Source organism: Pelmatolapia mariae, linkage group LG7, assembly GCF_036321145.2.
Source record: "Pelmatolapia mariae isolate MD_Pm_ZW linkage group LG7, Pm_UMD_F_2, whole genome shotgun sequence".
Lineage (NCBI taxonomy): Eukaryota > Metazoa > Chordata > Actinopteri > Cichliformes > Cichlidae > Pelmatolapia > Pelmatolapia mariae.
In genome coordinates, this window is record NC_086233.1 from 18,035,050 (window position 1) to 18,170,747 (window position 135,698).

At 40.3% G+C, this 135,698-nt stretch overlaps 4 protein-coding genes across 7 annotated transcripts; all 4 read left to right on the top strand.

Annotated features, from left to right (window-relative positions):
* Positions 1-16,569: 16,569 nt before the first annotated feature.
* Positions 16,570-35,857, top strand: map1b (microtubule-associated protein 1B). Its single transcript, XM_063478201.1, has 7 exons — positions 16,570-16,960; positions 18,699-18,800; positions 25,786-25,868; positions 26,582-26,722; positions 26,937-32,088; positions 32,248-32,486; positions 33,558-35,857. The coding sequence occupies exons 1-7, from the start codon at positions 16,777-16,779 to the stop codon at positions 33,711-33,713; spliced, it is 6,057 nt and encodes a 2,018-aa protein (XP_063334271.1). The 5' UTR covers positions 16,570-16,776; the 3' UTR covers positions 33,714-35,857.
* Positions 35,858-42,777: 6,920 nt separating this feature from the next.
* On the top strand, positions 42,778-45,870 carry ptcd2 (pentatricopeptide repeat domain 2). Of its 2 annotated transcripts, XM_063478203.2 has the most exons (10): positions 42,778-42,897; positions 43,271-43,363; positions 43,448-43,577; positions 43,672-43,789; positions 43,893-43,971; positions 44,072-44,163; positions 44,261-44,374; positions 44,513-44,587; positions 44,674-44,787; positions 45,090-45,870. In XM_063478203.2, the coding sequence occupies exons 1-10, from the start codon at positions 42,789-42,791 to the stop codon at positions 45,309-45,311; spliced, it is 1,146 nt and encodes a 381-aa protein (XP_063334273.2). In that variant the 5' UTR covers positions 42,778-42,788; the 3' UTR covers positions 45,312-45,870. The 2 variants fall into 2 exon arrangements, with proteins under 2 accessions (XP_063334273.2, XP_063334272.1); XM_063478202.1 differs by lacking the exon at positions 44,513-44,587.
* Positions 45,871-46,469: 599 nt separating this feature from the next.
* On the top strand, positions 46,470-53,961 carry cacfd1 (calcium channel flower domain containing 1). The gene is made up of 5 exons (XM_063478204.1): positions 46,470-47,176; positions 49,479-49,551; positions 50,109-50,234; positions 50,387-50,494; positions 50,895-53,961. Exons 1-5 carry the CDS (start codon positions 47,068-47,070, stop codon positions 50,983-50,985), a joined length of 507 nt encoding a protein of 168 aa, XP_063334274.1. The 5' UTR covers positions 46,470-47,067; the 3' UTR covers positions 50,986-53,961.
* An 8,972-nt stretch (positions 53,962-62,933) lies between these two features.
* Positions 62,934-115,753, top strand: si:dkey-34e4.1 (carboxyl-terminal PDZ ligand of neuronal nitric oxide synthase protein). 3 transcript variants are annotated; one of them, XM_063478206.1, is made up of 11 exons: positions 62,934-63,434; positions 65,178-65,249; positions 89,886-89,978; positions 90,085-90,143; positions 91,506-91,614; positions 92,280-92,421; positions 94,953-95,125; positions 100,095-100,256; positions 101,166-101,370; positions 102,155-102,485; positions 113,677-115,753. In XM_063478206.1, exons 1-11 carry the CDS (start codon positions 63,330-63,332, stop codon positions 114,239-114,241), a joined length of 2,016 nt encoding a protein of 671 aa, XP_063334276.1. In that variant the 5' UTR covers positions 62,934-63,329; the 3' UTR covers positions 114,242-115,753. The 3 variants fall into 3 exon arrangements, with proteins under 3 accessions (XP_063334276.1, XP_063334277.1, XP_063334278.1); XM_063478207.1 differs by lacking the exons at positions 62,934-63,434; positions 65,178-65,249 and adding an exon at positions 68,981-69,145; XM_063478208.1 differs by lacking the exons at positions 62,934-63,434; positions 65,178-65,249 and adding an exon at positions 72,757-72,841.
* Positions 115,754-135,698: the final 19,945 nt, after the last annotated feature.

Sequence of the window (135,698 nt, forward strand, 5' to 3'; positions counted from 1 at the left end):
AGCATCTGCACACAAGATTGGGAATGATTTCTATTTTTCAACCAAGAAGAATTATAAAAAGTCTTAGTAAGTAGGCCTGTATATAATTGGGTGGAAACAGCATTTTCTTTAAAAAATCCCTCAATATAACAAAGCACCACAAAAGTAGCCCATAAAGTAACCACAAAATTAAACCAACAACAGTTTAAAAACACTATTCAACAGCATTAACTAAGTTTACTTAATAAATGCTCCATTTACAGCTTCCTCACAACACTACAGCATGTCAAGCAGAGTGGGATTAGCGGAGTAAAATAAAAAGGTGTGTTTTGATGGCCTTTAGCATTTGATGACCTTCTAAAATCTCTGCAGTGTGGAAAGAAAACAACCAACAGGTCCATTAAAACGAGTGCTTTATTACAGGCAGTTGGAAAGGTGAAATGAGTGGAGCATGAGTGTGCGGCGTTAGTGCCAAAGCTTTGGATCAACATCAGTCAGTCCCCTGGTGGATAACATACAGCCGAGGAGTCAGATAAGATTTGGCTGGGCTTTCAAACTGACAAGAAGCAGGGAAAAGACCATCGGAGCACAGAACAGCACAGTATGGACACGCAGCAGTTTCTTGCTGCCCTGATCAGCACAGAACGAGATGTTACAACATTAAAGAAGTTAGGCTCAGAATGCACAAAGCTGTTGAAATGAAGAACTGTGCTGAGAAAAGAAAAGCCTCTGAGTTTCAAAGGATGTGTAGGTTTTGTTGTGTAGGTTTTTATTCCTACACTTTGAAAAATGTCATTTATTGCTGTTCATTACGTGGCAAAGTTTATACTAAAAGATTTATCAGTTCCCTCCATCTACACTTATTCATGGGAAAGTGGCTATTTTTCTGCATGTATGGGCTTCAAAGTTCTGCATATTTTCTATAATTTGATGTATTGTTGCTTCAGAAAACTGTGACATTGATTGCAGTCATCGCTAAGCCGAGTTTCGGGAAGGGTGATCCCAAGTGCAATATTAGGCAGTGGGTGCCAAGTATTTCCAATAAATGGTGTTGGCGGATTTGATGTTACCCAGTGTGGCCTTAATGGGTTTTGTTGAAACGGAAACACTCAGAATTCAAAGCAAAACATACAATTGTATTTAATTGCCCAACATGGCTTAATCGGCCACAGAATTAGCTGAAAGTTAAAAGAGACACGTCACATTTTTCCTTATTTTCTGCTTACTTACGGCTTACAATGTTGAATGTTTATATTAAATGTAATGTAATAATATGTGGATGAATTTGAGAAGCTGTCATTTCCAGTAGTGAACATCAGCCGTCGGTGACTTTTCCCAAAGCTTACAAATCAGAAATGCCCTAAAACCTAAAGCTTTTTAATTTACTTTAGATTATTCAAACATAATAGTGCAGTCTTAAAGTATAAAACTGAAAGCAGGCATGTTTCCTTTGGATAGACAGTGTGAACTTAGTTATATGCATCCATCCACTCCCGCTTATCCTTGTCAGGGTCACGGGGGGCTGGAGTCTGTCCCAGCTGTCTTACGGCTAGAGGCAGGGTACACCGTGGACAGGTCACCAGTCAACACATAGACAACCATTCATGCTCACATTCACACCTATGGGCAATTTAGAATCACCAATCACCCTAAAGCCACTAACTGCATGTCTTTGTACTTTGCGAGGAAGCTGTAGTGCTGTGGGGAGAACATGCAAACTCCACACAGAAAGAACCCGGCCTGCTGGTGGAATTGAACTCGGGACCTTCTTGCTGTGATGCAACAGTGCTAACCACCATGCCACCTTGCAATGCTAAATTATTAAATATAATTTTTAAAAAACATTTAAAAAATATATTTTTATAAGTATATCCATTTATTTTTATTATATTTAATTATATTGCAGTTATTCAATATAATTAAAAACTATATTCAGTAATAAACATCTGCTTTAGATAGTTTTTCAGCCTTTACTTCTTCTTTTGTTTCCCACTTGTTCAGTTTCCTCAGATATTTTTAGGGACACCCTGAGATATCCTGCAACTGAAAAAATATGCCTAATTTTTTAGCTAAGAGTTCTTTTGGGAATGTTGGTGCAAAATTACTATTACATGTTTGTCAAACATGGGAAAAAAAATGCTACGTGTAACAAAGTGTTTAAAGACACGATTTAAAATTCGAAGTTGTCCGTTTTGTGTAGACACAATGCTGATTCGTCCCATGAGGTAGGTGCCTTTTTATGCTCGAATGATTCACAGGTCAGTGTTAAGTGGCTAAACAAACAAAAAAAGAAGATTCCTCTGAAAATGGTCAGGTGCAAAGACTGGACTGAAAATGAGTGAAAAAGCAGCCAATGTCGAAACAAATACTTGATAGATTTCCAGGAACTATTGCTCAAGTCTGTCTCCTTGGAAGACAAATATAAAGAAACGAGGGGTGGCTTCAGACTTTGGCTTCCCCGGGACAAAAGAGAGAATAAATAACAAAAGAAAACTGAACAAGCAACAAAAGGCCTGCATGGAACCTGACCTGCAATTTGGTGCATCCAAATTCTGCAAAACACCAAAGGAATTTAAGTGATTTCTTGTAATAATCCCCAGTTGACTAATCGGTCACCCCTTGCATCAGCCCGCAACCTTTCGAAATTTTCTTCCTGTCACGCTGAGACCTCATTGGAGAAACGTATATGTGTCTAAGCTTGTGGAGATTGGATTTTCCGATGCAAAGGGGGAACCCAAGTTTGAACTTAAAGCATTATTGGATGCTTGGAACTCTATTGCACTTAGCCAAGTTGATCTTTAAAACCTTCTGCATACCACTAATTTTTTGAGGCATAACAAAAGGATTCAATTGTTATCCACAAAAGTCATGACAGAATCTCCAGAGATGCTTATCATGCAGTCCTAAAATCCTTTTTTCTCAGCTGATGAGATGAATATGGACAAAAGCACTTAATGGTGTTTGTTTGGTGAATGTTTCTGAACGTGCTTACATTTAATTGTAAAACACTGCATAATCCTTAGAGTGTTTCCTCCATTAAATCACACGATGTCCTTATTAATAAAACATGTCTGAGTCTTCCACACACTTGTAGTTGTGGTAAGCACTTGGGCACTGTAAGCATTTAACAGGAAAAACTGGATTTCTTACAGATACCGTAAGTGTGCGGTTTGGAAATGACACACACATACACATAAACATCCCCATGCAGGACACAGTAGTTTCCTTTGCTTCTGTAGGAGTTTATGTGTTGTGACTCCACAGCTCCACTCTCTGGTTGTACTTTAATGACACAGCGCAGAACGCCACAGAAGTTCACACTCGTTTTGTACTTTAGCCTCCTCTGAGTTGTCCCTGCAGGAAAACAGCTGACACACATTTGGCTCTTGATAAAAGTCTGAAAAGACCTCACAGACTGTGCTCCAGTGCCTTCTGTAACTCACGGTCACTTTGTTTGTTGATTTCAGGTAATGACAAGTTTACATGGTTTAAGGAGGAAGCGCGTTTCATAATGACTGAGGTTTTGCGAGGTCAACTCAGTAACGGAATGTTGACTCACAGAGATAAAGCTTCGAGATAGCAAGCTGTGCTTTCGTAAGCCACCTTGAAATGTTTTCCTGTGACAGGACAGCAGGAAGCTCTTTTACCTGTGAAGTTTTAGTCATACCGTGTTCACAGAAGTTTAATGACGGCTTGCACTTTGTGAGGTTGGAGGGGTAATAATATATCCTTAGTGTGCAGTTCATTCATGGGTCAGCTCAGGGTCCAGGTGTTTGTAGTGAGATGGTGTTTGTGTCAGCTGATGTCTTTTAGTAACTATGAAATTATGGTTAGTGGTGTCAAACAGGCTTGTCAGACAGGATGGTCAGAGTATTTCAGAAAGCGTTGATTTTCTGGAATTTTCCCACGCAACCATCTCTGGGTTTTACAGAGATTTGTCTGAAAAAGAGAAAATATGGGGGAAAATGTTTTGTTGATGCCAGAGGTCAAAGGAGGTTGACCAGACTGCTTGAGGCTGATAGGAAAGCAACAGTAACTCAAACAACCACACGTTTCAACCAAAGTATGCAGAAAAATACTAAATTTAGTTTAACATGACCAACAACCCACTCATAAATAGGCCCTCTCCCTTGGGTCTTGGCCCAGTCCAGTCAGGTCCGGAGGCGACTCAGAGTCCTACAACACCGGTAATAACTCCCACACGAGTATTCACTAGCTGGGCCCATGTCCTCATTTTAGGTTTGACAGCATTTTAGCAGGTAAAGGTGAATGGCTTGGACATGAATTGAGCTGCGGTTTGGGGAAGGCCTCAAAGGGGACTGGCGGCGGCTCCTGGGCCTGGCAGATCGCCATGTATTAAATAGAAGTGAAGAGGTTAAAGAACTCAAAAGGGGAGGGAGGTTGGGGCACGTAAACGAGAATGAAGAGCTTGTAGAACTGGGAGAACCTATATAGATGAGAACTGGAAGGAGTGTGTTTGGAGGCGTGGTCCCACTCCTGAAATTCCGATACTTAATCTCCAAAAATAGACATTATGCTTGACCTGGGAGAGCTACACTCTAGGTAAAGTCGATGGCTCATATGGCTCTCCATCATATCAGTGCTGCTGACTTGGGGTATATTGGTTATTCCATATAGGTTTGTGGTTAATAATAAAAATTATTATTATTATTATCAGTATTATTATTAGTAGTAGTTTTTCCCTCCTGATTCTATTGATCCTGGACATATCTCTCTAAGTATTCTAATTTATGTGATGTCTTGCTCTATGTTGAATTTTTCAAAATAAAATTTTCAAAAGGAGGAAAACAAAAAACAACCAAGGTATGCAGAAAAGCCTCTGTCAATGCACAACATGTCAGTTCATAAGGATTCAGCAAAACTGTGAAATTAGACAACTGGAAAAATGTTGATGGCTTGATGTGTCTCAATTTCTGCTGTGACATTCAAGTGGTAGAATTTCATGTGAAAAACACAAAAGCATGGCTCCATCCTACCTTAAATCAATCATTCAGACTGCTGCTGCTGCTGCAGATGATGGTGTAATGGTGTGGGGAATATTTTCTTAGCACAGTTTACGGGTATCAACTAAGCAAATATATACCATACATGGCCACTGTTGCTGACCATATCCATCCATGTATGACCATAGTATACAGATCCCCTAATGGTTGTTTTCAGCAGGATCAAGCACCATGTGACAAAGCTTAAATCATCTAAAACTGGTTTCTTGAACATGACACTGTGTTCATGTACTTAATCTGCAACAATTGTGTGCTGCTTTCATGCATGTGTTCTGTAAACCTGTCTTTAAATGATCAGCTTTCTATATGATAGGCTATGATTTAATTAAAAAACAATAAACAAAAAATGGGACGAGGCTACTATGACCACTGCTATGAACCAGAAATATAATGTAATTAAATAACATACTCAAGTACCTAAATCTGGCTCTACCTCAACCTTTCATGACACTAATGTGCAACTTAAACATGAATTATGCTTTTATATTTTGAAAACTTGATAACTAAAAACTAAACACTAAAGTTTTTTGTCTTCTCCCACCACAGGAATGCACACAAATACCTAACGTATGATATTAATATTTATTTTAATAATTTGTGTGCTAAAGAGAATATCCACTCTCCCTGAGCCTGGTTCTACCTTTTCTTCCTGTTAAAAGGGAGTTTTTCCTTCGCACTGTCCTCATAGGGGTTTGTCTGATTGGGATTTTCTCTATATTGCTGTAGGATCTTTGCTTTTGTAATATAAAGCACTTTGGGGTGACTGTTGTTTTGATTTGGTGCTTTATGAATAAAACTGAACTGAATTGAACTAAGGTGACATCTATAGCCTGTGTTCCTGTAAAACAAGCACCTCTCAAATAACCAGTGTTGCTCAGTTACCTATTTACAGTAAAATAAGAAACTAAATATTAATGGCGATCTTTTCAAAAAAGGAAAAGAAACAGGACAAAAGTTCTCCACAGCAACATGAACTGAATTTCTTGCTTTTGTTCAGATGTATCGCCACAAGAGGGAGCCATCGATCAAATTTTGACAAACTTCCTACACTTGTCTACAGGATAATGAACAGCTTAATTAGTTAAGAACAGACTTAATGACATTCCTGTTGCTGTTCTTTTGCTGTTGAAATTTTTTAATCCAGTCTTATGAACAACTTTTTAATTTAATATTTTATTTTCAATATTGAATTTTGAAACTTTAGTCTCACTTGGCTCCTTAAAGCTGTAATGTGCCTCTCTAGATTAATACCACAAAGCCATTCCTATACCTTGGTGCTGCCAGTAATACCTCTCCTTTCTTCCCTGACAGGAGTTCACTTTGTAAAGTGGTGAGAAGCTGTTGACCTAGCAGTGGCTGGATTTGCTGGTGGTCATAGAGCAGTGCTTCTGCCCTGGGCCCCGGATGTTAATGACCAAGTGGAAAATATTGAATTAAACTAACTTGAACGAATACAACTCAGGATCAATCTTTATATTTTTGATATAGATTAAATAAAACTATCAGGTGTGGTGTGTGAACTTTCAGCTTCTGAAGTGGGGCATGTCTTCTAGAGAAATAGTTCATTAATCATCTCCAGAAGTTGAATCTGTTCATCTGGACGTAGCGTTTTGTGGGAGAAACGTTTCGTCACTCATCCAAGTGACTTCTTCAGTCTCAGCTGACTGCAGGTTTCCCCAATCTTATGAACAGTACATTGCATAAACTTTAGTCTCTCTGTGAATGGTACTCATGGCCATTGATCAGTGGGCTTTGATCAGTGGGTTTTGGTCAGTGGTTGTTGATCAATGGACATGAGAATTTGCATAATTAAGATTAAGGAACTGACCTCCCAGCCCATTGTTCCTTCAGTGGGCTGGTTTCAGTCATTATGCAAATGTACTGTTTATAAGATTGGGGAAACCTGCAGTCAGCTGAGACTGAAGAAGTCACTTGGATGAGTGACGAAACGTTTCTCCCACAAAACGCTACGTCCAGATGAACAGAATCAACTTTTGGAGATTTACTTTCCTGGATGATTGAGCATGCATCAAGAAGTTCATTAATCAGCAAAGTCATGTGACTGATCCTCTGCCAAATATGAATTTCTGTACATATGGTAATAAATAGGGTAGTGGCTGATGCTGTTATAAATCTGCATCCAGGACTACAGAATGAACTCTTCTAGATATCAAGAATAAAGTCTAAATATTAATAATTTGCCCCAGATCTAATCAACTACCATTCCCATAAGTCGTTAAAGCCTTTGAAAATAACATCATGTCACTGACTGGAAGTGCAACGTTTGCATTGCTTTCAGCTGCTTGGGTCCTCTGGGTGTCATTCAAGCAGCAGATCTGCCTGTAAGGACTTTGGTTACTTCACACTGCATGCCACACACACATTATGAACACTGAGAGAGAAACGAAAAGATCCAGTATTAAACTTTCCACATCTGCGTGTGTGCAAGAGTCTGCTTGACTCACTTGCGGGACTTGGTGGTAACTAAATGGATATAGGAAGATCAATCATAAACAGAAAAGGATGACGACAATGAGGCATGAAGAAGCTACAAAAGGCAGAGGGAGTTCAGTCCTTGCTGTTTTACCAGCAAACGGGTCGGGACACGAGTACCAGATTAAGGTTATAGAGATGTAGTCCAAGGTGCATCAGTGACAATTGCTAACGGGTATGAGACCAGTGATCTATCTAGCTTGATATAATTTTTTTCAAACATTAATTTAGAGTTAAATGCATTAAATAAATTTTTTTTTGTTCAAGTGTTGAGCACAACACATGTTGCTGCATTCAATACTGGCCTGCCACTGACATTCAATACTGTTGCTGTGTTATGTGACCGTGAGCACATGCAAAATAATGAGTATCGATGGCTATAGGATGGAATGGTGCATGATATCTGGTCTGATAAAACACTTGGTCAGCTCTATGTATGAAATAAAGGATAATTATCACTTTTAAGGTCTAATGACTAACAAAATCTGACATTTAGTTAGATTTTGGTTGGAATGCAAATAAGAAAATGTTGCAATTATCAGGCGGAAATCTAACCTATTTCTATTCTGTGATAAACGCACAGTGCTATAAGATCCTCTTGTATCTGAGATATTTCAGCTCAGGCAGTACAGCAGTGTTATCCAGAGCAGATACAACAGGGTTCGGTGGGTTCATGCAGACACACCCACACAGACACACACAAATCACAGTTGCTGGCTTGCCTTTGTGAGGCATGTCCATAAAAACAGGTCAGACTGACTATTTTATGATTGGCGTTTTCTAAATTCCTGCATAGTGCTGAACATGATCACATTTGACAATCAGGGAGATGGAAATCAGAGCTCTTGTATACTGGATATTGCATGTATGCTTTAGAGAGTCATTGCACTCATGTAAACTTCATTGATTGAAACTCATTCATCACACAGCTGCCTTGTTCAATTGCGTGTATACATGCACGCACACACGCGCACGCACACACACACACACACACACACACACACACACACACACACACACACACACACACACACACACACACACACACAGAGGTCTCTGTGATACACTGGTGTTGTCAGCTCAGCAGGGTGTAGACTAGCCCAGAGAAATGCCACAGACACACCAGGCATGGCGTGAGGAACTCCTCAGTGATGGAGTGTGGTCTGTGCACCTGTTTGTTCCCGTTTAATGGAAGACCTATTTTCATTATTAATGCAGTGTGGGCATGTGCTTTTTCCCTTTATAAGTATATACTAACTGCTTCCCTTAAACATAGTGGTATATAATTGAACACATACAGTAACTGAGGCTCTAGTAACTTTACAGCAAGTCCTGCATTCATTTATCAAACAAGATATAATTGATTTTTGCATGAATTTACAATGGGATTTAACCTTTGTAGTTCCAACACTTCTCCAAAAACAAGCATTGCATTCTGACCTTTCTCAAGGTGAACAGTTTTGTTCTTGACAAACACACAGCGCCTGCTGGCTACATCACCACAGGGGCCTTGGCAACATGACTTAGGGGGATGCACAAATGATGTGTGCCCATTTGCAACTGTTTACTGTGCAAATGTTGTGCAGTGATTTCAGAGGACTTGTAAATAACTTAAACTAGTAATGAGAATCAATATTAATATTAATGTTCTAATAAAACCTCCCATCCACATTTGTGCCATTGTGGGCATTTGGTGCCAACTCTGCACAGGAGGAGCCAGCAAGTGCAGCCACTGAAAAGATGTTTTACCCACACACACACTCTCTATTAATGTCTTAATTGTGGCCCCAGATGGCGGAGGACAGATGGCAGTCCCAATGCCAAGAAATCTTGAAAATGAAAAACCTCTTGAAGAGATGTTATAACAATGTTTTAAAAGTATTTTCAATATATATATGTAATTTAATTTGTTTCTTACTTAAACTAAGTCTACATATTTAACTGGAGTTAAAGCAAGTGCTACAAAAATAGCAATGAAGGTTCTGTTTTATTCAGGTAAAGCATAATGAAGCCGAGGTTACCTTTTTTTTTTAATCAAAAAGGGTGATGTAACATAAACTAACTAAAAGTACTGGATTATGGATTTTTCTGTGCAGCTCTCAATAAAAAAATTCCCTCCCTAAATCTCACACAATTTTAAGACACCTGCTCAGAAGGGTTTAACAGCTTTAAGATAAGATAAGATAAGATAACCTTTATTAGTCCCACACGTGGGAAATTTGTTTTGTCACAGCAGGAAGTGGACAGTGCAAAAGTTATGAAGGACAATTAGAATAAAATAAAATAAGAATAAATACAGTACACAACTGTACAGAATAGAATAAAAATAGAATACTATATACAGTAGAATAAAATAGAATAAAATATACAATAGGATAAAAATAGAATACAAATGCTATATACAACAGAGTGAAAAATACAACGGTGCCAGATAGATTATTGCACATTTGTGTTATTGCACATTTGTGGATGTGTGTGTATGATCAGTTAAAGTCTTTGTTGTGGAGTCTGACAGCAGTGGGGAGGAAAGACCTGCGAAATCTCTCCGTCCCACACCGTGGGTGCCGCAGTCTCCCACTGAAGGAGCTGCTCAGTGCTGTCACAGTCTCATGCATGGGGTGGGAGATGTTGTCCAGCAGGGATGACAGCTTAGCCACCATTCTCCTGTCACTCACAACCTCCACTGGGTCCAGAGGGCATCCTAGAACAGAGCTGGCCCTTCGGATCAGCCTGTTCAGTCTCTTCCTGTCCCCAGCAGAGATGCTGCCACCCCAGCAGACCACACCATAAAAGATGGCTGAGGCCACCACAGAGTCATAGAAGGTCTTCAGGAGTGGGCCCTCCACTCCAAACGACCTGAGTCTCCGCAGCAGGTACAGCCTGCTCTGCCCTTTCCTGTAGAGGGCGTCTGAGTTATGAGTCCAGTCCAGTTTGTTGTTCAGATGAACACCAAGGTACCTGTAGCTGTCCACAGTCTCAATGTCCATACCTTGGATGTTCAGTGGTTGCAGTGGAGGATGTTTGTGCCTGCGGAAGTCTACCACCAGCTCCTTGGTTTTACTGGCTTTGATCTGGAGATAGTTCAGCTGGCACCAGTCCACAAAGTCCTGAGTCAGTCCTCTGTACTCCTTGTCGTCCCCATCAGTGATGAGGCCGACTATAGCAGAGTCATCAGAGAACTTCTGCAGGAAGCACTGGGTGGAGTTGTGGGAGAAGTCTGCAGTGTAGATGGTGAAGAGGAACGGAGCCAGAACCGTTCCCTGTGGGGCCCCCGTACTGCAGACGACCCTGTCCGACACACAGCCCTGAGTCCTCACATACTGTGGTCGGTCGGTGAGGTAGTCCAAAATCCAGGTAGTGAGGTGATGGTCCACTCCAGAGTTCTCCAGCTTGTCCTTCAGAACCGAGGGAAGAATAGTGTTGAAGGCACTGGAGAAATCAAAGAACATGATTCTCACAGTGCTCCCAGCGGTCTCCAGGTGAGCGAGGGAGCGATGTAGGAGGTGAATGACGGCATCATCCGCTCCAATGCCAGGCTGGTAGGCAAACTGAAGTGGGTCCAGTGATGAGCTCACAAGGCGCCGAAGCTGAGCCAGGACCAGCCGCTCCAGGGTCTTCATCAGGTGGGATGTCAGAGCCACTGGCCTGTAGCTGTTGAGGTCCTTGGGGCGTGAAGTCTTTGACACTGGTACAACACAGGAGGTTTTCCAGAGCTGTGGGACTCTTCCCAGCCTCAGGCTCAGGTTGAAGAGGTGCTCCATCACACCACACAGTTGGTCCGCGCAGGACCTGACGACCCTCGAGCTGATGCCATCTGGACCCGCTGCCTTCTTGCCATTAATCCTCCTCAGTTCCCTCCTAACCTGGGTGGTTGAGAGAGACAGGCTGGAGCCTTGTGTTGATTGTGTATTGGATGCTGTTGTTGAGGGTGGGGAGGAGTGAGCAGGGTGAATAGAGGAGGTGTGAAGTGTCTGAGGTGTCAGAGGTGGAACAGCAGCAGTGGGGGTGGTTGAGTCTGCAGCCGATGTTGGAGACTGCCTCATGGCTGAATCAAATCTGTTGAAGAAATGATTCAGTTCATTTGCCCACCTGACATCCCTCCCAGGCAGAGAGTTCTGATGTTTGTGGCCCGAGATGGTTCTGAGGCCTCTCCAGACTTCACCAACGTTATTTTGCTGAAGCTGGTTCTCCATCTTCTGCCTGTAGCTATCCTTCCCATTCCTTCCCATTCCTTTGTAAGCTAACAAAGTAGAGAACATAGTAAACACTATAATGAAAACAAAACAAAATCATAATTATAATCGTACCAGCTGTATTGTTGTCAAACTGTAATATTGATAAATGTAACCAGACTTTATATATCACTTCAGGGACAGAGAAACTGACAAAGAAGGGGTGCCAAATAAAGGACACGACAATTTTAACTGAGTAATTAATTTTTAAAATCATGAATTACATTTAGTCATATTTTCTCTGTGTTTCAAGCTTTACATTTACATTAAGGTACCATTGCTAGATGAAAATTCTTCTGTGTTTCATCACCAAATATAGGGCTATTACAGTGTTTTAACAGTGAAGAAAGCTTTGAAAGATTTAATGGTGACTTTTTTCAGTGTATTTGCTTTGTATTTGAATATGAACAATCTGAACTTTGAATTTAATTCAGCACGAACAGATTTTGCTTCCTATTCATTTCTTTGTGGAACAGAGCTAGAAATATTTGCTTCTGGCACACATTTTTTCAATGTGTATTTTTAAGTTGTTGCTTTTTTAAACATGTACCCAATTTAGTCTGTTAGTGTGTCTCATTAGACTACTGTTCTTGCCATTTACTAGGACCAAAAAGAAACAGGCAAATGGCATGACCTCAGCTGATAACCTTCCATTTACTGTGTTTCATTAAGGCCAGCTAAGTCGTTCAGCACATCAGAATGAAATTAATACAGTATGTCTCTATTGCTGGTAGAAGAGTGAGATATAAGAACTTTTCTGGCAGAAACCACTGGCCATATAATAGAAGTATAAATGCAGCTTGATTTTCTAAAATCCATTCAGAGTAGGGCTAGGCTTCCAGTGTTACCTGGATCCATAGTAAAGTGAAACTGTGCATCATCAGCATAGAAAAGAGTTACTAAATATGTGGCCCAGTAATATATTTAAACTGAAAATAAAGACAAACAAAAATTGACTTTTGGTTGACAGAGTGAGATGGAAAAATGTTCATTAATAGAATTAAGTGATCAAACTGTATTAAATGTATTAAAAGTAGAAGAAAAAATATATGAAGCACTCCTAGAGCGCAAACCTCCACCAAGACAGCTCATTCACTTGGCAGTATTTACTTTCAAGGGAAAAGTACTGTATTTTGTATATAGTCATGTTGTTTTCTGTGTTCTTTTTAAACTAATTTTAGAAGAGTGTTCACCTCTTTGTTGTGATCACTATTGTGGTTGTTACTCAAAAACGAATTATTATACATATTACACAGAAGTAATGTAATGCTAAAGTAATGTAGTGCGTTACTTTATTACTTGAAAGATAAGGTCATTCCTCCCTCATTACATTACTTTCATGTTACTCTATAAAATAGCTGAAACACACTGTCATAATTACCATTTAACAATGTAAACCTGGGGCTACAGTCCCACGGACCAACACAAATCCCTATCCAAATGAGAACACACATATGATCTTTTTCGTAGTATTTATGTACGACCAGAAAGCTGTAAGTGCAAAGCAAGAATGAAAATCAGCACAAAGAGAGTTTAAAGCGATCACCACAGTGATTCTGCTTTAGAAACATGAAAAGGTAGAAACAGAGGCTCCAGCCTGGCTGTGCCTCACTTTGTTACTCGTTGAAGTTCAGGGTCTGGCTGCTGGGCTGGGGTCAGCATTCTCTCAGCTTGCACTAGGTTCTTAGCTAGCTTAGCAATAGTATGCTGTCTGGCTACCTAAGCAGCATAAATACCTCGGAGTAAACAGAGATAATAAACTGGACTGGATTAAAAACACAGTCTATAGGAAGGTCCAGAGTCGTCTGTATTTTCTGAGGTGACAGAGGTCTTTTTACATCTTGGACAGTGTTCAGGATTTTCTGAGTCTGTTGTGGCCAGTGGCATCCTCTATGCTGTTGCATGCTGGGGCAGCAGGCTGAGGGTCGCAGATGCCAACAGACTCAATAAACTGATCCACAAGGCCAGTAATGTTGTAGGGATAGAGCTGGACTCCCTCAAGGTGGTGTCAGAGAGGCGGATGATGTCCAAGATAAGGACAATGCTGGACAACACCTCCCACCCACTCCGTGACATGCTGGCCGGTCACAGGAGCACGTTCAGTGAGAGACTGAGATTACCCAAATGCACCACTGAACAACACAGGCAATCTTTCCTGCCTTTGGCTCTCTTCCTGAACAACTCCTCCATCTAATGCACAGTACAGTGAAATAGTTACACCCTTTTGCAATGCTCTACAATGAAAATAACAAGGTTTTACAGTTTAGAGTAAAATGTCAGTCATACATATTTAATCTTTGCAATATTCTGGATATTTATAATTAAGCTATTTTTATATATTAGAGTAAATTAAATTTAGTAACTTTGCAATGTACTTGATTAATCCCGAAGGAAATTATGTGGTTAGAGTGGCTCCAAGACAATAAAACAGTAACAGACTGAAATCAATTAAATCATACAATAGTTCAAATTTTATTTGTGCATGTGATGAATAACATTGTATTATTTAATTGATTTCAGTCTGTTACTGTTCTTATTGTCTTGGAGCCACTGTAACCACATAATTTCCTTCGGGATTAATAAAGTATTCTGATTCTGATTAAGCAGGTGACTCATTTTAAAAAGCTACAAAATTATGTAACATTTAATAGACCAAAGTTCAAAACCAGATAAGTAACAATATGAAAGAAACATGCGATGTATAAAGGGCTGGAAGCGGGTAAGTTTGATAAAACCTACCCCACCCTTTGTTGTCTGATAGCCACTTTATGCATCTTTTGTTCTTTTCCAAAACACATTTCTTTGGTTTTCAAAGAAATGAATTAAACAGCTTCACTTCACTTATTTTGTTTGTTTTTTAAGTAACATCCAACAAAATGGGGCTTGGTGTTTTGTAAGACTCATGTGAGTGTTTGGGTTTTGAATCATTCAAATCTTTCAGTGTTCATTTTTAAATGGCTTGTCCATACACACATACACACACACACACAAGCCTGTTCAGCTATCTTAGTGAGGACCGTCATTGACATAATGGGGTCCCTAGCCCCTTACCCTAACCCTAACCATTAAAAATGAATGCCTAACCCTAACCCTTACCCTAAACCTAACCATAACCTAATTGTAACCCTGACACTAAAACCACATTTTGAGCCTCAAAAAGGCCTTCAAATTTGTGAGGACCGGTGTGTGTGTGTGACCTCACAAGTGACTGTTGGTTCTCACAAAGATAGCTAGACAGGAACACACACACACACATCATACATTCCTGTCTATCAAATTGCCATTGACTCTCTATTCATCACCATCCCCCTCAATCCACGCAAACAGATACACACTCACACACACACACACACACACACATCCATTTCGTCCTTGTCTGTATCTGGGAGACTTCTGGGGGCACCGTGTTGTATTTTTAATGGCATCCTTCTTTCCCAGCTGTGTATGATGAATGTTTGATATGACCTCCAATGGCCTTTGGAGAATAGAACCAAACCCAACCCACCACGCCACAAAGCCTCTGAAATATTCACATCCAGGAGCTGCTGAGTGGATTCCTGCTCCTGGTAGCATTTTTAAGTCGATAAAACACCTGCAGTGGCCCCATTAGGCTTGCCAGAGGGAAATCCAGAATGAAAGTCAGGATTTGTGCGCACATGTATATGTATATCTGTCTGACTCGTTTTTTTGGCCTACACCTCCCTTTCTGTATCTGTCATATTTGTGCCATTTTTTTTCTTGCAATGCTCAAACGTAGTTTTAAAGTTGTTTGCGTTCACAGAGGCCAAAGTTTAGCAAGTAGGATTATTCTCCTGGGAAAACGGAGCATCTTTTATGTTCATATTAAAAGACAGAACTGTTTATTATTCACTGCCAACTGCATTTAACATCTAGACACACCATACACACACAGACACACACAGCACACACACTTGCAAAGAAAATATGACAAACTGTAATCCTGTGATCTCAACTCTTCTCATTTGCTTTCTGTTTGTAGTTTTCTGACTTAACCCACACTAATATCTGATACTGCTTTCACATGAAGACTTGTGTTTTGTGAGATGTAAGATTACAAGAATCAAAGAATTTTCCTCGAGTGACTCCCTTGAAACTTTTTAGTAGACTCTATGGGAGATCAAAGAGGGACCGTGAACAGATGCATAAAGGATATTTGTAGGATTAGATGCCAAACACTTTTTTGGTTTGAAGTGATTTGATGTGTCTGGACATATAATACTTAGCCCTGCAACAGACTGGCGACCTGTTGGTGTGTACTACACCTCTCAGCCAGTGACAGTCCCCCCAGCAATCATAAAGCGAATAAGTGGTTATCAAAATGCATGGATGGATGGATGGGTGGATGGAAGGATAGCTACCATCGCTTCAGTCAATCTCTCAGGGGTTTTCTGCCCTGATCTTTGAGTATGGTCCTTGCAATTTGCATTCATTGTCTTTGAATATCATAGTTTTTGCATGTAAAAAAAATAATAATAATTAAATAAAAAACAATTAAATGACTAAAAAGATGAAATCTCGGTTTAAAGTAAATAAAAAGTCTGTTTAAAAACGGAATCTCAAAAAGCACGTCAGAAAGGTCTATAAAGATTTTCACTGCGCTAACAGAACTACAACTCGTTTACTACAATCCAACATCAGAAACTGAACTCAGAGGGGTGAAACATCAGTGATCTAAGTATTTTTTTAATAGGAGTAACAAGTAGTGAGGAGTCCAGCACCGATGAAAACAATGAAAAGCATAAAATCTCAGTGACTTCCGGATGCGTTTGATTCGTTGCGGATGACATCAGCTGTGGAGTGAGTATGCGAAAAAAAACCTCCGGCGCCCTCGTCTCTCCCCGGTTACCGAATGTGACACTGTGTCTGCTGGTATAAAAAGCAAGGGCCACTCCTATCAAGGCTGCACTTGCATGTCTGGAGACCACTCCAAAGCTCTGCAGCGAATAAAGGGAGGAGGCTGGGATCCGCGAACGAGAGACAGCGAGAGAGCGGGGGCGTAAAAAAGAGAAGATAGACAGCAGGAGAGGATGGCAACCCTGGTAGAATCTGCAGACATGGAGACTTTAGGCGGCCAAAGCAACACCGGGGCGTCGCTGACATCCTCGAGCCCCTCGCAGCACTTTAATGACAGCAAATTCTACCTGCTGGTTGTTATCGGAGAGATCGTAACTGAGGAGCATCTGAAGTGTGCCATTGCGGACATAGAGAAAGGTAAGATGGGGCTTTGTGAAAGGGGGTGTAGGCCAGAGAGCTCCTCTTGACGTGTTCAAAACAACTGGAACGTAGACGGATAGACTGGAAGTTTGGCAACATAAAGTCACATAATCTGTGCGGGGTTTTCTATTCTTTTTTTCTTTTTTTTTGGAGCTGTAGTTATTTGCAGCGCTTTGCTTTGTGCACGGTGGTGAGGAATTACGCGTGTCAACGAGTAATGAACACAATCTGAGTGCTATTTGTTGGGCAGCTGTTTGAAGTACACTGCGGTGGGGCTATCTGTCAGCCCCTCCCAGTAACATCACTGTGAGCTAGAGGAAAATAATCACTACATCTTCGCCCTCGGGTATTTTACCCACCAACAACCGCGTTCAGGAGCAGTTCTGTGTCATTTCTTTTCTATCACATAATATCAGTGGGTTCAGTTGTTGCCAGCCACAACACACGTGGGCCTGGTGCTGTTATGAAGCTGACGAGCAATGATTCAGCATCCAGTTCGGATTGTGCGTCAGTGCAGTGAAGCGAATCGGGTTTCTGAGGGTCTCTCGCAGCACCTTGCTTTTGTGTCACAGTTCACGGCCTGAAGGAGGAAACGAGAGTTTTCTCTCGGTTTGTGTCGTGAAGTTGACAGTTTGCGTTTGCGACTCCTGAATTACAATCAACGAATTTCCCCCTTCATCCCCGTGGGAATATTTCTCCATCACTACCCTCCTGCATCCAGCTTTCTCTCTCATCCCACACACCGGCTTGTGGGCGTGGCTCGGTCCGCACTGCGGTCCCTACGGAAAGCCAGGAGGACCCATCTTCAAAGTGAAGCGGGGCGTTTTTTAGAAAGGCTACAGCTGCTGTAGAGGCCTACCTCACTGGCCATAGTGCGCTGTTTGTAAGGGGGGAGACAATGGCGCAGTATCTGCGTGGGCGTGAAACTAAGATGGGTTCATATTATCTTTACCCTGCACACTTCTAGATTTTCCAGGCACTATCAGAGTAAAAGCACAGAGTAGGTGTGGCTCTTTGTTAAAGGTTAAATCTGCTGATGATGTATAGAGATGTACCAAACAAAAAATGAATAAATAATTTTTTTTTTAATTAAAAAAAAATAAGAGGTTACTTTTGAGATGAACCTGTTGGGGCCACAATCATTTCTCTCTCTCTCTCTCTCTCTCTCTCTCTCTCTCTCTCTCTCTCTCTCTCTCTCTCTCTCTCTCTCTCTCTCTGTGTGTGTATTGTCAAGTTTACACTTGACCTTGGGTGGGAAAAAAAATCAATAAATACATTTATGCTGTCCCCTTCATGGTGTCTTTAAATTCAAAAATATCTTATTTAATGGTGTTTCGATTTTTAACTTATGCTCTCATTTATTTTTTAAGGTTTAGGCCCTGTTGCTAAAATAAGTGTTTTCAGCCCATCGTCTGTTGTTCACCTCACAGTAACACTGATCCACCGCTGCTATCAAATAACTTCTCGGAAGCCTTCATTAGGCCTTGGCTTTGCAAAATTATAGAGAGGATGACACCGCAATGAGTCAGCACAACAGAGGTCGTCCCTGCTTCTGGCACCGTGGCCAAACAGAAATAGGGATATAGATATTTCCTATTATAGATTTCATTCCTCTTGCCAAATTAAAAGTCAATCCTTGTTCGTGCCAAGATTTTCCTGTAAATTTTAGGAAGAGAATTCACGAGGGAAGGTGACTTTTCACAGTTTTGTTTGTGCTCGTGTGCTTGTGTTGCAGGGATCCGCTCGTGGGACGCCAACTTAATTGACTGCAACCTGGACCAGGAACTCAAGCTGTTTGTGTCCAGACACTCGGCTCGTTTCTCTGCAGATGTCAGAGGTAAACTGGAAATTTATGCCACAACGTTTCACACCGATTAATGTCTTAAGATTTTTCTTACAGCTTCCATTGTGTCGTAAACAGAAACCAAAGACATACACTTTTGCAGTCATGTGAGAAATAATACGCTTAATGTACTAAAAGTAAAAACAATCACTATATAGAAGACCCCCTTTTTTATTTTAATTTATTTCAATCACGATCTACCCCTGTCATAAAATATGTTGTGAAGCACAGTACTTGAGTATTTACAGTTTCATAGCTGCGTTTCTCAGCAGTGTCCACCATTACATCTAAGTCAGCTATAGCTTGCTTGTGGAATCCTAAACACGTAGGCTTTATTGCCTACCACAGGATACACCCTGTCAGCATTTTCTTGCAAGGCACTACCTTTGTGTCATTTGCAATGTGAAGGAGTCTGTATGAAGATGAAACACATTCAGTGTGGCAGGACATGTGGTCTATCAGTAGGCAACATGGCCTTGACAGTCCCCAGCAGTTAAAGCTTCTGCTCCACATTGAACACGACCAGCTTCGTATGTGGTTAGATGTTTAATAGATTGATCAAGCCGATAAATGTGGCTGCAAACTAAATCAGTAGGTCGATTGTAATGCATTAATATCCCTGTATCAAATCTCAGAAATGAAATACAGTCAATTGAGAGGCAGGATTCATCTGGAATGACATTTAACAGCACTCCAGCTTCGCACTCCCTTTTATCCTGTGTTCCCATCCTCCACTCTTGCCGTTTCCTCCAGTGTGCTGTTGCCTTGCAACTAGATGCACAGTTGATTTGGGAGTAATTAGCAATGTCGAATCCCTAGTGGCGGTGTCTGTCCATGAAAATAAAGAAGGGAGGGGAACGGGGAGGACTCGGGGAGCAAGAGGGTGAGGGGAAGGGCTTTTAAAGAAAGACAATGACACGGGCGGGTGGGGTGGTGAGAGGAGAGGAAATAATGGAGTAAGAACAGGCTGAAGAGAGATTGGGGTGATAAATAAGCAAGGTCACACAGAGAGAAACGCAGGAGAATGAAGAGAACACTTTGAGAGTCAATGTCTTGGCAGGCAAAAAATCAATAATGTTATTTTCTCATATTCTATATCTTTCCTTTTGGCAACTCTTTTTTTTTTTACCTTTTTAAATTTTTGATTTCAGCTTGATGTGAACTGTACAATTTGACGGGTTTGTAGGGTTTTATGTAAAATGTCATGATTCTTTTTAATTCACAGATATATATTTTAAACTTTTGAATCATAATATTGTTACATTTTTTTTAAAAAAGATTTAAAAATAATAATGACATCACTTCTGTCACCTGGTGCACTGTGCTTAGTACTGGTGCTTCAAGAGCAAGAGGGTTCCTGGTTCGAACCCGCTGGCTGATTGGGTTCCTTCTACTGTCTGTGAGGTTTGTGTGTTCTCCTGGAGCCTGCGTGAGTTCACTCCAGGTACTCTGGCTTCCTCTCAGAGTCCAAAGACATGCATGCTAGGTTAATCGGTGATTCTAAATTGTCCATAGGTGTCTGTCTCTGTGTTAGCCCATGCTAAGTGATCTAAGACTAGTGGTCTCTGGAGGGTGTTACCAGCGAACTCTTCTATAGGCTCCAGTCCCACCACACCCCAAATGGGAAAACCTCTTAAGAGGATGGAGGTTGGATGGATTTTTTCCTACCTTTCTCCTCTCACCTCCAACAGGAAGAAAACCCCCTGGTTTTCTTCCTGTTAAAGGGAGTTTTTACTTCCTATTGTCACCAAGTGCTTGCTCATAGGGGCTCATCTGACTGGTGGGGTTTTCTCTAAAACAATTGTAGTGCTTTGTATTGCCTTGAGGCAACTGTTGTTGTGATTTGTTGCTATATAAATTAAACTGAATTGAATTGGACGGATGTGGTACCTCCCCATACTTTTTCACAGAAAGGTATATATCATCAGGAGCAGCAGCTAGAAGCTGAATTGGTAATGGGTTGCAAAGCAGCTTGCACTTGCACACTATGGGCATGCTATGGCAGCTTAAATACACTTCTTACATGAGATTTGTCCATTGGACTCATAGAAGCTGAGCCATCAGTAGAGGTGGGCTGGCACTGAGGTGAATTGATCTGCTCCAATTGTAGCTGACCGTGACCTTCTGGTCTCCCTGTGCCTGAATTAAAACTATGCTTGATATGACTTTATTAATTATAAATTAGGAATTAACAGGAAATAACATAGAAGCTGAGTGAAACATAAAAGGTTAAAAAAATAGCTAAACCTTCCTAACAGAGACAGAAGTTGTATCAAGCATCTTGTCAGAAATTAATCAGCATCGGTTCTCAGGAGGGCTGTGTAGTGAGTTGAGCTTATGAGTTGATTTTCAGTGGGACTTACCTTTAGCTGTAATAAAGAAAAATCAATGAAACATCTTTATATGCTGCATTCTTGAGTTTTGTCTTTAGCTGGTAGGGTGGTTTCATTCATTGCTTAGAGATTATTCTTTAGAGGAGAACCAGCGGGTGAAATCCGGCTCAGGAGGGCAAATGCAATTACCTGTCTGCTTGATGAATGACGAACCGTCAATCACGTGGCGCACAGGATGCCTGGACCTCACAGTAACAAGGAAAAGAGAAGAAGAAGAGTAGGCTAGATGGGAGACCACCTGCCTTTCCTTTATAGACATATGACACTTCTGTTTACTTATAGATTTCCCATCACCCTGCCATCAGTGCAGACAGCAGTGAAGCCTGTCTAAACCGCAAATCCATGAAGAATCCTCACTAATGAGATTCTTCAAGACAAGACTGCAATTTATGATCGATGATATTTAAAAACTGTGTTGACTTTTATTCATTTGTCAGAGAAGAAAATATTCCTAATGGTCTGTTTTCTCTTCATTCCTGACTCCAACTGCAGATCAGCAGTTTTATTCACCTGCATCATAAAAAGTCACACATCCCCTAATACTATAAGAACTGCAATAGAAAAAAACATTGTAATTATAACTGCCTTTTATCTGTCAGCTTGTCATTCAATTGCATGGGCTAATTCCTAAAGTAATGACTATGAAGACGTTAAAAGCTGAATGCTGGCAGTGAGAATCAATATGGTGACAGAGGTGATCGACTGCTTTTTGAGTTAATAGCTGGGTCATTGCCATTAGCTCCATTACCAGACATGTTATATATGCTTGGTTGGAGACAAATCCAAAAGTCAGAGTAAAAATTTTGCCACAGTCTTTGCTGGACATCACTGTTTTGGTATGAAATACACTTGCTGACACACACAATACTGGGGATCTAGAGGCGCAGATCCAGTCCTTGTCCTCATATGTGCGGTTTGCTTTAAAGCAAAAGGAAGGAGACGCTGAATTTAGTTGTTCCACTGATCTATTTTTGGTGGGGTGCCATCCTCATTGATGTTCCCGTCTGGCTCGGTCAGTTGCAGACAGGGCAAAACCAACCGGTCGTCCTCTTCCTATTCAGCCAGAAGGAGAATGTTTAGCGATGCATGTCACATTACCTCACCTCCCGCTGAGACAGAGCCGCACTGGGTTTTAAGGATTTTCATATCGATCAAAGTAATTGTCAGGGTCAAACAAGCTCCTGTGCGCAATCTGTCACTTTTTGATGAGTTAAATCAGACACATGGTGGTGGTGATGGATAGTTTGTTTTTTTCCTGTGAGGACTGCTGTGCTATACTTTCTATTCCATCACATAAAAGGGCAGTAAGCAGGGCGTAACCCATGAAGAGAGACAAAGACAAAAGAGATGCGTCTCCTTTGCATTAGCGGTTACAGATATGGCTTTGTTTACAGCAGCACGAGCAGAATTAAAAATAGATTTTAGGGATTGATTGTTCTCTCATTTCACAGATCGCTGAAAAGTGTTTCCACAGTTGATCTTAGAGGAGCACCGGTCAGACCACTGCCTCCTCAGAATGGGTTTTAGTGAAGGTTTTTCCACCACAAGTAGCGGGGGGTTTATGATGGTTGTAGTAGACAGACACAAATCTTCAACATGCCGGTAAAATGCAGGTGCAAAGGAAAACTGTTTTTCACGAGACCCATCGGTTTGACAGAAATCACCAACAGCTTGTTCGCATCTCAAGGGTGAATGTACCAACACTAGAAATAAAAGAAACAAATAAAGCTGATGCATTCATTACCTGCTCACTGGGAAAAAATGACACACATTTAAGGCGTTCAATAGATTCTGTTGGAAAATATCCATTATGCACTCAAAAAAATGAAAGCAATGACCCTTTTGTCGTTTAAGGTTCTGTCATGATATTGGATTTACACAAAATCTCTAGATTACAATCATTCTAGAAGAATTCATTATTATTTTTTTTCCATCCACACCCCCAAAAACAGAACTGACAAATGCCTGGGAGGGAACAAAACCTCGAACCATTATTTCAGTTTTTACTGAACCCCCGAGATTATTAGACCCCAGCAGTCATTTACTGTGTAGGAAACACAGCAGTGAATGAGAGTGTTTTCTATAAGGCATGATAACCCTCTAGGGTGAAGCAGTAGAGTTAATGGCTGTGCATTCCTTCATGAGAATCTGCTGCTATATGAAATATGTATGGAGGAATCAGCCGAGCAGGCAGATAGCTGCTGGAGTATTGCGTCTCCAGGGACAAGCCACACTCAGTCTTCAACACCGTGCTTCTGAATTTACAGTCTGGATCCAAGCACTTCACACAAAGCAGATTCTCATCCTTTGTCTTTCCATTATAGCAGCAACATTTTTTTGTTTGTTTGTTTTGACTGAAATAAATGAATAAAAATAAGATCTGTGTCTTGTAGTTTGATATCAGTTGATGCTTGATGTTGGTGACAGTGAGGAGAAACAAAGGGTCTGTGGGGTTGACTGAGTGAAGCCTGACATGTAGGGATGGATAAGGAAGCTAAAGATACCATGTTCATGTCTCATCCCCTGGGCCAGAGGACAGCCAAACCCCCCTCACACACACACACAGTGGGGTCACAGTCATAATCAATCAACCAAAACCTAGAAGATTGATCATGGGCCTGTCACAACACTGTTCGTGTTCTGTCTAATCACTCCGTCTCATGAGAGAGGAAATATTACCTTTCTCAAACTGCTGCAGATTCAACTATTTTTAGTGGCCATTGTCAGAGTTCAAATCGTTACTGGGTGTTAGAGTGAGGCAGATAATAACCCAGCCATGTCGGTGCTGTCTGTCATCTCACAGAGGTCGAGTCTGACTGGAGTTGTGTAGCACTGTAAAAGATAAAAAGTGGCTAGTCAGTAATTGTCAAATAATTGGGACACATTTAAGTTTTTTTGAACAAAACTAATGAAACATGTCCTTTAACCTTGCAGTATGTAAATATTTGTTGGTTGAATAAAAGTAGCCAGTTTAAAGCATCATCTTTATATTTGGGAAAATTTGATAGACATTTTTTTAAATAGATATTTGATCAGTTATTACAGGCAGAAACTAATTGGCAGAATAATCAGTAATGTTAATAATAATTTTTATTGTGTGTCTTTAGTGTATAACACTGTTATAAATAACTCAGGGTTATTATAGGAACTGGGAGTTCAAACGCACTGTAACTTCCAAAAGAAGTCGAATAAAGCACAACGTAAATAGAAAAAAAGCTGCAAGAGTTTACAAAACATAAATAAATAGATAAATAAAATAATAAAACACAATGTAAGTATTTGTGGGGAGACAAAAAATGTGACGGAACAGCTGCAGAACTGACAAGCTAAAAGTAAACAGCCAATAGCAAACGTGTATCTACAGTGTTAAAAGAATCATGTGATTAAAACAAACAACAAATTTATGTAAATGTCTGGCCACTTAAATTTCCTGCATAAACAGTGAAGAACAAGGCAATAGAACATGTGTAATAGAAATATGTATATTTCATGAAAAATCAGTCATTGCTGTTAATATATGAATATTAATATGATAGTTTTATAATGATGAATTCACACAGATCAAAGAGAAATTATTCTTGTGTCACTTACATAAGCTGACTGGTAAACTGGTGTCTTACAACAAAGGTTAACGAAGGAGCTTTAAAACAAGTTTTAATGTCAAGGAGCAGGATTCAAAATGAAGCGCTTTCCTCTGCAGAAACCATTAACGTTTACACAGCCACACTGCAGCTGCCAGCATCTGATAAATTTGCAGAGTGCTGATGTGTCCTTATAAGAACCAGAAGAGTGGAGATTCATTACAGCTTTGTAATCAGTTTTATCTTATTATGATGACAATAATCATGCTAATGATCAAATATTAAGGCAAAAAATTGAATACTGTATGCTCCCCATCTTTTAATGTAGGTTACAGAGACTGAAATTCAGGTTAGCAGAGTAGACATGAAACACTTCAGATTTGTGTTGCACTGCTGGTTGTTTGGCTTACTTAACACATTTTTGCAAAAAATGGTCAAATAAATGATAAAGTACAGCAGCACTGACTGTATGACAATAATCAAAGTCGATTTTTAATTGAAATAAGTGAGGTGCAACGATTGTGTTTTCAGAGAGGAAATTGTTGCGGTTTTAATTATTCTAGTAATTAATTTGCTATAAATTAATAAGCACAGGGGCAAAAAATACTTGATTTTTAATTCAATTCGATTTTATTTTATTGGCGCTTCATATTGTACAGCAGATCATACAATAATAATAATAATTTTTACATTTATTAAATGATAAATCCAGTTATTTCCTTGAGTAATCAGCTAATTGGTTTGGTTGGCAAATTAGTAAATGCTTTCCTTCTTTTATTGTGTCTTTTATACAATAAAGTAGGATATCATCATTACTGAGAGGCTGTATCTGATACGCTCTGAAAAATAATAAAAACAGTTTTCTGTTGGTCAGCTACTCTGTAGATTGATTATGCCTCTTGGTTCTATCTAATTATATTCACAGCAGGGTTTATATATAACTCATAGCATGAGTTTATATTTAATTATTTATTTTACTATATCTATTTTCTGTTTTCTTTTCAGGCCAGAGAATTCTTCACCACAAAAGTAATATTCTGGAGACCGTTGTGCTCATCAACCCTTCAGATGAAGCCGTCAGTACCGAGGTAAAACATTTTTCCTACTAGAAATTATAGCTTCTTCCCATTATTCTCCCACCAGCATTTACAAAACATTTAAATCTTAAAACAGGTAATTATTCAGCCTGGTGTGTTTGCTGATGTTGACTAAGAACCAAAAACGGGTGGGGGGGTGTAATAAGAAATCTAAGAACCTGGACTGATGTGTTCTTTATTGCTGGAATAGCAAGCACAGATTTTGGATTTCGCTAAACCTCAAGGAGAATAAAAATATGAGAGGATCAGGAATTGCGCCTTCTCGTTGTTTCCTTCACTCCCTCCCTGTTTGCAGTCATACTCTGCACTTATAATATCACAGAGCATAGCAGGAGTGATTTGGCCAGCCGCCCAGAGCAACTGATGGTGCTGAAGTAGAAAAAAAGAACATCAGAAATAGTGAAGGACAGCGAGATAGAGTGATGACAGTACAATAGACAGTAAGAGAACAATTAAGCTAATTAGCTAATGGAAATAAGTGACTTGAAGCTGGTGGTATTTCTAGTACATTTATCATTAAGCCAAATGCATAAGTATTGAGCTTCTTTATTTCCTTTTGCTTTAATATAATTATTTTGAGGAGATGGACTGCAGCTGCAGTAAATAGTCACCACATAAGTGCTTTTCTCCAAGTTTATATAAATTATTATCTACTGTTGAACAAATCAGTGCACAGACAACGTATATTTTTTTCTCCTTTCTAGGTGCGTTTGATGATCTCTGACACTGCCAGACACAAACTTTTGGTCTTGTCAGGACAATGCTCTGAAAACACCGGGGAGCTGATCCTTCAGTCTGGATTGTTCTCATTTTTCAGTTTCATAGACATATTCACTGACCAAGAGGTGAGCAAACATGGGGAGGGTTCTTCTTATGACATACAACATATGCTACATTGTACCGACACATTTACATATTGGTTATTGAAAGGTAAAAAAAGAATGAGAAAAAAATGTGTGGTGGTCTACCCATATACTTACAGACACATACTGAACCTGAAATTATTGTAAGTGCATTACTGATTCCATTAAAAGTCACTCATTTTTTTCTCATGGCCAGATTGGTGAATTGCTCAGCACCATTCACCCAGCAAACAAAGCCAACCTCACTCTCTCCTGCCCCGAACAAGGCGAATGGAAAAATTCCAACTTGGACAAACACAATCTGCAGGACTTCATTAACATTAAACTAAACTCTACTCTCATCCTTCCTGAAATGGAGGGCCTCTCAGAGTTCACAGAGTACTTATCTGAATCTGTAGAGATCCCAACTCCTTTTGACATGTTAGAACCACCAACCTCAGGTGGATTCCTCAAGCTCTCCAAACCATGCTGCTACATTTTCCCCGGAGGTCGCGGTGACTCCGCCCTCTTTGCTGTCAACGGCTTCAACATGCTAATCAATGGAGGTTCAGACAGAAAGTCATGTTTTTGGAAGCTGGTGAGACATCTAGACCGGGTGGACTCCATTCTCCTGACCCACATCGGTGACGACAATCTTCCGGGCATCAATAGCATGCTGCTGAGGAAGATTGCAGAGCTCGAGGAGGAACAGTCGCAGGGTTCAACGGCAAACAGCGACTGGGTGAAGAACATGATTTCTCCAGACATTGGCATTGTGTTTGTGAATCTTCCCGAAAACCTGGACAATCCTGAACCCAATTACAGAGTGCGCAGAAATGTTGAGGAGGCAGCTTTCACTCAGCAGTTTCTTAACAAGCTAAATTTACGGACTGAGCCTTTGCAAAGACCTGTAGGAAACACCATAGAACCGATCATACTTTTTCAGAAAATGGGCGTGGGCAAGCTTGAGATGTATGTGCTTAATCCATCAAAGAACAGCAAGGAGATGCAGCACTTCATAAAACAGTGGACAGGAAGTGAAAAGGACACCACTTCCATCCTGCTCCCGAATGGAAAAGAATCAGAGTTCCCTCTCTCTCACATGATTTCCATTGCTTCACTCATTGTGTGGCACCCTGCAAATCCCTCAGATAAAGTTGTTCGTGTTCTCTTTCCCGGAAATGCCACCCAGCATCATATTTTTGAAGGTTTAGAAAAGCTTAAGCACCTGGACTTCTTGAAGCAGCCCGTTTATACTCAAAAAGCAGTGTCTGCTAACATGCCGAACATGCCGTCGACACCGACACTGAAGCAAGCCAAGATGAAACACCGAACAGACAGCAAAGAGAGCCTCAAGTCTACCCCAAAGCCTTCACCAGTCAAAAACATCAAGAAGGATTCCACTGAGGAAACACCAGAAAAGGCAAAGGCTGATGCAGAATCAGCTCGTGAAAAAACACAAAAGATGGAGAAAAAAGAAAAAGTCCCACTGAAAAAGGGAAAGGCACCTGAGAAAGAATCAAAAGCAAAGGCAGAGCAAGCTGCCCAAAATGAAACGCCAGAAAAAAAGAAACCAAAAGCTGAAAAAGAGAAGATTGTTAAAAAGGAGGCCAAAGCGTCTGTGGAAAAGAAAAAGGAGGTTAAAAAAGAAGTGGCAAAAAAAGATGAAACCCTCAAACAAGAAAGCAAAAAAGATGAAAAAGTGAAGAAAGAGGATGCAAAGAAAGGTCTAAAAAAGGATATCAGAAGAGACTCACCTATGAAAGAGAAGAAAGAAGAAAAGAAAGAGCAAAAGAAAGACGCCAAAAGGCCATTAAAAGATATAAAAAAGGCATCTGCTGCAGGTGAAGAAAAGAATCTCAAACCAAAGCCTCTGAAAAAAGATGATGCTTCAAAGAAAGATTCAGGAGGTCCATCAAAGTTAAAAGACAAAGGAAAGATAAAGGTGGCAAAGAAGGAGACAAAAGAGGATACCACCAAAGTGGAAGCTAGTGCTGCTCCAGTGACAGTGGATCCAGAAGAAGAAAGATCTCTGATGTCCTCACCAGAGGACCTCACTAAGGACTTTGAAGAGCTCAGAGCTGAAGAGTTGATGGAGGACGATGCAACAGTTGAACAAAATGTGGAAAAGGAGACTGTGATGATACACCATGAAGAAGTGATTCAAACCAAAGAGTCACCTGAGGCATTAGAGTCTGTTGATGAAGGTATAACCACAACTGAGGTGGAAGGAGAAAGTGGAGAGACTCCAGATGAACAAGTACTCAAGGGAAAAATCAATGGAAGTGTATCAGAGAAGTTTGATGATGAGGGCACTGTGATGGAGGAGACATCTGAGGGAGGGGATTATGAAGAGAAAGGAGAGACTGAAGAAATATATGAACCACAGAAAGCAGAATTGGTTAAAAATAATCTTCCTCCCAGTGTGGAAGAACACCAAGAGAAACATGCTGAAATGAAACAAGTTAGTGCTGAAAACAACAATGTAGAAAATGAGTTCATTAGTCAAAAAGAAACAGAGAATCAAAATCTGTTTGTATCTGCTTCACCTAAAGTGTCCTCACCAGTGTCTCCAGCTGCGTCTATCCATGATGAAATGGTGCCAGTTGGCTTTGAGAGTTCAACAGCCTCCGATGAAGAGAACAGAGACGAACCTCCTGAAGATTACACTGTCACATCTGGCCACACCCAGTCCACCATTGAAATCTCTAGTGTGCCTACTCCGATGGATGAGATGATGACTCCCAGGGACATTATGAGCGATGAAGCCACCAATGACGAGAATGAGTCTCCATCACGGGATGTTGGCAGGTTTGGCACATCAGAGTGTGACAGAAAGAAGCTCTCTCAACTTCAGGATATTCCATGTTTAAATCGCTCTCAGAGCGATGCCACTGAAGGTCGGGACTACAACCATTCTGCTTCTACAATATCTCCGCCTTCATCTCTAGAAGAAGATAAATTCTCCAAGGATTTTCTCTCTGCAGGAAAAGCTGAATGCTTTGCCGCAGCTCAATATGATGCGGATTCATCTAAACTCAGTTCAGTATCCACAACAGTACCTTTTGTGCGATCTCCCTCAGTTGACAATAAGGATATATCTGATTCACCATCAGTGTTTGCTCCTCCAATAGAATTATCCACCACACTGGCAGGATACACCAGAGCAACAGCAGATTCCTCCATTAGCCCAGATGATAAGACATTAGAAGGTGCTAATTCGCCTCAGTCATCTGGTCACACTCCTTACTATCAGTCACCCGTAGATGAAAAAGCGGGAGCTCTGCCAACTACATCAGAAGAAAGAAAAGAACAGGGTCCAGTAATTGTGGAGGTTACAAGTGATAAAGAAGATTCCTCCAACAGAGGTACCCCAGAGCCTCATGAACAGGAACTAGAAAGTTCCTCCCCAGTAGAGAGGGTAGCATCCTCACCAAAGAGCTCGCCAACAGCTGAACCTGATTCTCCAACAAAGAAGGAAAAGTCCCCCTTTGATATAGATCCTAAGAAAACAGGAGAAAACAGTCATTCCGTCTTGTTTTCAGCACCACTGACCAAACATGAATCAGACATCAACCCTTTCACAGCGTTCAAAGAAGAGAGTAAAATGTCAATTTCAGAGGGCACTACATCAGATAAGTCTGGAACTCCTCTGGAGGAAGTAGTAGCAGAGGACACTTTCTCACATTTAGCTTCAGCATCCACAGCTTCCCTGGCCACCAGCTCCTTGCCAGAACCAACCACGGACTCTCCTTCCCTTCATGCCGAAGTGGGCTCTCCTCACTCAACTGAAGTAGACGACTCTTTGTCCGTCTCTGTGGTTCAGACCCCAACCACTTTCCATGAGGCAGAGGGATCTCCATCCAAGGATGATAGCCCAAGGCCAATGTCAATCTCCCCAGACATCTCCCCCAAAACAAAAAGCAGGACACAGATGCAGGATACAAAATCCCCAGAGCACTCTACCATGTCAATAGAGTTTGGTCAGGAATCCCCTGACCATTCCTTAGCCCTGGACTTCAGCAAGCAGTCCCCAGAGCACCCATCAGTGGGCAGCAGCTCACGTGCTACAGAAAATGGCCCAACTGAGGTTGACTACAGTCCTTCAGATGCAACTGACATAAGAGCAACTGGAGACCCAACCTCTGCAGTGGAAAATCCATCACTTTTTGAAGAAAATGATTCAGTTCGTGCCACTTCTGCAACCCCATCAGATGCATCTCAGTCTACTCCCTCTGCAACAACCCCATGCCAAATGACAGAGATGACACGTGCTGTGGTTGAGCAAACAGAAAAGTCTCCAGTCACCCCCAAAGCAACCTCACTAATCCACTCTCCCCATTCCAGTGAGCCATCCCCTGTGCTTGGAGGTCCAGCAGGTAAAGAAAGCAGCAGCCCCATTTCACCATCTGTGGAGGATATAGCTGATAAATCTGACACATACCAAGAATATGACAGGTCACCCTCACCCCCAAAAGCTACTTCCCCATCCTCTTCTTTCACTCTTTCAAAAGAGGAGACACTTTTCCAGGCAAAGGAAACTAATCCCTTTAAATGTGAGGATTATACATTTGAGAAAAAATCCCCTGTGAGCCCTAAACTTCCTTCCCCATCACATCTGCCCCTCTCTTGTGATCAGTATAATTCTGCCTGTGGCTCCAAAGACCCAGACTCCACTAAGAGGAGCCCCTGTGCTCCGTCTAAGACAGATGTGGACCTCTGCCTAGTTACTTCATGTGAATACCGTCACCCCAAAACAGAACTCTCCCCATCTTTCATCAACCCTAACCCTCTGGAGTATTTCATCAATGAAGAGAATGCCTTGGACGATGAGAAACCTCTGGCCAAGTCAGGAGGAGGACCTCCACCACCAGGAGGTAAGCTCTACACCAGGCAATGTGAGGAGACACCGCCAACATCCATTAGTGAATCTGCTCCCTCCCAGACAGATTCAGATGTTCCACCGGGGACAGAAGAGTGCCCCTCAATTACAGCAGATGCAAACATTGACTCTGAAGATGACTCTGAGACTCTGCCTACTGACAGAACCCTCACCTACAGGCATGCTGATCCTCCTCCCGTTGCACTCAGGGACCCTGCTCCATCTTCAGGTCACCATGATGTCTGCATGGTGGATCCAGAGGCCCTCAAGGCTGAAGAAAACCTCCACAATGCTAACACAGAAGGAGGCGAAAAGCCCAACAAGAAAAAACTTTCCAAAAAATCTTCATCACCATCTAGAAAGGTTGGTCTATCAAAAGTGAAGGACTCAAAGACGGCCTCTCCAAAGAAGGGTGTAGGAGAAGGGAAAGATGCCAAAAATGCAACCAATACCTCTGCCTCCAGAGGGGTAAAAAGCACCACATCAGGTGAGTACTTATATACATACATATATATATATATATATATATATATATATATACAGTGTATCACATATCAGTTTTTGACATCTATTTGCTGCACAGTATCTTTTGTTTTTATTTATTATTTTCTAAATGTCATCTGAGGCAAATTTACATTTTTTTCAGGTACAGGAAGTGGAAAGGTATCAGGTGGGCCATCTCTACCAAACTGTCCTCCTATGTACATGGATTTGGTTTACATCCCTAATCACTGCAGTGCCAAAAATGTGGATGCTGAGTTCTTTAAGCGTGTGCGGTCCTCTTACTATGTAGTAAGTGGCAATGACCAGGCAGCTCAGGAACCCAATCGGGCTGTCCTTGATGCTTTGCTTGAAGGAAAAGCCCAGTGGGGAAACAATATGCAAGTAAGTACCAAGTATTAATATAATGTAATAATGCAATACAGTGGTCCAAGAGGTCAAATGGACTGCAACTTAAGAAAACACCAGGAAAGAGAAAAATGCTGCAAAAGCGCACCAAACACAACAGATGCTGAATAAAATGCAATGGAAATGGAAAAAAAACACAGCAGAAGTTGAGTACTCACAAAACACAACGGAGGCGTGTCTGGGGATACGCTAATGTCACAGGCCAGCACATGTGACAGAAACCAAAACATGCAAAGGACTGCACTGAGACATGCTTAACAGAAGCACAGGGTTCATCAGTGTTGCAAAAGCCAGGTGTATTTTCTGTGGTTCATATAATACTGTTAATACATTGTTTGCTATTAACAAACTGTTACTGTTATCTTGTCACTTCACTTCCGCAGCCGTTCCATGCACTGTCTGATATCCCAGTGGTGGTGTTTTTTCTCTAAATTCATAATAATTTTAGTCCAGGAGCAATGTTGTAACTGACCAGTGACGATGTCTGAGCATTCAGTTAGTATTATCCAAGAAATTAGTTCATGTTTTTTAAAGTATCACTAGCAAAGCAGCATGAGTAACCTAAATTTGGATAACAGCAAACTTAACTTGATAATATAATTAGTATATCATATAAATTAAAAAGGAAAACACTTAAAATGCTTACCATTTGTTCCAGAAGAGAGTTTTGTGTAAACAAATGCATTTTTTCCTCACATTGCAAAGCTATGACTTTGCAACAATGTGATTCATCATTTGCAGTGCAGATCCTGGACCAACATCAACACAGTGCTATCAGACACACCTTGTTGCAACACACAATATGATTTCCCCTTCAACACTTCTGTTCTGTATCGTGATTTTTAATTGTTTTCAGCTTTTGCATCATTTCTTTCCTATTTCCATTGTGTTTTGTGTGCTTTTGCAGCATTTTTCTATTTACGGTACAGCAAAAATTAAAAAAATACAAAACAAACCTCTGCTTCAACTAAAGTTAATGTTTTTATATGATTATTTAAATTCAAGATGCCATTTCAGTTTCTTGAGTCTCTTTCTCGCCCATGTTAGGTCACCCTCATTCCAACCCATGACACTGATGTGATGAGAGAGTGGTACCAGGAGACTCATGACAAGCAACAGGAGTTGAACATCATGGTACTGGCCAGCAGCAGCACTGTCGTCATGCAGGACGAATCCTTCCCAGCTTGTAAGATAGAAATGTAGGCCTGTTCCTCGAGAGATCGGGAAGGGTCCCAATTTTAAGTAAGAAAACCAATCCATGTAGCATAAAACCTAAGCAGACACCTAAACACAGAATGAAATAAATATCGGCAACAAGGACTGATTACCAAACTTTCCTCCTATGTACTAACAGTAATACAGATCAGCTCTGAAGGAGTCCATGCAAAGGGTGATGTTTCATGCAGATAGAGTACAGGGGGAGATAAGAAACCAAATAAACCAGCCAAGCTATGATTGTCCAGTTATGCTGAGTCTAGTGAAGTTCAAGAAAATGATGTTGTTGTTGATGTATCGAGTTTCCTCTGCATCCCCACATCATACGTGAGAAAGCTTTCAATCAGCCTAACCACTTTCAGCAAACACAACTACGTTACATCTGGTATGTTTTGAAAAAGAAAATGTCTGTTATCCACACCAAAGGATAAAAATAACATGTTTTCTGTTACTGCCTTAGGGAATCAAAGTGAATGTATAAGAAGTGGCACAGATCTTGCAGGTGGCTTTAAGCACCGGAAGTCAATCCTAAGAATGATGTTAAAAGGTTATAGAGTTGAACGATAGCAAATATGATTCAACTTAAATGGACACTAAACACTGATTAACATTAATGATGTCTAACTTATCTTATTCATTACGGGCACATCAGATTGCTCCACCGTTATGAAAATGTTCTCTGCGTTTTTTGTTTTTTTGAGCTGGCTGGATTTTAATTGATTTAGCATCTGTTTTTGTCTGGTTTACGCCGCTGTCTGTGTATAAGTAAGTTATTACGTTTAAATTTCAGTTAACGTGCTTGATCGTCCAGGCAGCCTTTTACACTGTGCAACAGGAAGTTGCTTCATGGCGCTCTCCCCTGTCTTTGTCACATCTGCATAATCTACAAAGAGGAATGCCTTTTATTTCAGCTTGCTGATTTATTTACAGATTTTAAGTTCTTTCTAGAAAAGAATATCCAATCTTGTTTCTTATGAACGTTTTGTATGTAATCAGTGCGCAATGGGGGGAGCTAGCCTTTTCCCACTGGAAAGCTGGTGAAGCAGGATATTTTCATAAACCTTAAAATGTCTTGTTTTTCTAAAGCATTGTACTATAATTATAAATAGCTTTGTGGCAGATGAAGTGTTTGGAAGACATGCATGAGTTATGATAAATTAGTATTTTTTTCTTTTTTTTCATGGGGGTTTTGCTCAAATTTGCTTTAAGACCAACAGGGCTACGTAGGCTAAATAAAGACATTTGAGGAGCATTTTAGGGTTTTCGCAAATTGTGCCATGACACATGTATTCTACACTCCAAGGAATTGCCAGTGGCACAGTGTTGATATAAACATGATACTGAATGCAGCACATTGTAGATTTTCTAGGTGGAGGGTTCAGCATAAGGAGGCTGAAAAATTAGTCACGAATGAGAAGGGAATCAGCTTCTAGTAGAAGCTTTTTTTTCTCGTGGAGGGGCAGCACACAGAGGTGAAAGTGAGTGACTTGTGTGTTTTAGATGAAAGTATGTAAAACCAAGACTAGACACTTTAAACACAAACACGACACATAACAAACTAACAGTACAGAGACAACAGATCAACTTTGACAGGCCAGCTTCTGGAGAAACATTTACCAATTCAAACAGGCTTTTCATATTTGGGGCTATTCACTCGACACACAAACGGTACGAGATATGAGTCGAGTGATGCCAGGTGTTCATGATACCACAATAATGCAGTTTTCCTGCAGGAGAACCTGAAGCTAACACTACAACCTTACTGTCAAGCAAACAGCAACCTGCAAACTTTGAACTGACACTTCTCTTTTCTCTCTCTTCTTTCTCTGCACTTTCTCTTTTTCTCTCTCTGTCTCTTTATCTGCCTTGTCTCCTGATCTTTCTCCCAGGAGAACTTTAATAATGTTTGTCTGCAGCTGTGTGGTATAGGTGTCTTGTGATCTTTGCATCGTCTCTGCCCTTTCCCCCCCCGAACTCATGTGTAACTTATAGGACTTAGTTTCAAGTAAAAAATACTCCTTAGTGCTTTCTGATGTTTGTGTGCAATATTTCTTCTACCCATATGGTGAATCTAATGTAAGAGGAACCACTACTAAGGAACAAACATTAAAAAAACAACCACAATAAAATCTGTTGAAAAAATAAGACTTTTGGTATGTTTTTCTTTCTTACACCAGAAGAAAGTCAGATCCTTTGACAACCACTCATGTTTGTACAAATTCATTAGGTAGATGAAGTCATCCAGGCATAATGTCTGCTCTTACTAGACATTTACTACTTAATAATTGGACAGAGACATATTAATCCCACACTGGGGAAACTGTTGTTGTTACAGCAGCAGGAATGAGTCAGGATGAATTACAGCTGTATTAAAAAAAAGAAAAATGAATAAATATGAAAAATAGTGTACAAATTTAAAACCCCCCCAAAAAAACTATACAAGAGTGGTTTGTGCTATTTACAAATGGTTGCTATATACAGTAAAATACCCTCAGAGATTTTTTCATATGTACATAAAGTGCAGTGGGGGTGATAATATACACACGTATATTGTATATTATGGTATGTATGTGCTAAATGAACTGCTCATGTCCTCCACAATCTCATGCAGGCAATGAGAGTGTTGTCCATAATGGACATCCTCCTCACACCCACCTTGGATTCTAGGGGACTGTCCAGGACAGAGCTGCTGACAGAGCTACACCTTGATAAAAACTATGCTGGACCTTCAGAACTCCCTTAATTCTTCATGGCAAAGACTCAACAAGGTTCTGGAAACATTCCTCCTGAGATTTTGGTCCATATTGTCATGATAGCATCACATAGCTGCAGCAAACTTGTTGGCTACACATAAGTGATGCAAAAATTACACATCCCAAAAGTGCACTGGCGGATTGAGATCTGGAGACTGTGCAAACAGACAAATTGAGTACAGTAAAGTTTCACTGTCATGTTCCAGCAAACAGTTTCAGATGATCTGATCTTCTTATCGTGTGTTATTGAGCTGGAAGCAGCCATCAGAAGATGGGTACACATTATCGTAACAAAGGTTCGGGCATGGTACGCAACAATAGTCAGGTAGGCAATTGTGTTAAAATAATTAAACAATACTCAACGGCACTAAGGCCAAGAAAATATCCCTCAAACCGTTATACCATGAGCAGCCTACCACCAGTAGCCTAAGCCAGGATGGATCCATGCTTTTATTCTTTTATGCTAAATTCTGAATTTACCATCTGTCTTTTGTTGTCCACTTTTGGTGAACTGATTGTGAACTGTAGCCTTAGTTTCCTGTTCTTAGCTAACAGAAGTGGCAACCGGTGCAATCTTCTGCTTCTGTAGCTCATCTGCTTGAAGTTTCAAGGTGCTGTGTGTTCAGCAGTGCTCTTCTGCATGCCATCGGTTATTTTTTTAGTTTACTGTTGCCTTTCTACATATACATATTTTCACGCACTGAGTTGCTGCCATGTGATTGTGTATTAGATATTTGCATTAACAATTGGCTGAACAGGTGTATCTAATACAGTGTCCAGTGAGTCTATTTTACAGAGTATAGAGTGCTAGTTTCAATTTAAAGTCTGTGTCACCAAGATAATTATAAGATTTCTTTGAGGACCACGGACCACTGAAAATTCCTGCCACGGCAACAAAAACTAGTAACATTATGAGGCTGACTGTAAAGTAAAAGTTTCAGAAAAAGTAGGTACATTGAGGATTTTTTTTTTTTTTTTTTTACATTTACATTTTTTGCAAGTGAGGAAAATTTACATACTAATATAACCTACTTTATACAGTGATCTCTATTTATTTTTAAATTAAATGCCCTTGGTTTAGCACCCAAACTAAGAGCACCTGTATTTGTATCTGCTGGTACTATATCTATCATTAGAAATCTGTCACTGGCTACATAGAAACTCCTCTACACTATCTGTTCATTTTCAGTCATGTGGCAGGGATTGTTGGCTGTAAAGTGAAATTGTGGCTGAGTGGAAATTACTTCTTTTAGCCTCCTTGCCAACAAATGTCCCTGAAAGTCAGAATTGAGGAGAGATTTATGTCCCCACAGAGATTTATAGAGTGGACTGGAAGCCTCATTTAGTTAGTCTAAGGGGATGTGATGAGGCTAAAATAACTAAGAGTGAGAGTGCTTTAATACAATCTGTAGGGGTATTAATATAATCTTGTAAATGTGTTTTAAGCTTTGGTTTATATACTGCCAATAGATTATATACTTACATTCATATTTTCATGCTTTTTTTGTATTACTGATTGATTTGACAACCAGATTAATCTGCATGACATTTAATTATATTCAAAATGAATTATGATAGTTTTTCTTACCGTTACAGGTCATATTTTTCCAAAGCTGTGTTAGATGTTTGTAACCAATTAGTAAACATTATCATGCTAATGTTCCAAATAAAAATAATGAGCATTTGTGGATTAGCATTGGTATTATTCAGCTCAAAGCACAACCATGACTAAAAGGCTTGAAGATACAAGTCATTAGCTACTTTTGATCGATCACTTTGTTAATTATACATGCATAATTAATGAGAATCTGTCAAACTGTAAAAGAAATATGTATTTAAAAACTAATTAACAAAGTGTGCACAGTAAAAGTGTTGATGGATAAAAAAGTATAACGTTAGTGTAAAATTGTCTGCAGTGCATTCTAGTTGTTCTGACATTGGTATCTCATACAAAAACATGAATTACACTTTTTTAAAAAGGCATAACATGCATATGCTTTGTTGTTTGTTGGAAGATGCTTAAACAGATGCTAACAAACCAATGCCACTCCAAAGAAAAAGTGAAGGAAATTAAACAGTGTGCAGCTCAGAGCAGATTTAAAGATAAAAACAAAAATATATGGATAGATTGATAGCTACACAGAGAACAAGAAACATGTCACAAGAATATGAAAAATGAAAAAGAAAAGGCAGAAAGGAGACTGATGATTTCAGACTTTCTGCAGCATGAACTAAACACAAGAGCCTTTCAGATGTGATGCCCCAGAGGTACCGGCTGAGAAAGAACAGATCATCAAGAAGGAACACAACAGTTGGGCATCTTTCTTTGCCTTTAGACAATAATTCTGATGGCAAAAGAACCAAACGGGACAGGCGGGAAAAAAAAGAAAAAAAAGAAGAAGGAACACAGCAGATCAAGATGATAGGAAATGTCTTCACCATTCAGAGTCATTTTGTTGTGCAGTGGGAGACCACAGCTTCACATGTTTGATGTCTCAGAGCAAGTGAACACTGAGCTTGCAAGCCAAGCTTTCAGGGCTTTTAGCTAATATACAGCACTCTAGTAAACGGACAGCCTTTTTTCTTTTATAATGTATGCATATTTCCTTCGGCCTACTACTAATTTATAAGTTATGCAAATAAGGGAGAATCCCTACTGTTTCTTCAAACCCTAAGCACAGCCATGGGCCTTTAAGATCAACCTGCAATCAGTGTAATCATAAGGCATTCTACAGATGAAGAAAAGCTGTTTAACTGTGGCTTTATACGTCTAACACAACCAGTCTCTCACAGTAATCATTGCCAGCTGTTTTTTCTTTTTTTTCTGCTCCAAAACTGTCTCAGTGGGGACATTTATTAATGATGATGGGGCACCCCAGGCAATTTCCAAAACTAAAGGGAAGTGCACGCAGGGATAAATCAAAGAAGATGTAAGTGCTGTGATCTGTCAGCTGAACCTGGCCATTTGTCAAGGGAAATCAGAGTCTGAGTGCTAAAATAGAACCCCTGCAAACAGTGTTGTGCTCCCTGTCGATTATTGCATCATTTCAGCAACTTTGCACAAGCTGCCATCACACTGATCGCTCAGCCTGTGGCTATAGATAAGCAACACAGGTTTTAAAGTATGTGAAAACAGTCATATGCTGTTATAAAAACAGAAAGAGAGAGAGATGGAGAGGGAGAGAAGGAGAAACCCATAGAGACACATACACCTTGCAGGAAACCATAAATTATCCAAGGCCCCGTGTCTGATTGGCTGAGCCAGCAAGCTCAGCCGGATGGGCTGAGTTCATGTTGCCAAGGCAACTGTGGGGGATCCTCCCAGTCACAGCCCTATTTTCTCTGTGAAAGACTATTCATCTTAGGAGTTCATTTAAGAAAATACCTTAATTATAGGAATTAAGTTTTCAAAACTTAAAACTTACACTGCTTTGCAAAACAGCTTCAGACTGAAAAATTGCTTCATCTATAGCTGCCCACTGCCTTCAGGGAGAAACCACCTAAACATTCAAACCTGTAGGAAATGAGAAAAAAGAGAGTGAAAAACTACGGCATACTGCGTTCCATTTATGAATTGCTTTACTGCTAATAAACCATATGTATATTTTTCTTTTACTGTAGTAGTCTGTCTGAATTTTTACATTTTTGACATTTTTCTTACACCCCCGCCATGAGAAAGATTAAAAAAAGCATGCAAAGGCATGATTATGTAATACTGTGCGGGTCAATGAGTACACTAACTAGCAGCAGAGTTTGGCACTTACTGCAGCCTTTTATGTTAAAGTAATGTTCCTTTAAAGTAATTAAAGGAATTCAAAAAACATAATCGCTTTCACTACACTGCTTGCGCGCAGAAGGATATTATTGCATTGGAAGTCACAAAAGCCACCCAAATTGGCTCTGTGGTTCAGTGACCTGACACAATTTATACAGCTGGAAAAAATAAAGTATACTCTCAAGGGGTCGAAGGAGAGATTCTTTGCTGTTTGGGATACATTGCTAAAACATTTAGAGAAAATTAAAACCATACCCATGTGATACTCGCTTGGCAGCTACCGTATACCCTTATTGTTTTTTTGTTTTTGTTTTTGTTTTTTTTTCCCTGTCCCGTTTGGATCTTTAGCCATCAGAATTGTTGTCTTAAGGCCAAGAGAGATGCCAAGCGGATTTACTTTACCAAGTGGATCATCATGGCCTTGCCATATTGGTCCATTTGATTGACCTTTATTTATTATGTATTTATTTTATTTTCGGTTGTTACAGTCGGGACAGACATGACTGGGGGATAGGACAGGGAGAAAGAATGAAAGAAAGAGAGGGAGAGAAAGAAAAATAGAGGGGAGAAGAGATGGTGAGAAAGGGGAGAAGAAAGAAAGAGAAAACAAACAAAACACCTGGATCACCTGTATGGAGAAAAAAAACAGAAGAGAAAACAAACAAACAAAAAACAGCAACATAATAAATACAGCACCATCACAATAAACTAGCTAGCAGTAGAGATACTAAATATTAAATGTTATTGTGCAGCACGCAAGATAGACAGCGCACAATGTGCTTTGGGGTAGCAGCCAAGAAAGGTGTAGTTTGTGTCTGTGAACACCCGTGTGTACACCTGTGTGGATCGGCACGCTTGTATTCAAAAGGTTTCTCCATGTAACGATCTGCTAGGGAGTGAGGGGAGCCATAGCCCCGTCCCCCAGGGCATGAAGCAGGAATGGAGGAGATCCAGGCCCCAGACATCCAGAGGCCCCAGAGTACGAGGACCCAAGGAGGACCACCAAAGGGGGGGAACCGTGCCACCCTCCTGGGAAGAGCTGAGTAGAGCCCTAAATGAGAGGTCACCCAGCAGCCACAGAGCAGAGGCCAGAGGGGGTTGCAGTGGCGTGCCCGCGGGCTCTGCCGGCAGCCAGCTGCGCCAGAGAGGACCGAGCTTCAGGCCCAGAGGCCAGAGGCCAGGTCCAGGTACCCCCGCCCCCAGAGGGGCAAGCCGCACCTAGACCCAGGAGGTGTAACCCTTATTGTTATGATGGTGATTAATTTTGTGCAAACTATTGCCTTTTTAGTGCACATCTTTAAATATGGTGAATTTTGATGTACCTCATTTAAATTTATTTATTTATTTTAATTTTTTTTTCTTTCTTTCTGGATTGGTGTCCAATATGTTCTTGGGGTGGGGTACACATATAAAAAGAAGCATTGTAACTTCATTACATGTATATCTTTGTATTACATTCTTGATGCTCAATAAAAAATATTGAAAAAAAAAATTAAATGAATTCATTCATAGCCTTACTTGTAACCCATATTTTCTTTTTTTCCTGCATGACATGAAATTGGCATACAACTTTTGAATGGTTTTGGATTTTATAATGTAAATTATGGATCTCTTACACAAATTGTATTATCTTATCCTATCTTATCTTATCTTATCTTGTTTTATTGTAAGTGCAAAATATGATTTGGCATGATGTAGGTGTTTGCTCATTAGAGAACATTATGTTAGTTTTTGATTCACCTTTTAAAAATATAGACATAGAGGAGCCCAAAGCGACAAGGGGATCTGGAATGATAGCTTGAAACATTAGAAACATTTTACAGAGGACGTGAATTTATCTCGTAAATGTCAAACAGGCCCAGAAATGACTTAAATATAAATTTTAAAAAAATGTATTGTTTGTTCAGTAACATATATTACAGTAAACAGCAATATAGTAACAAAGAATAATACCATATGAGTGTAAACTCATAGTTGACTTTCTGAGTCCCTGCATTTTACATAATTAAACTGTGTATATTATACCTCACTGTGTGGGTACAGTACAAACACTGTAGCTGCTCCAAGCAATGACGCCAAACCAGAAATGTTCTGCAGCCCAACAGCACCACCTGCTGGTTAACAGATAAACACATTTTCCTGTTTGCTGCCGTTTTGTTCAGTAATATAATTTCGTGTGGCCTTTCTGGAAACCACGATTCAAAGAATATAGTTAAAGCTTCGTTTTAAATGACGATCACATTATTTCTGATGTATAATGAAAAATCTGTTCTCCCTCGACCTGCTTAAAAAAACTGAGCCGGCTCATTAAGCGGTGCCATTTTGGATCATACCAACTGGAAATTGCACATTACGGAATTAAAAATAATAACTAATTATATTATTCAGATTAAATAAAATATTGACACTTTTAAGTGTTTTATTTTTATATGGTTTAATTTCCAGGGCGGAATTTTTTTTTATTTAAAACCTTGCTTTATTATTACCAATAACATCCCCTTTGATTTCATTGCCATGGTACAGCCTGTGGGAGATATGGCGCTGGGCAGACTTGGTAAATGTTGTCGGTCGTTATTATATGAGCCCTCTAAAGGAGTTTTTTACGGTGTTTTACAGCTAGGCTGGATTGAAGGCTGCATAGGAGGTAAGACAAACAAAAGTCGCCAACAAATGTTGTCGCTCTTTAAAAGGTAGTATGAAAACTGCGTGGTTTGCATAGCGGGGGGAGCTAGCACCCTGTAAAGCAAGCACACGTGAATTAAAGCAAGGTACAGCTGCTAATGGGGGTACTGAACTTAAAATAAAGCCCACTAGAATTTGGACTTTAAAGCTTAACTGTTGCCACTGTTGTTCTCTTTGGCTATGTGAGTATTGTGCAAGCTATTCTATGCAAGGCTACCTGATCACAGGGACTCGTAAGAGCTTTCTTCTCGTATAGTTATTATTATTTTTGCCCATGATTGCCATGTATTGGTAACTGATTATGGATTCAACCACGCATTTTAACCACCCTACAGCAAAAAGGCATTTGTTGTCGGAAGATGTTATCAAGCTACAAGACTTCCAGCAAAGAAAGCTGGCAGTGGCTCACCATGTCAATGGATCGGAAGGTGAAGTAGTTATTCTTGTCTTTGGCCCAGCTCTGCAAATTTATGTCGTATAAAACTTACTTTTGTGTAAACCTTACACTACAGGGAATTATATTAACCTATTCAGTCAGAAGCTGCAAAGGAATGAGCTGATATTGCGGGATGATTTGAAACTTGTCCTTCACCTGTGCCAGTCAGCAGATGACATGCAAATAGCCAGAGATGCCATCTATAGGTAAGTGTGCAGCATTCATACAGGGATAGTTGTTAATGACCAAAAAACAACCCAGCCAAACCTCACTTACCCATTGCTGGCTTGCTCTCATAAGGTATCACACAGAAAACCATAACTTGTTGTATGGAGACTTCAAATTTGGTCCTCTCTTCATGAGACTGTGCTATGAGTTGGGTCTGGAGAGCATGGCTTTTGCTACAATCACAGACAAGGTAAACTGGGTAACATCCAAACTTAAGTTAAACAACAGTAACTAGACTGGGCATATACTTTAGTGTTTGACTAATAACATTTTATTTTCTCCTGTCTGAACAGAGCATGAAAGGATTTTTCCACGACACCACCTCCTTTAATATAACCATAGACATGTTGTTCATGAAAGGCTCCTTTGAAAGTAAGTAACAGATTAACTCTCCTGTGTTTTTTGTTTGTTTGTTTTTCTCCCACAGTGATTATGATATTTATATAATAATGCAAACTTTTAACTATTGCAGATGCTTTGGAGGTTCTAAGAACCATGAGGAGCCAAGGCATACCATTCAACAAAGACACTCTCACGTTAGCAGCTGGTACCTGCTATAAGCTGGTAATGTTTCAGATATTTTACTCTTTTATTTTCATTTAACATTACAACCTTATTTATTCTTATATTTGGACCGATGCCCTGTTTTTGTGTTGGTCAGAATACGGCAGAGACCTACCAGATCTGCATCACGCTCATAGAAGAGGAACAGACCAGAGGGCAGTTCATCCCGAGGCATACTTACTGTTTCGCTGTAGCACTAGCACTTCGAAGAGTGAGTTTTACATTATGTACCTCTTATGCATGAAGTGAGATATAGCACATATTTAGAGCATCATTTGTTTTCTTTGTGTGTGTGTGTGTGTGTGTGTGTGTGTGTGTGTGTGTGTGTGTGTGTGTGTGTGTTTTCCAGGGTGACCTAGAAAAGGCTCAGTCATTATTTTCACAAATTATGAGCACTGACAGCAGATTATGCCAAAATTTTAAGGTAAAGGTGCAGCATGTAAAATGTAATGTGCATTACTTCTTGCATTACTTCTTCCTGTCATTCTGTGTAATTTGTTTGTACTTTAGGTCCTAATACTAACAATGTCTGGAGCGTTGGCAGAGGCTATTTCTACCCTTTCTGCAGCCATGTTGCCAAAAAGTCCATCTTTTGTAAAAAAGCCAGAGTTTTCTCAGGAGGTGGTAAGTGAAACACAGCTACTTAAAATTACTGCAGCTGCCAGGCGATTGGTTAGGGTTACATAATTGTTGTTAGTGTAAATGCTTATGTACAATGAGTGGTGCATTTAAAGTTCTACACATTTTTTTTTTTTTTTTTTTCTCTGTGATAAACATTGGAAAATCTAGTCCAACGGAATTTTGATGTGTCCTTGTGCTGTTATTATTAATCCAAGCTACTCTGAGGAAATGTTACTCAGATTGTTCATTTAAACTTGAGAGAAAAATCATCTGCCCGAGAGTTGACTTGGTATCATCCGTTTCAGGTGGATTTGCTGCGTTTGCGGAGTCAAGGCAGGCCACACATAATAAAAGTGGAGCAGGTAGTGACTCAGCTTGAAAGAGACGGTCAGGTGACTCAGCAGACGCTCGATGACATGCTGTGCCGCACGCCCACAGGGAAGAGGAAACCAGCGCCAATAGGACTGGAGAGGAGAACTAGCCGGAGAACTCTAAAGCCTCTACAGTCCACTTTACTGTCAGAGTGAGGCTAGAGTTGGCCATTTAAACACCCTCACACTTCCCAGAGTTGACTTTGATGTTATAAACGCACTCATATGATATTTAAGGGCCCTGAACAGCAGCCTATTAAAACGTGCTTGTCCTCGCCAATGCAGATACAACAGCCCATAGCATTGCACCTAAAGAAGCAAAATTGCCAAGAGGAAAGTTTATTTTTCTACTACATCAGCATCATTGACAGTCTATGCCATCTTCAATAAAGAACACATTTAACATAAAATATTAATGTGTTTAAAATAAATTCACAGTACCTGTGCATACTCTTAAACTAATGAATTATTATGTGAAGGCACAAAGCAACACTGTTGTGAAAAGGTAGGTTGCCATCTTTAATGCTGAGTCATTTGACAGTCTTGTGTCATATGCATTAACTATCGTTAGCTACCAAGAAATCAGAAACGGGGACAGGTTTATTTGTAAGGCTCGTTTGGAGGTCATAAGTGGGTTTTTTGTTTGTTGGGGGAGAAGTGTGTTATGTGTATGAATGAGTGATCAAAGACAGATTTATTAAAAATCTAAAGTTTTGTTTCTGGAATCAAATGATTTTGCTTTCTCATACTTTCTAAAGAGGACACTTGCGATTGTAAAGAGCAAACACTGGGTATGTTGTGAGTTTTTCCCGTAGTCGACACTAGATGTTTCCCACATCTTTAGTGTGGTTTAAAGGTTTAGTGTCTCTTGGATTTCTGTATGAATAAAAAAAAAAAGTGGGCCAGACCCGTGAGTCTAAAGACATTTAATTACACATTTAAAAATCCCTGAGATATCTTATGAGAAAAAGAAATTCAATTGTAACTGTACAACTCAGTGTTTCTACATGGCCTGTACTATGAAGAATGAAAGAAATGTGTTACAGAAACATTTGTTTTTAAAGAAAAGTTCTATTTAGTAGATAGTGAAAAAGAAATTGAGCTTTTCTGTAATTTAAACGTAATTTAGCGTAGCATGAATGGTAATGGGAGAGGTCTTAAATGGCACTAACCAGCCACAATACTGTGGCTAGTCTTGAGTGTACACTCCCAGCACCTAATGCCACAACTTAAAAATAACATTACTTTAGTAGAAAAGTATTAAAATGCCAACAAATGGATGTGAAATGCTAGTATTTCTACTGTAACAAGCATAAATAAAGTACAAATGCGAACCAAACCCGCCCGTAGGAATTCGCCCGGATGTAAACAAACCGTGACGTACATCGGAACCTTCCCACAATGCACTGCTTACGTCTATTTAACACGTAAACAGGCGAAAGACAGAGCTGCTAAATTAACCTGAACGCACTGGGTGGACAGTTTGGAAACGGCAGAAAGAGAGCGTGTTTGTGTTTTTGTTTATGTGACTGATTTTGAAGTTGAAGCTATAAGAGGCGCTGCGGCGACATCCTCGCCTAGCGGCCGCTGGTGGCGGTGCTTTTCAGCGTTAGCTTGCCGGTTCGCTGGGACTGTCTTAAGCCGTGTGTAGAAGCTCCTCGTAACATCGGGCAGCTGACCCCAACTGGAGCAGACAAAGGAAAGAAAATAATTTATTAAAAAAAAAAGACGTATAAACTGAAAAAGATATAAAACTATTCGAAGGGACCGCGAGGTCGGAGTAAGATAGTTAGGAATTAGTTTACTGGGTATTGTTACATTAATTTATATATTCATATTTGGGTGTTTGGTGGTCTGATATTTGTAAATACTGGCTTTGGTTAGCTTTAGCAAGCGTAGCTAGAAAAACACAATGAGCACCGAAGAGACGGCAGCGCCTACAAAATCCGTTCCGGATGATGATGGAATGACATGGTGGTACAGATGGCTCTGCAAAATAGCTGGGGTTTTGGGAGGAATATGTAAGTAGTTGTCAAAGTCTTATGTTACTCCTCGAGTAAATAACGTTACGTCCACAGAAACCCAAATCCCGCCATGACCACACGCTTAGCTTTAGTTAATACCACTGACTGTGCACTATGACCACTGCTGCTGCTGTGTGCCAGGTCACGACATTTACTTATTTTGTGTGACAGCTATGTGAATAATCTTTACGCCGTAATTGATACTGGTATGTGACCTCCTCAGTATGCAGATGAGGGGCAGCTGCAGAGTGACATGGCATGGCATTTTCATAACGAAACATCTGTTTTAGATTGTGAATATGCCGCAATTTAACTGCACAGCCACTAAACAAAAGCTTTGTCACTGCTTTGTCCCCCTCGCCGCTGCAGCAGCAGCCACTCCTGGGCACCGCCTGTTTGTTTTTTCATGCCACAGCAGCTTGTTCTGCCAAAACGAACCGCGGTGTACACGCACATACTCAGGTATTCCCCTCAGGAGGTTCATGTGAGGCTTTTTATTTATTTATTTATTTATTTAAATATAACTGCTGGCTCTGCAGTTTTTGCAGTATCCCTGATCCACCCTTCCTCTCCCTGTATCCATCTCTCCTTCACAGTGACACCAGAGTCACAGTGGCTGTATCACATTAACAGCTGCATATTCAGTGGCTTCTGTATTATTAAGGAAGCTGGATTGTCTGAAGGTGCAGTGGATGAGTTTCAGCATGAAGCTGCTCTGTGGTGTTATTTGGTTTAGTTACCACAGTGGTGAAAACTGCAAGACTTGAATACTCTCTCAACTCCACCCTAAAAATACAACTCTGTTTAGACATAGATTGGTGTTCTGCACTCAAGGGTTTTTACGACTTAGTGCAAGGTGGTTTTTTTACATTTAAAAAATATCTTTAATTAGAACTTGTCTTTTTTTTTCATTTTATTATTTTTATTTATTTATGATTGATTGATACCTTACAGCAAATTCTGTAAATTCTAATAAAATATACATTAACTTTTAGGATTTTTCTTCTTTTTTTTAATTATCTAAAACAAAATTTTTACAGTTTTAGCATTTTTATTTCTAACATTAACTACTGGCAAATAACCTTTTGGATTTCCTTTTTGTTGTTGTTGTTTTGCAGATTTTGCAGTGCTGAGAGTCTTGTCCTCAGTACTACTTAATACTTAATACAATATTTAGCGTAAGATTTAGAAGCAGTGAGATTTTTTTCAGATATATCTTCTTTTAAAAAAATAGCTGTGGAGTTCACATTTGAATGTTATGGAAGTAATTTCAATGTAGTGGATACATATAAGCGCACACATACAGCAGACTGAAGATATAATAATAGCCAACCCCAAAACTTTACCTGTTATATTCTACATGGATATCGTGTATATAGATAGCACTTCTTGTGTTTACAGTTGACTGCATTACTTTAGTGTGAATCAAACTGGCAGTAATTTACACCATTAGTTCATTTTCTGTGTTAATTGCTTTATTTCACACACATCCGTGATATGTGAGGTGCCAAGTTGGATACATTAGAGCCTGCCAGAAATCCTTACATGTAGGAAGTAGACATGGCTTTTTTACACAGCTTTTGAACTCACCATCACCAGCCGTCTGTTTTCTACTGAGCTTTTGGTCTGTCTCATTTTCTGCTGTACACATATTTAGTTTTTTTTACATACAATAGTGGACCTTCTGCTTCTTAGCAGTGGAAAATCTTCCTCACACTGTGTAGATGTTGTCTACCATAATCACTGTGGAGAAATGCTGCGAGTGAAAGGATTAAAAGGTTTCAAACAAATGCTAGCCAAAAAGAGGAACGTGGCCTCAGTTATGATGCAGTTATTATTAAAACACTCTGAAACAAATTCTCTTGTACATGAAAAAGGCAGCCTGCTTTGATTTTTGACCTGATTTCTGTCAAATTTATTCTGTGTAATTAATCTTTGGGCCAGGCCTTGTTTCATAATCGCCCTTTCATCGAGATAGGCGTGCTGTATTTGAACAGTTTATTTGATTTTCGTTTATTTGTTTCAGAACAAACACAGAGCACAGTTGTAGCGCTCATGAGACCTCTTTCATTCTGTGTTTGTTGTCCTTTTGCATTCGTATGTTCCATATTTTCCATGTCACTAAAGAGCTTACACATGACAACTTTCCCACACAACTTTCGACACTGAAGTGGCTGAACTGTATTAACAGCTTCAGCCGGATGTATGGGACGGATTTTTTTCTCTATCATGCAATGATCTGATGTCTGTGGTGTCATAATAACAGCCCTTTGTGTTTTGTCCTGTCCAAATCATGCAGCCTGTGCCATCTCAGGAGTGTGGAACTGTGTCACTGTGAACCCTCTAAACATTGCTGCTGGAGTGTGGATGGTGTAAGTCCCATTACTGTCGCACTTTTGTAATATTCACATGTCACACAGCTAGATAGTTTAAAGGACAGTTCAGAGGTGAAAAAGCAGTAAACATAATATGAAATGACCTCTTTTTAGGCAACACTGTGTGTTGGTGATGTAGCGCATTCAAAGACAATCAGAAAGTTGCCTTTTCTGGTCCAGTTTGTGTAAAGTAATGATTAAAGTCACCAAATGAAGAGCCTTTCAGTGCACTATACATTGATATTGAGCAGAAGTCTCATATAGCCACCTAACCACACCTACTCCTCTAACAAAGGAGGTATGAAGAGTAAATTGGAGCATCTTGCGCCAAAGTGCCTTAACAATTCTTGATTTTAGGTAGGATTTTTAAGTTATAAGCAGGTTAAGTGGTAACTGTATCTCCAATTTGGCTAGCTGGCTCACTGTGAGAACTTTGTTGTTGTTTCCATGAAAGCACAATACGTCTTTTCCAACTAGATGCTGCTTTTAGTAAAAGGAAAGGGCAAAGAATGATTTCCTTGCCGTGCTTACGTATCCTCTCCTTCCTTCTCAAGGTTGAACGCCTTTGTGTTGTTCCTCTGTGAAGTCCCGTTTTGTTGTCAGTTCATCGAGTTTGCTAATGCAGTCGCAGCTCGTGCAGACAAACTCAAACCTTGGCAGAAGGCCTTCTTCTATTGTGGGTGAGGATGATGTATGCCACTGGAGACAGAAATGAACTATATGGGGGAAAAATAAAAAAACATTTGGAACTTGGGTTTTCTGATAGTTATGCACATCGCATATAATCTTGGAAATGTACTTAATCAGATTTACTGACTTTGCCTGTTCTCAGGATGGCTCTGTTTCCTGTATTCTTGAGTTTCTCCTTTACAACCTTGTTTGGGAACGCCATCGCCTTTGCTACAGGAGTGCTGTACGGCCTCGCTTCTTTAGGCAAAAAGTAAGAAAGACGATATAATGCATCTGAAATATCTACACAGTACAGACTGTGCAATAACGTGTTTTTTTGATATCTCACCCACATTATATCTCATTGAAACAGGCTGTCACATTAAACCTTAAACGTGTCATTATAACAAGTTAACATGTTTTTTTATCTCAAGTTTAAATGCTCTAACAGTTCTAATGTGATTTATGTGGTTTCTTTTGTTGTTGTTTATTCACGTAAAGTAACTTTTCACTTTTCAAGGTGAGCTGTCCATTAACCTTGCAGTTAACAGTGTCATCTATTCCTGTCATTCTTTCTTTCTTTTTTTCCTCCCCACACTTCCCTGAACTTAACATTTTATTATTACCATCACTCTCCTGCACCCCTGTCTTTCCTTTCCCTCCTCTTCCAGGGGAGATGCAGTGACTTACGCCAGACTGCAGCATCAGAAACAGGGGGATGAAGAGAGGATGACAGGAACGACAAACGGGGCTCCAGAGTGAGGCCTTTTCACCAGCTGTTGTTTCTTTCCCTCCTCCTCTGTTCTACACTTGGAATTTTTCTCCTGTCATCTATCCATCCTACCTCTTTCTCCACACCCCTTTCTTTACTTAAATGTTACATTCTTGTTGCGCTCACCCGCACAACAGATTCAGGCTGTTATTTGGTACTTGCCCTATAAATGGGATTCATGATTGTGACCTGATCACTTATATTTAAAACTTAGCTTTTATGTTTTGTTGTGTTTTGCTGGTGTCAGTCATACAGCCTTTATCTCTCTTTCTTTCTTTTTTAAATTGACATCGTTGTCGCCCAAAAAGCCTTTCAGGAAATCTGATCAGAAAATAATGTGATTGTAAATTGTACATATTTGACTTCAGGTTATTCACTTTGACTTTAAGGCTGCAGTTCAGAGTTATGTGTCAGAGGAAGTCGCCTCTGTGCATTCTTTGTGTGTGAGTGTGCCTCCCTGCTGTGGCACCGTGTCTCAATGCAATTTAACAACCGTGTGGCTAGAGTGGGTATACTTTTGTTTTGGGCACAGCGTGGTACACAGTGTCAGCAGTACAACACATCAGCGGGTTAAAAAAAACAACAACAAAAAAAGTTATGACACTTTAATAATGCACAATGTCCCGAGGTAAAGAACCGCATGTATCAGGAACAGGAATTGTAGCAAACAGAGCTGCACTCACAGAGTTGGGAGAGTGGAATTATTGCCTGGAAGAACGTGACTCTTTTCTCAGCTGTCCTCAGATCAGATTCGTCACATTTTGGGATTCTCTTCAGCCGCAGGAGGCTACGTTTGCAGCTGCGAGGCACGATGTGCATCACACATGTGTCAGATCACACTTTGGTAATACTCAGAATCAGTTGGGGAGAGAAGCCTTCTCAAGTTGCGGATGAGCCACAGCTCATCTAGAGAGACACAGGTTTATTTTCTGTATCCTCTGAAGGCTGAGACCGGATCTACTAGAGAACTTTGAGCTATGTTTACTAACGCGTTGCACCGGCGCAAACTAGGTTTGGCGTTAAAAACAAAAAAATAACACTGTCAATATTCACAATGACACTGCAGCGACAAGATTGCGTCTAAGTGGTGCAAACTTTTGCGACTGGCCCTGTTGCGTATGTATTTCTGAAAGTTTTCTTTCTCAATGCACAAAATACAAGGAGGAGAATATTTAAATCACATGATACACAGTTTACTGCTACCTGCGGCAATATTTAACGCAGAAAAAACACTAACCACGCTTATAAATACTATCTGAGGATTGCACTCATGCGCTAATTTGCCCCACTTAGTAAGTCTGGACGATAAAAAGCGATTGCAGGGATAAGCGCTGTCACTTCAGAATGTATTATTGTATTTAAGTCATGAAATGTTAAGGACTGTGTATCGTCTTCTGTCCATAATTAACATTCAGTGTCAGTGTAAAGACATTTTACTACACATTTAAAAATCCCTCAGATGCAGAAAAGTGCAGATTTTTTACATGATCAAAAAATGTTGCTGTAGTACATGAAAGAAACGCATGAGCACAAATAAATGTGTAAAATTACAGAAAAAAATGTTCTGGTAGCTCTGTTGTAATTACAAAACTGAAGGATTGTGCTGATTCTAATGTGGACTCATTGTAGAAAAAAAATTCTGCATTTAATAGTGAAAAAACACCATCTTTTCTGTGATTTAATTGTTTATCTATGACTTAATTATTTTAGGGTAGTATGGATGGCAATCGGGGAGGTCCTTATGTGTAGAAAAAGCTCTAAAGCTCATGAAAGTGCAGTTAGAAGTCCAATATCAAAGCCATTCTGTGGGCCAGATTGGAGTCTTTGCCGGACAGATTCTGGCCCCCGAGCCTTATGTTTGACACCCTCAGTCTAGGCACTTAATGTCTGTCAACCAAAACCTTTTATAAATCTCTGGCCAGTGATTTCAGTAGCATAGCTTCTGAGCACACACAGGTCTAAACTGCAGCTTGACGTCATATTTGAGGGATATTTTTAACATTGGAGAATGTATCTGGTGCATCCAAAGATAGAGACCTTTTATCTTTATTTTTGTTTTGTGCTTTTTATACATTAACTTTTCAGTTGGCTTAAGCTCAGTTGAGGTATTTGTGTAGCTTTCAGTTGAATGGCAAAACCTGCTTGTGCTGCTAACGGACAAGAGACCAGTCGCCAACTTGTGGCACGTAGATTTTGTGAAACGTCATGAAACGAGGAGCAAAACTGTGCACTCATTTGGGAATCTTTGTGTAGCTGGGGGGGGGGGGTTTTCCCGCTTTAGAATCCGTTAATAAGTATCTGCTGATTTCTTTGTGTCTGACATACTGCTCTCTTATGCTCTACCAAAACCCATCCACAGTTTAATGAAGGGAAGCGTCTTGATTCAGGGACTAATTTGTCTGTATCCCACACATTCACCACAGCAATGGTTTCACTCAAATGAGGTATGCAGTGCTCACCAGTGTACTGTGTGTGTGGTTTGTTTTTGGGCCTTGCCATTGTTGTTTTAGCAGTAATAAGGATGGAATAAGTGTTTACACATACCTCTTACAGCTGTTTCTACCTTAAGTCTTGACTGAGTGAATTATTCATACCATCACCATCAGCTCTCAGGTATCATAGTTAACAGTGCACAGCACACAAAACCAGCCTGTGCGCAGGTCATAGTCGAAGCCTGACTCTACGATTTTACTGTATCACCCGAGCCAACGGGAAAAGCATTTTGTCATGCAATTAAAACACACACAAAACAGCCTTCACACACATCAAATCCAGTGATATGCTAAAGTCTAACACACCACTGCTGTTATAACACTGCTTTCTCTGTCCACGGCCATCCACAACAAAACTAATTGCTGCAGGTGTTGAGTGTATCTTGTGCTGTAAGGGATATGTGAATAATGTGTGTTGTGATGTGAATCCTGATCATATTACAAATTAGTGAATAAACAAAATTGCTACTACTGCGTGGTGTTGGCTTCTTCTGTACCTTTTTGTATCACTCTCAGGCTTGTATTTCTTCTATCACGATGATCAGGTCAAAGTTTACACTTTTATATTAATGTCAGAGCCCATCTAACTTAGTAACTGCAGTTATGTCTTCTGTCATTTCAAATATTTCGTGTATAAGACATAATAAAAAACTGCTTTTTACCAAATCCTCTTATTAGGTAAATACTGTACATGACATGCATTACTTATTTAGCAAAAATGACAGCCTAACATCTCCACTTTGGTCTCATCTGTCCAGAGGACTTCCAGAAATCTTGTAGCTTGTTCAAATACAGCTTTACAAATTTAAGTTGTGTTGCCATGTTCTTTTTAAGAGAAGAGGCTTTCTCCTTCTTGTTTAGTTGCTTTCTACTTCTGCTGTCAAAGGTTTTCACATATAACATCCTAACTAAAGAGTTGGAGATGTAGCTCTTGGGTTTTTGCAGAGTAATGCACAGTTTGACCTTGGGGTCATCATCTACTCGTGGGAAGATTGGCAACTGTGTTGAATGCTTTTCCACTTGAATAATCTTTCTGACTGTAGAATGACACGCTACAAATTATTTCTAGATGACTGCATAACCCCACCCAGATTGACTGGCATCGACAAGATCTTTGCTGATGTCAACAAGCTGCCAAAACTTCTGTTTTTTAATGGAGATGCACACACCTCCTGAGCTTCTCTATAAAAAGTGGGAGAAAGTAGTAAGGATGTGTTTAGTATTCACACGCTGCTTCTTAGTTTTGGTTTGGTTTCTGTTTAATAAATAGTGATGTGGAGTAATATATCATGTTTTTGTCATTCATCCTGGTTAGATTTATCATGTTTCCTCCCCTCATCCCAAACCAGCCACAGCAGATGGCTGCCTCTCCCTGAACTAGGTTCTGCTTGAGGTTTCTTCCTGTTAAAAGGGAGTTTTCCTTCCCACTGTCAACAAAGTGCTTGCTCATAGGGGATCATATGATTGTTGGGGTTTTCTCTGTAGGGACTTTACCTGACAATGTAAAGCGCCTTGAGGCAACTGTTGTTGTGAATTAGCGCTATATGAATAAAACTGAATTAAATAGAATTGAGCTGCTGTTTCATATGCAAAACCTTAGAACTGGAAGTGTTTAATTTATTTTGTTTATTTGCCATTAATGATTACTCTTGTTAAAAAGTTGTACACCTGGGAAAAGTAAGTATGATATGTCACAGTCACACGTGGTTCTTTTCAGTTCTCAGTTTTCAAATGTTATTTCCATTTACTGCAGCTAGGTAGAACCTTTTTCCTCTTTAAATTATTCAGCTGTGGTTGAATCTGGGCAGAACATCCTGCTCCTTCTGAAAGCTTCAAAAGACAAAGCATCTCTCTGTCTGAAGTGTGGAGTTAGGTGAGAAGATGAATACTGATGAAAGACTAAATTTTATAAAAAAGATTTCTGTTATACGCTGTTTTTTGGGGGGGGGGCATTTTGTCAAGTGTTAGAATGTTTTGGGGCGCCTTTGATTGTGTTTTCTTAATAAAACAATTTCCCACTGACATTTTAAGATCCTTTCAGACAAATAAGCCTTACTTTGAATGATGATCTTGGAATAAATGGCCCCTTTCTGTTTTGAAAAACCAAATGAAAGCAAGTAAATTTGTTTATTGAATTTAATTCAATTTCAGTTTTATTTATTTATACATCACCACATCACAACTCAAGGTGCTTGTAAGGTAGGGTAAGGTAATGATTCTGCAATAATACAGAGAAAACCCCAAAAACCAGACAACCCCCTTTGAGTTCCCACTTGGCGACAGTGGGAAGGAAAAACTCCCTTTTAACAGGAAGAAACCTCTGGCAGAATCAGGCTCAGGGAGGGGCAGGACAAAAGACACACTGTGGAAATGCAGATGATTCATAGAAAGGTTTCAGTGTCACATAGATGTTATTGATAGATATTACTGTTATCATTAAAAAGAGATTTCAGTGTTATCTCTTCTGCTTCTGCTTTTTGTATTGTTACAAGCAAAAATATTTGGGCTTTTTTTAAAACATTTTTTATAATGCTATGTGTCATCCAACCCAATCAAACCACTGTGTTTGTAACTGTGATTGATCTTGAGTGGTGGCCCTTTACAGTGGCAAGCTTTTGATATTTCTTATGCCCTGTCAACATGAATCAGTGTCTGCAGGTGAATGGAAATTGAAACCAGACCGTTGATCAACCACACTGAACTGAGTTAGAAGGAAATAACCTTGAGGATTTTATTAAAATATACTTTACAAGCTTATTTCTTTTCCCAGGCGAAACTAGCACTCCTATTTGATTTCATCAAGTATAGTTTCTCTTTCTTTTGCTTAGCCTTAGCCTACTGACTTTAATATTTCTATCATGAGCTTGAAGTAAAATCAAAGTATTGTTTCCCTTTTTTTTGCTGTCATGTAGGACAAATCTAAATCACGTATACTTTAAAATTTAAAAACAGTGATCAAAGAAAAAAGAAATGCTTCAGATCTCAGTGTCACACCACAGAAATTAAGGATACTCTAGAGTTCCCTGTTTTTTACATTTTGCTCTACACTATTGCTTTTTTATTAGTTTCCTTTGAATTATTTGTATCTAAAAACTCATGAAAAATAAACCCAGTCTGACTTGATTTACCAGCATTTCCCCTAAAGTATGCTGTATAATAAATTACCTATAAACTACTATTTAAATTTCCTTTGTTGTGAGTCATTTCACAATACATCAGTATTATATTTTGCATTGCTTACTGGAATGTGCAACACATAAATAATGCTATCTGTAAAACTGCTCTGAGAATTCTGAATAAAGTTCTCATGTTTGAACATGTGATTCTATTTTCTATTTTCTTCTGGCCACTGAAGAATACGTGTCTTTGCCTTGAGAAACTCTTGGGTAGCGTTTACAGCATGTTTTGACTCATTGTCCATTTGGATGATCAAGTATATCTCTGTACACATTAGAGTTCATCCTGCTACTCCCAGCAGCAGCTACATCATCAATGAAAAGCCATAACATAGCCTCCACCATGTCTAACAGACGATGTAGTATGCTTTGGATCATGAGCTCTTCTTTCCTTCTCCATATTTTTTTCTTTTGCAATCATTCTGATACAACTTCATCTTGGTTTCATCTATTCTAAATAATTTTTTCCAGAAAAGTGCAGGCTGTTTTAGATGTTTTCTGGTATTATCTAGTCTGACACTCTTGATCTCAAGTGTAACTAGTGGTTTGCACCTTGTTCTATGCTCTCTGTATTTAAATTCATGATGGTGTCTTTGACAATGATACACCTACTTCCTTAAAAGTGTTTTTGATGTTGTGAAGCTGCAATCATCTACTTTAATACTTTTGTTAAATCCCTTTAATTAAAGCTGAACTTCAACCACATCTTGACTGTTAGATTAGAAAAAACAGGCGCAAAATTTCAAAAAGGTATGGCCCTAAGCATATACATACATACAATGATGCTTCACTGCAAACCTGCTCCCATCACAAGCCTGTTTATGTCTTGTGTAATTATGTCTCCACATGTTTTCATTATCTGAACTCTGTGATTTGTCACGGTCTGAGTCTTCTGCGTGGTTTATGTTTAATAACAGCTGTTAGTCAGATGACTAGACAAGGAGTTACCTGATGTGTTCTGCAGATTAGATAAGTGTGAAATAACACTAATACAGCCAGATGCAGATCAGCTGCACCGCATGTGGATAAGATCAAACAGGAATGTTTCCATTAGTCTATTACATCATTAATTGTGAGACCTTATCATATTCACAATGACCAGATACTAAGATTACAGAAGAGCAGACAGTGGACAGAGATATTTACAAAGCAAATAGAAATGACCTAAAGAACAGCTTGTAGCTCAGGTGGTAAACATGGAAGCTCATTTAACTGCAGGTTTGGTTTTGGTGACGTTTCTCTTGTCCTCCTGAGCATGTTGAATGGCAGTTCACCTATGCACCTATGTCAGTCAGCCTATTCTCCGATCTCATCATTTAGCCTGATATATTCAGATAAGTTCAACAATATTTTTAAAAAAGAGGAAAAAAAATTAAGAGGCTTATGGGATCAATAACGTCATGGGATTTCTGCTGAATGCTTGGCAACCAATTAGCAATGATACAGACATACACCACTTAACCCCTGGATGCACAACCTACCAATACCTACACTCTTCCACGAGTGGGGTCAAAAAAGACCCCAAATAGAAACAATGCATTTTGCTATAAACTTGGTTGTTATTCTTCAAAATCTTTAAAACAAAGAGTTGTAATATTTTCATATTTGAGGTATTCCTCATAAAACATGTTTGTGACATGAGGCCCTTTGCATTTTTATTTATTTTTTCATTAATTTTAAGAAATTGCAGTTTTTGTATCCTTGTATCACTTTTGTATGGTTGCTCTGCATATACTGCAGAAGCTGGGTCTTCCCTCTGAAAGACACAAGTTGTTCATCCACTGTAACACAATCACTGAGGATGAATTTCTGCCTGCAGTTGACCAGGAACAGGCCCCATATGTAGCTGAAAGCTGCCATGTGGTTTGTTTTCAGTCGGTAGGCTCTGGTCCTCTTGTCATCAAAGTGCAAGAAACGGCGAATATTTTCAAATCTTTGAATTGACATAGTGGCCTGGTACAATGGGTTATGCAGAGGACTCCCAAAAAACACACCGACTGGTACATCCCAGTTCTTCTCACTTCGTGCAAGAAGGGTCAATCAAATGAAGGCTTGGAGCTTATGTTTGATTACATTTTTTCACTCTTTTCCCCTGTCTGTGGCGACTCTTCGTGCCTCCATGTTTGTGTATGACAGCACCTCTTCTATTATATTATCAGACATGAACATCTTCCATGCATCTATTGGGGAGGCAGTACTAAACCCAGGTGCAAGTCCTGGCCGACTAATTCAGAATATTGTGGCTAGAGCAGTAAGAGGGGCTCATTCTGTTAAATTCAATATCCATTTCCTCTTCAGAGGACTCATCAGAGGACTCCTCTGTATCTAACTGGCCTTGTTCGGGGGGGGGGGAATGATCCATCTCTCCTGGATCATTTGTAGGGCAAGGTCCACAGGGATCCTAGCTGGCCTCATAGCAGCCATGTTACTTTAAATATTTAAAAAAAACATCAGAAAGGACAATGTTTGAAATGCACAGGAAACTATAAACAGGGCTGCACATAAATGGTTCGCAGGTGCGCATTCGCTGTCAAAATAAAAGACGCGTACCAGATAAGAAGTTAGAACGCGCGATGTTCTGGAGGAGGACAGACATTTGTTCAGAACTCTTAAAGATGTCGAAGAAGCAAGCTCCATAAGCAATTACTTTGGTGTTCCTCCACCGCAAAAGAAGCGCGTATTCTCTGAATTTCAGGGAATACTTTTATTTTGACAGTGAATGTTCACCTGCGGACCACTTATGTGCAGCCCTGACTATAAATCATGTATGTTACTGTGTAAAAATTAATTCCTGATCCATCAGATGTGTAAGTGGGACAGTCAGAGTTGCTAAGAAAGAACGTTTCATAGAAGATTCCATAGGAACTGCTTGGGGTCATTTTTGACCCCACTTGTGGAAGAGTGGGATAGTGATACAAAAACTGCATTTTTTTTTAAATTAATGAAAAAATAAATAAAAATGAAAATGGCCTCATGTTACAAACATATTTTATGAGGAATACCTGGAATATGAATATACTACAACTTTTCATTTTAAAGATTTTGAAGAAAAACAACACGTGGGGTCAAAAATGACCCCACGGTCATTTTCTAAAAATGTATGTGTTTATGCATTTCAGCTTCATTGGGGAGGTTGGACGAGACTGGATACACCCTGGACAGGTCACCAGTTTGCCACAGGGCTAACGCAGAGAGATAAACAGCCATTCCCACACATCCATGGGCAATTTAGAAATAACCAATTAATCGAACCCCACTAACTGTATGTGTTTGGAAGCAAGCTGGAGTACTCAGAGAGCAGACATGGGAGAAGCATGCAAGCACCACCAGATGGTGGATTCAAACCCAAGGACTTCTTGCTGTGAAGCAACAGTGCTAACCACCACACCACCCAGTAAATTTAGTAAACTTTTTTCTTTAAATATAATTTGGCTTTTTAATTTAATTTGGTTGATGATCCTATAATTAATGTTTTAAAATAAAAACCCAGGCGTATGACAAGATGACTGCCAAGTGGCGAGACTTGAAGGGTTTTATCAGCTGTGGCTTCACATTTTTCACACAGACCTGAGAGAAGCAATGCTCATCTCATCTAATGCTCAGTCAGAAAGAAAAGACGCATGTTTGAAGTTATCAGTCAGAGCACACTGACCATCCAGCTCATTTTAATCTGACGTTTTGAGAATGCATCTTGTCTCACACGGACAGACTGATAGGCTGCGTAATAACCTGCAAAAGTATTAAAAAACCACCACTCCGATAGCTGCTGCTACAGATGGAACTTCTCTGTCTAACTGGATGTCATTACCATAATAGCAAAAATACGATACTTTTAATTACACACTGTGTAGAGAGAGGAACATGATACATAGAATGCAATAAAATGGAAGACACATGTTCACACGTGATGAGCTGTAATGGAGAAAGGGCTAGTTTTAGTTGTGTTTAGTTTCAAGGTGTTCTGTGAATGACTGTAAATGACAACTAGGGCTACCTAAAACTGTAAAAGTATATTTAATTAAATTATTTAAAAGGAACGCACAGCTCAAAACACATACAGCACCGTGACTGCCAATTTAACTTTAACCAGAGAAAAGTGTGAATACAATCAAAGGATTTAGCTGCTAGCAGGTTATGCAGTTCATTGTGTCTGTATCAGGTGTGATCCAAACTCACCTTCTAAATGACCAATAGGAATGCAGTATTTTTTATCATTAATGGAAAAATTGCATTTTACTGTCTTTGATATTTCTTCAAAGTAGTTTTTTCCCCCAAAAAATTACCAGCTTAACCACATCCTCTATGGATTCTTTGCTTGGATTCCCCCCCATCCGTAGCACTGACCTTACATGGAGGTTTAATAGATGCTTAATGCCTGTTTGATGAATCAGGTTAATTCTACCCATCTGTCACCAATTAATTAAAATGGCATTATGCGAGAAAAAAAAGTCTTGTGTGTCTGCACAAGACTTTCTTCTCTCACTTTTAAGCTCTTGCCCTTTAAGTGCCGATTTAGTGGGATTTAGTTGTGTCACCTGGCTTCCACTTTCTCACATTCATGCATATTCATTCATTCATTCATTTGATTTACAAGGATTAGTCTCTATAGGTCTATGGCTCTGCTGTCTCTGGAGAACAAGGCGACAAGTTCAAGAAAAAGAAGTTTACTTTTTCTTGAAAAACAGCTGGAAAAAAGGCAAAGTTACCTTTAAAATTCAGTAACTTATAGTAAACGGCCAGCAGAGGGCGCTAGGACATAATTTCATTTGACGTCTGGAGGATTTATATTAGTTTTTAACACAGTAATTAATTATGTAATAGATTAGCGGCTACTACTAGTACTACAAAAGGATGGCTCTCTTTATTATTGATGCTTTAAATACTGAACATGATGTTCCTCTTACAGACTGCTCACTGGGTTTAACGTTAATACCGACAGCTGATAAGAGCGTCCTGAGAATTAACCCTCTATTCACTGTTTCTCTCATCACGAAACCAAAAACTGATTTCCGGTATTTGCCAATAACAAAACAAAACAAAACAAAACAACAAAACAAAAACCGACAGAGCATATTTAAACAGGTGTAAATGACTTGATGGCTTATCATCTGTGAAACATGTGTTAAATCTATTTATTAGGAATGATATGAAGCAGGGGCGATTCTAGGTTCAAACTTTTTCAGCTCCCACTCATAACGTCACGCATGCAGTGCCTTGTTATTAATATTAATGTAATATGCTGTTTCCAAATGTAATCAGTCCTTTGCACATTTTCAAACCTCAATTCAATTCATTGACATTAAAAATGTTTTTTTAAGAGTCGTCTGGCCAAGAGGGCATCAGAGATTGCAACAAATATAACACTGCTGTTCTATAATGTGGCCAAAAAGGATTGGGCTGATTATAATGTAGGTGCAATAAGCCATACATTCCGTAAAATGACATGCCACTGTGCAACCATCAAAAATTATCTGCCAGGCAGGCAAAGGGGGCTCACTGAGCTCTTCTTATAGGAACAGACTCACAGAGGCTCTGGTTAGAAAACTCAAAGGGCTGATGAAAACGGACATATGTGATGTGTGTGAATCCCAGCCATTTGATCAGCAGCATGAGCTGATCAGACCTGAAAGAGGTCTTTAATGTGGAGAAAAACAGCCCAGGGCTCATGGTCCAACAGAGCCACTGGATGATGAAATAAGAAATAAGCGGATATATGGCATGAGGGTTTTTTTTCTTTCTTTCTGTGTGTGTGTGTGTGTGTGTGTGGGGGGGGGGGGGGGGGGGGTCTGATAGTTTTCCGAACTATATCAGTCATACTTTTAAGTGGGGTTTAATTCAATGATATTTAACAGAACTTTTGTGCAAGTGGATCTATTCTATAGCCTACATCAAGTGTGTCAAACATAAGGCCCAGGGACCAAAATCTGCTCAGCAAAGACTGAAATAATTGAACTTCTTCAGACTGACAGAACGGGCAGTCTCGCTGGTTCGACCCACTTAAGATCAAAATGTAAATGTGAGTAAATGTGATCGATTCTAGTCCAGATGTGATTAGCAGCTAATTGCAGTTTTATTTCTGCAGCAGACCCACCTTCGGTTTCCAAAGGTTTCTAAGGTTCATGTCCCTAGGGGAGGACCAACTTAGTCGTCGGCCTTCCTCCCAGCTCCTGGGTTGCGTCATGCTTGGGAACTTCACTCCAGTGAGGGACCTGCTTTGTGCTTTGGAGAGAGAGAGAGAGAGAGAGAGAGAGAGCGAGAGCGCAGCGTTGCCACCAACAGGACGGGATTCAAAAAAAGGGGGAAAAAAAGCACAGCCAGCAGGCAACATCACCTGCAGAGCGAAACAGCGTTGGATTTCCCCAGTGGGAAACAGACATCCGTGCTGTTTTCCTGTATGTCAGAGGCTTACTGCGTGTAGAAGAATTCGCTCAAGTGTCTTTTCGGTGTTTTGTATCAGGAAAAAAAAGAGGCGCGCAGTTTTGTCCTTCTTGAGGACCCGGGACCTTGTTGAAGCTCGGAGCGGGGACGATGGACCGCGTTTCCGCCGGGAATTCGCTCTCGGAGTCGGGCCGTGCGCACACATGGGGACTGTAGCGCTTCCAGCCCGGTTTGTTTAGCGGTTGAACCGTGTTTACTGTGCCGGGAAAGGAGGTCAGGAAAGCCGCGATGCCCGCCAGGAACAGGTACAACCTGGTGGATGATGTGGCGGACTCGAGGGTGCCGCTCCACAACGAGGAGGCTTACCAGCACGGGATATATTTCCAAGCCAAGGTGAAGTCCGGAGAGAGCCCGAACCTCCTTAATATGCAGTGTTTTCAGAGTTACATGCGCCTGCTGTGTGCTGCTGGAGCGGCAGGTGCACTGGGCTGAAGTTTGAACACATGGTAGCTTTGCCTGCAGGTCCTCAACCTCACACATTTATTAGTGCACGCATACATCTAAAGTCTAAAATGTTAAAGACAGGACTCAGAGCCGATGTGGGATGACTCAATCGTCTAAAAGCCGATACAGATAGATGATCATTTTTTGATGCTTTGAGTGCATTTGGGGGCTTTTCCCAACTTGCTGAATTATTAAGGTGATCGTGAAGAAACCAGACAGTATTCAGCTTTAATGATTACTTTTATAGTGGAGATGCAGCTCGTGATTGCTTTAATCATTGGTTGCTTTTTTTTTTTTAAGATTATTTCCAATAATAGCAGTAATGGTTTGCAATAGATGCGAACAGATAATTAAAACAAAATCTGTTTTCTAGATGTGGAAGTGATTTTAGATTCTGCTGTTTTTGTCAGATCAACAGTGCAGGACTTCAAAAGTTTCGGTTTCCGTTTATGTGAAACAGGAAAAGAAGCTGAAAATAGCAAATATCTGGCACTTTGCACAAAGTTATATTGATGGACCAATCGCTGTGTGAGTCATAGGCACATGCGTCTTTAACTGTGTTTTGGGTCTGTCTGTTGTTCCGTTTGATCAGCAAACCGAAAGGGTTAAAAAAAAGGGGAGTGTTTCTGGTCCAAAGTTCATTCACATGGGTGCTTGTATCTTGTATCTCACTGGGCCTGCTCAGCAGCAGGGTGATGTCACTGTTCCTTTCTTTCGCTGAATGTCCCATAACTCCTCAGCACAAACCTGATATTTACTGTTAATATACAACACTTTTCAGTCAGATAAAAACAGTATAATATAAAAGACCCCCCCCCCCCAAAAAAAAACCCAACCAACCAACCAACCAACCAAACAAAAAGAAACATATGCATGATGCATTTCTAAATTCAAACACCGTGAGCTGCAGAATGTACACAAGACAATGAGTCATTAAATTAAAAAAAAGGAAAATCCTATTTACCAAGTAAACAATAAATTAAGGCCAGTGTTGCTGAAGCTCTCAGACAGTTTACTGTAAAATGATAGAGACATCAAAGGCGTCATTGTCCCCAGAGCCCCTTAATTACACAGGCGCGTATTCAAATATATGCAAGCCACAAAGAGCTCATTAAAAAGGCATAGCTTTGCTTTGTTTGGGGTTTTTTTTGTCATACATTAAACACATTTTGTCTTAAATAGAGACACCCTGTTTGACACTTTGCAAAGAAAATCTGTGATTGGCCGTGTTAGCTGATCTCTCCGGTAGTGAAAACCTGCTAGAGTTGCTGATGTCCTGGGGGTGAGCAGTATCACATGTTGGAGGCTTGGTGAAGACGGCTTTTTTCTTTTATTGAAGTGAACAGTCTAAGTGATCCCTAATTTTGGTGCCGTTTGATCACAGCGCCCCCCCCCCCCCCCCCCCCTTTACTTGTCTTCGGGAGGCTGTTTATCTTCCAAGGATGAAAATGGAAAAAGAAACTGCACGTTTAATCTTGTGAAGGCAGAATGGCTTTGGGAGTAGAAGCACGAGGGATTGGATATACTGATCTCAGTTTGTGGCTAAGGAATATTAATTGTGCAGCTGTTTTCCATGGGATAATACCTGACGCTGATGCTTTGTGTATGTGTGTGTGTGCGTGTTTATTTCAGTACGTGGGTAGTCTTGACGTGCCCAGGCCCAACAGTCGGATGGAGATCGTGGCAGCCATGAGGAGAATCAGGGTAAGATCCAAAAACAGTGTCATCCTATGTTTAAGCCTGGAACTAAAGACACACACACACAGATTCACAGACTCACACACTCATCAGTGTGTGAGTCCAGCGGTGAGTGGGCCTTGATGGAGGACAGAAACTACCTTTACAATAACAGGAGAATCGCACACACAGTAGAAAAAAAAAAGAGCATGCTGCTGTCAGAAGGTATTTGTTCCGAGGAGGCAGTGACGCATGTGCTGCCCGGACAGCGTGTCACGGCTTCTGACGTGGGAAAACAATGCAAGGATGAAAAAGTAAGAGGGCTGAGGTGGATTGTGTGGCACTCTTTGCCGTGTCTCTTTGCCTCTTTGAAAAATGGGGAGGCAGCGTATACATGCATGTTGTGACTGCCTTTGAACAAACACAGTCTACGGCTTTTGATTTTTGCATTCTGTTGAGCAGCTAGTTTTTGTTTTTTTTCCTCAAATCAGCCTTATAGTATAAGATGATGACCCCCCTCTCTGCCCCCCTCCTAGCTATAAAATCATATCATTGTTACTATCATCTTTGCCCCAGAAGGCCGGCGGTTTCATCAGGAAGCTAACACAAAGCCAAATCAGACAGCCAGGCTGGTCCTGTAATCTAAGTGTGACTCACTAGATGTGCTTGGTTCAAACATGACAAAGCTCTTAGCTTTAGCCGAGTGTGTGTGAGCTACTAAAAAGTCATAATGTGTATTTACCCCCCTGAAAAATGCACAAGATTTAAGGATACTCATGCAAGCATCTCTTGGGGGTTTTATTTTTTACCCTTTTCGGGTAAATTTAAAACACTGCAATAGTGTGAACTTCAAATTTGTATAAACATTTGTACAACCGCATTTGTATAAACATAATGCAACCATACATCTGGAAAAAGCAGGGTTGCTCTATAAACCTGTGAAAGCTGTTGGAGGGTGAAGATAACACACCTCTAAATTTACCACAATTCCAGCAAACCTGTAAATCAATAAAGGTGTAGAGTAAACATGATCATAAGGGAGATACAGCACAGGCTGCAGGCACAGACAAGGAGGGAAGATGCTGCTGGTTGCTACAAGAAAAAGATCATCTTGTACATTTCAAAAATGTACAACACTTGCAACACAGTGAGATCTGTTTACTATGTATTTATGAAGCTCCCATATAAAAATACACAATTTGTCATTAGTGCTTATTCATGTTCATGTCTAAGAGTATGCTCTCATTCAGATGCATACATGTTGGGGTTGTGCATATCTGTATATTCACTTCCTTTCAGAGCCAAAGAAAGCTGCTAAAGCTGCAACTATTAGTGTATTTAAAAAAAATATGACGTAATAGGAAATTATTAAAGCTCTGATTTGTGTCAAATAGTCTCCTGATGACTGTAAATATGATAGTGTGGCTGTCAAACAATTTGGTATTATTTTTATATCTTTTTTCATGTGTTCACAACTACATGCATCAACATGCATGGAAGCATACCCAGGCACAGGGAAAGCATGCAAACTCCCCACAGAGAGGACCCAGCTGAACACGGAACCCTCATAGTGTGAGGCAACAGTGCTCACCACGTTACCACTGTACCACCCTATTTACCTGATTATTATTTATTTGCACTTATTTCAATTCATTGCATAGAAAAAAAAGTAATCAAAGATCAAAAATCCATTTTATAGAACAGCGGACGCTTTTCCTTGTTTTAACACCCAGTTTCACTTCAGCTCTTTTAGAACTTCGCTCTTCTCTGCAGATGGTTGACAGAACAACCGTAGAACATGCAAGAATCACCCACAGACCAATCGTAAAACATAGTTTTGATGCTCCAAAATATCGGCCGATATTTTTTCTTTTAGACATGTGAAGCATAAACAGATTTCTCTAGAATTTGTTATGTGTAGTTATTTTTGAGGCCTTGTTAATTCAATTCAATTCAGTTTTATTTATACAGCGCTAAATCACAACAACAGTCGCCTCAACGTGCTTTATATTGAAAGGTAGTAATCATACATACAGAAAAACCCAACAATCATATGACCCTCTATGAGCTTGCACTTTGGCGACAGTGGGAAGGAAAAACTCCCTTTTAACAGGAAGAAACCTCCAGCAAAACCAGGCTCAGGGAGGGGCGGGGCCATCTGCTGCGACCCGTTGGGGTGAGAGAAGGAAACCAGGATAAAAGGCATGCTGTGGAAGAGAGCCAGAGATTAATAACAAGTATGATTCAGTGCAGAGAGGTCTATTAACACACAGTGAGCCAGAAAGTTGACTGAAGAAGAAATACTTAAGACAATATAAGAATGCAGTTTAAAAATAATCTTGCTTTATTGTCACAAGACATGGGTTATCTGTTTAGACTCTGCCCAGCTGCTATGTTGCCAGCAGTGGAGAAACTATGCAACATCACCACTTTTTAACTTTATAAATTTGCATGTAACGACTGTTATAGATGCCAATACTGATATATCGTCAAATAGCTAATATCGGCCAATATATCGGCCCTAATGATATATCAGTCGGGCTCTAAGCTCAACAGCGTATTCCAGCATCCACAACAGTTGTAGAGGAACCGAGTTGTGTGACGTACAGATGGTTGCCTGCTCACCAGACCTTCTAGAGAAAGCTACCATTTTTAATCAAACTTGTTTCCTTTATGTAGATTTTGTCAGCAAAAACTAAGCAGCAACCTAAAAGAATAAAGTCAACACGGACGTGCCAAATACTCCTGGAGTTTATGTTTTAGGCCTGTTTTCCAAGTGAAATGTAATTAGCGTTGTATAGATGTATTTTGAGTAGCCTTCCTGATTTTCACTTCATCCTTATTTACAAAAGCAAAGAGGCTCGTCTTTAATTTAATGCGCGACCGTTTGGCTGAGGCACTGAGCAGAGACTCCACGGTGCGAAGCATGATTAAAGAGAGTGAGGAATGAACTGATGGCAGCGGGAGAAAGACTTGGGAGGAGGAAGTCCTGGAATCTAGCAGGGTTGTGCGGTGGCTGGCAGAGCCGTAGTCGTTTCATATCCCTCGGCTAATCTCTTTAGTCTCAGTGGATGTGAGAAAGCAGGCGCAAACATGAGAAGAGAGAGAGGAAGGGCAGACAGCACAGACCATCATCTTTGTATAAACAGTGGCTCTGGGTTTGACAGAACGCAGGAGTCGTGCTAGTTTTTGGGGGGTGTTTTTTTTTTTTTTTTTTTACAAACTCACACACCTGCCATTCCCACGGAAAGAAAGTGAATAGACACAATTTTGTATCCTGTGGATCTTTTCAGAGTCGCTTTTTTTGTTAGACGTCCTCCCATTATGGCTGACTGGTCATACTGTGTTGGTTTTCTCTGAATTTGCTTCATTCAGTGTGACCAGTGACATAGAAAGTTTGCGAGTCTGTGTGTGTGTGTGAGGTTGAGTGCTCTATAATAGTAAGACCTCTTGTATTCTAACAACCTCCACAATCGATTAACGAGACAGAATAACAAAGGCTGGTGTTGCTGCATCCACACGGAAAGATTCGCGGTCTTCCACGGCTCACTGCCTCAGAAAAAGGGCGTGTGTATGTAATGGAATTTCTTTGGGAGACAAACGTGTGCTATTTACAGGAGGCCACAGATTCTCTACAAAGAAAAACAAGTTTGAGGCTATTCTCTCTCATTTTCCCCCGACCCGCCTCACCCCCCTCTCCACTGCTGTTTTCTTTCCATACCCTCACTCTTCCCCTACCAAAATAGACTGCCTCGATTTAGCCCATCTCTGGCTATCTACTCAGTGCTGACAGGAATAGATTTTAGGCTGAGGGCAGGCTACGCATGCTTCTCTTTGAATTTTGATCGGCCCTAATGGGATTTTAAGCCTCCCGCACGTGTCTTTCAGGATGCATCTTCCTTTCCCAGACCGCCAAGAGTCAGGTTTTTACATCCTTTCTTTCTTTATGCATTTGTCTCTGCGTCTGTCTGGATCATCTCATGAGAAGAGCCCCTGTCTGCCATGCGAGAAGGAAGGATACCTTTTTTTTTTTTTTTTAGGTTCCTGCTGTTTTAGTTTGGCTTCGCTGATTCTGTTAGTCTTCTGAGAGCTTGCAGAACTGTCATGATTGTGTCAGATGCAGATATTGGGCTGTCGAGGGGGATGAACCTGTCACGGGGTACAGCAGAACTTTTTACACAAGTTAGTTTTACTTTGTCGACTTTTGTTTATCATGCCTATTTTATAGTCAGACATAACTCCGACTGTAGGTAGAACAACTGTTTTGTTTTGGTTTTTTGACATGACAGTAACTGATTGTTGAATAAGTAAATATTGGTGTGCAGTACTGGCATGACTTCTTCCAGTTTCTCCCAGCAGCCCAGGATTTTGTCAACAATTATCAAGCTGCAACTTCAGGGTTTAACAAAAAGACACCCCAAAAACTGCAGTACCTCTAAACACCACTTGAGGCTGGCTTCAAATATGACTCAAATCCTACAGACTTCCATTCAGCTCATTTACACTTTCATAACAAAAGCATGTGCTTAACATAGATACTGCAGGTCCATGGCCACTAACTGAGATCTGTTTATGCTACACCTGCACAAGTCTGAGCCATTTAACTGGAAGTCTACAAGTTTTTTTTGTGTTTTGTACCTTTTTGAAACATTTCCAAGACAATATTATAACAAGCAATATAAACTGATCTGCAGTTGATTGCACAAAAGGACGGTGACGAAAGTTATCTAGGATGAATTAGCATTTGTTCTAGAATTTGTGATATTTTGTATGATAGCAAGAAAAAGCTAGCTAGTATTTGTCAACTATCAGCTCCGCTCAAATGATTTCTTTGGAGCCCTTTGAAGACAATGATACTTCAACACATCAGAACCAGGAGATCTGGCTATCTTTTATATACAGTCTATGTCAAAAACCATCAAGTCATCAGACAAATTGAAGGAATCTGCAGTCTAAAGCATGTGCGTTTGTTTTTAACCATCTTCTTTAATTCTTCTTGTTCATTCAGTCAGTTGTCATACAACATACTGCATCACTGTGATACTGGTCAACTTATTTGGCAGTGGCACAAATCATTTAGAGAATCACTGAAATATTAGTATTAATTTCCTTCCAGTCTGTTTCCATCGTCCATTAATTCTTAAAGGTCAAATTTTGGCAGCCAGCCATAACAAATGTTTTCCCATGCCTGAAGGCTCCTAAACATACCACTTAGTCATAGCACCTTGACTGTGCATGAATGTGACGTTCATAAATGAGGCATTTTGCTCAAAGCCTCTAGTAGACTCAAAGTTAGATTAAAACACTTCAGATAATCAAATAACATGGCCAGGTATGACTGAACTGCAGTCAGGACTCAACATGAACAGTTCCTGAGTTACAGTTTTGCAAAACAGTTACACACCCTGCATGTCCCAGAAAGCCGGGGGAGAAATGAAAGCACAGCTTAATTCCAGGCAGTTGTAGAGCTACAGCAAAGTGGGGGTGGTTGGTCACCACGTGTGAATGGGGGGGATACTCTGTTTCCAGAGAGGCATGGACAATAATGAGAGGTTATTGTTTTTTTTTACTTTGTATTCATGCTAGCTTAATGGCAGATGTACAAGAGCATAGTCGGTGACCTATATGTGTAGTGGATTAGACGTGATCTCAGCTTTGAAAGGGTGTACTCATCTTTTGTTTACCCAGGGTGAACAGTGGTACCGTCTTCTTGATTAACAGTAAAAAGTTACAATTCGTGACCTGCTGTGTTAGAGCCTGGTAACACTAAAAAGTGGCACGGAAGAATTTTAGCTATAGAAAATCTATATTTTGTAAAGTTGATGTCACCAAGCTTGAGTCACTGTGCAATTAATCTAGTAGACAGTACCGATACCTTTGTAATGCCACAGTTCTTAGTATTACACATGCTACTAAATATACTTTAAATCAATCAAATGAACACATTCCAACACAATTTTTAAATATACTCAAACTGACAGGATGAATGCTATTCTTTTCTGCAGCATCTGGTTATTTTGATGTGACAAGATGTCTTTATCCTTTGTAAAAGTTGTACTCAGTACTGCAGTTTGCAAAAACTAATAGCAGAATTTTAGGAAGCTGAAAAACAAGGCAGAATGTGGAGCAGAGGAAGATGGAAGGTGTAGGGTGAGATAGAGGCAGATGGCCCAATGTGGTGACCCCTAAAGGCAGCAGCCAAAAGAATATGGAGAGTAAGAAGATAGGCTATTACAGATATAACTACACCCAAGGTTACCACCATATAATTGTGTTGTTTACTGTAAATAGTCACTGTAGACACACTAGTTGGATATCTGTGTGCATGTGTGTGCCAAAGGTGCACTTTAGTACGTTAAGAAATGGCACTACAGCTCTTGTATTTGTAGTACTACAGAAAAATACATCGACTGCCTACTAGAATATCTGTTCTTGTGACACCCCTGGTAAACAGGACTCATAGGGATAGCGTGTGAATCACTGAAATAAAGCTTGCAAGCTGAGAGACTAATTTGTTTCTAAATTGTCACAATCAAACCTTTTTATTCTGAAGGTTATTTGTACCTTTGATCCTCGTCTTATGTAACCATCATTCAGAATGAACCAAAGCTGACCCTGATGTGAAGCATTCATCCAGATTTGCTTTGCCTCCTTACAAAATACACCGATTGTATAATTCAGTGGAATTCGGTTGATTTTGTAATAAAAATTCAACAGTTTGAAGTGCTAATGAGAGCAGCTTCACTGTAACGTGCACTGGAAGTGAATTCACGGAAACTTTATTCCACATTCAAAATATGCAACACAAGTGAGCACTAGATATTATGTAATATTTGATTTTGTCTGATAGTGTGGTGTATATTCCTGGTGTATGGGGTAGATAAATATCCTAAAGGGACAGCAAGTCTTTCTTCACATGGTTGGACAGACGGCTAGTAAGTGGTCCCTGTCTCCAGTACCAGCTTCACATGCACAGACACACAAGCTTCTCCTTTCATCATCATCCCTAAGGCTATGCTGTTTCTTTCAGCGCCACAATTAATCAAGTTTTGTATACTCTGATGTCCCTACACTCACCCGAAGCAACGGAAAAGACATTTCTAAAACCATGAACTCAATCCTGCTACACAGCCTGAAGGCACAGTTTTCCATAGGCATTCACTGTCCATTAGACTCTGTACCTCAGCACACAGTTCAGGTTTTATTATATTAACCAGTTAAACTTATTTGGAGTGTGTTTTCTAAGTATTTTTAGATATAAAATGATTTACATTACGGTGGTATGGTCTCTGAAAGTGTATAGCCAGAACCTGAGCGGTCCTGTAGCCTGCCTATTTCCACTGTTAATGCTGCAACAAAGCCTGCCGTAGCTAATCTCGAGTACAAACACAACTAAAGTCAACGAACCAGCAAGTGGATATGCTTCTGTGTATTGTTAGAACACATATGCCAGGTTCCTGCCAGAAAAGACACCAGTTCTAGGTGGATAGGACAGTACAAATGACCAAATTACCCCCTCTGCTAAAACACTCATTGTGCTGAGATAGACAGAACAGCCAGTCTGTGTATGTGCAACTCTCCAAGGAGAAACGAGGATGAACACCATCTGACAGGTACAGGTTCGTAACATTTGTCTTCTTCTTCACTGCCTTTTTAAAATTGTATTTTGATAATGAAAAAATGGTTACCTGCAGTAGCATGGTTCAGTGACATGTGGTGACTGCTGTTGCTGTTTAAGGTTGATCTCAGTTTAAATACTTTGTACAGTGCTGTGCCCCTGTGTCACACTTACATTTAGATCATCAAACATATTTTAATATTAGATTTATTAAGGGAAAAAGGCTATCCAAACCTACCTGGCCCTGTATGAAAAAGTAATTGTCCCCAAAACCTAATAACTGGTTGTGTCACCCTTGGCAGCAAGGACTGCAATCAAGCCTTTGGGATGACTGGCAATGAGTCTTTCACAACTCTGTAGAGAAAGTTTGGCCCACTCTTTTTCACAGAATTATTTTAATTCAGCCACATTGGAGTATTTTTAAGGATTAATGGCCTGCTTAAGGTCATGCCAAAGTATCTGAATTGGATTTCCATCCCAATCTTCACTAGGCAAACAACAGTTTTTAGCAGGAACAATATGCTAATTCAGTGCTGTAGGAATTCAATTTTGTGGCGTATTTTCCAATTATGTCCAAAAAAAGTTTAAATAAGGCACAGCTCAACTACAGTTAAGTTGTCAAATGATTTAAAGGAGCATTGAGAGAAGCAGGATGTGCCAGTCTAACTTGTGTCATTGCCAAGAGTTTAAATATTCATGTAAATGTGTTATTTCAGTCTTATTTAACCAACTAATAAGCATTCCACAAACCTGTTTTTCTTCTTCGATGTGGAGGAGAGTACAGTTAAGACTGAGAAGTTTGTAATGAATGTTTTTAAAGATGAGTCAGAAGCATTGTAGAACGAACTGTGAATGTGCTGTTTTCTATATTCAGATTAATCAGACCAAGAAGCAGCACTCTATGTTTTCTATAATGTGCCTGCAGATTTTAAAGATACACAAGGTTAAAAGTCTTTTTTTCATAATCGCAACAAAAAAGTCTATTTTACCACATGTCCGTTTGTCATATTACTTAAAACATACGTGCCATGTTTGGAAGTTGTGCTTCTCTGCCTGGGAGCATTCTTCCTTAGCATGAGTAGGCAGATAAAACTGGGCCTATCGTACTTTAGTATCGTTTGTTGGATAATGATTGAGGAAAGTGCTGCAGGCTTTCGAGCTGGCAGGATAGGCTGCCCTACTTCTAAATGTGATTTGGAGTCGCGTGCGCGTTTGTGTGGGTGTGCGTGCGTGCCTGCACATTTATTTCACTTCTCTCATCTTCTTCCAAAGTGCTACATATAAAGCCTGAAGGTCTCAATCTTCCATTCCCCCCATTCAGCTCCCCAAGACCCTGATCTTCTTTTTGTTTTACTACCGTACTACTCTCCCTCTCATCATTCCTCTCCTGTCTCAGATGTGCCGTGGTTCAAATATGCACAAAGCAGTTAAGGATTAAGCTCAGGTTGATGCAAACGTACTGATGACAAAACCTCCATCAGTTAGTTACACTTTACTCTTGCTCCTTTAACAGCTTCCTTACTTGGGATGTCTTGATACCTTTAATGTAGCAAATTTATGATTTCCATATTTGGAGACACAGCTAAAGCATGGCTAATTTCCAGTTTGAATTGAACTCATCAACTCAGGTGAACCAACACTCCTCCTGACATGAATGTGGTTCAGTGTTCTCATCAGTCAGTAAAGCAATAAATTATTTCCTTCCTTCCTTATCTCATCTCACCTCATCTTAGTCACCATCTCTTTCCTTCCCAAAGCTGAGCTCTTTTAACCTTTGTCTGTGACAGTGATATTTAACTTGTATTTATATGGATTTATAGGACTGGCTTGCAATTAGGGCTGGGCCATATCATACCGTTCACGGTAATAATGTTGGGCAATGATAAGAAAATGAAATATCGCGATAGAATATGGGTAAAACGCGCATGCGCAGTGCCTTTGTTTTCATACGCACATGGTGGAACGGTGAATGAGAAGGGCGGATCGTTGAATGAAATGGATGAACCAGAATTGGTTTGTAAAAATGGTGCAACTTCAGTGGTGTGGAACTGGTTTGGCTTTCGTCCGTCAGATAGCAACAAAGCACTATTTTTGGTAGAGCATGCAAGCAGGAAATAAGGCACACTTAAAATCAATCCTTTGATTTTCTGAAAAATTGACAGTGCCCCTTATAATCCGGTGTGCCTTATGTAGGAATTCTGGTTGTGCTTACTGACCTCGAACCAATTTTATGTGGTACACGGCGCTCAAAAATCTGTCAAAAAATGTTTTAGTACGATACTACGAAGCCGCACCGCTTGATGGATTGTCGGAGCATTACGGCTGCCGTAGTCAGGAGCCTCGCAGAGTGATACGTACTGTGCTTCAACATAATATTGCCTTATTGTGTGCGTATAACCTCTTAAGTTTGTGGATATTATACATGGTTATGCTGAGGATATGTCGACCAGTTTCCACTGGAAGTGCCTTTTGGTTAAACTGCCAGCAAGGAATTTGCATTTGCACTGTTAAATTTTTAGCTTTAATGCACATAAAAAACAGCTGCTTTAAGTGAAAATACATTGATGGGGTTTTTTTGCACTAATAAAGTTGTGGAGTTGTAAAGTATTTTGTCTCGCATCAATTATATTGTCAGTTATATTGTTATCGCAAATTTTCAAATGTATATCGTGATAAATATTTTTGGCCATATTGCCCTGCCCTACTTGCAATTAATATATACCTTGTTTTAAGTTGCATTTAAACCTGTTATGGAAATCTAATTGAAATAAAAGCTGTGCATTTTCAAAAGGCAGTCCCAAATTTATGTGTATTATGGACTGATACATAGAAAGCACATTCGAGTGCTTAATTGAAGTAAAAGGCACCTTATTTTTAGCCTCATTCACCCAATCACAAAGCACTTTATTCTGTGTTTGTCTAACATTCACTCACACACTCACATGGGTGGAAACTTAGGGTTCAACATCTTTCCCAAGGATAATTCACATGTAAACATGTAGACTGGAGCTAGGGATTAAAATAGCAACGTTCCAATGACTAGATGACCCAACACGGCTGCTCCACAGTATAATGAGCTCTAGTAGATGTTTCTTCTTTGTGGACAGGCTGTGATCACCTGACCAGTGATACCGCGACTCTGAGGCTTACTGCTCTTTGTGGATATATGAGCAGATCTTACATGAGCTACCACGACTGCTTTCCAGACCCTAGCCAGTATAAAGTTAGTATAAAGGTGGAATTTGCACATTACACTACAAAGTGTCATCGGCTTAAATTGAAATCTATAAATTCGGAGCTAACCTGACACTGATGATGGACACCACAACCAGTAGCTGTAAGATATTCCACACCTTAAACTTAACCACCTTATTGTAAATGCACTCCTTTGTCCATTGTAGCCTTGGAATAACACACAAATATTATGTTTGTTATTATTTGCACAACAATTCATTAATAATAGATAAAACTTTAAATTTCCAGTATCATGTCACTTGCTGAGCAATACTGTTTAACTTTGAAAATGTAATAATCATGTGAATGTAATATGTGTATGGCGATATTTGTTCAGCTGTTTGAAATAACCTGCCCATTCAAAAAGTGTAACAAGCTAGGTTCTGTACGTAGCTTTATTGACATCTGGATCCACGTACTCAGGATTGATGTAAAGAGGATAAAGCATGTGAGGAGCGTGTGCAGCCAAGACGTTGTGGTGCCACTGCTTTCTGATTTGAGTGTATGCTTGGCATCAACTGGTAGAATCAGCCTGCAGCACAAGAGAAATTATAAAATGATGTATTAAACTGCCAATCAGATTTAATAACTTAATAACTGAAGGTGCCAGATTGCCATTACTTATTGTTCCCACTCACTTGTACCTCTGACGGCACCCACAAGCCAGTGAATGCGATCAAACTAAAAGCAATCTAGCATAATTCTCCAGTTACTGTATCGCACATTGGCAGAGCCAGAAAACCAGAGTCTGTCGTACTCAAACGATGATGTTCAGTGGGAGATTTTGTATTAACATAGATATCTTTGAGGCCACAACCTAACATATATATGTTAGGTTGTGGCAAACATATATCAAATTGTTCAAATACTTTGTAGCACCAAACCTCTCAATCACAGCTTTTTTCATGTTCACTTCAAGTAAAACGTTTGTTTGGCATAAGGTGAGCACAACGTTCCTTTTTTAATTATTAATTATTGTTTATATCTTGCTCTCTTCAACAGTGCATCTTTTATCCTCTCTCTTTCCCCTCGCCTCCAATCAGTCGCAGCAGATGGCTGCCCCTTCCTGAGCCTCCAGCTGGTTGTGCTACAGGTTTTGTCCTGTTAAAAGGGAGTGTTTCATTCCCACTGTCACCAAGTGCTTGCTCATAGGGAGGTCATGTGATTGTTGGGGTTTCCTCTTCGTTATTGTAGGGCATTTACCTTACAATAGAAAGCAGCTTGACATGACTGTTGTTGTGATTTGGCGCTATGTAAATTAAATTGAGTTCAGTTGAATAGTTTGTCCTTTACTCGCAAATTTGTGAACTCACCTGAACTTGATGTGTCTGTGGTGTCAACGGATGTTTAGTGGGGATGCCAGAGCTCTTCTTTCTTTTAAACAGAGAAATGTCATTGTCACTGGATCATTGAACAGTTCACAAACTAGATAGACAAAGCTTGATTATAAACATAATCTGCCCAGCTTTGCTGCATACTCTATTACATACAGTGCTGAGAGTGTTTTAAACAATAGTCTAAGTCAGTCTACTGGATGATCTCACCATTTGTGAACTGTGAGTTTATCCAGTTTATCATGTCAGCGTGTATTATCCACAATAGCTGCAAATACCAATTTGTGATTGGCCAATATAGGCTCATACTTGTCTATTAACAATATCTTTGTCTTACAAAGAACCGTGTTCCTGCCGCATGAGCAGTATAGTTTAAAATACAGATAAAATAAAAACTGTTGTATTTTTAGTAGACTGACTGAAGACAAAAAGATCAAGGCTTTCATGTGATTTCCTTTACAGATTTTATGTAACAAACTGCTGCAGTGAAAGTTGGAGAAACTGTTTGCTGCATTCATTGTTATCTTCACTAGCATCAAGCCATCAGGGCAGAAGAACTGAATGAATAATGAGGGAAGAGACAGCCCACAAGCTGTATAATGATATGCACTGGAGGCTTTAGCTTATTTTGGGAGCGGAATCTCAATTTCCTAAACTCTGAACTCTTTCATGTTTTCTTGTGCTTCCTTTGAATAATTTGATCCCAGCTGAATTTCTGTGTAATCTTTGACTGGTCTGGTTTCTCACTTTCTCTGCCTGTCTTTGGTGGCTTTTGATAAAGCCTAAGCTCCTTAGATCTTGTTCTTTTTTCATGTCTATTTGTCTCTATTTCCTGTCACCATCACCTAGATTAGGTACATCAGACAAGTGCAAGAACATGTTGTAGCTTTCCAGAATTATCCTGACTCCATTATACCAGCAAGCAATTTCATTCTGCTGACCATCTGTAAAAGAACTTTGGACACAGTCATATCAAATGTCAGTCATATCACCAACCTCTGTCTCTGCTGAAGAGCCGGCTATCTGTGAAAATCTAATTAGATTCCCACAGCAGCCATTGGGGAGCACTTGTGCCCAAACTGAAAAATCCCATGAGTATTAGATGGATTACCATGAAACTTGTCTCTAGAGAATAAATCCTTTACTTCTAGTGCCACGTTAAGCCCAATAAACTTTATATGGAATGCGTCTGCAGTTACTGATTGTCTTTAAAAAACTAGCACAAACATGAATTCACCCAGAAGGCCATCAGTCAGTAATTTACTTCATTTAGCACCATGATCAGGTACAAATGTAATTTTTCCTTTATGGTGGTTGCTCCATCACTTCCCCTAAAGAGCCAATTAGCAGCTGAAACTAGAAACCAATCATTTTTATGCATTCATGCACAAGAACGGTAGAGGGTCTGTTCTGTTTTGGGGGATTTCACTGGCAAATGTCTAGATGTGGTATTTATGAATACTTCTGTTAATATGTTGGCTCTCTCTTCTCTTTTGTTTACATAGGGGACTTGCTTCTTTAAGGAGCTAAACTGAAGTCATATTACTCCAGATTAGAGCTTGGCAATTGGATATATGGGCTATTTGCAATCAGCTGAGTTCATCAGTGTAAAAGTAATGTTGTTCTTCTAAAGCTGGTAATGTATGGTTAAGTAATGTAGAACGGAGCACCAGTGTCTCTGAACAAGTTATTTCAGAGCTTATGCTAAGCAAGCTAGTTACTTGTTGCTCCTTCTCCAGTGAGCCCACTAGAGCCTGACTGATATATTGGTTATATGCCAATATATATATTATAATGCTGATTAAAAAAAAAGAGAGAGAAGTGAAGACATGGGAGAAACACCCTTCAGCTATTCTTTGACAGTTGCATAGTTTGTCCACCAGAGGGCGCTCAAGAACACAAAACCAGGACAAGCAACTAATTCAAAATAAGCTGGAAGAATAAATGACTAATCTAAATCTTCTTATTCTCTAAATCTTCTAATTCTTCTTAAAAAATGTTTTTTGGGTGTTTTTTGTTTTATTTAACCTAGATGGCGCAGTGGAGAGGAGACAGGAAACCATGGAGAGAGAGTTAGGGAAGACAGAGCAAAGGGTTGGAGTCGAGCCAAGGCTGCTGCATTTAGCTTTGCAGCTAAACACCCAAGATTATTTTTTAACTGCACTGTCACATTATCTTTGTAATATATAATTTTTTCAGGTTTTTGTGTGTCTAAGAAGAAAAACTTTTGCTAATATATAAATACAGCTGGGCTCTAAACACCACCATACATCACAGATTGTGAGGTTTTAATGACTGCTGACTTTTTCATGTTTAAACCCCACCGTTTAAATCCCCCAAATTGGTAATGTATTCTTTTACACGACAAACAAGTGTGTATGTGTGTGAGCAGCGGGGTTCTGGGTACACACACACTTTTCTGCAAAAAAGCTGTAGACCTTCTGGGTAATAAGTGAAAAGGACAGTACAGGAATAGTCCTGGTTATCAGACTGCACACTGCTCATCTCCACTAAGTCCTTTGATTCTGCACAAAAGGCATTCAGTGTATTTGATCTCTTTGATTGCGTCCAATCTTCTGCAGTGTATTACTAATGAAGGACCTCAAAGACTCAGGGCCGCGAAATGAAAACACCAAATAAGATACCTGATTAATGTAAATAAACGAATGCAGGCCAGATTCAGTCTCCTCTTTCTCTGTGACTCCACTTGACCCCTGCCATTTGAGTTTGTAGTTACATTCCAAGTATTGTGTGAATCGTACAATGATTTAAACAGTTCACTTAAATATTAATATATATAGTGTTAACCCTGTCTTGTGGAAGGATGCAGTCGGGTTGGAATGAAATTTGCAGACAGCACTAAGTAGAAAGCAGCTGGCTGTCATCAATCAATGCCATGTGGTGGCACACTTTGCACTGCCTTCTGTTGTCAGACAAGTTGTTGCTGGTGTAGTGGGCTGCATGAGAAGCTGTCTCAGTCATAGATTTAAGCTACTCACGTCTGAGCTTCATGAAAGCTCTCACACTCTCTTAAAGCCTCCTCAAGGGGACTTTTTGGGGGATGTTTGCATATAAGGCACAGATGGTGGGCAACCCTGATTCACACCCCATGTTTGCCTCCCTAAAACAGGGTTAGCATGTGATTAAGCACTGACCTCAAACCTTGCATTGTTCTAGTAAATGGTTCATCACCTACTTAATAAATGTGTCCATTCTCCTTGGTTTCCTACAATCAAGCTCCAACTTCATAGAGCCTTTCCTCTTTTCACATATTAGATGCAGATCAATTACAGCATGGGTATTATACAGACAAGTTACTAGTAATTATAACTTAAGTGAAGCTTACATAGTACAAAAGTTGTTTATTTTATTTGTAGATTAAATTCTTTAGTGTTTCCCCAACACCCAAGATGATTTGTTTTTAGCCCAACAAAGAGACAGCACACAGAGAACAACTACTGAAATGATTAGTATCCATTCATCCATCCATTCTCTTCTGTTTATCCAATTAAGGTTCACAGGGGGGCTGGAGTCTATCCCAGCAACCATAGGTCGAGAGGTGGGCTCCACCCTGAACAGGTCGCCAGTCTGTTGAAGGGTTGGAAATGAAATGTTTAACAGATTAACAAAAAACTGTTTTACCAGGTATTTTGACAATCAGTTATCAGTTATTCTTAAGATGCTTTATATTGTGAGGTACAGACAATAACAGAGAGAACACGCCATATGAGCAAGCACTTTCAACTGTGGAAAGGAAAAACTCCGTTTTAACAGGAAGAACGACTCAGGGATGGGCAGCCAGCAGCCATGAATGGTTGGGGGGAGACAGGAAAAACTACACACTGTGGAAGAGAGCCAGAGACTAATAATGACTAATTATTAAATACAAAGTAGTGTGTAAACACACAGATTTCTAGAAGGGGAAATGAGAGCCTTATTCAAAAAAAATCTAAAAATATCAAAACATTTTTTCTTCTGGGTCTCAGCTTATTTTTTTTTTTTACAAAGCAGATGTCAGATATTACATACACAAGTGTTTATTAGTCAGCCTATAGTACTGTACAAGCTCTGTTACAGTATGGATGTAGATCGCTGATGGTTGCCCCCCTGCACTGGGTGCTAAGGGGATTTTATGGCTTGTGATCTGACAGCGTTCATCCCAGTAATCCTATTACTCTGACTGCTGCTTTGCCAGACTACTGCTTTGGACAGAGTCACACTCAGCATCTCTGTATCAGCCAGATGCCTTCGTTTACCCCCTTTCTGTACGATGCCCCGTTGCCCCAGTGGCTCCACCTGTCATTTCAGACACACAGTTTGGTTTCAGTTTTCATTGGTGCTTTTTTAAACAGAAACACCCCGGCCTAGATGGCGTCTTTATTGTAATATAAACCCCTGGCTAAATCGATCCTGAGTGGTATCCAGACAGCCGTGCGCTTTATAAATGATACAGAGGGCTATTATTTGCATCACTGTTGTCAACCATACCGAGCAGGTAAAATTATCCAACAGATTCAGCTGTTCAGATTCATCATTAGGGCCAGATGTCCTTTCCTTGAGAACTGTGTTTAACTATAAAGAATTAATCATTTTTACCCACACTCTTTGGAATAAGTCTGATTATGACCTTCAAAACACCAGCAAGTGTTCATAGTATCACATTTAATGTAGATTATTCCCATAATTTTAACAAAACTGCACAAGTTTCAGACACTGTCACTGTCTCTTAATGCAGCACTAGGTACTGAGATGCGTGTGTGTACAGTTCGCCCTTGCTTCCATTTTTCCAGATGTCAAGACATGCCTGATTAATTCCTCTGTTTTACACAACGTGTTAAAGCGCACCTGAAACACAAAGAAGTGTGTAACTCACTCTTTTAAGATAAGGGTTTTGCTAAGTTGTGAAATAACATGAATAACAGCCTCAGCCCCTCGTTCACCTTCAGCCTGTTTCTCATTGAGTGCAAGTGCTTGGCATGCTCAGGTTGTTCCTTTGTATTTCCTCCCTTCCCATGTGACTAACCCCGAGTAGCTGCCGTCAGCGCCCTGGGACTGGCTGTCCTTTCACCGTGCCTGTCAGTGACTCACTCAAGCGTGCGCCTATTCTCACTCCAAGGGCGCCAACGCTCGAGGAGTGCCTGCCTTGGCCCGCACTGGGGCTTAGCTGCTTCTTCTGACAAGTCTGCCTCAAGTGTAGTTGAATCCTCTCCAAAGGTACTCACATCTCACGTCACGCTCGCTGCTTACCATCCGCGGAAGGTTTTCATCTTGACCTTGCCGCTTTTGTTTTAAACGGAACGACACGATGGCAATCAATCCATGCGCTCCGTTGTATTCGCTTCCCAGACTTTCATTCTTTTCCTCTCCCCCCTGCACAGATGCACGAGCACGAGCTGTGATGGTCAATTCTGTCTGTCAGTCACTGTAAACAGACTTGCAGTGTAAGTAATGAAAGCCATTTATCTAGAAAAGTAACAGCTGGAGGTCCCAGATGGAGCAGGTGGAAAGTCGGGACCAGCTGGTGAAGCCTGTATTCCTGGTAGAAGATTGTCACTAAAGTCCCAAAATAAACATGCTGAGGTCAGGTTAAAGAAGAGTAAATGACGGTGAAGCAGCGTAAACAAAGCCCTTCGTTCTACTGAAGAAAAAAAGCTGCAGTTATTTAACAGCCTCCCATCTTGCGTGTGAGCCCGCTGTCATGGAGGAGCCCCTATTTAGCAGGCCGTTAAGTATTCTGTTTTCTGTTAACACCCGCTCTCTCTTGAGAAAAGACTGCTGCTGCTCACTGGGGGCTGCAAACAGGAGTAATATCATTACACAGTAGAGAGCAGTCAGCACACGCGTTATTTCTCTTCATTTTGTCCCCTCAATTTTTCCAAACACACACACACACACACATATGTGTATGTATATATATATATATATATATATATATATATATATATATATATATATATATATATATATATATATATATATATATATATATATATATATATATATATATATATATATATATGTAACGTCGCCAGGGTAAAGAAAAATAAAACTCCCCTCCATTTCTGATCTAGGCCAAGGTCGTTTTCCGGGGTAATTGCACCGACACACACATTCCTGCTGACTAACGATGAGACGTGCCAGGAGTTTTGGGCATCTCTGCTATCGTGAGAGTCACTCTGTCCTCCCTGTCTGGCCTCAGGAGTGACCGGCAGCAGCGATTTAAGCTCCACTTTCTGTTAAACTAATGCAGCAAAGTACATTTTCTTCATTTTTAATTGAATTTCGTTTTTCCTCCAGTAATTTGATTTCCCACCCCTCTTCCAAAAAAATCTTTATTTTCATGTTAAATGTTCAGCTGTTGGGGTAGCTAGTCTGTCTTCCTGCCTCAGTTCTGCTCCCAACAGTCATCTCTTTGTACCCTGAATCCAGGAAAAAAAGCAGTGAAATTCCTTGGAACTCCCCAAATCTGGGGAATTATAATGAAGCCGTTGCTAGGTTGCGATCTATAGGGCCTATTGTGGATTCCTGTATGGATTCAATGGTACAACGGGGAGCATGAGTGACCCACAATGCACCTCGCATTCCACTGCTTTTCAGGATTGCTGAAAGCGGGGAGGGGTTGTGAGTGGGAGTCGGGGGTGCGCCCTTCTCATTCCATGATTTTTGTTTGCCCAACCTAAAACTCTCCTCATTTATTCATTCTTAAAATGTCCATTAACATCAAGCAGGAGGGGGGAAAAATGTCCTTTTCCAACCTCTCCTTTTAATTTTCTCAGAAGCCAGAATTTGAAACATGAATCGAGTAATGTTAACTGTAGGACTCGGTGGCCTTTCATTTAGAGGTTGCTGGCAGGTACCATTTGGGACCCGGAGGTTTATTTACAGTATCTGCAGTGTAATTACTTCCACATAATGACTGGGAGCTCGGTTCTTTGCTCTGCAGCCTCTCAAGAAAAAAGGGATATCAGTCACATCTTTATATATGTACAGTAAGAATACTAAGAATAGAACGATTACTGACCACATTCAGGGTGAAAATGGGCGTTACTTGTATACAAACACTATCTGAATTCTCCCATGATCACCATACAGGGTTAATTTAGGTAGCAGGGTCTATAATATTATAATGTTTCTGATATCTGTATTTAAGGTAATCTAATGGTTTAATGGAGATTTTTAGCATGTAGCATGGTAACATTTGCTCATTAACACTGAACTAAAGGTGCAGCTGACTGGCCTGGACAGTTAAAGAATAGCTAGTCAAAGTCTAGCAGACATTTCAGTGATAAAACGTAGCATCACAGTGACGCTCGAGGGAAAATTAGGAAAAGGTAACAGGATTTGTCTTCTGGACATGAATGTCAAAACTGCTGTAATCCATCCACTAGCTACTAAGATATTTCAGTCTGGGACAAAGTCGTGTACTAACATTGCAGGCCTTAAAACCACATGAATAGATAGTCTTACAGATTAAAGCTATTTTCCAAAGTTTTAGTATCATTCTGAGGGCATTGCAGTTTGTCAGAATCTTAAAGAATCTTAAGTATCTGTTCTGGCTGCGGCTCTCATTGCCTTGAAGCTATTAAATATTTAATTACTCACAAATTGAAAATGCTCTGTAACCTTTTTTTTTTGTCTTGACTTCTTATACTTTCCTAATAAAAAGTGATTGATCTCTCTCCTTTGGTTTAATCTTCCTCTGTGTTTCTCTGTTGTAAAATAGCTAGCTCAAAACAAAATATAACAGTGATCTGAAATGTTCTACTGAGAGTGAGTTTTCCCTTCCTCGTTTTGTGCACATAGCAACTTCCATCACTATTCTGTCTGACACTTTCATAATAGATTGCAGAGAGGAAACGCTGACTGGAATTTGTTACGCTGTCTGGGAAGACTGATGAGTCTGAAGGCTTAAATGCTCACATCCAGGCTGAGAAAGGTCTGAAGTAAATGCTCTCAGTATGTTTGCCTTGAGCTTTTACATTGCTGTAGTACTGCAACACTCACTGTCAGCATTGCAACTAAAGTTTTATGGTTAAAACCTAAGTCTTTGAAGGGAGATTTTTAGCTCATGTGCCTTTGCATGTCTGTTCAGTCCTCATTAGTCATGCACCTTTCATTACATTTCAGATCTTATTCCTCTCACGTGAGCCTGTAAATCTGGTTACCTAAATTTCTCTAACCTAATTCAGAAAGTTTCAGCATCCGTAGCAGCGCGCTAAAGTGAACTAAGCTCTTCTCTGGAATATGCTGAGGGTTTTCAGAGCTGACATATGCTACGGCTTAGTGCATCTTGTGTCATGAGCTTTTAATTGTTTGTTCAGATGTCAATACCGGGAAAACCATAACAATGCAAGTGCATTAAAAAGCCTTAATATTTCAAAACACTTTGCACTTAAGCAAAGGAAATATAAAAATTTCATACTTTGGATGAAGTTGCAAAATCCCACTTTGCTTCACCATAATGCTGGCATAAACTGTGAATTATAAATGAGCTGTGTGAGTGTTCTCACATCCTTGTGCAAGTACAGTATAAAGGTAGTTTCGTGTCTCCTGTTTTAGTATTTATTAGACCTCACAGTGTAGATCAATGTATGGAGGATATTTTTGTTCTATTTTGTATTCCTCTGTCTTACATTAGATTGGTGTTGCAGATTTTTGTTAGGCTTTGGAACTCCCAAAACCCCAAAGTTAGTTTTTGTTAGTGTTAGTACTTAGGTAATTCAAATTTCAGTTCAATTCAATTTTATTTATATAGTATTTATATAGGCTGCTATCATGACCGGTTGGGGGTAAGGGGAGAAAGGCAGGACAAAAAATACTTAGAAGAGTGTCAGAGATTAATAATAACTAATAGCTTGCAAGCTAAAGTATTTTAGTCATTATCATAGCAGTTGTGTTGTTTAGGTTTTAATTTCTGGTTTATGACCAGACACTAGCCTCATGATCCTAAAGTATAACTGTGATGCTAGTATGCTGCATGCTAGTATTTAGCTCAAAGCACCACTATGACTGTGACAGTCCTCTTTTTTTTTTTTTTTTTGCTCTCTGTTTTTTGTATTCCTCAGTCTTATATTAGAAATCTGTTGCAGATAATCTGTTTGGTCTTGGAACCCCCGAAATCTGACAGAAGTTAATTCTGTTACTTTCAGGACTTACTTTTAGCTTGTAAGCTAAATCGATTTAATCATTGTCATAGTAGTTGTATTGTGTAGTCTGTATGTATACTATCTTGCTGATAGTGATTTTTTACACAGCGTGGTTCTCAAAAAATAAAGAAACGATTTAAGTTCTGGTTTATGACCAAACACTAGCCTTGTGATGCCAAAATATAACAGTAAACACCAAGCATGCATGCTAGTTTTTTTTTTTCTCATGTTGTAAATTTGCCCTGTAGAGTCTCTTATTTCTTGCATGCTCCATCTGCCTGTCATTTTGTTGCTGGAACGTGAAAGTGAATTTTCCCAATGAGGGACAATAAAGAATATTTCTATTCTATTCTATTCTAGTATTTAGCTGAAAGCACTGCTATGGCTGTGACAGTACTCTTTTTTTGAATCCTGGCTAGAATTTCTTTCTGTCTCTGCAGTGCATTTCTCTGTCCTCTTCCACTTTAAAGACCTATTCTCTGTTTAATCAGCTCTCTCAGGACTCCTTTCTGTATAATTAGAGACTGAAACTTTAATCACCATGGATCCAGGGCTGAGAGAGCAGGGCAAATAGACACAAGCAGAAAATTATCACGAAAGACAGTACATAAACATGGAAACGGGTGACAAAAATGACTTCATCGAGTCACAACAGTTATTTACTCTCAGTCTTTGGAGACATTCAGAGTGTGAATATATATAAGGTTAAAATACAACACAGATGTGACTCAGAATCATATCTGGTAGGTCTTGAATTCATAATGCTCAGCTAATTGCTATTTACTGCCATTGTGTAGCTGAATTAAAAGGTCACAATTTCCGGGGGGTCCTTACGTAACAACGGTTGTCTCTTAACCTCCTTTCCGGCTGTCTCTTTGTATCTGCTCATCTCTCCTCCTATGTTCTCTCTTCCATTTTATAGGCTTCTTACCCTTCTTTGTCTCTATACTTTTAGTCACGTTTATTTTGCATGCCAACATCTTATATTCTCTTCTCTTCCATTCTTTTTACTCATTTAACGAACTGAAGTCTAATCACATTTGCGATATAATATAGAAAATTTACTTTTGTCAGACAAATTTTTGCTGAGATTTAGAAGAAAATATATGAATCTGACTGCATTTGGATACCTGAGTGTTTGCCACTATGTTATAATTATATTAAATCTAATGACATTTGTGAAAACATTAGGACAGAGTTTTCCAAATCTAAACCTTTCATCAGTTTTACAGATATACAGAAGAAAGAAAAGAGAGTCCACATTTTAAAGCCACTTAATCTGTTCTGTGCATTCTGGTTTTTCAGTGCGTTTTTCATTTCAGTGAGACATCATGTGCAGCTTTCCAATTTGCCGCAATTAAATGTTTATTTCCATTGTTGTAATTAAAAAAAAATGTTGCAATAGCATTGTCCTGACTCATTGATAAGAAAGTCAGGTAATGAGGTACTTTGCACTGTTTTCCTCGTATGAGCATTATATTTTGTTTTGAGAATGCTGGCATTGCTGTTGTGAAATTAACTTTTTACCACAGGCTAAAATGTTTACAGTGACTAATGTTAAATGAAGTTCTTAAACTAATGTAATGGAACTAATGTTATACCTTGTAGTATCTTTAGTAGGCTACTCACCAATCAAGCTAACATTTTGAATCTGTGTCCCGCTAACAAACTAGAATGCTAATATTTTACATACACAGTCTATAACAAATCATGTCAGCACTTTAAAATGATCTTTTAATATTGTCAATTACATTTTAATAAAGTTTTGGTACATGGGATTATTTTTTTAGCCTTATTGAATTGGGTATTGAGGTAGTAGCAAACAATTGGTACCACAAAAGTGACCACAGCGCATTGCAGGTTTAACACATATTTAGTTGAATTATTTGGAATTGTGTGAAAAATGTAAAAAAATATATATATATAGAAAATTGTTGCTTTGTACAAGATTAGAAGATTCATAGGTTTGAAGATAACATAAAATGTACTTACTGGCGTGCACGTCTAAACTGTATAACTGGGAAAAAAAGTGTTTATTTTTTGTACTTTGGTTTTGGTACAACTAGATAAGCAACTTCAATGATGCTCGAAGGCTTTCTTTATATTAAGATGGAGGAAGGGGAGCTGTTGAAGTTGTTTAAGTTGAGCTGAGTTGAGTTTTCTATGCTAATCACAATCATGTTCTAGATAGTTAGGTCTCAACCAAAACGGGCAATTTTCCCACTGCAGCTGAATTTCATCTCATATTGCAGGCATATGTTACCAAATATAGTCCACAAAATATAGGCATTTTGTGACATGATAGATGGATGTGGCCTGCGGCCTCAGTGTAAGCCATTATAGCTGGTAGCTCACAAGAGTTGCTTCTTATTTATAACTGATCTGAGTCGACAGGCCAGACTTGCTAACTTCCTCGGCAGAGTGCCTGGCCAGCTGATGAGGTGGAAATGTGTTAGTCACTCGGTGCAGACACAGCTGTTGTGTACTTCTCAGCTAACAGAATGGAGACAAACCCATACCCAAGGCCTTGTACTTAAATGTTGTTTAATTTAGTAGGATTTTTTTGTTCCAAGAAGAGATGTGGTTCAGCTCTGCAAGGCCACAGTCTTTATAACAGGATACTCGATGTACTCGACTTGCATTGCAGCTGAGGTGCTGTTTTGTCTGTCTGTGAGAGCTTTGGCGAAGTTTTTTTTTCTTGGCTGCAAATGTTTATCAGACTTGATCAGAATTCTTATTGCAAACTGCCAAGCCATTAAAAATGCTGATAGATTAAAGTGCACTGCCGATTTTGTTTTAATGCTGATAGATTGTTCTCTTAATGCTGCCACCCTGCCAAAGCAAGACATCTCTCACTGCAGTGATGAACTGGAGTTGTTGGTATATGTCTGCGATGCGACTGTATAACAAGTATGAAACACAATGTCAGAGTGAATTTTAAGTGAATTACAGCAACCAAAATCCCTCTAATCACGTTCAGTGTTGGGTTTGAGCACGTGATTGACTGATTAGATAGATGCGTTAATGAGCAGCTGAACAGGTGTACGTAAAAAGTGACTGGTGAATGTAGTTTCTGAGCATTTTTGCAAAGGTATCTGATTTCATCCTGCATGTGTCTTCAGATAATCATCTGCAAGCAAACAGATGGAATTAGGAAATTGCTATAAAAGACTTATTTTCTATGATCATTCACTATTGTGCAGTCTAATTCTTACTTAGTTAAAGCTCCACTACTGCAGCAGTCACATTTCTACCCTGCAGAAAAGATAAGATACTCTTTATGTATGCATGATTAATATTCCGATCTGCTTTTTTTCATTTACTTTCCCAGTACGAATTCAAGGCCAAGAACATCAAGAAGAAAAAGGTCAGCATCGTGGTGTCTGTGGACGGGGTCAAGGTGATGCTAAGGAAGAAACAGAAGGCAAGCTACCAGAATCCAAAATGACCGTTTTCTCCTGGATTCAGAAATGAACCACCACCACGAGAATATTAGAACTGAGATATAAGCTCCTTTTTTTCATTCACAGAGAAAGGAATGGACATGGGATGAGAGCAAAATGCTGATCATGCATGATCCAATATACAGGTCAGTGCACCTCTCAAAACAAGTTCATATCTTCATATATAAACAAGCAATAAAATCTCATCTTCCCTTTTTCGTTTATAGACTCAGAGGACAAAGCTGTCTGATATTCAGCACAGTCTGTTCTTTGCTCTCTGCATCTTGATGTATGCTTTACCCAAAGTAATTGCTTTGACTACAGGTTATACAGTGTACCCCTCTAAGTGGATATTTTGTCCTTTACTGCGGGCCCAGTGTATATAGCTTTTGCATGCCTTACATGTCCTCACGCGTACGTTACTATACATAATGGGTGGCTATATATGGAAAACGAGGCTACATTCATAATACATAGGGGACAGCTTATGCACGCACTGTAGTTAGTGAAGCATGTTTCTGTCATTGTTTAATTTTTTTTTTAGTCAAGCAGTCACCAGTTGACAAGGTGAAGATGTCACCTGCTCCCAAGCGATTTAACTCTAACGTGTCAAAATTGTACTGCATGTCAGATGCTAGTAGGAGTAAGGTTTGTGTGCAGTCAGAGATTTGTGTGCTAGTTGATGTAAATTATGGATAAATCTGTGGGAGGATCTCATTTGGCAGAACCACACCTCACCAAGGGTCTTAGTGATGTTCAATGTAATTATCCTTGCTGTGTGTGTAAGTGTGCTTGTTGAGCAGTAGGTCGTTATAATTTGTTTGCCTGCTTCCCAGTGGAGACATTTGACAGTAGAGGAGCTAGAAACAGATGAAACATTGACCTGTGCCAGTTTACTGCACTGGCAGTAGTGTAGTATCAACCATGACATAATGTCTGTATAGTATAAGCCACAGTGTGGTACAGTAGCAGGTGTCTTTGAAAAAGCACTTTGAGCACAGTATTGCTCTTTTACTTGATTCTGAAGAAGGTGAATTATTTGTGCTTGATTAATGGCTCCACACCCTCATGATATAGGATTTTTAAGACCGATAACAAAGCCAATGTTCTGCGATCACGTTAAAGCCGCTAATATTTTTTTCTTTTAGAAAAAAAAAGTCCCTTTCAGTTGTTATGTGTAGTTATTTATTAAGTAATTTATTAACTTATTTATGCTCTGCCTGGCTCTGCTGATTGTTTGTGGCACTGCCAGTGGGGAAGTTGCAAAGTGCCCTCCGGTGGACAAACTATGCAACATCAACACAGACAAAGTAGTTGAACGGTGTTTCTCCTGTCTCTTTTTCAGCCATTATAAACGCCAATACTGAATCATTTGCAGATAAGCAAAAGGCAAATATCCTGGCGCTGCTAAATCAGTGGGGCTCTACTAATTTATTTGCTATTAGATACAAATGCCTAATATTAAAAGGCAAGAGAGAGTTTTTTTAAATCAGCTGTCGTGTTTTCAGGATTTTCTACGTATCACATGACTCCCAGGACTTAAAGATCTTCAGCTACATTGCAAGAGATGGCTCCAGTAATTCCTTCAGATGCAACGTCTTCAAGTCAAAGAAGAAGGTACAGTTTGAATGGCTCACACGCCTTCTAACCAGACTCATGAAAAGCTTATTATGGATCTCCGCTATGTCCACTATGATAGTTACAGCCATTTGAAGTTAGGGCCAGCAGAGCTTGGTTATAGGGGCATAGCCGTCTTTAGAGGCAGACGAAAGAAAACACTGTGCAGAAGACATCAGGTCTGGTAGTTTAGTATTCTGTGATTTTCACTTTGCTGTTTCATTCAAGAATATTTCATTCTGATGATATCAGCTCTGTTATTCGATATTTGGTTTTAAATTTGATTTAAGATTCAATTTGTGGTGGCTTATTTAATATTCGGTGGCTTACCAGATCCACAGCATGCTGTGAATACAGAACAGATGCACTCAAGGACAAAGATTACAGCTGCATATTTGAGACGAGGATCTCTTTACCGTTCCCTATTTTAGGTTCTTTTTATATGTCTGCAGTTTTTTGCAAGTTACTGCTGCCCTTGTTTTTACATCAGTCATGAAAATTGGGCCACAAGGGGATTTTGTTTTTGTCCAATTCATAAAGTGTCAAAATTACTAATAGTTCACATTTAAAACTCGTATTAGGCTGATCACTGTAGCTGACTTATTGTGCTGTACTTCTGCTCTAAGCATTGATTTCTATCACAATGTTCCTCTTTTCTGTGGCAGACACAGGCCATGCGTATCGTGCGAACAGTAGGTCAGGCGTTTGAGGTGTGCCACAAGCTCAGCCTGCAGCACGCTGAGCAGGACGCTGACGGGCAGGCTGACGGAGAAAGTGACAAGTCAACAGAGGAGCCCAGCAACCACGGTGAGGACAACATAATGAGATTTACTATTTTTGTGATCCACAATTCTATCAGTTCTAATTCAGCTTACTATCTACACGTTTATTTATTTATTTATTATAATAAATATGACATTAAAATGGAGCAGCACTGTTACCTCACAGCAAGATGTTCCTGGGCTCAAATGGCCATAGACACTCCGTGTTTGCGTGGGTTATCTCAGAGCACTCCGGCTTCCTCCCAAGACATGCAGTTAGTGGGGTTAGGTTGATTCAGTGGTTCCCAAACTTCTTTTGCTAGGCCCCCCTTTGTTTTACAAGAAAAATGTCCCCCCCCCCGCGCGCGCACGCACGCGCACGCACACATCCTCCAACCACACACACTCATATTTTGCTCCATTGCGGTTTATTTCACACCTCAAACATTTAGTAAACAATTAAGCAAATACAAGTAATCTGCAATAAATTATAGGTAGTAATAAAATAAACTACTAACTCTTTTACGCTACGTCCGCACCTACACGGGTATTTTTGAAAACGCAGCTGTTTCGTCCACACGTAAACGGCGTTTCGAATCACCGAAAACGGAGATTTTTTAAAACTCTTTTTTTGCGTTTACGTGTGGACGAGGAATACAGAGTTCATCACGCAACGTCAAAGGTGTGTGCCTTTTTTCACGTCACGCTGTGCGCCACGTTATTGTTTACATGAGATGAATTGCAGAATGGCAGATAGAGACAAAATACTGTTAATCTGACTATCTGCAGTTTTTACACGCTTACATATACACGCAGTTACTGTCCCTCTATTTAGAAAGGCAGAGGCGTCACGGTGTAATTATTTTACCTGTAGTTGTTTTTTTCCTGTGTAATAATATTCAACATTGCTATCAATACATTTTTCAAAAAATGCCTCTCTGTGCAAAATGGGTTTAACAACATAAAAAACTGTGGGATACTGTTTGTCCCTGATTTGAACCGGGGGAACAAATCGTGGCAGGATCAGCCTGATATTATTTGTATCCCGCTGTAACTTTACTGTATAAAGAGCTAATATCTCCAAAATGTCAGGAGTAGTTAGTCATTACAACAAGTGTTTGTGAACTAAAAATCAAGAATGTGGGATACTGTTTGTCCGTGATTTGAACAGCCCAGCGCGTGCTCCCGACGAAGGGAAAAGCAATTCTGCAGGGGAAACCAAAGGGAAGATATGCTTCACCATATTTTCTAGTCTTTGGCTTAGAATGAAGTTGGTTTGGAAACATATTCAGCGATGCTTCATCTCCTGCTTTGCGTTTGTGTGGGCGGCCCGTGCTAGCAGTGTCCAAGCGTTGGGGTTTTTTTTCCCTTTTCATACCACGCCCCCCCCTGCAATGGCTCTGCGCCCCCTCTAGGGGGCGGGCCCCACACTTTGGGAAGCTCTGGGTTAATTGATGATTCTAAATTGCCCATAGGGCTACAGGTGAGTACTAATAGTTGTCTCTCTCTCTGTGTTAGCCCTGCACCAGATTGGCAACCTGTCCAGGGTGTACCCCGCACTTGCCCTATCGCACCTGATCTAACTGCTATAATATACAGTTGGTGCATTGTTGTTATTTTTTAAAATTTCCATAAAACTATCAAGAGAAAACTGAAAATATTATTATGGTTTTACTTAAGGTTACACTTGATTGAGATGGAGATGTTGATATATACATAAAAGTAGAGGAAGGTTAGGAAAGTCATCAGTTTGGCAAGTTTCTGGTCATAAACCAAAGCTGGGTGACATGAAAAACGATACTAAAGGAAAAGTCAGGAGATTGCCAGCATAATTAGTATTAGTGCTTAGGATTTTCTGGACACATGTCTGTTTGTGTATATTGTGGACTACAGTGTATGTTTTTAAGGACTTAGGACTTTAAAGAACATAGATTTTTTTTTAAAAGCAAGCTTAAAAATAAGAAAAGAAACCATTCCACGTTAAATTTGGTGAGCAATGGAAAAGTGAGTATTTATGAGCCACACTGGTCACTTAAGTTTGACTTTGCCTTTCTTCAGTCTGATTACATGCTTTTTCATGGCATAAATTGAACTATCAAACCTCACCAGCCGATTCATTTAGAACAGTGATTGAATGGTAACAGGCACGTGACTGGTTACACCGGGATGTAAATGAATCTAAGGAACAACATTAAGATAATATGTAGTGTTTGAGTGTTTTCCAAGGCCTCGTGCTGAGTACAGTTTGTGTAGGTAGGATGGGGGAAGCAGGGGGAAGGATTCCCATGATTACAGCTTTCAGGTTACTGGAGAAAAAAAAACTGGGTGATTGCCAGTGTTGCATGTAATGAGGGTAATTTTCAAAGTGACTGAAAGGTTATCTGACATCAGAGAGCTATTCATGATGGGCGGGTATGTGTGTGCTTGAAATAGCATTATTATAGAGTTATATAAATTAGGGCCGTGTTTGTTTGATAGGCGCTTGTTCAGTAAATTACTCTTTAAGTTGGACATGTGAGAGAACATATAACATGTACAAGATGTGGAGATGATCCATTTTTGTGTATTCCTCCACAGGTCGCACACTGACGGGGGCAGAGCGAGGGGAAGATGAGCAGGACAGCCAACACGAGGGACGACGAGGAGGAGAAGATCCTGCAGCTGGCAGCTCTCTGTGTGAGAAGGCAGTGAGCGAAATTCTCCATAGCTTGGCTGAACTCAACGTCGTCAAGCCTGGACAGACCATCATGGTAAGATACTGTAAGACAAAGCTGGAACAGGTTTGACATATCAGGTACATGTACATACAGAAACATGTTGTTTTATTATTCATGAAGCACAGGATATTTCACCTAATACACAGGTTTTTATTTGTATTTTATGATATATTTCCCTTTCTGAAAAGCCATCAGTCTTACTCTGTATTCCACACAGAAGTTATGCTAACATTGAAGCCATTTTGTATGTCACCATCTTATTTATTTTTCAAACTCACACGATTACATTTGGACAACACGTTAGAGCTGGAAGGGTTTATTTCCCATTTCCAGCATTAAGAGAATGAAATAAATTCCAGCCAAACAGCCTCGTTCACATACAGTCTACTGTAATAAGTGGATGCATACATTCATTTGATTACTGTAGAGAGGCAGTTTTTGTTGTTTTATTTATTTTATTTTAAGGTAAGGTAAGGTGAGCATGGGAGCCAGTCGATGGTATCGGTTCCTTCATCCTCCAGAAACGTACATATTTTTGCCACATGAAGCCCAGCATTGTCAGGTGGAGCCCAGAACTCATTGCACCAACACAGGGTCTGATGATGGATCCAAGGATTTTATCCCAATACCTAATGACAGTCAGGGTGCCGTTACTTAGTCTGTAGCGGTGTATGCATCCCTCCATGGATATGCCTCCTCAGATCATCACTGACCCACGACCAAACCAGTCAGGCAGATAACATAACGTTCTCCATGGCTTATCCAGACCCTTTCATGTTTGTCACATGTACTCTGGGTGAACCTGCTGTCATCTATGAAAAGCACAGGGCACTAGTTTTAGCTCCAATTCTGATATTTCATGACAACTGCCAGTCGGGCTCCATGGTGTCAGGCAGTGAACACAGGGCCCACTAGAGGATGACAGGCCCTCAGGTCACCCTCGTGAATACTATTTCTGATTGTTTGGTCAGAGACGTTCATGCTGGTTGTCATTTTGTAGCTCTGGCAGTTCTCATCCTTTTACTCCTTACACAAAGGAGCAGATACCTGTCCTGCTGATGGGTTAAGGACCTTCTATAGCGCTGTCCAGCTCTACTACAGTAATTGTCTGTCTCCAGGAATCTCCTCCATGCTATTGAGACTGTGCTGGGGGACAGCAAACCTTTTGGCAATGGCACGTATTGATGTGCCATCCTGGAGGAGTTAGACTCATGCTACCATTTCAATGGCCTCCACCTACAAAACAGTCAACAATATAAAGCACCTTGAGGCGACTGCTGTTGTGATTTGGCGCTATATAAATAAAATTGAATTGAATTGAATACAAAACCATTTCTGTTTTGTGTCCCATTGTTCCCCCTCTGTTGATAATTTCATTAACACCAAAGCAGCTGAAACTGATCAACACCCCCCTAATTCACCTGATCCATATCCGACAAATTAACTGACTTGATTCTATACTCTGATTAAAAATTCTCCCTTCAATTTAATGCAACAATGAGAAACAAGCTAAAAAAAAAACAAACTGCCTTAATTGGCATCATTCATAAGCACAGTCTCAGTTATAACAAAAAGTCTGTTTGTTTCGAAAAATCACAAAAATTGTCAGAAGCAGCACAAGCCAGGTCTTACTTACGGAGAGTACAGGGGCTATTTCCCAAGCACTTCTATGAAAGCGTACTAACTCTTTAACTGTGCCAATATTTTTATTAAACTTGACATGCAAAATTCCCTTACAAGGGCAGTTTCACTTTCACAAACTTGTACTATAAATGCCCGTGTTTTATACGGGAGTATATATTTCCACCACATTTTCCATGAGGAAGTTCCCGTTTTATTTCTGACACTGGCTGTAGGGGTGAGGCAGGAGCTTTCACACTGTAATGATGACTTTCACTTTTGCACCAAACGGCTTCTACCTTTGCAGCTGCAGGGCATCAACTCTGATTCATTGCTTTGGCTCTGGTGGTGTTTTGATACTATAATATAGGCATATCACTGCCAAATGGCTCATTGAACTAAGCAAGTACAGTATAGTGCTTTCTCATCTACTGCAGTACCTGACCACATCACTGACTGCAGCTCTTCATGACTAATAAAAGATGCTATTTGGCAGCCTATTGGAGACATAAAATAACCTGATAACTCTTGCATGAGGTGGGAAAAAATAGATTTTGGTTAGATTGTGTTTAACATGTGGCAGAGCTTGAATCCCTGTGAAATTAAAAGCTGACAATGATCTTTCTTTATGGTTTTGAGAGCAATAGGAGGAAAAGATGGAAAGGCTTTGGTGTGTTATTATGTTTTCCTTTTGGATTTGTAACCAGGACCAAGTGTGGCAGGCACAGTCTTTATCATGCTACTAAAAGAGGGAGAGTGCAATAGGAGCAAGGAACCTGAATATTTTTGCTGGCTGGGTAAGGGGGACACTTAATCCCAAAAACCCAGCATGTTTCCTTTGATTTTCTGAGAAACGCCACCGTAATCCCATTGAGGGGTTCACCAACATCTGCACCATGAAGATAAGCAAGGAGGGAATAAGAGAGAGTGAGGAATAGGAAAAAAAATAGACGAGGGAAGGAATAATGAGAGATTTGGATATCAGGAAAGATGTAAAGTAAAGATGACAAAGGGACTGGCTGTATTTGAATGCCAGGATGATAACACTCACCACAAGGGTGGGAAAGAAATGAACAGAAATGCCCCTGACACCATCTGAAGTGTTAAATCAGCTTGCTTTTTTGAGTGTATATTTTGTTAGACAACTACTAACACTGATTTTCATCAATTGGAAGCTTTTTCATAACTTTTTTTAAGCTAATAATGTACGTTTAAAATGTTATTACCTTAAAAAAAGTCTTCCTTAACTAGAATTCTTAATTAAATGAAGAGTGAAACATTTTTTGCCCAATAGGCTGTATATAAAAGATGGACATGGCCACTGTGATGTCACCTACTGATTTGTAGACTACCATTTTACTTATAGTTCGTCATCTTATGCGTCAGTCACACAGGCCTAGAGATGAGTCAGGGACCCTCTGACAACCTCTGGTCACTGGTGAAAAATGTGTATTCCCCAACTGGTTTGAGAGTGGTTGCTGGCTATTGCTGTGAAATTGCTTATAAAGGGGGCACTGGATTAAAAAGCTCTTTGTGGTTGCTAACACTTTGTTGCCTGTAGTTCGTATGAAAGAAAGCTTGTCTGCAGGCGGTAGTAAAACCCACGCTGTTTGACACAAACCTCTTCAGAGTAAAAGTTGTGGCTCAACCCTGCAGCTAACAGATTTCAAAAGGCCCAGCTTTTACTTTCAAGGCAAATGTTTTCCATTTCTAGTTTGTGTTGCACTTTTACCAGTATCCGCTCGTAGAGCAGTTAGCAAGTGTTTGTAGACATGCAAACTTACATCCAAACTGTGGGTAACTGCGGCAAACAGCTACCAACCAACCAAAGATATCACAGAGAATTTTTCAGTACAGCACTTTGTACCTCTTTGAAACCAATTTCATCTACCAAGTACCAACAGCTTCCAGCAACTGTTTGCCTACTGTGTTATGAAATACACATTTCTGACCTATGGAAGGCAGGGGATGGGTCACTGACTGGTTGTAGGCCTATGCAAATAGAGTTTTAGCAATCAGTTTCACAGTGTCTGCCATCAGCCTCTTACCATTTGATATGTTTTTCCCTCTGAGTCTGTGAAACTAGGGCCTTATGTCGCCATCTTGTTTTTTGGTTTGCTTGTTTGCCTCTGTTTGAACAAACGAGTAGCAAAGGTGATGCACTCTAGCTCTAGCTAGCTAACTTGCGTAGCACAGTGTGTCCCGTGTTAACTATGATGATTCAAATTTTAATTAGCCAAAAAACAGGCTGTAAACAAAATTTATTTTTTGTTGTACATTTTGTTGGTTACTGGTTACTAAGGTGCAGGCCATAGCCTATCCCAGTGGTGGCTTGAAGCATGTGACATTGTTTTTATTAATTCCCATCAACTTCAAAAATACCAAGGATGTTAGAGACTAAAATGGAAAGCTCTTGTGTAAAATGAACAAAATGGTGTGTTCATAAAGTTATGATCACTATAGTTTGTTGCTCATAGTTGATTAAAAATGTGGTAAAGCAGACTTGCTATGTGTCAGTGTCAGAACCTGTGAGAGTAACTGTTTTTACTTACCTTTCTACCTTACTGTGGCTTACAAATTAAATTACATACATTAAATCAAATAGATTTTTGATTAGATTGATACTTTAGAGCTAAAACCTCATCTTTAATGTAATGCCAGTGAGCTGCCTCTCATAAAAATCTGTCTTAACTTGAAAGTACATTACAGTGTTCTGCCCGCCCTCTAGTGGTGAGATGTGGCCTTTACATTTTCTTTTCATTTCATTTCATTTTAGTAATAACAAGTGGTGTAATTATACACATATAAATCTTATATGTTTTATATGTATGTTCTGTCATGAAACCATCACCACACATACAGACACACACAAAACCTCCATTTCTTGATGACTGCCAATACCCCAGATGCAGAAACCCACAACCTATCTGCCCTTCTTACTGTGCAAGGCAGGAGGGGAAGTGAAAAGCTACTTAAGGAATGCCCTATATCTCCAGGAAAATTTTATGCTACCAGGGATCATCTGCAAAATCGTTAAATATGTGTTACAGGACAGATGGAGGCAGGATGGAAGAAAACGAGAAGATCATATGGTAATGAGCATATAGCTTATAGAAGTGGCATTACAGCAGGGGCCCCTCGGGAGCTCAGTGGATGACTATCTTGGTCTTGGGGACTCAGAACAGGGAAGTCTGTATCCCGCTAGTATGGTAATTGCATTAATCTGTCCAAGGTCTATAAATAGGTCATGTTATGCAGCTAGGACATGCAGCTAGCAGCACCGTGGGTTCTGAAGGCTCAAACCTCATACCTTCGTCCCAAGCCAGCCTGTTTTCATCAATAAGTGTGTTTTTTTCTCTCCATGTTGTTTGTCTGGGGTTAGGACTTCGATCGAAGGTCTCTCTTCACTGTGACATCCCAAGGCATTACTCCCAGCAGCCCTTGCTCTCCTTCTATTACTCCACTGGCATCACAGCACTACCTGCAGCTTCTTCAGCAGCAACTGCAGCAGCAGCAGCAGCACACACAGGTGGCTGTTGCTCAGGTAAGAATCATATACACACAGTCTTACAGGGTGTACACAGCATTAGACACACACACAAAAATCCCATTATGCCCACAGTACAGAATACTTTTTAATCCTCTGCTGTACATGTAATAAAAATACAGATTCAGAGGTTTAAGATGAGATTCACTGTAACTGGACTTAGCTGCACGTCAGATATTAAGTGGTAAATGTCTCTATTCACACTTCATAAATAACTAACATTTTAAAAAAAATCTTTTTTGTTTTTTATTATCGTGTTCTACCAGCAGGATTTCAGATTATTAGTGGCACTTTGAAGATGACATTTCATTACTCAGAATTAAAATAAATGATTTTTGCTATTGCCAGTAACTTTTTAGGTTGATCCAGGCTCATGCTGTGAATTTGCCTAATGGCAAAAATGACTAAACTTCCTTTGGCCTATTTAGAAAAGTCAGTGCAACAATTTTTGTTGCGATTTCAGATGTAAAATTCCTCATACATGGATAATGCACAAAAATAAGGTAGACTTTTCTCTGCTTCAGGCCAGAGTATTAATGTTGTCCCACTAGAGGGCAGAACTGACACAGTAATGGAAGGACAGTTACTGCAGCTTAATATCTCACTGCCTGGGCTGAAATATAGACACACAAATGATGATAACAAAACATTTGAATGCAGTAAGACTTCTGCACCAACCACGTAGTCAGTCTTAGACCCAAACAGCCAGAATGTCAGCACTTCCCATTGCAGTCTAGTTATTATAAATATAGAAAGTAACGTAAATCTAAATTTGTCTCCGTAAAATTCTGGAGCTTATGCCGTGTGCGATGTATAAGAACACTGTTTATGTTTCCATTTTGCACGCTCAGGTCAGAAATGTTCCCACTCAAACAAAACACACCTCGGCCTTTGTTCTCTCTCCAGGTACAGCTGCTGAAAGATCAGATGGCAGCAGAGACCGCCGCTCGTATCGAGGCTCAGGCCCGCGTCCACCAGCTGCTGCTGCAGAACAGGGATTTGCTGCAACACCTGACCCTGCTCGTGCAGCAGCTGAAAGAGCTGGAGGCCCGCGCCCTGAAAGCAACACACCCAGGGCAGCCGCAACAGGAGCTGCAAGCTAATGGACACGGTAGGCGACTAGAGGGGCGACTGCTGAGAACAGCATGTTGCCTTTTGAGTAATTTGTTGTCAGGTCAGGTTGTCTGTGTGCTGCGGTCTTGATTGCTCACTCCTTTTTTTTTTTCGGCCTGTGGATGAAAGTCACGACACAAGCCACGCTCACTCACCGATTTCCCGCGCCTGCCAGCATTGTCATCTGTGCTTGTGGTGACGGAAGATGAAATTTCAGCATAAACTGTCAAGCAATTCAGCCTGGAGAAATTTAACCAAACTGAAAAGGAGTCTGTGTCTGCCAGCCCGACAGATGAGATTTTACGTTGAAAGGACTGCTGCACTTTTATACAGGCTTGAAAATTAAGATCGAGAACCATGCATCAACCCCATACTGTGTTATTCCCCCCCCCCCACGCATTCCCGTGTAACGCACAGTGGCATAAATCATACTGTGCGCAGTGGATTAAAAACACTTCCCCTCAGCAATATCTTACTTCTCAGTGAGAAGGTGATGAAAACAGCCTTTATTCTTTGTTCTTTTTCAGCTAAAAGAATGGGTAAACTAACTAGAGGCAGAGCTGTCAGTCTCTATACTAGTTGTGTTGGCTGAGAGAAAATCGTGCTGACCTCAGGTGTGGCTGGCCTGAGATTTGTGCACAACCAGATCTTTTTCTATAATGAGAGTTAGAAATCTTAACAAAGGCACCAAACTATTCTAAAACGTCTGCATGCTGGTTACAGGTGACTCGTGTAATTATACCTCTTGTTGATTTGTCTCCCGTTTTTTCTGTTTTTCTCAGATGGCCAGCAGTCATCAGGTGGCTTAGTTTCAGCATCAGCAAAGTCCCTGTCCTTAAATCTGAAGAATCACTACAGTCAGACCCTGGACCACCTCATCACCTCCACGCCCTCATGGCCGCTCGAAACCTCGCCCCTGTCGCCCACCCAGGTGGGCTGTGCTGAGTCCTACCTCAACCTGCTTAACATGGAGAGCGGCGTCAAACCACCAGCCTCAGCCAACAATGACCTGGACCCCTTCATCAGAGCAAATGGCGCTGTGGAAGACAAGGAGATCTCCGGCAATGAGATTGTCCCGTTCACATCCCAAAACTCTGCCAGCATGGATGAAAAGTAAGACTGCTGTCTTCATGTTTATTGTAAAGAAAAAGACAATATTGGGTGGATGGAGTGAAGCAATTACATATATATTAAAGGAAATTTCTGTTTTGCTGTAACGCTATTACAAACAACAAATTGGCTTATCCCAGCATTGGGAAATTGTTCATATCACTTCCTCAAATACACAAGAGTGAGAATTCTTTTATACAAGAATTCAGAGAGTGGAGGACATCACATGCAGTTGCCTGAGGGGGGAATTTGGTATATGAAAATTCCTTGGCTATCTAGCCTAGGCAAAGCCCTGCCACTAACAGTTCAGAGTCTGTGCCTTCACAGCAGTGTGATCAACATAGCACTGTTTGTTGGTAATAAGAGCAGCAATGTATCCAACAGATAGTGGTGGGGCGTGGAGCGTTTTGCTCATCCATCTCACATGTCCATGATGACAGAAGAGAAATACGGCTTGTATAGTCAATCAGTCGTTTTACAGATCAGGAGATAAGGACAAAAATTATGTGGCTCTTCAAATAAAGTAAAATTCAACCTCAGATGAACAACTACACAACTACTGTGTAATTATTTAATTAGTAAAAGCTCAAATGCACATGCTGTGCATAAAAATTTATCTACACCTTCATTGCTTCTAAAGGAGTTACGAGGGTAATTAGCAGCCAGGTGCTGCTAATCAAATGCATTTGATTTATTCATCATCAGCAAGTGTGAGCACCTCTCTAAAAGCAAAGGTTTTGGCAGTTTTGCTGGTCTCGAGCATTCAAGTGTGCGTTAACGAAATGGCGAGGAGGAAGGACATTAGCACTGATCTCAAAGAGGCAATTGTTGCTGTCATCAATCTGGGAAGGGTTATAAAGCCATTTCCACACAAGTTGTCCATCATCCTACAGTGAGAACGATTATTTAAGAGTGGAAAATATTCAACACACTTGCCAGTCTTCCCAGGAGCAAATTCACCCCAAGGTCAGACTGTGCAATTCTCAGAGAAACTACAAAAAAACCCAAGAGCTACATCTCAGACTCTACGGGCCTCAGTTGGCATGTTAAATGTTAAAGTTCATGATTGTACGATTAGAAAAACGCTGGAAAAGTATGACTTGTTTGGAAGGGTTGGCAAGAGAAAGCCTCTTCTCTCTAAAAAGAATGCGTAAGCATGGCTTAGGTTTGCAAAGTTGCACCTAAACAAATCTTGAGAATTCTGCAAAAAATCTCCTTTGGACAGGTGGAGGGGTGTTTGGTTTAATGCACAGTGGCACATTTGGTGAAAAGCAAACCAAACTGGAACTCATTCCAACTGTCAAGCATGGTGGAAGAGAGGTGGGGATTTAGGCCTACTGTGCAGCCACAGGACCTAGTCACCTTGCAATCACCATTAACTCTGTATACCAGTATTCTAGAGTTAAATATGAAGGATGTGGAGTATTATAACAAACTGAAAAGTAATAACAAGCAGAACTTTGTTTCAAAGAAGTTGATTGGATTGGTAACCTTTGCTAGCAGGTGGGTTTTGCTAACTTTGGACGGAACCGCATTAGCCGTTTCTCCTGTTAAGTTAAACTAAGGAGTATAGATTGACATTTAGCACACATATCCTCGTCTAACTTGCTGAACATTTCCCCCAAACGTTAAGCTCCTTTAATGGCCATGCATGCTGCTTATGTCAGTTTGTGTTTGGGGTAACCAGGCTACGCAGCGACATACACATCCGCTAGCTTTCAGTGTTATTAGCGGGGAACAGCTCGACTCAGCAGAAAACGCCTCCAGCTAATCAAAGTGTGACTGCAGTCAGGGGATTATAGAACACGGGGGAGAGAAGGTTTCGGGTTAGACAAACAAAGAGGGGATTGGAGTTGCTCGTGAGAGGGAATGAGATTTAAGAGAAACACACGAAACTCCATCAACTCTAAACTCTGGCCTCGTGTTTCTGTTTCATGAAACAAACTCATGTTGAGAAGCCATTAAACCACACATCGAGAGAATAAGGACAGTAAATGTGATCGTTTTCTTGCAATAATTCATTATTAATGTGTTTTGCTTTTCAGGCTTCCTCGAGGCTCCATTTCTCGCTTGCACATTTTACCTTGTGAATTGCTTTCACTACTTTACCTTTGACTCGGCATCTAAATTCTCTGGCATGCCGCCCAGTGACACCCGTGCGCGCGCGCACACACACACACACACACACACACACAGACGCCTTGAAACATATATAGAACTACTGTGTATAATCACTTTTTAATGAGGTTTAAATGCTCTTTTACTACAAAAGATCAAGGAGAGTTCTCAGTCAGGATAAACTCTTTTGGTAATTTCCTTTTTACCCAGTTTCCTTTTCCTTTCATTCACACACTTAAATTGGCTCTACAGAGCATCTTTAAGATGATTTCAAAACAGTGAAGGAGGAAAATGGGAAGTTGACCTGGCAGATTGCTTGTGCTTATCCAGACTCATAGCCTGTGGTTTCTTACAGCACAGAGTCCCAGCCAGTCCCCACTCACATCCATTCACAACCTGAAACTCTACCCTGCTACTGTCTTCTTTTTTTTTTACATAAGCAAAAGAAAAAACCTCAGACGTCTTCCAAAGAGAAGCGTCTTGTTACTGTACATTTCCATCTGAATATTGAATTCTTCTGGGAGTGTGCGGCTCGCATGCAAGGCCCTCTCGCTCCCGCTGTTTCACTGCCCCACCACATTTTCTATTTTAAAAGACGAAGTAGCTCAGGAACTTACCACCAAAGTGACTTTTCTCTGGCTGCCACCCTCCTCCTCATCCTCCTCCTCCTGTATTGGCTTGTGTTAGCGTCCTCTCCTGAGTGACATCATCTTTATGTAAAAAGCAATCTTGAAATTTGATGCCCGGCTCTTACACAAACGACATACAAAAGGGATGAAAGTCAGGGTTACTGCTGAGCAAAGGAAGAAAAAATACACAACAAACAGTTTTGACCTTTTTTGCTGTTTAGATTAGGTGATGTGATGAAGCTTATGTAGCCCAGCCAGATCTTGTAAATTTGCTACAGCATAGGAAAAATAGAGGGGAGGTGGGGGCGGCAGTGGAAAAATGGAAACTTCATCTCCTTTGTGTTATTGTGTGTGTCCCCCCCCCCCTACCCGTTTGCCAAACTCCTTTGCATTACCTTTGACGCAGTGAGACTCCTCCTGTGTCTGCCCTCCCCCACCCGCTGCATAGCAAATTTTATTGCTTCCATTTGCTTTTGTTTTCTGGATTTCCCCAGCGGATCAATGTTTACAGCCTGAGTGGCCCAATTTTATGTTATGAACAACTAAACAGGTCCTCCAGTGCCATCTTCTCCCTCCCATCTCTTCTTTACCCCCCTCCCCGCCCTCCCTTGCTCCCATATCTAGCACTGGTCAAGCAGAGTGACAGAATCTATTGGCACTGTTAATGCAAAATCGCCACGCATTATCCTACAAATGCATATGTGTGTTCTTCAGCTTGCCAGCTGTCCCCGGTGCTTTGTGTCGCCGCTTATAGCGTTCGGTGTATAGCCAGCCGTGCAGTGAGTCAACCTTTACACAACACGAGTGGGATCAAAACAGGATGTTATAGTAGGCTTAAAATACACTTTGTTGCCACAACTTTGAGCTGAGTAAGAGGATGACTAAAGTGAGCGGAGACTCCCGAGTGCACGGACGTTTGTACAAAATGTTGAGTCAATCCATACGTTAGTGAGATATCTCTACCTGGACCAAAGTGGTAGACAGACCAAAGATTGACATCCCTTGAGCCACAATGCTGCTAAAAGCTGCAGCCTGCCCACACAGAGCTCAGACAGAAACATATAGTAGCCAGCTTATATTCACAAGTGAGTCATACTTTCCCGTGGCATACACTGCACTGTATACACTGCATTCTCTTCCACTCTCTCCGACAGGACTGCATGTCGCATAATCACATTTCCTAACCTGTCTCATGATATTCCTTTCTCCTCCATCCTTTCTTCATTTTGCTGCTTCATCACATCATGGTCTCTGTGTCCGAGCTGCACTATCAGACCTCGCCGGCTGATAATTTGATTGCACGAATGTGATGGGAGCGTACTGGATAATGGTTTTAGGCATTTGGGCAGAACCCATACTGTCCGCTGAATTTACATGCTGTTTTTCACGAACAGTTACTGTAATGTTTTTTGACAGTTTTTCAGCAAGATTCATTCGTGCCTTCAGACTCAGATTGGGCTGAATGTGATGTCTGCAAAGCTGGAAAGTTTGTAAGAATGAGCTTTGGCAGGCACTCTAATTGGCAGGTTTCTGCTTTTCAGAAAAATTAGTGGAATTTTGAAGTTTTGCAGACTTTCACATTCGTCCACCTACAAACTTAAACGTCCCCCACGGACATCTCACCAACACCCTCGACTGGGGTTAAGTGTTAGTTTCTGTAGAAAAACAAGATGCTTTTACAAAGGCCCAGCGTCCCCTTTGAGTTTACACGTCCTACTTCTTTTCTTCTTTCTCTTCGTGATTGACTGCTTTGTTCCTTTTTATTTAATGGTTTAAAAAATGAGTCATATGTACTTAGGTTGTAAATAAATGTTTTAAAAAGCCTTTGCTCCTCTCTCCGCTCTGTTCGTTTATTATCATGTGAGATTTATTAGTTCAAGAACAGACAGTGAAAAGGCTGTCACACATCTTTGGTAGTAAAATAATTCAGGGAAAAGGCACTGGTAGTCCATGTTTCCATCTACTAACCATTTCTCAAGTAATAGACTTGTCTGTGGAAAGTTTTTTATTAAGAAGATATTTTGTTTTTGTGATATTTTTGAGTTATGGAAGGAAAATTAATCACTACTTTGCAGATTTATCATGTGCCACCAAGTAGCAATGTACCAATCCAATATAATGGAGTCCAGTCGTGAGCTCAGTTCAGTCCTGACTCGAAAAACTGGATTGGATTGGATGTCAGAGCCGGCACATTTCAGTTCAAACCATGCATCATTAGCTGCTAGCAGGATCGCTAACGTAGCATGTAGAAAGCTAGCAGAAAAGCGACAGCAGCTTGGAGATATTTTACTGTAGCTACACCAGCAGCTTTTGTTTTCTCTGTTTGCAAGTTTTTAATTTAACCACAAATTATTTTCAAGCAGGGTAATGTAGGTGCATATGCTATGAATGACATTATTTATGCATGCCTGAAGTAGTTGACTTGCATTGCTGTTCTAAGGCAATTGATAGGCCTCAAGGTTTTGTGTTCTGTCCAGTTTTTACAGTTTACAATACATGAAAAAATGCAGTAACTTACAGTGCCAGAATAACCATCACAGTGAATGACAGTAATCCTTTCAGTTTTAAGTAAATTCCAAATTCCAAAAATGTTAGAATTGCTGTGAAAATGTAAAAAAATGAACAAAATTCTGTAAAATGGTATTAGTGCTTTTTGAATTTGACAAAGGCCAAAAAGGCTGGAAAAGTAAGTAGCACTACAAAGAAACAGCTGTTGGGGGGAATAACTAGGTTAACAGGTCAGTAACATGGTTTTTACAGGCAGTGGTTTCACTGGTCTGCAAAAACCTGGTGCTACAAATTGTGGAAAAGTTCAGAATAATGTAAAATTGTGAAGAATTTGAGAAAAGCATCATCAGTAGTACATAACATTGTCTAAACACTAAGAAAATCTGGAGAAATCTCTGTGCGTAAGAAAGAAGGATAAAAATCAATACTAGATTTCCATATCTTCTGGCCTTCAGGAAGCAAGGCATTAAAAACAGGCGTGATTCTGTCTTTTAAGTCACTGCATGGGCTCAAGAACACTTCCAAAAGTATTTGTCTGTAAATACAGTTCATTTTGCCATCCACAAATAGAGGTTAAAGCTCTAACATTCAACAAAGTGCCCATATGTGAACACGGTCCAGAAATTCTGCTGTCTTCTCTGAACCAACACTCATTTCAAATAGACTAAATTAAAGTGTAAAATTGTTCTGCGGTTGGACAAACTGAAATTATTTGTGGAAAACATGGACACTGCATTCTCTGGAGTAAAGAATAGAAACTGCATCTCTGATTGTATCGGGGTGCATTATTGCCTGCATAATTTGCAGTTTGCACATCTCAAAAGCATCATGAGTGCTGAAAGGCGCAAACAGGTTTTGCAAGGAAGGCATTTCATATTTTAGATAGACAATCCTAAACCGCTTACTGCAGCTATTAAACAGCACAGCTTCGTAGTTGAAAAGTCCAGGTGCTGCCCTGCCTGCTGTCCAGACTTTTTACTAATTTAAAACATTTGGTCCATTATGAAATAAAAATGATGACAAAGAAGACCCAGGACTGTTGAGCAGTTAGATTCATATATCACAAAAGAATGGGACAACATCCCTCTCCCAAAAGTCCAGCACCTGGTCTCTTCAGTTCCCAGATGTTTATAGACTATTGTTAAAAGAAGTCAGGATACTACACAATGGTGAACATGGCCCCTTCCCAACTTCACAGCTTTTTTTTAAAGATGTGTTGCTACTATCACTGCAGAATGACCCTATTTTTTGTTTAAATTGGTATATTTTCTCATTTTAAACATTGGTTATGTTTTCCACATTATATTGTAAGTAAAATATGGGTTTGTGAGATTTGCAGAGCTTTGCTTCGTGTATTTATTTACATTTTACACAGCACTCCAAGTTTTTTGGAATTGAGGTCATGCAGTGCTTTGCAATGCTACCTTTGGATTTGAGGTCAGCTAAAGGTGACTTTTGTAAAATGCGTATTTTCCACATAGCATTTTGAATGTGCTATCTCTCTGATTTTCACGTCTTGCTGGCATTTGCAGCTGTATTCAGCGCCACGCACCAAGTCAGACTGATGGAAAAACCTTTGCTCTAGTCAGGGAAGTGCATGTTTCCACCTTATGTAACACCGAAGTTATTATTGAATTGTTGAAGTTGAGTTTAGAATGGGGGAAAATACTTCCACACCCAGCTGCTCAACCGAATAACTACATTCCTGTCTGCTACTGTGTGGTATTAGATATTACCACGGAGGGTACCAATGATGGAAATGTTCAAATCCAAAACCTTTTAGCTGTTATTCCTTCCACATGCATAGCTCCCCGACTCTCTGTCGTCTAATTGTGGCCTCTCTTTGGTACAGGTGTGAGGACCCGCTCCTGCTCATCCTCTTCTTCCTCTAACCATCCCTCATTTCCTAATGAGATATCATCAGCCACTGCCTTAAACCCCCCCAGCTCATGCCTTCCATCGCCCTGTCCCCATCCCCATCCCCATCCCTCTCATCGTTTACCGCACCAACCTGCTTCTCCCTGGGAGCCCGGGGAGCTCTCTGCCACTGCCTAAGCCCCCTTCCTCTCTTCCTCTTCCTCCTCTTCTCTGCCCCTTCTCCTCCCTCTATGTGAGTATTACTCATGGTAACCAGCATGTGGAGCATGTGTCTGTGGCACAAGCATGAGGCTGTGCATGCAGTGGATGAACAGTGTGGGTGTTCGTTGGCTCGTGCGTAGGTCTCACCAGTGATTTCTCTGCTAATGACTGCGTAACCTCTATTTACATTCAAATGTGCTTCTGCAAATTTAGACGCCGCATTAGCATTGAGGTAATCAATGAGTCACAAATGTTTTATGCACAGCACTTCTGTCTCTGTTTTCCACCTTTTGTTGGATTGTTTTGTCTCTCCCGGTTTTGCCAGAAGAGAGGAAACGTTCTTGTCAAGACGTGGTATTATTTTATCTGTGGAGGTTTGGCCTGAGCTGTAAAACTGTCAGAGCAGGGCTGGAGGAGCGGCACATCTTTATGTACCTGTCTTAGACTCGATGTGTTAGAGTCGGCTCTGTGAGATATTTTAGAGTGTGAGTGTGTGTTTTTGTCACATGCATGTTTTGATTTACCGAGAGAATCTTAGAAGACCATCCACCGCCATAAAGCACCAGAGGTCTCACGTACTGTTCTGCTGCATGTGTGACAAGCAGCTATTAAAGAAACCATCAGAAATCTTGTAATTAATAAAGTTCAGTCAGGACCACTACAGTCAAAACAGAACTGTATTTACGTCAGAGTTAATTTACATTAATCAGCATTTATGAAACGTGGAAAGGCCAACGGGGAGCATTCCTCCCATAGCAGCAGCAAGACCCCCAGCACAGATCCGAGTGGCAGTCACTGACCAATATGACATTTATTAAGTCACAGACAGCACTAAGGGAGGAGCTGCAGTGGAATCCAAAGCAGCTGGCAGATGCACAACAACTAAACTAGCTTTAATATCACACCCTATATGAGATTCCAGTTGGATGCGTAGAAGATTGCTGAGGAGTCATTTGCTGCTGGCTAGCTTGAGATCAGCCGGGCTTGTCTTTGTGCCCTGCCTCAATTTAGAAGTAGTGGAAGTAGTAGTTTTCCAGCTGCATTGTCAAAAAAAGATAAATCCACAGTGAAATCAACTGAATCTAATTGCTGATCAAATGATACACCAGAAGTAAGCACTCATATTCTCTTTTGAACTGTATTTGTACTGTCATTGCAGGTACTCTCATAATAATCACTTTACTTTGTACAACTTTATAGGATAATGAGCACTGGACGACTTGATCACTGTGGGCTACTGTGGGCCATTTCACAGTCAAAAGTCTGACCCCAGTCCTTAGCTCATCTTGTACTCTGTACACCTAACGGGACTAACTGAGCATTGGATTTTTAAAGTTCAGTGACCTATTTTCAGTATTTTCTTGTCAAAGTATCTACTGTTTAATCACTAATACTCTGCAGCTCCACATAATATGGAATGAAAGCTGTTATGTTACATAATAATAAAAATTAAATTACCTCTTCAGACTCAAGATGTGAAGGATAATACATGTTTTATACAACAACAACAGCTGGTTATAAGCTAACGTCATGCCAGCTAATGTTAGACTCATGTATGTTACAAATCATGCTTTCGCTCTGATAAACAACTTGATTACATTCTCATAATGTATGAGAGCTTATTTGCTAAATGTCAAAGTTTCACTCACAACAGAAAGGGTTAGCAGACTGACATTCTACACTCACTACAAATAAACAGTGGCCACCATAGCTAGGATTGTGCACTTGAATTGGGAAGGGTAAAGAAATCTACTGACATCTAGTGGTGAGATTTTACACACTGTAACTTTAAAATACAGACATGGTGTTGGCAGAGTATTTATTTAAAATGTTAATATTACAAGTTGTAATGTTAGCTACATTAACATTAGCTTAAGCATTTATTGAAGCAATAATTTAATTTAATTTAGCCAATCAGCACTATAGCTGACTTAACTTTGGATGTTGTTGAATGTCAATTGTTTTAAGTGGTTCGCTAAAGTATTGGAACTATTTCCTCGTCCCTTGCAATGACATGATAGCATTTTTACATTTTGCCTTTGGCGAATTGGTTGACGAATTGGTTGGTCATCTACCTCGAATACTAAGTACTTCCATACCAGCCTTCTTATTAATGAGCGTGGCAAAGCCATTACAGCTGCTGTACTAGTCACAATCTTCCAAGTGTAGTTTATCCTGTGCTTGTGTGTGTTCGTGTTTTATTTCTTTAGCAAGTGAGGATAAACTAAAACATTTCCTGGCATATTCCATCTCATTCAGTTCCAGAAGATTCACAGCTTCAGTACAAAGGCCTGCTACAGTACTTAAGGCAAAAACACAAAAGTACTGTCACATTTTCAGAATTTTGGTATTGAAAGATATCAGCAGTATCTGTTCTGTTGACAACCCTAATCCCAGTTGTATGTCCTGGTCTTCCAGAGTAGTGCTAAATCAAAATAGTGACAGAAAGAAGAGGAAAAGAAAATAGCCTGATGCTCAATCCAGCTGGAATCCAAGCCACAACTTGGCAGCACTTTAAAAATAACACCATTTAAACCTGCTGCAGAGTCAAACCGTTAACTGAGCAGATTGTGCGTGAACAGTGAACCTACCACCCCAAAAACAAGCTAAATATGAGTAAGAATCAAGTGGATTCATTTGCCTTTAGGGCTCACTATGTGTGCTACTTTTGGTGGAGACATTCATGTTTATACTCAAAATTTCTTAACATCATTTCATGGAAAACCACAAATGTTAACCTGCTAACCTCATTAAAACTCAGCCTGTGGCCACCGTTGATGCAGGTGCCACATTTTGCGTCAGTCCATAAAAACAGTTTCCAATACATTTAACTGAAAATAAAAAAGTTACCACATGCTGTCCTTTGAGGAAAAGTCGAGGGATCCTAAAGCAGTCGGCTCCATTCTCAGGGAACCTTTGAAACAAACTATAATGCCGGCCCTTTCATTGCTACATTTTTCTTCAACTGCATTGCAATCCCCACAGCTACACTGGCTAACTAATGATACCCCCCTGTGCCTTTGGAGTCAGTGGAGTTCAGGTTGACTTTTACCTTCCTGTGCTACGTTGTGCTGCTCCATTTGTTAGTGTAGGAAATGGCGGATAATTATCTCAGGAGATGTTTTCCCCATCATTACAAGTCTGCCATTACTGTAGCTGTCATCATCATCCTCGTGTGGAGACGGTAAATACATCATTAGGTCGCATAAGTTCATTACTCAGCCCAGGATTCAACCATGGACCAGATTTCTCCGGGGAACGAAGTTAGCAGCCACAGTTATAATGTAAATGGGAGGAGTCGGGGAGGAAGTGAGGCTTGTTATCGGGTGTTTGTCAGGAATCATTTTCCAAGAAAATGCCTATAATTGAGTGTGGTTGTGAGCACTGGTGCTTGTCATGATGTTATGGTGGTAAAATCAGAGTGAGCAATGTAGCTATTTCTGGTTTGCGTGATGGGGGAAAGCCTGCAGCTTTTTCCTTGCTTCTTTACGCTTCCCCTCCCGCAGTCTTTGGCTCTTTTTCTTCCCCCGTCCCTCCGTTTCCCCAGCAGAGAAGCTGTGGGACGTAGATAAGTTCCTAGACAGCCGGAACAACAGGGAGCCAGAGACAGAGTCACTGTGTCGTGTAGTAGCAGCTTACACCACAGTGCACTCAGGTTAATGGAGTATAATGTGACTGATGGAGCAAAACTGGCTCGAGGTGCATTCTTCTACTAATAATGTTGAAAATGATGCTGAATATAAATAAGCAAAAAAATAAAAAAACAACAGAAAATGTGCTCATGAATCTACTGTGAATTTCTCAACATGTTAGCCGGTTGAAGGCTTCACTAACCGGTGCCTCTGTTTTCTCACTGACAGGTGCAAGCAGATAATCCCCAAACTCGACCCTCCTCCACCTTCCGTGAACCGCAAGAGAGCTAGCAGGACATTGTCTCCAGGGTCAGAGGTCGCAGCTGCGCCCACGCCCGCAGAGGTCACCTCTAACGACGCAGCCCCCAGCCGCAGCAGCAGCGTCTCGTTCCCTGACATCACCCCCAGCTCGCTGTCATCCGGTGACTTCCACTCCCTGAGCAACGGCGAGAGCAGCTCCTGCTCCACCAGCGAGGACTCGGGCGTGCGCTCCGAAACCAAGTCCCTGCTGTCGCCCCTGCGTGACGACGACGACCTGTTCGGGGACCGTGGGACATTTTTAACAGCCTCCAGCGGCTGTAACAGTCCCCTGGAGGAGAGGGGGGAAACCATTCTCTCAGCCGCTGAGTTGTATCCCACTGAAGCCCCCACCCTCACTTCACAGTCGGACACTTGTGGCCACCCGCTGCCCTTCTCCTCCCCGATGAATGATACCTGCCTTCACATCAGCTTTTCTGAGGATGAGCTGCTGGAGAGCAGCCAAGAAGACCCTAACGTCCCTCAGCGGAGCTAGGAGCTATTGCTCTCCTGGAAAACTTCCATCATCTTCTGCAATCAGCTTTTAATCTAATATTTACTATCAGACCCTCCTATGTTTGCACTGGGCTCTATTTCAGGGCCTTTAATCGTTCCACCCACTTGTGACACAGTACAGGCACACAGTAGCTGATACCAGTTCCTGGAAAGTACTCTATTGTACAGATGATTAGCCTGTGGACAGATTTAGTATTTTTGTAATAAAATAATGAGCTAATTTACTTTTTAGTGACTAGAATGTTTAGCAGAATACATGTAGCACCTCTTGCACTGTTAAAGTCAATTTAGCGTAGAATTCAAAGCCAACGAGGGAACACGTTTTATTTTTGCTAGTAGTCGACGTTAAAAGATTATTTTGTATGATGGTTCACTGTGGTACAAACTAAAGATACACGATGACCATGCAAATGCTGGTGATTTTGATGTTGGGAGAAGCCTCGATTTCTGCAGGAGCACCCGACGGGTAATGGTGGGCGGAAAGAAAAGAACAAGAAAGTCAGTAAAAAATGGAAAATGATGTGTTAGGGTCTGCGCACAGCTGTGTAGTGCTGTGCATTATGTTTTTGTACTCTCAGAGGTTAGTGGGTTTTAGAAATTTTTTTCTTACTTGCATTTCTTGGGCCTTAAAGCACTGCTGGGAAAATGAGTGGAATGTCTGCAGGTATTCCGTGTATTCAATTGATTTGTTTTGGATGCAATCCTTTAAAACCAAAGGGGATTTTTGAATTAAAAGCATTTTCTTTTTGAGAAACTCGACATGAAGCTAATGACCGTGAAAGTAATGGATTGCGCCCGTCTGAGTGGGGAGTCTGTTACAAGATACTGAATGGGAAGATAATTGGGGAATCAGAGAGGACCTTGGAGAAAAACAGCTTGGCAGATGGATTTTCTCTTCTTTGCTTCTATCTTTGTCAAATCTTGAATACCCAACAAATCTGCTTTCGTTTTCAGGGTGAATTAACCTAAACGGTGGGAACATTGTTGGCATTCGATCGAGAGAAAAGGACCTCGAGTAGTTTAAAGTGAATCAAACTGCACTCTCATCCCAACAGTTTAGTTATAAAAGAAATAATTGTATGAAGTTGAAATGAAAATGACAAAATGTACCACCATAGATCAAACCAGATTGAAAAATTGAATAAACTGAGTTACTTTAAATGTCTGACATTTTATAAATGAAATCATAAAATGTTGAAAAAAATGCTAGAGATAATAATCGGAACAACGGACGATGAAAAGCAGTAGCTGTTTAACTTCACGTTTATAAGGTTTCTGTTGCCTTGTTAATGGTGTCGAATAAAGTGCCACCTTCTGCGAGTAGAAGTGAATATAAATGGAGATGAGGGGTAAAGCACACAAGGTCACATGGGGGGAGTGTAAAGTTGCAGGTGTACAGGCAAAACACAGAAATCAGGCTTTTCCCAACATTACACGTGGCAGGGAGCTTAACAGCAATAACATGTGGATGAAAAAATAATAAAGAGAAACAGCTGAAAAAAACTTTGTTTCTGGCTATTTGTGGATCGCCTGAAATGAGCTAAAGTCTTAGACCCTTACTTTCTGTTACCTTCTTCACACAGGACACCTAGGGAGAAGAGTGCTATGGAAGGAGGGGGTTCAAAGAAAACCTGTGCTTACTTTACTGCTTACATTTCCTGTCGTTGCACATATTTGAATCTGCTGCTGATCTTTGTTCACACGCCTTCTCATTCAGTGTAATTTCCTGTAACCGCTGTACAGTCAACATCATTTGAACCACAGCCAGAGCTGAAGGCACTTTGAGAAGATTACACTGCAAATAGTAACGCAGAGGGTGTAAGATATCAGCGCACAGGTGCGGCTCTGAGGAACTACTGTAGCAGCTCACGGCTGGATTCCAATTAAAGACTATACAGTGCTGTTGGTTTCGTCTCCTCGCTTTGAATGGAAAGCAGAACAGACAGATCGTCCGCTCTTCTGGCCTGTTTGGCTATGCATTCATTATATCTCATTACAGTCCCATTTGACATTAGGAATTCATGCCTCTCAAATTCTTTACCACACACTTAACATTTTCAAGGCTTGTCGACACTTCCTGTCCCTTCCTCCAAGGCGTTGTGCTCCCACGGTGTCCTTTTGAAGGTGAGCTTTTTCTTCTCTCTAGTCCACGAGCCTGCAAACTTCGCTTCTACAGTGTGCCCTGTGGCTTCAGGGTGCAAACATCTGACTGACAGGCTTATTAGCCTTCAGGGCCTCAGTGTAATGCAGCTGTAGCAAAGAAGGCAATGCTGTTATTTCCCTGTGCACCTCTCTGATCTAAGGAGTGCAAACACCACCTCTGCTACAGTCTGGAGATAAGAAATTAGCTGTGTAGTGTCCCTGCGTGCCTTCATTCTCACCTTCAACATGGAATTCCCCTGCTGGATAATCAATAATGCAGGATGCTTGTGCAGCTTGTCCCTCCTCTCTCTCCTATTTCTCTCCAGAGAGGTGGTTTCCATCCTGTTCAGTAAGCCCATTCAATACAAGACTGCATCTGATCTGCGATCAATCTAACGTAGCCCTTAGAAGCTGGAAGGCAGCCTCACGCCAAAGCCTCGGCTCCCATAGCAGTTTAAAGTAGATGTCCCTCGTCCTTTATATGCCCATTAATGCTGCTGAAAAGTCATTAGTCTGTGTATGGACAGGAGCGAGCGGTCAGTGATAAAAGCTGTGTGTGTGTGTGTGTGTGTGTGTGTGTGTGTGTGTGTGTGTGTGTGTGTGTGTGTGTGTGTGTCAGATGCTGGTGATCACAGGCACAGGGACCGACTCATTATGCAAAGCCTGCTGCTTTTAACAGCTGCCAGTAGAAACAAAGATAAAGAAACAAATCAGATCTTGTTACCTTTTTTTTAAGCAATCATCCGAGAATGAGGAAGCCCAACAGTTTAATTCTGACATCAACACAACAGGGATGTGAAGATAGCAATTCAGCGCATTTTAATTAATCTAATGTTTAAATGTTCAGCCGCATTTAGTATTTACAGAGCAGAAGGCTCAGAAAAGTAAACAGAGAAGATAGAGGGTGTGATAGTGTCATCTCTCTTTAAATGCAAATTTGTAATATCAAAGTCCTTGCTGGATACCATCAGTTTTTCTCGGGTCATAATTATGTAGCAAACACATTAGCAAGAAGTTCAAAGCAGAGGGCAGGATACAAGTTTTCAGGGTAAAAGTCTTTTCCTTTTAAAGGTTTCAGTGACTCCATTTTTATATACACGGGATGTGAAAAGTGTCTCGCTTCCTCTTTCTCGTCTGTTATTAATATTTATAGTGAAATCACTAAACTCGTGCACAAAGAAGGCTGTAGTCACATGACTTAGCACCTTTCAGACAAAGTGAGGGAAAAACTGTCTGTATTTTAATTGCTTTTTTTTATCTGTTACAAAACTACTTTGGTGTGGTATGAATGACCATGGGAGAGTTCTCTATCAGTAGGAAAAGCTGTAAAATATCAACACGTTCTCACTCCCTAAGATTAATATTTTACGCCAGGTGACAAATCGTCAACATTTTATGCTTTCGGGTACCCAACGCGTTCCTAAATGACGACATCGGAAAAAAGGAGAACATATGAGAACCGTTTGGACTCAATCTACACATGTTCGTTCATTTTCTTAAAATCGCTTTGGAAAACACTATTTTACGCCATTTAACTGCTGGTTAAGGTTCTGAATAAGGGTATGATTACGGTTAGGGATAAGGTTAGGTTTAGGGCTGGAACACATGGCTGGAACATCTATTACCGCAGGACCGTGTCAGGGTCCTGGGTCTGAGCGACCCAGGGACCCTGAGCAGTTTTGGACTTATATTATATTGTTATGTATTTTTGGTATTGCTCCCCCTTCTCTATGCTTGTACGTGTGTGTGTGTGTGTGTGGGGGTGGCTGTGTGTCTGAGCATTCGTTTATAGGCGCCTTCAGGCCTGGTGGGTGTGGCCCTGCTAGGGGACTGGCCACACCCGAAGCCACACACCTGCTGCTGATCAGGCCTCGTCGGGGGAGCTACTTAAGAGAGTCTTGGAGCTCCCACCGACGCGGGATCATTGCGTGAGACTCCATGTTAGTCACCCAGTTTAGGTCCAGTTGTTTAGTGCATGCCTGCCATTGTTGAGTGTCCTGACAGCTGCCACTATTGTTTCCCGCAGGAGGAGCGTGGAAGGTCTGAGGAGCAGCGAGCACTGGGAGTGCAGACACGGGAGCAGAGAGCACTAGGAGAACACGACACGGGAGTCCGGGGAAAACACGGGGATTTATTGTTGTTATTTCCACCACTGTAAATAAACGCACTGTTTATACACAGAGCACCGCGCCTGGGTCCTCCTCATTCCCTACACCCCCACGGTCCGCCATGCCATACCGTGACAGACCGTCATTCCACTGGAATTCAGCCATAACCCGGCGGCTGAAAATATACGAAAATACAGTTAAAAGTCCAAAATCTATGCCCTCCTTTACATTTTCCAAAGTTGTCCAGTGGGCCAGGTTGGAGTATTTGCTAGACTGATTCTGGCCCCCTGGGCCTTATTTTTGACACCAGTGGTTTAGATATTGCTCTGTAGTTTTTCCTCATAAAAAGCTGAAGTTTAACATACTGATTCAACAAAAAATATTTTGAAAGCATAAACACTAGCTGTGCATTAAATTGCAGAGAAGAGTTGTATGGGAAAGACTTTGGTTGGCTTCACCATCTATACCACAAAGCACATCTAAAAGAAAGTAACTTGATAGATTTCGACACTGGAGTGTAGCTGTGGCAGGGTAGTGTTTTTAGGTAAACATACTATGGCAATGCAAAGCAAACCAGTGTAATATGTACACATCCCTGCATTTTATCACATCCTGGTAACATTTGTGATGATTACTTCCAAGGTCGGCTGCAGATGACTTTTGCTCTTACATTTTTGAAGAGATGCTTTCAGGCAGAAGTGATTGTCTCGCCCTTTCAATGTAGCACCGCTCCAGTTTTCTTGGGTCCTTGGATGGGTCCTGGTGAAATACTTTTTGAAATCTGCCCTTGTCTTATTTTTGATGAATGAGTCAAGTTTGAGGTGCCCGTCATTACCAAGTGCAACTGAATCAGGTATCAGACTATGTTCTGTAAACTTTTTTTGATTGCCCGGTTATACTGTTGTTCTATAGTGTTGAATATTTTAAGTGAAACAGGAAATAGGGGCATGGTGTGCTGCTTGTCTTCCACTGCCCTTGTGATCTCTTTTACAGCATTTTTGAAAACACAGCTGATGCAAATTCTCAGTCCTGCATACAAGTTTGTGATTGGTTTTCTGGAGGCTAGTTTATATCACAACTTCAGTTCAGTTCAGTTTTATACATACAGTGCCACTTCACAGAAACATGCTTTATATTGTATGGTAAGGACCCTACAATATTCAAGAGAAATTGAATTGAAATCCACTGTGAACAAGCACTTGGTGGTGCTGGCAGTGGCAGTGGGAAGAAAAAACTCCCTTTTAACAGGAAGAAAGCTTTGGCAGAACCAGACTCAGGGAGGGGAAGGCATCTGTCACTGGTTGCGGGTGGCCTGCTTGACTGCAGTTTCAATTGCACCAAATCATAGCAGTCCTCTGAAGGCTCTTTATATTGTAAGGTAAAGACCCTACAATAATACAGAGAAAACCCCAACAATCAGACAACCTCCTACAAGTAAGTGCTTGGTGACAGTGGGAAGGAAAAACTCCTTTTTAACAGGAAGAAAACTCTGCTAGAACCAGGCTTAGGGAGCAGCAGCCATCTGCTTGGTTTGTTGGTTGGTTGGTTGTGAGGGGAGGAAGTTAAGACGAAAGAACAACAGCAGGAAACGGCCCCCCTAGAAAGTTTTGAGAAGCAGTTAGGTAAGCAGATAACATTGTACCCAAACCTTTATTTATTTATTTATTTGTTATTATAATAACTAACATGTAAGTCTTGGGTTGTGGCAGGTTTAATAACAACAGTCTAGGCTGACCTGGAGAAATACTGGGAAAAATGTTAACAGCTAAGAGACAGAAAGGCCAGCAGCTGCCAAAGTAGTGGCCCTGGCTCCAGAATGGTTCAGGCTCATCTGATCCAGCCCTAACTTTGACCTTTATCAAAGGTCAAAGTTTCAAGCCTAATCTTAAAAGTAATATGTATGCATTGTATAAGGCAGGGGTGGGGGAACTCCAGGCCTCAAGGGTCTATGTAACTAAGGTCTGGCTAAATTACCTCCTCAACATATCTTGACGTTCTCCAGAGGCCTAGTAATGAACTAATCATTTGATTCAGGTGTGTTGACCCAGGGTGATATCTAAAACGTGGCCCTTGAGGCCTGGAATTCCCCACCCCTGGTATAAGGGTTATATTTTTAGTAATATATAGGTTACACCAGACTCCATATCTCTTGCCTGTTGTCCAATAAAATTGCTCATTTAGAACTAATGTATATTAACTATAATGTAAAACAGAAATGGTAAAAAAGTAAAAGCCTAAAAAAACCTGTGCTTTTTTACCCTGGCACTACATACTAGGTCTGATATATTTCTAAGTCAAATTTGCCTTTGTAGAGCCGATCACAGCAAGCAAACAACAGGATGCAGTGAGAGAGCACTGACGCTGAATTTCAAAGAGGATTTGACTTTTGACTGTCCCACAGCATATGAATAAAGTACCCAGCTGCCCTCAGCCAATGCAGCAGAGATCAGGAGAGGCTGAATTAAATATGGTGAATCCAAAGTTCCCCCTATACGCTGGAGAGCTGAGGTCACAGTGAGGGAGAGGCTGAGTGTTGAATTTCTTGGCTTTTTCCTAAATAGATATGTGACTGTAATGGATTTAATGATCACGAATAAGTTAAAATATCATGAAATTCAATCCAGACAAGCACAAGAATGATATCTGTGGTCTTGTTTATATCAACATATGTGCTTTCACATAAAGCCCAAACCAGACACAATGGAGCACTCCTCTCTGGTCCTTTGTAGCCAGAGTCTTCTTTCACTATGTCATGGCTTTATTAGGAAGATAGACATTTCAGATATGTAAACAGGCAGACAGATGGAGCTGGGAACAAGAGAAAAAGTGATGGGACTGTGGAGACACACAACAGCTCACTGGAACACAAGTGTCATGAAGCTGTTGGACCGTCCACCTTTTGAAATGTGCGTGTTGATGGTCTTACACCTTAATGCTGGTAAAACCCTGTTATCTTTTTTTGGTTTTATTTTTACAATGAGAGAGCCATACGCAGGAGTTTAGAAAATGCCGATTTTATTCATTTATTTTTTTGTCTCTTGGTTGTCTGGAGGTGTGTAGCACAGCTTCCATTTTCTGTTTGTCATTTCTTTTTATCAGCTTTGAGCACATGAATGTTAAGCAGGCAAAAACTGCTGCTGTGTGCTGCTTGAAGAGCCTGTGCAGAATATCAGAGCGAAAGCTTTAGGTGAGCTTTTTGTACAGCTAGACCCTGGAGGCGATAAAATACTCACTAGTTTCAAACCATTTCCTTTAACAGATGTTTTTCTCTCTCTTTTTTTTGGTAATGAGGTCAAGCAGAGGAGAAGTAATACCTATCACATTTGCAGCATGCTCAGAAAAGGTCAGCTATAGTCTGAAAGCCAAGCAGCCCTTGTTATTTGCACTCCTGCAAGCTGATAAAGCCAGGCCCTTTTGCAAAGCTAAATATAAGTTACGATGACCACTACTTGGAAGTGATGTTTGATTTTAAGTTAACAAAGGTTGTCCAAACAAAGGAAGCTAGATGATGAGTGTTCTGCGGGAGCTGTTGCTTGGTTAATCAGGAAAACTGCACCTGTAACATAGCAGCAATCCAGTCCACTCAGTTAATCTCACTGTTGGAGAGTAGGTTAAATTACTCATACTGTCTCTCTTACTGGAAAATAATACTGTGTTATGTTTTTACGATAAATATCAAGCAGTCAGTTAGTTTTGCAATAGCAGATACTGGAAACACATTCTGGGCCACCTCTTATGCTCAGACTTAAATATTCAGATCATCAAACACATTTGAATATTAGATAGAGGTAACTCGAGTAAATACAAAATGCAGTTTTTAAATAGTCACTTATTGTCCAGCAGGTCACAAAAGAACCTAAATAATGCCAGGCCTCACTTGTCTCAGTTAAGGTCAGACTTGGTTATTCAGCAATAAGAAAAAGACTGAACAAAAATGGCGTCTATGGGAGAGTCCTAAGGAGAAAACCACAGCTGACCAAAACGAAAAGAAATGTTCTTCTAACACTTGTCAAGAAAACACTTTGACGACTCCCAAGACTTTTGACTCTTCTACGGACGAAACAACAGTTCTACTTTTTGGTTTGAGTCCACTTACATCTGGGGAAACTAACACACCATTAACACAGCATTTCATAAAAAGAGTTTATTTGTGCCGGTAGTACAATGGTCTGGGGTTGATTTGCTGCTTCATGAGCTGAATGTTTTCCCATAATTAATGGAACCATGACTTCTGCTCTCTACCAGAAAACCCTGAAGGAGAATCTCTGGCCATCAGTTCATGCCATTAAGTTCAAGACAATGATCTGTAACACACCAGCAAGTCCACCTCTGAATGCCTCAACAACCCAAAACAAAGGTTTTGGAGTTGCCTAGTCAAAGTCTAGACTTTGTAGGCATGACCTTAAACAGACTGTTCGTGCAGTCCTTCCATTGTGGCTCAATTAAAACAATTTTGCAAATAGGAGTGGGCCAAAATTCCTCCACAGTGATGTGAAGGAATTTTGCCGGTTATCACAAACGCTTAATTGCAGTTCTTGCTGCCAAGTGTGAAACAAATAGTTGTTAGGTTTAGGGGGCAATTACTTTATGACACAGGGCCAGGTAGGTTTGGATATTTTCCCCTTTTAGTAAATTAAAAAATATCATTTAAAAATTCAACATTTAAAAGCTGTATTTTGTTTAATGATCTGAAATATGTAAGTGTGGCAAATATGTAAAAGACTAAGAAATCAGGCCAGCACTGTCAGGTCATCGTTATTGTCTATAGCATTATACTGTCTTGAGTATTACCAGTATAATCCAAACACTGATGCGATACATCGACCAAAAAATGTACAGATGAAAACTAGAGAGAATATTTGCACTTCTACTGTGTGACTAACAATAAAAGAAATATTTTGTTGAAATCAAAGCATGCAGAGGGACTTTCAGGAATACAATAATTAATGGTTTGCACAGAGAGTAAGGAATATACGATTACAGCATAATATTATCTCTGGCAGTTTTGCCTGCGGTTTTTCCTGGCTGCCGCAGACGATGGGTAAGAGCCTGACATCTTTTCAGCAAACATTGGGGGGAAGACAAAAGCAGAAACAAAGATTAGGCTACTGCATGTTATGGAAGAATTAAAAACAGGGTCTAAGGTTTGGCACCCGGTGGCCATTGTGAGCTTGTGGTGAAGTTCTGAATGATGCAGCATATTTTTCTGTGTGTGCTTAAAAAGCAGGGATTCAGCACCCATGCGCTTACTATACTGTATCACCGAGAGGCTGTTAGACTCAGATCATTTTTCGTTTCTGTTTTCATAACTTTTTAAACCTTCACAAGATGAACTTTAGGACTTTAATTAATCCTCTCGGCTCACAGCATAGCAGGAGGAGAAATAACCTGCTTTTGCCGGATGATTAAACATTCCACGGCCACCAAGCTTTAATTAACAGTGCTCATCTGCAAACTACCTACATGTAGTCTATAAGATCTATATCCTTGGCTTTTCCCATGCTATTATGCACCACAATCAGCACACTTTGAAAATCTACAGGCTTTACAGAGTGAAGATGGCTACTTCCTGCTGCATGCATCATTTCTCATATTTAACGTAATATGTCAACAGCAGCCATTTTGACAATTCGTGCTGGGGTGAACTTAGGTGTAGTTTCTGACATGAATTATGGTCCCATTTTTATTTAGTAAGTCACAGCCACAGTACAGTGAGTCGATGTGCACAACACCAGCTTCATGGTCCAGTCTAAAATCAAATGGTCCGTGTCCATTTTTCAGCTAGTAGTATTACCTGAATTTCCCTCTCACTCCCAGTGAATTACCACAGTGCTTTTAGTATATGCATCAGTGATTCACCATTCATTCCAGTCTATTTTTAGACTTGGCTATAGCTTTCTAGCCTGCATTTTGTGTTGTGCCTTGTAAATTAGCTGAACCCGGTAAACCCCAGTTTACACCATGCTTTTAGATCCTTATTTTCTGATCTGTGACACAGACGTGTGGAGCTAAGGCTGAAAGCAAGATTATTAGTTTAGCATATAGGTCATAAACTATAGTAAATACATGAATGCAATTTGTTCTATTTAATTTAGTTCAATTTGGTTTATATATAGCACCAAATCACAACAACAGTCACCTCAGTGTGCTTTATATTGTGAGGTTTAGACTTCAAAATAATACAGAGAAAAGCCCAACATTCAGTCTACCCCCTTAAGCAAGCAACAGTGGCAACGGTGGGAATAACAAACTCCTTTTTAACATTATATAAAAAATGATTGACGTTGTCATCTCTATAATACTGTTCAGTTTCTGTGGTTACAAACCCAATAAATAACAAAGGCCTGTGCATCAGGGGTCCATTCAGTGTACAAGGATTAACGTAAATCACATTGTTAATAATTTGGCATGATCTTTTCCGTTCTTTAAACCAATAATTAGATTAATTGTCACAGCCACAAAGTCATACCTACACTCAGTGTAGTAAAATGTGGTTTATAGTTCTGCCAATCTACATATATATCATTAGTAAGGACTAAGAGCTATGCTAACCCGATCTCACAGATTAGCTCTCCCAACTCTGGAGTAGCATTAGCTGCAAAAAATATCAGCCTAAATGTGCAAATGCAATCTTGTCGATTTTACGCAACAGAACACACCAAGTCTTTCGTCCATGTTTATTATTAGTAGATTATCATGCACACCCATGGAAGTAAAGTAATCTCCACCCCAATTTCATGATGGCTTCAGCACAGTTTCACTTCTTCTTTGTAAACTCCAGAGTTCAAAGAATTTTCTCAAGAAGGCTCCTTCTGTCTATCTGCTGTCTTGTAAATTCTTCCAAGCACTGAAACATTTAATCATCTTCATCATCCATCTTCAAAAGTGTTCACTAGAGGATGTGACCGACGTTCCTATTAAAATGATACTGTACTTATGCAGTGGTACTTAAGATCGCAAGACTCTGAGTTTGTTGTGTTTTAGTATGACTTCATTATTCAGTGCTGTCACTAAGGCTACAAATCTTTAATGCACCAGCGTGTGAGAGTAAGGGAGAGAACACCACAAATACCAGAGAAGAGTGAGCTCAGAGTGACCTGTGTCTGACCCTGTATGCAGGGGCGGTGACTCTTAGCTATCAAAACAGTGATTGTTAAAGATGGAAAGTATAACTTGGGTCAGCCCATACTGAATGCACTGAATGCATGCTTGTTTAATAAATGCTAAATAAGACCACAGTTTGTTAAATGTGCCATCATTTTTTTGTTTTGTTTTTTGGTTTGGGTGGTCATGTGACTACTTTTGTGTCAGATCAAACTGTTTATCCTGCACTTATAATGCACCCAAATCCTTGATGCATGAGTCCATGCACTGAAGGGCTAATGGATGCACTTTCAAGCTACACTATCAGTGAAGCAGACACATTTTTCACGTTTTCACATGTTTTCCTCCTCCTGTTATTTCAGTTACACTAAATCCATAAAATGACATTATGATGTTTAGTGTCATTTGTTATCACATCATATTCAAATGTCTGTAACATGTACATTTCTTAGAAAGTTTGTCATATATCCACTTATAGTGTCCAGTGGTAAGATATACTATTAAAGCACTGAAATTTCCATTAGCTGCCCCCCTCCGCAGCCTTCCTTCTTTTCTTTTTTTCATTGCTTGCCTCAGTGTTGTTAATGTGTTTCAGACTTCTTCTAATGGTTACCAAAACAGTAGAGTACTCAAATGAATTCTAGCGAGCAGACCCTCATTGATTTTCCAGCAGAGAACAATCATTTCATTAAGTTCCACCGTGTTATCTGTGTGTGTGTGTGTGTGTGTGTGTGTGTGTGTGTGTGTGTGTGTGTGTGTGTGTGTGTGTGTGTGTGTGTGTGTGTCCGTGTGACCTTGTTCACAATCTGCCATCTGGACAAAAATGCTTAGCTCAGTCTTCATACGCATGGACAGTAGGAGAGAATGACTCACAGTTCGTTGCACAGAAAATTGTGTGTTGATAAAGTGTTTTCACTTGCACTCAAAAGTGTCCCCTCCCTAAAACAGCTGAGGCAGATTGGCACACCATGCTCCAAAATGAAGAAGTAACATGTAATCAATTGTGTCTCCGGATTTCAAAGTGTTGCGATATTTAGCTGGGCGATGCAGAGCTAAGAAAAGTGCATCAACTAAGTTGTAGTTTTTTTATACTGTATATGTAAACGAATACCAGTGGATTACAGTAAAGCGAAATTGAAATGAAGCGAAATTGAAATGTGTAAGTTCAGTAAGGAGGATCTATAATCACTCATCTGCCTGCTCATCACCCGAGTGTTCGGCTGCTTTTCTGTTCATTACATGACTACCGCTTTCCCACGCTGTTAATCTCAATACTGATATCATTTCTCTAGTCCAATCACCTTCTCGCCCACCTACTTTGATCCAATCAGCCTCTGCTTTGCATGGTTTAAACCTGTGCTCACCATTATTCTCCCTTTCAGATTCTGTTTCATACAATCCACCTCCTCCCCATCTCCACCTCACAGACACCTCAGAGCTCCATTCAGCCCTCGGTCTTCATCTTCACCACCAGCGTCTAGACTCTGGGCGGCTCCTGTCCTAAATCCTATCACCACTGGGATTCGTTCTGCCATGATGGGTCATCGGCGTCTAATCGCCAAATACATTCATTTCTTTAACTCAATAAATCATGTTCAGTTCTTCCAAGTGATCTTATAAATGAGCTATATTTAGTGACATTTAGAAATTGTCACTAGTTAGTGTGTTCTCAAATCAGGGACTTTGAAGGAATGCTGGACTGTTTTTTTCCATTTTAACTAAACAATACCCATCATTTATCATTTAAATCATTTATCTGTCCCATATTACAGACACTGATTCATTTGGATGGTAAGAAACCAAGAAACCACAAATAATCTTTCAAAAAGAAAGTATCTTGGAAAAGTATTTTATATGTGAAGCACAGCATTGATTATTGCCATAAACTCAGACCTTATTGATATGTTGAAACGAGTGTATTCTTTATTTTTACCTTTTATTTAATATTCTCCTTTATACTAAAGTGAGAAACAGTAAGTCAGTTCTCCTGTATGCCTATACACGTACTGAATTAACAATTTTTTGAAAAAAGTCATTACAGCAGACTAGTGCTGTCAGCGTTAACGTTTGGCAATAACGCGTTGACGTTATCGCCATAACCATAGTAATGTGGCAAACCTCCGTTAGCGAGTTAATGCGGATCACCCCGTGCGAGGGGCTGCATGGCGCTAACGCGTTAACGAGCTAACCGCGCTAACGCGTTGACGCCATGCAGCCCTCGCACGGGGCGATCCGCGTTAACTCGCTACTGGAGGTTTGCTGTGTTAATGCGGTTATGGCATTAATGTCAGTTTAACAAGATTAACGCTGACAGCTCTACAGCAAACCCATGTTAACAGCAATCAGAGGTTAATATAGATTAATGGGACTTATAGGTTTCTAAACTTAACCCAAGCTTCTTCTGTGAAAACGCTTTATTTTAAGAGCCATTAATAGTGTTCTGGCAACACAATTATGCCCCTCTGAAAAGGTAATCAAATCATATAATGCCTTCTTTATTACCAATGGCAAACAACATATTTAATATGGAGAACTAGCATAGCAGTAAATCCACACAGCTAAATTATATGCATGCTAATGCTAATAAAAGCTTTTTCTATACATCTTCATTTTCCAGACAGACACTGATCAAATATCAGAGAATCTGGCATGGCTTTAAAGTGCTGTGTTTTAAATATTGCAGCGTGTGTGTGTGTGTGTGTGTGTGTGTGTGTGTGTGTGTGTGTGTGTGTGTGTGTGTGTGTGAGTGTGAGAGAGAGAGAGAAAGAGTCATAATGTAAGTGACACAGAGCAGCCAGTTAGTTGGTATAAGCTCACTCAGCTGTTTCAGCTCTCTCTAAATCTGTTTTCACACTCAATTTGTCACATGAAGAGGGGAGATGAGATTTGAGACTGCCTTCGCAAGAGGGAATCCTTTTTTAAGGGAACATCAAGCAGGGGGGAAAAAGGACAACCGAAGCTCCCAGCTGTAATTTACTCCAACCTTTTGTACACTCCTGTAATTCTTCTGATTGTGGTTTTAAATCTGCACAATAAACTGGAATATTTCACCAAAAAGATGTTTTTATTTTATAAACTCAACACTTTCCACCAGTCACACTTAAAAAAAGAAGAAGAAAAAAAAAGAGATAACAAAAAAAAATCAATTCCTTCTTTATGGAGATGAATCAGATTATTCACACTGTAGTGACAAATTGATTGGAGCAGTGCTGAAGCAGCATGTGCACCACTCACAGGAGAGACACGGAACGGAAAAGCATCCCGTCTCATTTGCTGCGCTCAATCTCATACTTGTCATGAAGGAAAAATGTGTAGGCAAGGACGCAAACCCACACACACACGAAATACACACATGATGCCATAAACTCAGACCTGAATCAGGGATAAATCTGACTGATTTATGTTTTTAATATATCTCCCTCTCTTGCTTTATAGCACATACGTTGCAGTCCCATTCGTTTACCATCCTCACGTCAAGCTGCACAGCAGCAGGTAATTTTGTTATGGTGGTATCTTAAAGCAAATATGAGTCTCCGGTTTGGCATTGCAGCTCCATTTGCCGACCCAGAGGCATCCTCAACCCATCAAATAGACGGCTGTGTTTCGTCCATGACCTTGAAGAGTAATTTACCTCCTCATTCATAAAAATTGCCATCCTGTCTCATTCTAACCTCGTTCTAGCTTTTTCTTTTCTCCCACTCCTTTTCCCCCATCTCTATAAGTGCATCTTCAGCACACCTGTTTGCATTTCCCCACCTGGGATTTCTTTGATGGATCGAGCTCTAATTGAAGCCAGCAGATGAAACCTAAATGGCAGAACATGAGGACTTAATCTGTTCAATCTGATCAACTCACAGAGGTATTCCACTCACAGATGCAGCTCAGAAGAGTGCACAGACGAAATACCTCAAGAAATCCTTTAATGTCACGTGAGGGATGTTTGATGTGGACTTTGATACACAGTGGTGGAATACCAAAGCAAAGCATTCACAGGCAGACCTCATTTTCCTTCTGACTTACAGATATCTGATTTACAGGAAAACAACCGTATGTGCAATTCTAATAGGATTTTGGAAGATTTCCCAGTTACAGTTATATATATAAAAAAAAACCTTCAAGAAGTCCTCTCGCATTCTTTCCAAGATCTTTGGACTGTCCACACTCCCCAATACACAGTCTGTGTTCCAATTCTGGTGAATAAAATTCTGGGGGTTGTTTGTATTTTACACTAACTAATAAGGTGCTAATTAGTGTACTTACACTAAATAACAGGTATGAGTGTGTGATGCTAGCTAGCATGCAGTGCTCTCTTCTAAATAAGGTCTCTCCCGTACACGGTAACAGCCACAAAGCTTTTGTTTAAGGATAGCCAAAACAGTAGTCCATGAAATAACATCAGGATGGCTACATCTATCATTCCTAAGCCACATGACTAATTCTTTCTCATTCTTCCAGATATTAATCACAGATCAGACCGTCAGACATGTTCAACAGTGAAAACTCTGGCACAAAAAACAGTCATATCTGAGTCTGAGACTGAGTCAGTATCTGCAAACAAGCATCTCATCTTCATTGTGAATCTCACTGGATCCCTCTCTTCAAGCGTAGGCTCCACATATCAGATACAGACATTAAGACCAGGACACGGCAGGTAAATTGTCCCACAGCAGGTAAATTATAGAACGTGTAGATGTAACTTAAATGAAACCCGCACAATTCAACTTTGAAGTAGTTACTAGCCTTTTCACTGTAGATGCGAGGGTTCTTCATATCACTAAAGTATACCACTCAAAATCTTGGCCATTGTGTAAATAGCAGATGCTCGCCACCTCCGCATCACTTGTTTCTAGGAGTGTGGCAAAAATAGAAAAGTGACATAAAATGAATTTGAAGAAAGCTCCAAAATAAAAGTCCAGAAGATTAAAAGAGACATTAAAAAATTAAAAAGATGAAATGAATCGCACACTGAACACACAGAGAAGGAGAGGGACGATACCGCAGCTCATTCGACTTAAAGATTTATCAGCAAGGATAGTAGATAAAAACCCTGTTGTTGGTCTCTGTGTGCCTTTCCTATTGTCTTATCTCTGAGGATACTGTCGCATCTCTCACATCAAAAATGAGCCACAAGAGAACCTTCTCTTATCCTCCTCCTCATCCTCCACTGTATGAATTCAAGAAAGGAAGAGACACCAGTGCCTGCATGTGTGTACACTTGGCAGAGGAACATGTAAGAAAAAGAATAGCTACGTGTGTGACAACTAAGCCTTCTTCAGCAACCGAAGCAATGAAAAACATTGCGCTTTAATCGCTTTTTTGGTGTTTTGCTGTAGTGCCCCTGTGATCAGCAGAGTCATATATATGTAAATGAGTCTACAAATTCATCTTCAGAGAGTGAGAAACAGGAACGAAAGAACAACTGTGGGATTTTCTGTTAGGGGGCATTCAACCTATGTGTACCTTTGTTTGCAAGCGATGAAAATGCATCCCCTAATACTAAAGATGCCAGACACTGGGACGTCAACGTCAGGCACAGATTTAATTGTCAGCCTGCGATTGTTTGGAATAAGAGAGTGAGCCTGGAGCTGTATCTGGAGCAGCATGAGTGACAGTTTCCACCCAGTCTTTTCCTGTGTGAAGACAGTCAGATGTCCAAGCCCACTTATAGATTATATATTGCATTCAGCTTATATCACCGTATGCATGCCTATTAATGGTAACTAGAAATATTCATGTTGATAAAAGCTTCAGTTTACTGATGTCGCTTCTAGCTATGACCAGTGGCTGACTCTGTGCTACTCTCAATGTGTCATGCGTTAAATCATCTCTTTTTTGCTTCTATAAATCCACACTCCTGTTACATCCACACCACCTTATGTAGTTGGTCAGTATAGAGGCAATGGGACGGAAACAGATGCTTCAGTTTGTTCTGCATTCTAAGGGTCCCTGTTAAGTCGAGCAAAGTTTTCATTAACATACATTTACATTCTTCCATCTATGAAGAGCAGTGTTTTTAAGACATCAGACACAGAATACTAAACGTGGGCGAGTGGGAGGAATAAGAGGCTAAGAATAGAGGTGACAAGGACAAAGAGAAATTTATCAGTGAGAAGTGGGCTGCAGAAATTATTACTACACATTTAAAAGGGGAAAAAATCCATCTATCCCTCAAGTTTCTTTTCCCTTCAATAATACATCTGTATCTCCGTGTGGAGGCAAGGAAAGCCCTTCGGCTACATCCTCGCTAGAGTGACTGACAGATGTGGTGACTGGGAATCCCTGCAAACACAGACGGCACCTGCCCACCTACCGTCCCCAGGGAAACAGCCGGTTTGCAGTTCCCCTCGTGTGTATGCATTTTCAGGTGCGCATCACACAAACAAATATAACAGTGTGTCTCCAGCTGCGTCGCCAAATGCAACTGAATGCCGAGAGAAACTGATGTTTCTTATATCCAATAATCCAGACAATGAGCGACATTTAACAGGAAAGATGTGGTTATTGCACGGATGCATTAGACAATCCTAATCCAATATCTGACAGGATGCTGTGACACAGACACATTATGAATAATTGACATCTGTTCCTCCGATCCTCCTAAGGTCACAGAAAGCCACCAAAGGCCAGGGATGCTGAAGAGAAGCAAGTGATTTGCATGAATTTCGTCTTGTATGGCTTGTTGTGTACAGGTGAGAATGATAATTTGATCACCCTATGTAACTGTGCCCTGCGTGCACTGGCAGACTCACTCTACACCATCAAAACATTGTAAGTAAAGCTGGAAGACAAATGATACAGAGCTGCATGTATTCATTCAATTAGTAATCTATGTTTCCATCAGAGGGACTTCCTCTGCATATACACAGCAGCTCACTTAACATCTGCTGATGAGGCTTTTTCATGTAAAGGGCACGTCCAGTGACTAATGCTTGTAACCCAAAATATCTGCAGCTCGTTACTCTTAACCTTCACTGCTGTCCAGAAAGTACTGCTAATATTATGCTTCATTTATTAACATGATGACTGGCAGTGTTTTAATCCACACACCTTTCTGCTCTAAATACACTGAATGTGTATTGATCCCACAGCCTTCAGCAAAGGCAACATTTTCAGCAGTTCAAGTAACATTTGCTAAAAAGCATAATGGCTGGCTGATTTAGGACATTATTTCTTTACCCAGGACTAAAACCTTGCTCCAGTCGGCTATATCTTTAAGCAGCGAATGCTAAGATTAGCATGTCCACTTACTCATGATAAAAATGTGATGGAATAATTATCCTGACATTACGATTGCAACTTGGAGCAAAGCATGAAGTACAACACGAATCATTGTGAATGTCATTTGATAGAAAACTGTCTGGACAAAAAAAACCTTGGAAAAATAAAACAATAAGTCATAGACTGTATAAAACAGATGACGACATCCACAGTGTCTATCTCTCTTTATCTTTCTCTTTTTTTGAGCTAGGAATGACAAATGACATGAGGGTGGAGCGCTAAGTTATAAGTTAATGCTAGCAAACTTGGTAGACAAATTATGCATGGGTGTGTTGGCCGGACACAGACAGGCCTACTTAATTAGTGGCAAAAGCAACTGACAGACATCTGAGAAGTCTCGGCAAGTAAGAGAATTGAATTAAAAATGCTACCAAAACAGGGCAATACTTAAGTCATGTTCATGAGGCTCCGCTTAGTGATTCACATTAGCTGACATAATTGCCTATCACACAGCAAGTGGCCAATCCTCTGAAGAGTCGTTTGAGAAGTGGAGGACAAGTTTGACTTCAGAAATTGTAAAACTTGAATAAATAAATGACTAAAATAAGACAAAAACAATACGAATAATAATAATAATTCAGTTATCAGTTTAAGTTTGTATTGAAAAACCATGAAAACCATGAAAAATTAGATTTGTCCATTGTTCTTTGGCTATTAAAGTAATGACACTCACCCTCATCTCAATTTCAGAAAAGCCTTGAATTAGAATATTTTAAGGAACTTTGAGTAGCACCATCTGCCCCATTAAGCACTGCTACTCTTGGTGACCCCAACCTGTGAGCTAAGAGTTGTTATTAAAAAAAAGGAGAGAAAAAAAGAAAGAAAGAAAGGAGGAAGACTTTCTGGCTTCCTACCAAGGACTTGGCGTTTGTGAGTTTCTGTATTTGTTTGTGCATTTGAGTGTGCCTCCTTCAGTGATAAGCTAACACTGTAATAGGCAGTAGACAGAAAGCAGTCAGAGTTTACTCAGGATCTGCAGTGAGTCAGCTACACACTCGTTCTTCAGGATAAACTCAAGTAAATTACAAAGACCCATTTCTTTACCTCAATTCATTGAATACACATAGTGCAGTGCTGTGTGTTAATGTTTCTGCCGACATTTCTTTTTTTTACAAACCTTAATGTCAAAACCAGCCACACTGAAGAAAGCATACTGAAACCTTGCATTGTATTTTCTCAGCTTAGCACAAGGAAAACACATATTTAAGTGGGCAAATGTTAGCATTCACACTCACACGCTCACATGGCCATTAAGTCGACATCAGTGATCACAGACCACCGGGCTGTAATTACTCTGTCCCTTTGTCTGCCCTGTTGCAGATGGGGGCTTGGGCTTTTATTGACACTTGAGTAGATAAAATAGGCTTGGACACCTGCACCTAATCAAATAGAATAGTATTATGATAAATCCACACCTTGAAGGCTTAATATTGAATTTTTTTTTGACTCTGTCTTATAGGTGTTGATTTAATTCTGTGTAATACTTGGAGATGGAAGTTAAAATTGAAGCAGAAAAGCTTACAACTTAGCTGATTATAGGTTTATCACATATATTATCAATAAACTGCAAATATTCATGCTTCTTGGAGGATAAACTGTTAGTAACATATTCCGCACTCACAGATCCTGATATTATTTATTATATCATGGCAATAAGAAAAAATATAATAAAACTAAATGAGTTTAGGCCCCATAGAAGAGACCTAGGGAATCGTTGTCAGGCAACCGCCAGTCGCTAGGGAAAAAGCAAGTGTTTGCCAACTGGTTGCTGGAGGTTGCTTGCTAATGCTCGGGGAAAGATTAGTTTTTGGCTAACACTTGCAAGCTAATCACTAATTGGTAGTGAATAGCTTGGTAGTGATTGGTAGGGAAATTTTTAGTGCGGCAACCACTGGTTTAATCCAGAAACAGCTAGCAAACTTCAGGGACCACTTACTGATTTGTCCATTTAACAGCGCTTGTGACGGGTCAAATAACCATCCTCCAGACCTGTGTGTCTAAGACCTTAGCGATCAACTTCACTGAAATATTTCAGCAAGCATTAGCACCTGCCATTACATCCGGTAAGGTCTCGCCATTGTTTAAAATTGCAAATGATCATATAATTTAGTTTTGTCCTTTTTCTTTGATTTTCTTTCTTTCTTTTTTGCAACAATGTAAAGGCTAGTTTGACAAATCTTTTTATGATCTGACTTTCTGACTAGACAGAAAGAAGAGGCTTTATTATGGAAAACACGAATAAAAACAGTTAGGAAATACTCATTTTAGTCTTTATCAGTTTACTTATTATGTTTTAGTAATGTATATGGTTTTACATATAATATTAAAGTCCCGAATAACTGCCTTTCCAAAATATATGGCGTAGCAAACTATATTCAAACTACCTAAGTGCAGTGCTGTACTTTCACTCTCAGATAATTTATGCTACAAAGTACGAGGGTAGCGATAAGAGAGCACAGAAATCCAGAGAAAGAAAGAAGGAGTGGAGCAGCAGAGAGGTTTACGGATTAGCGTCAAAACAAAGTAGCACTCTGGGAAAAAAAACAAAAAAACTGAAGCACATTCAAGATGACTAGCCCGCAAAGTACGTGCAGCTGTGAGAGAATTTGTAGAAGAGTGATGAGAAGGTGACTGACAGCCTGCCAATTAATAAATGAATGTATTGTGAGCAGAGAGGGGTTTTTTTTCTATCTCCCTGTGACGACTGAGATTAAATGCATGTATGAAAACATTACAATTCAGAAGTCGAAGCAGCCTTCATCTTTAATCCGTGGAATATTAATCATTCATTTTAATTCTGTTTTG

Coding starts and splice junctions, on each gene's coding strand:
- ptcd2 (XM_063478203.2), top strand. CDS start 42,789: ATGGCGCTGGGCAGACTTGGTAAATGTTGTCGGTCGTTATTATATGAG. Junction 43,578..43,671: donor GCCAGAGATGCCATCTATAG/GTAAGTGTGCAG, acceptor TGCTCTCATAAG/GTATCACACAGAAAACCATA. Junction 44,164..44,260: donor CTGGTACCTGCTATAAGCTG/GTAATGTTTCAG, acceptor TGTGTTGGTCAG/AATACGGCAGAGACCTACCA.
- cacfd1 (XM_063478204.1), top strand. CDS start 47,068: ATGAGCACCGAAGAGACGGCAGCGCCTACAAAATCCGTTCCGGATGAT. Junction 47,177..49,478: donor TGGGGTTTTGGGAGGAATAT/GTAAGTAGTTGT, acceptor CAAATCATGCAG/CCTGTGCCATCTCAGGAGTG. Junction 50,235..50,386: donor AAGGCCTTCTTCTATTGTGG/GTGAGGATGATG, acceptor GCCTGTTCTCAG/GATGGCTCTGTTTCCTGTAT.
- map1b (XM_063478201.1), top strand. CDS start 16,777: ATGGCAACCCTGGTAGAATCTGCAGACATGGAGACTTTAGGCGGCCAA. Junction 16,961..18,698: donor CATTGCGGACATAGAGAAAG/GTAAGATGGGGC, acceptor CTTGTGTTGCAG/GGATCCGCTCGTGGGACGCC. Junction 25,869..26,581: donor ATGAAGCCGTCAGTACCGAG/GTAAAACATTTT, acceptor TCTCCTTTCTAG/GTGCGTTTGATGATCTCTGA.
- si:dkey-34e4.1 (XM_063478206.1), top strand. CDS start 63,330: ATGCCCGCCAGGAACAGGTACAACCTGGTGGATGATGTGGCGGACTCG. Junction 63,435..65,177: donor GGATATATTTCCAAGCCAAG/GTGAAGTCCGGA, acceptor TGTTTATTTCAG/TACGTGGGTAGTCTTGACGT. Junction 100,257..101,165: donor CACAGGTGGCTGTTGCTCAG/GTAAGAATCATA, acceptor TTCTCTCTCCAG/GTACAGCTGCTGAAAGATCA.